Raw genomic sequence first — 105,562 nt, 5'->3', positions numbered from 1 at the left:
AACTAGCACATTTTACTCCTTCGTGGCTTTTGGGAATATTCCCCTGAGGAAAGCAGTTAAGAGTTGCTTATGTTTTTGGAAATCAAGAAATTTATTCTTAAGGGTTTTCCAAAGCCAAGTTAATTATTTATAAATTGGTTTAAGTCCAATCTTATTAAAAGTGTCTTGAGAAACCAGAAGTCAAGATAAGCAGCACAGGGAATAGATGTGGCTCAAGCAATTGGGCTTCCATCTACCATATAGGAGGTCCAGGGTTTGATTCCCCAGGCCTCCTGGTGAAGGCAAGCTGGTCTGTGCGGCGAGCTGACCCACGCAGAAGAGAGGGCTGGCCCAAGCAGAGAGCTGGTGCAGCAAGATGGTGCAACAAAAAGAGATGCAGAAGAGAGATGGTAAGAGACACAGCAGACCAGGGAGCTGACGTGGCACAGAGATTGAGCTCCTCTGGCTCCGGAAGGTCCAGGATCAGTTCCCAGTGCCGCCTAAAGAGAAGACAAGCAGAGCCTGCAGTGAATGGACACAGAGAGCAGACAATAAGGGGAGGTGGGGAAGAAGTAAATTAAAAAAAAAAAAAAGATGAGCACAACAGGGGAGGTAGGAAAGAAGTAAATAAATACATCTTGAAAAAAAAAAAAGATAAGCAGCACAGGTCTAAGCATCCCCGGAGTCAGCCTTGGAGAGCAAGCAGTAACAGGTTATCACAGTGCTTGTGTGTACAGTGAGAGAGAGGAAAACACCCACATGAAAACCAAAGTAAAGGGATGTGCAGCTGTGAAAGCAATGTTTGTATCATGCTGTGAGTTGATAATGTCACCTGGAGGATAACACACAAGATACGGAGCTCTGCCCTGTTGTTCTTTTCTCTTTCCTTTTTTCTTTTTTTCTTTTTTTTGTAAATGTTACATTAAAAAAATATGAGGTCCCCATATACCCTCCACCCTCCTCATCCCACTCCTTCCAAATCAACAACCTCTTTCATCATCGTGGCACAGTCATTGCATTTGGTGAATACATTTTGGCGCACTGCTGCACCACATGGACAGAGGTTTACATTGTAGTATACACTCTCCCCCAGTCCACCCAGTAGGCCCTGGCAGGACATACAATGTCCAGCATCTGTCCCTGTAGTACCACCCAGGACAACTCCAAGTCCTGAAAATGCCCCTATAGCATAGCTCTTCTTCCCTCTCCTTACCCTCAGCAGCTATCGTGGCCACTTTCTCCACATCAATGCTACAATTTCTTCCATTACTAATCACAATAGTTCTGTAGTAGAATATCAGTAAGTCCACTCTAATCCATACTCTATTCCTCCAGCCTGTGGACCCTGGGATGGTTATGTCCACTCTCCCTCTATATCAAGAAGGGGCTTCAGTTCTACATGGATGATGGATGCAATTCTCCTGCATTCAGTTGTAAGCACTCTTGGCTCCTTGGTGTGGTGGTTGACTTTCTTCATCTGCATGTTAGCTGGCTGGAATAAGTCTAATAAACCAGAGGGTAGGATTTGCTACTCTGTTGAGGCTCAGGGCCTGGCTGTCACATGGACAGTCCAGAGATTCAGGTCTCCTGAGTATACACCAACCCCAGTGCCAACCACAGGTCCAGTAAAAGTAACTGAAGAGGCGTGTGCAGAAAGGTCACATCTGAGTCCAACTCCATCACACTCAGGAACACAAACTCCAAAGTAGGGCCAACTGACATGGTACTGAACTCCAGAGCCATCTGCCATTACCGTAGAACCTGGGGGTCTCTATAGCCCTCAGGAGAGCCAGTAAGTGGGCTTCTATCTACTTTGGCTGTCTCTGGGACCCTGCTGAGATGTGCATAAGCATTACCCTCTGATGACCTCCCAACCTCTTTTTTGGAGACTCATAGCCATATAAACTCATTTGTCCTTTCCATTTCCTCCTTTTATCCAAAGTCCCTGTTGTTCTTATAAGGAACAGACCTGTCCAGCTAATGGTGGGCAAGGCTTAGTTAACAGCGAACAACACGGTTATGCCTCTGTTCTATTTTTGGATAGGTTGGATGACCTGTCCAGCTAATGGTGGGCAAGGCTTAGTTAACAGCGAACAACACGGTTATGCCTCTGTTCTATTTTTGGATAGGTTGGATGATCTCCTCTATTATTTCTTTTATTGAGGTCTTGATTTCTTGGTATGAAGTCCCGAAGAGTGGAATTCTGGTCTTCCTTCTCCCATCTTCTCTATCCCCACCCACCTCATACTCCAGCAATGGCTGATAGATATCTTAAGGCACTGTTGCTTAAAATTTTGTAATTACGTAAATAAATGCATCACACAGGTCAGTGTAAATTAGGACACGCAACATAGATTCTTAATGTAAAACAAAACAGCATAATACTAAAACACAAAACAAAAGGACATTAGTTCTTTGATACAGCTGATTAGTGAGGGATATGTAGCACTTTGATTTTATTTAGAAAAATCTTTAATAGAGGAATTTGTTTCATGGGTTTGGGGCATATTCTTTAATCTTAAAGTCATCACATATGTTCTAAATTCTAAAAATACAATGAAATCAAAGAGAAGGTTCTTGCTGATGTACCTCAGTATGAATAGTTGATGCAAGGGAAAAGATCAGGACTGTTCTGTGCCATCCTTTAACCCCTGTACCCTCACCCTCAAGCCCCTATAGAAAATCTGGGAATAGCTAAGAGATTAGAATTGTAGAGTTTCTGATAGTTGCCTTTTTTTCCCTTTTAGTTAATTGGTCAGGCTACAGGAGAGAGGATGGAGCAGAAAATTATGGTGGTTTTTCTTGTTTTTTGTTGTTGTTTTGTTTTGTTTTTGCAGTTGACAAATATTAGGTTGAACTTGCTAAAATATTTGCTTGTGCTATATTTTAGAGGGTGATTGACAGACCAGCTGCATCAGAATCCCCTATGGGGCCTGGTGAATCAGAATCTCTGGGAAACCCCAAAACCATAGTGTAGTGGGGGAATAAGATATGGAAGACTTCCCCTTTTTTGGTTTCCTAGGTGAATTTTGCATAATTTAATGTTTGAAAAGCGCTTTAGTAACCAGGTTTATATGATTAGGTGGGGGGTTAGGTAATTTAAGTATTTTAAGTTTGTTTCTTCACTTAAGATACAATAAGCTTAGCGCTAAAAATATATCTAAGTGTTGAGACCCATTTATTAGTAAAGTTCTACACTTTCACTAAATTAGCCACTTGAGATGGTACACTGTTCTCCAAGATGTCTACTCACCAGACAGAGGTGAGCATAATCTTAAGGTAGGGTACCAAGAGTGAGTGGTCATGGAAGAGCACTTATGTAAGGCTGTCAGAGGGAAATTAGCCGGAAGAAAAAGCTGGTGTGGATGAAGGCAAGGCAAAGTATAAAAAGAATAACTCGTATTTGAAAACTGTAGTAAGAGTAGCTAAGTTATAAGCCAGATGACTCGGGGCAGCATAAAGCATAGCATAAATACCAGTCAATAGCTAGGGATTCAAAACAAATTAAAGGCTCAGTTCTTTCTTTCTTGGTTTATGTGAAAAGAATAAGGGAAGCTCCCTTAAAAATTATGCAGAGATCAATTGCTACCAGGTCTTTGCATTCTATCAAACTTCAAATACCTGAAATACGGTTTTGCTCACCAAAATCCAGTACGGCTAATTAAATTACACGTTCTGTATGTATCCAGTGACTTACCCCAACTGACTCAGACTGTCACAGAGGGTAGCATCCCTGATATCTAGGCCAGTAATACACAAACTTGAGGGAATATCCAAATCACTTGGAGGGCTTGTTAAAACAAAGATTACCGACTTTACCCCAGAGTCCTGAGAATTTTCATTTCTAACAAGTTCCCAGATGAGGCAGATGCTACCATCTAGGAACCATGATTTGAGAACTACTGTTCTGCACAGATTCTCAGCAGACTTAACAAAGTACACTCTGAGGTTTTTGAGGGATGTTCAGTAATAGCCAATTTAAATAGTCATTTCACCAATTAGCAAACTGAATTTTAAAGTGCCCTAAAACAAAATGCCAGCATCTAATGAGCTATATTAACATTAGAGCCAAATGACAAAGGTGAGATTTTAAGATCTGGGTAATAATATTTTTGAAATATTTTTATAAAACAGAAACTGTAAGAGTTCTGCTTCTTACATTTCCATTATCTAAGATATGTAGTAGAGTACAGTCAAGCTTGCTACCAGCTTAGGATTTGAAACCTATTTCCATCATTTATTGGCAGTATGATCACTAGCAAATTACTTCTCCAAGGCTTTAAATGCCCATCTGTAAAATAGAGATAGTAATCTTTATCTTATGGCCTGGTTGTATGGATAAAATGAGATAATTTCTATATTCCCTTCCCAGAGTCAGACATACTGTAAACGATACACATTAATTTTGCCGCATAAATGCTGCTAGTCATTAAGGCACATGCAATTTATGTTGCATGTATTCCAAAAGCAAATCAGGATTTGCAAATCTTGAGAGACAGATAGGACTAGAAAGGTCAACAACAGGTGCAACAGGTGACTGTCCAGGAGATGGCAGCTGTTGGACAGCACCAGGTTGTCTTGGAGAAGCTGTGTCTGGTTGGGTGACAGATAAAGCTCATTGGGGTCCATGGTGAACAGCAGCTGCAGAAGAACCTTTAAAATAAGGATGGGAAATGGAGGAAGGGTCAAGATTTTTCAGTTTGAGGAAGGCCAATTGGAAAATTCCCAGGAACCAAGGATATGAAGTTTATCCATAGAGAATGAGAAGCCCAGAAAGCAGAAAGCCAGAGTTGAGAGGAGGAAAGGGCCAGTATACAGAGCTTTGATGCACAATTACCAGTCAAATCAGGTGAGAGGAATTGATACTAAAGTAGTAAGAGATTAGTTCAAAGAGTCCACACACATGCAAAGATGCTTATCTCAGTGGCATTAAATATGTGAATAATGGTAAATTAAATGTCCCATGACCAGGAAGTAATTAAAAGATTAATAAATACATTATAGTTATATAATGTATCACAAACAAGGACTTTGGATGTGATGGTAGATCCAAATTTTCACTCCATTCTCACTAAACAAGTAACCTTGAGAAGTCATAGAAGATTGAATTTCTTATGTATAAAATGGGGACAAAATAGGAATCAATATCCACGTAAAGGTATTTATATAAAGATCCTAGCTTAGTGCCTGACTAATAATATGTAAATAAATAAACGGTAGGCATCATCAATATTCTCATGATGACACAATATCATGCAATCATTATTGTTTTAAAGAATACTGTTTGAAGAATATTTAATTAAAGAAAAAGGCATAAAATAACGAAAAAATAGAATAATTTTTAAGATCAGTATAAACCCGAATTTTATATAAAGATATTGTGATATACTAAAATATTGATTGCTGATCACTGAGTGGTGGAAACATTTCTTAATTATATGTTTGTGTGTTTCCATTTTTAAGTAAACATTTATTGTTTATAAAATCAGGAGGAAAAAATAAATATAGATGAAATAAAGAGAAAGACAAAGCTCACAGGCTGTAGGCTTTTTGGAGATTTGTAGATCTGGGAAGAAAACCCTTTTTCTCTTAGACTTAATACATAAAACCTACTCTGAGCATTGTATAGCTACAGTAAATTATTGAATGGAAGCAAGAAATACAGAAAATATTTTAACATCTCATAATATTATAATTGGGTGCATTCATATGCTTTTGGTCTTAAAAGTTTAACACGATTAGGGTATCATCAATAGCTTTTCATGCACTGTCTAGATGAAGAATAAGTAACCAATTTACTAGAAATGACAAATATTTCAAACTATGTTTGCATAATGAATGCAACTGTCAACTACATAAATTGTTCATTTGGTAGCAAGAAAAGTTGCTTGATATTTCTCCTGCCATAGACACAATCAGAGCTAATCTTTGCACAATGAACCACGCTGAAATCTCCTTCAGTCTTTAAACATTTAGACTGGAGGTCCAGCTGAAGCTCAAACTTTTGAGCCCTGGGAGCCCGGGAGCACAACAGGTAAAGTTCTATGATAATCCATCTGTGTTTCCTTAACCTCTCTGGTCTTCAGTTTCCTCATCAATGGAATGAGGTAATTCCTACTTAGGATATTGTGAGGAGTATGAGAATTCATATGAATAAAGTCCTTAAAACAATAGCTGGAACAAAGCTCTCTATAAACGTTAGGGGTTATTTACAATTTATTCAGTATCTGTGACATGAGATATACATGTTTAAGAACCATATAAAAATATTCAAGATATTTCTGTATACCAAGAAGTATACAATCTCAGAAATGCTATGATATACTATCGCTAAGTCCCACAAGAAGAAATTTTGAATGGGGTATTCTGACAAACATTGTGTGCATGAGAGAGAGAGAGAGAGAATGAGATCTTCTGTAGCAAGTGAAGTACTAATCTCTTCATAGTTTAGGTCAGGCCAAAAGTCCTTTGGAATCACTGGGAATTTTCTTTTATCGGAGGAGAGGATTGCTGTGAATAGTTCCTATTATTCAGCAAAGAGGGCTGTGGAAGAACTTTGCTGTTTTAAGATTTTAAATAGGGTTGTGCTAGACATTAGTCATTTTACATTATTGAGTGCTCAATTTTGTTTACTGTTAGATGTTGTTCTAACAGGCAGTTTAAGTTACTTACTGGCTCAGTTGGATACTTTTGAGGCTTTTTCTTGATTCCTTAGATCAGGTTTGGAAAAGGCTTTACACAGGGCTTATTAGCTCCTTTACTGGGACTCCCACCAAATGCCCAGAATTTTCAGTGAGGAAATTCCATCTCCTCAGACTTCAATAAGTATGCCATCACAACAGTGCCTGAAGTGCACGGGACTTTCTTAGGAAACCAATAAATAGAGGCAATGTTTCACATCCAGAGAGATGCAGAATAGAAAGGGGCACAACGCACTAAGAAAGTGAAATATTCACTCACGAATTAAAATAATAATAAAGAGGAAGGAAGAGATCAGAGCTGTAAGGGACTTGGAAATCAAGTAACTTTAAAAAAAAAATCAATTTTATTGATGCATATTAACAAAGCATACAATTCATCCAAAGCATATATTCACACAGCTGTATGTTCATCACACCAATCACCGTCAGAGCATCTTCACCACTCAATAACAATAATAATAAACAAAAAACAAACAAATAAACAAGAAAATTCCCCACTTCTCAATCTCTTTACACCTCCCCTGCTATACATAGATGCCATTCCTGGCTATTCTTGCAGTCACTCACTTGTTTATTAAGCAGTTTTATTGAGACACATTCACACATCATATAATCAATCCAACGTATAGAATCAATGACTTTTAGCTCAATCAGAAGGCTGTATATTAACACCCCAAAAGTTCTAGAGCAATTCCATTACTCCAAAACGAAAGACTCCACATCCATCAGTATTCATCAGTGTACATAACCACCAACCCAATTTCATCTTTATAAATTGATTTATATTTACATTTTATGTAAATGGAATCATACAAAATGTAGCATTCTATGTCCAATCTTCTTCACTCAGCACAATGTGTTTTATTTGTCTGATATTAACATTTTGTAGTACCAACCCACATTTGTTCAACTTCAAAGAAAAGCAGTCTTATATATGCAATTTTACTCATATTCATATCTCATATAATATATTTATATTTCACCTAATATATTTAGTTCATAATAGTGCAGTCCTACAGTATTTGTCCTTTTGTGTCTGGCTAGCTTCACTGAACATCAAGTAACTTTTTAGATTACTTACAGAGTTAGGGAGAAACTCATCTCCTTCTGCAGATGGAATGGGACTCCACTGATTTCACCTGAATCTGAGTTATAGTAGGATTGACAGAGGTCGGCATTAGCAAACAAAATTAACATTTTACAATAATAATATAGTTTTCTTCACTGCAACTCTCCCATTCTGTGCAAAGGACCTGTTCTATCCATGGTATGGAATATAGAAACTAGGAGAGCTGATCCAGGCATAGCATAACTCAAAGGACTGTTTCTTCCATTTAAGGGCCCATCTCAGCTTGATGTAATACCTAAAAGAAACACAAATCTAAAACCTGTAATTCACTTACTCAGTGTCTTCTTGAGCTAGGAAGCACAGAGAAATTACTATGACTATCTCAAAGCAAAAGCTTCCTGAAAATCTCTGTATTTGAACAACAGAAGGAAATAGGGTTACCTTGGGGGAAAAATAATTTATTGAAAGGATATTAGAAGTTTACAGATTTGATAGATGCTCAATGAAAATAGGAAGCAGAAATAATAAGTGTTATCTTAAGAAGGGTAGTGTAGTGTAGCTGAGCGTGAGGGTTTTGTCCTCGCTCAGGCCCAAGAGTCGGGGGGGCTTGCTCCTGCCGAACCACCGGCGGGGGGTGCCGCAAGAGGGAGCACCGGTTCTCCAGGCGTGGGGGACGCGCGGTTGGGGAAAAACCACGGAGACTGCTTGAGCGCAAGAACAGGTCTGCTTTATTGCGGAAGTACACTTGGTTATATAGGCAGGGAAGGGGGTGGAGTATGAAGGGGAGAGCAGGGCGGAGGGGTGGCTTCGGATTGGCTAAAACTGGGGGGGCAGACCTCTGGTAATACGCCGTAAGCAGTTACTGGGGAAGAGGGCAGATTGTAGGTTGGTAATATGGGCGGGACTAGCGGGAAGGGTGGCGGGAGCTGGAAGGGGAGGAGGGGCGGAGAAAGGCGGCAACAATTGTTCCTTTTGTTTTAAAAAGAAATTGAAGCAACAAGTTTTGGTGCGCACGGTGGGTGTGAATGGCTTGGCGTGCGCAGCAACAAAAGACAAGGATTAGGAGGAAGAGTAGGAGGAAAAGGAGGTTGTAGGGACGGGCACGGGGATAAGACGAGGGGTGGGGGGAGACCACGAGGACCGGCCGGTCGTGAGCGGACAGCATAGCATCTGGCCAGGATGCATGTGCCCGCCATTAGGGTCGGCGCACGCCGGCGCCTGGCGCGCGCCGAGCCTTGCCAGCGAAACGGGCCTGTGATGCCCCTGTACCCCTCGCCCGAGGGGAAGGAAGACAAGAAGCTATAGGCGTGCGGTCTGGAGTAGGTGGAGAAACCTGTGGCAGCGGGGTTGTGTCCCCCCCACTCATAAGACGGTAGGTTCGTGCGTCCAGTGAGGTTGGCGACATCAGTAGTGAAAGAGGGGGCGGAGGCGGTTACGTTAGAGGCGAGGAGCCTTTTTTGTTGCCAGAGGGAGAGGGTCCAATTGAAGGGCTGGTGACTCGGGTTGGCAGCGGCTGGGAGAGCGAGGGAAGCCAGGACGAAGAGAACGGCTGCGAGGCGGTGTAGAGGCATCATCTGACGGTGCGGCATCTGTGGAGAAAACTCCTCGCTCTCCACACTTGGCGAGCGGGCAGCATGAGGGGGGTAAGGAGAGCGGGGTAAGGGTCTGAAACGTTTTAAGAAGGGGCGTTCCTTGATGATGGCTGGTGCTGGATCCGGGTGAACGGGGCGACCTCTGGGCCGTATCCACTGTCAATGTTATCTCTCACCGAAGGCATAGGGTGCTGATCGTTCGGTGGAACTAATGGGTCAGTGGCAGGCCGAATGCAATGCCCAGGAACCCAGAGTGGCTGTGGCTCAGAATCTGGAAAGACACAAGCAAAACCTCTACCCTGTGCTAGGAGGGGAGCGGGATCTTGCCAACGATTGGTGGCAGGGTCTTTCCAATGGACCAGGGGGACCTGCGAAGGCTGCCACATAGGCCCCCAGTGCTTGTGGGTGGGAGAGAGTCCCTGACTGTCAAAAGTCAGAAGATTGTGGTGAATGAGGCATGCAGTCACAACGTCCGTTGGGGCCTTGTGGGGGGAGGAGGCTCTCTCCTTCTGAATGAGCAGTTTGAGCTGTTGATGAGTACGTTCGACGATCCCTTGTCCCTGTGGATTATATGGAATGCCGAAGTGATGTGTGATGTGATACATTTGCACGAAGCTGGCGAAGGCGGCACTGTGATATGCTGGTCCGTTGTCTGTCTTGAGATCCCATGGAATTCCCATGAACAAAATAGCTTGGCGAAGCGCCTGGACGCAGTGTTTAGCACTTTCCCCCGCAAGAGGGACTGCATAGCACAGATGTGAAAAGGTGTCAATTGCCACATGAAGATATTTGAGGCGGCCAAATGCACTGACATGAGTGACATCTAATTGCCACCTTGAGTTTGGGCGGAGGCCGCGGGGGTTAACACCCTGAGGCTGCAAAGGCCCAAGTGGCAACAATGGCGCACAAGTCCAGCACGCGCGCACAAGGTGTTTGCAAGTTTCAATGGGTAGGTCAGGGAAGAGCTTCCGGATGGACCGTGTGGAGAAGTGGAATTGGGAATGTAGGAGCTTGGCTTGATTAACAAAGTCTCCAAGTCGCGGCCCGTCGGCAGGGCTTTCATGGAGGAGGACTGGGTTTACCTGGCGGCTGGACACAGAAGCATCAGCGAGGTCATTCCCTAGAGCCAGCGGTCCTGGTAGGCCAGAATGGCTTCTGATATGAGCAATGAACCAAGGCTGCTGCCTCGCCTCAAGCAGTCGCTGTACGAAGGCGAGCGCTCGGTCAATGTTTGAGTCACCCGGTAAGAAAGTGGCAAGCGGGAGGCTGCGGCACACTTGAAGGGTGTATAGGCTGTCAGTGAAGATGTTGAGAGACTGGTTTGGGTGGAGGTTAAGGACTGCAGCGACAGCTAGAAGCTCGCCCACTTGAACAGAAAAGTCATTTGCGAACAGCAGTTGCCGTGGCTCAGGATTCCCAGGAGTGTATATGATGGCAGCAAACGCCGTTTTTGAGGCATCTGTAAAGGCAGTGATGGCTGAAGGGATCGGGTTCCGTGCGGGCAATGGACGGAACGGGTTGGAAAACGCCAATTGAAACATTCCCTGCAGCAATCAGTGATGAGGATAGTGGTTGTCAAAGGAGCCGCGAAAGAGCTCTACCAGGCTCTGCATTTGGGCATTGTTCATGATGAGGGAGGTAACTTCCTTGGCATCTAAAGGCCAAACAATGGTGTGTGGCGAGATGCCATACGTTTGTATGGAGAGAAGTACTAAGTCAGTGGCCAACGCGATCCAGGCCCTTATAAAAGGGCAGATTTTTGGGAGCTTGCTTTTTGACGTATGAAGAAAGAGGAGGGGGCCATCTTGCCATAAGAGACCCGTGGGAGTGACCGGCGTTGGCAGAACTAAAGCCAAAATTGGAAGGTCAGGGGAGAACCGCTCTAGGCAGCATTGCTGCAGAGCGGCGCTGACCTGTTGGACCGCTTCTCGGGCAGCGGGGGTGATGGTGATGCTGCGAGTGACTGCAGTTGGTGGGCTATCCTTGGTCTGCAAGAGCTCGAAGAGGGGCTGCATTTGCGCTGTTGTGATGGAAAGCGCCGAGCGAAGCCAATTGATTTGCCCGCAAAGTTGCTGGAGCTCGGTTAGCGTCATCAGAAAGGTGGATTTTTGGGCTTGCGGGTTGGATGAACCGATGAAAATGAAAGCCTAGGAATTGAAAAGGAGGCTGGAGGTTTATTTTGTCAGACTGCACAGTAAGCCCGAGGCTGGAGAGGTTTGTTATTATTGCCGAGAGCAGATCATTGAGGAGCGCACTGGAGCTCGCTGCTAAAAGGAGGTCGTCCATGTAGTGGAGGATGTATGTGTGCTCCGGATTGAACTTGGAGCGCAGCGGCTCAACAGCATGGTTGACATACAGTTGGCACATAGTCGGGCTGTTGCGCATGCCTTGGGGCAATACGCGCCACTGAAATCGCTGAGCTGCGCCTTGGTTGTTGATGCGTGGAACCGTGAATGCGAATCTCGGACAGTCCCGGGGGTGAAGAGGAATAGAGAAAAAGCAGTCCTTGATGTCGATGGTTGCCGCATGAAAATGCTGGGGGACTGCGGTGGGGTGCGGGCATCCTGGTTGAGGTGACCCCATAGGCTTAATATGTTTGTTGATCTCACGGAGGTCATGGAGAAGGCGGTATTTGCCAGTGTTCTTTTTGCTAATGACAAAGACTGGTGAATTGCAGGAACTAGTGGACGGCTCTATATGCCCTGCTTGTAGCTGTTCTTCGACGAGGGCAGAGAGAGCCTGCAGTTTGTGAGCTGGCAAGGGCCACTGCTCGACCCAGATGGGCTCCTCTGTGTCCCATTCCAGAGGGATAGGGTCAGGTTTTGAGATGGGAGCAGTGGCCCCTAGAAGGGGGGGGGGGGGGCAGCGCAGCTGAGAAGGCTTCTGTGGTGATTCGGGCCTTTAGCTGGCTGAGGACATCTCTCCCCCATAAGATGGTCTGGACTGACGAGAGGACGAGTGGACGAATTTGGCCTTCGTGGCCTTCTCGGTCACTCCAATGCAGAGGCTGGGATGTTTTCCAGGAGGCAGTGGCTCCCGTGGCGCCGATGACTTGAGGGCCGGTTTCGAGGGGCCAGTGATTGAATGCGGCGATCTCGAAGGGAACACAGGAGACTTCAGCGCCAGAATCCAGAAGCCCATTGAGCCATTGCCCATCGATTTTAAGCTCCAATGAGGGTCTCTGGCGGTGTGTGATGGGCATCGTCCACATTATGGCTTGGGAACTCTTCTGGAGGCCTCTTGGGGGAGGGGCTGAGGCCTGCCCCGCTGGGAGTTTAAAGGCTGCTGAGGACTTTGGACAGAACGGCAGTCACGGGCCCAGTGATATCCTTTCCCACAACGCGGACATGGCGTAGAAGGGCCCCTTGGTCGCCGAGACGGCGGGTTGGAGCGAGGCGCTGGGCCTGGCTGAGAGCATTCACGGACAAAATGGCCGGGCTGGCCGCATCGAAAGCAGACGGAAGTGGAGGTGGACGAAACAGCCATGGCAGACGCAAAGGCAGTGGTGAGCGTTTTGACTTGCGGGTCGACGTCGCGGCAAGCAAGGACCCACTCGTGCAGAGCTTTATCACGTATGGGAAGGACTATGGCTCGGAATGGCGCAAGGCATCCATCTATGATAAGTTCTTTGGCCAGCGCAAACTGGGCATCCTCGCTGGAAATCTTCCACTGACAAGCTTCCAGGACGCGGGCGACAAATGCTGGGAAAGTCTCATTGGAGTCCTGAAGCAGCTGCGCGAGCTTGGTGGGCTGCTTGGTGGAAACTAGAGAGAATGACCGCTGGACGAGGACTTTTACCCGGTGCCAAAACCCTGGGTCAATTTCGAGATAAGAACGAGGGTTTGCATAATTGTTGGTGCCCGTGTATGCATCGGAGGGATCAAGGACGCCGGCTTGGGCATTCTCCACGATTTGCCGGTCAACAGCCGCTTGGTAATGGGCACGCCATTCAATAAATTGACCTGGCGTCAGGATGGCACGGGCTAGTGCAATCCAGTCATATGGGAGAACGAGTTGGGTCCCCAACTCCTCAAGTAGTTGCTGCGCATAAGGGCTGCCAATTCCGTCTTCCTTTACAGCTTTGCGGAGGGTCCTGACCTCTTCCGCTGTAAAGGGTAGCCAAGTTTGGGGTCGCTGCGGCGTGGGCTGCGGATTTAGCGGATATAGCTGGGGGGTTTGAGAAGACGTGGCACCGGGGACTGATGGAGCAGCCAAGGCAGGTGAAGGGCTATTGCCGTATGGCGGCGGCAAGGGATAAGCGGAACACGGGTGAGAAAATGGCGGCCTAGCGGCTTCCAGCTGACAACAAAATGGCGGCGGGACCCTTTCGGGCGCCGGCCAAGATGGCGGAGCAGCCACATCCAGCAGCGGACAAAATGGCGCGAGGGGCACTTCCGGTTTAGCGGAAGATGGCGACCATGCAGTTTCCGGGCCCGAACCGGATGCTGACTGGGCAGGAAGAGGCGGGTAGAGGCGGGAGGAGGAGGACACTGGCGGAGAAGAAGCCGGATGTGGGCCATCTTGGGCAGAAGTGGGGGAAGAAGGCGGAAGTCCGCCATCTTGGGGAGCGGCAGGAGTGGTTTCTGTGTGCTGCGGGGAGCTCGGGCGGGGAGGTTCACGCTCGAGAGCAGCAGCAAGTTGGTTAGACAGAGAGTCAGTGTCGGCCGGGTCATAGGGATCACAGTCTAGAGGCCATTTAGGAGAAGCTTCATAAACGGCTTCGGTTGGAGTGCCAAGGAGACAGGCGCGAATGGCAATGAGAACGGGTAAGAGGCCTGCTGGGAAGGTGCGTTTCTCATGCTCCATGGCAGAGGTGACTCGCTCTATGAGTCGCGAGTATGTGTTCGGGCTCCAGAGTTGGCAGGTGGCGAGCCACAGATTAAAAGGGAGCAAGAGATCCCAGTACTTTTGGAGCTGCCGCAAGGAGACGCGGACTCCATTGGCATCGAGCAGGGCAGCGAGGGCTCTGACTTGCGGCGCCTGACGCAATGACAAAGAGGCGCCCATGACGGGATAGGGACGGGACGACGGCGAGGGGTCCCTTGGGGCTCGTCTGGGCGAGGGGTCCCTACCTGGAGAGGAGGACGATCACAGCAGCAGCAGCAGCAGAGAGGGGCCGGGGCAGGAGCTGCCACGTTGGGCGCCAGTTGTAGCTGAGCATGAGGGTTTCGTCCTCGCTCAGGCACAAGAGTCGGGGGGGCTTGCTCCTGCCAAACCACCGGCGGGGGGTGCCCCAAGAGGGAGCACCGGTTCTCCAGGCGTGGGGGACGCGCGGTTGGGGAAAAACCACGGAGACTGCTTGAGCGCAAGAACAGGTCTGCTTTATTGCGGAAGTACACTTGGTTATATAGGCAGGGAAGGGGGTGGAGTATGAAGGGGAGAGCAGGGCGGAGGGGTGGCTGCGGATTGGCTAAAACTGGGGGGGCAGACCTCTGGTAATACGCCGTAAGCAGTTACTGGGGAAGAGGGCAGATTGTAGGTTGGTAATATGGGCGGGACTGGCGGGAAGGGTGGCGGGGGCTGGAAGGGGAGGAGGGGCGGAGAAAGGCGGCAACAGTGTAGACCATTTTTTACCATACTTGTCTTTCTCATTATGCTGCTTGAAATTTTCTTTTAAAAAATAAAAAAGCAGTCATTTCCTAATTATTTTAATGTCTTCCTTATCTCAAAGCTTTTATATACTCAGTCAATTTAAATTCCTATTTCTTGCATAACACATATAGAAATCTTATGAGACTAAATACCATTATAAAAAATACTTCTATATAATAAAAGTATCTGTAAAACTCTAGATGTGGCTCCTTGATTGCTCACAAGGTTATAGACATGTTCGAGAACAATTTAAGAATTTGCATAGTTTCCTAGAGGCCAGAACAGGATTTAACTTACAGACACAACTTTATATCCTACAATTATTTTGGGGTTTATTACTTCTTCCAAGAATAACATTAATAATATAAGTCCTGGAAATAGGTTTTAGATTTAAGCATAAAAGGAAGAAAACAACACCACAGCTTCAACATTTAGGTTTTGCCTAATAGATTAGTTTCCCTCCATATGTTTTTCTCAGAGAAAGGAACTGGAGTCTAAAATTGTGGATTTTTATCTCAGCCTTCTTAGAATTTGGCTCTGTGTCTTTAGATAAGCCACCAAAACCTCTCTTTGGGCATATGTTTCTTCAATAAAATGAGTTAAACCAGAGTAAATACACCAGAGAATAAATATATAATCATCTGTTTATAACTTCCTGTATCTATGTTAATTAAATATTAAAAAAATGGTAATTAACTATTAGTAAACACTGATTTCCACCCTTTCTCTAGGTCAAAGAGATTGTATTTCAAATGTGTTTTTTGGAGTTGTGTGTCAAGGATGGGACAGGAATAGTTGGGTGTGTTTTAGTGTTAGCTCCATGCCTGTATGAAGCTGGTAAGTGACCTTGATAAACATCTCTGACATAAATCCAATATTTTATCATTAACTCTGCCACTACCATTCTAGGCCACATTTCTGAGTGACCACATTTCCCATTCTTTTTATCCTCTACAATCTATTTTCATTGAAGAAACAATAAGGGATTTTCAAGAAGCAATAGTAAGTGATTAAAAATTATAGGTAAATCATTTTATAACTCCCCCCCTGCTTAAAACCCTTCAAGGTTTCTCATGAACAGATGAGATTAAAACAAAACCTATACTCTTTAACCAGGTTTAAAAGTTCTTGTTAATCTGTTGTTGCATATTCAGTTATGCATGTCATGAAGAGGCCTGACAGAATACACACAAACAGATCTAAGCCCTTCTAGCTAAAGCACAAGAGGAGGAAGTAGACATCTCGCTGCCTTATCAGTGGAATTGGAACAAAGGGTACAATATTAACTGGAGAAAAGAACCATGAATTTGAAGCAAAATTAAATATTTGGAGTAGGCACGTTTTTTTCTATTCCTCCTTCTATGTACAACTTAAAATCCTGAACATTATAGATAAAACATATGAAGACTCTGAAAGATGGAGAGAGAAGGAAGACTGGCTGGGGATCACAGAATAACACAGTGCTGAGTTCCATGGGTTTTATTTGGTCTCATATATCCTGCACTTGACGCTGAAGAAGCCTGCAACCCAGAAACACCAACAAACACAAACAAACAAAGAAAAGTCTGAAATCTAAAGACAACAAAAAATATTCAAAATTGTGATAGAAAAATGATATCTTACATAGAGGGGAAAACCAAAATTCAAATGACTATGGTTGTCATTAGAAACCATGGAGGCCAGAAAGAGGTGGTACAACGTTTTTCAAGTATTGAAAGAAAAGAATGGTCAGTTCAGAACATAAATTGCCTAAATATATGATTTAAAAGGTAGATATTGTAGTTCCTGCTGGTTGCTACCTTCTCTTCAGGATTTTGTTGCTTTAGCTTCCAGCTTTCTCTCTCCCAGTTCCTGGTGATTTCAGTCTCTTGCTCTCATGATTTTCTCTCTCCTTCTGTGGCTCTGTTCTCTCTTCATCTCTGGCTTTCTCTTCGTTCCTGTGGTTTTCTCTGTTTATCTCTATTCACCTTCTTCTCATTTAAAAAGGATTCTAGTAAATGGAGTAAGACCCACCTTGGGCCATATCCTATGGAAGTAATCTGATCAAAAGCTTCCACCTACTCTAGGTTCACTCCCAGAAGATGGATTAGCTCTAAGAACATGATTTTCTGGGGCCTATCCAGCATTTAAAATGTTACAGTTTATATCACGAGAACCTAATCAAAGGAAAGCATAATTGGATACTTAATTTAATTAATTGGATAAAGTAGACTTAAGAGCAAAGAAAGTTACCAGTGACAAAAGAGACATTCTATAATGTAAACAAGTCAATACACTAAGAAGACACAGCAATCCTAACTGCACCAAATAACATACATGCAAAATATGTGAAGCAAAACTGGATAGACATGAAAGAAAAAATAGGCAGATGTCTAAAATTATAGTTGGAAACATCAATAGTTCTTTCTCAACTATTGATCGAATAACTAGACAGAAAATCAGCAAGACTGCAGAAGAAACACAACACCCTTTACCAACAGAATCTCATTAACATTTACAGAAACACACTCTGTGTTATGGGTTGAATTGTGTTCCCCAAAAAGATAATGTGGGGAAGTGGATGTGGTGCAAGTGATAAGGCCTCTGCCTACCATATGGGAGGACATGGGTTTGATCCCTGGAGTCTTCTGGTGAAAAAGAAGAAGAGAAAGCATGCCTGCGAGGTGAGCCAGTGCCCACGTGGTGAGCCAAGTGTCCATGCTGTGAGCTGAGTGCTCATGCGGGTGCCTGCATGGTGAGCTGAGTGCCCACATGGTAAGCCAAGTGCCCATGTGAGTGCCTGCATGTTAACCGAGGGCCTGCATGAATACCCATGTGGTGAACCAGTGCCCATGTGGCGAGCCTGTGCCTGCATGGTGAGCTGAGTGCCCATGCGTCAAGCCAAGTGCCTGTGTGGTGAGCCAGTACCTGTGAGTCACACAGCAAGATGATGACACAACAAGAGAGATGAAGGAGAGAGTCAAGGTGAAGCACAACAGAGACCAGGAACTGAGGTGGTACAATTGACAGGGAACTCCCTCTTTCCACATCAGAGGTCCCCATGGTCAAATTCTGGTGAATCCTAGAGGAGAAAGATGAGAAGACAAAAAAGAGAAATAGATACAAAAGATCACACAACGAATGGACACAGACAGCAAAAACAGCAGGGTGGGGGAATGGGAGGTGGAGAGGAGGAGAAGAAAGAAAGAAAAAAAAGGTAGTGTGGAAATCCTAACTCACAATACTGCAGAGTGTGACCTTATTTGGAAATAAGGTTGTTGCAGATGTTAAGATAAGGTCATACTGGAGTAGGAAGGGTCCTTAGAAGGAGTAGTGTCCTTATAAGAAGAAAAGAGGAGACACAGAGACAAAGATGCAAAGGGGAGAAGACCATGTGAAGATTGAGCTGGAGACTTGAGTTGTGTAGGTACAAGCTGTGGAATGCCATGGATCTCTGGCCACCACCAAAAACTTGGAAGAGGCAAGGAAGGATCCTTACCTAGAACACTGGAGAGAGCATATTCCTGCCAATACCTTGATTTTTTTAATGGAGACATTCTCTATCTTGACTTAAATGATGGTAACACAAGTATACATATTTGTCAAAAGTCTTTGAACTGGTAAGCGGATATGGCTCAATGGATAGAGCATCCACCTACCATATGGGAGGTCCAGGGTTCAAACCCAGGGCCTCCTGACCCGTGTGATGAGCTGGCCTACACACAGTGCTGATGTGGTCAAGGAGTGCCATGCCACACAGGGGTGTCCCCCACATAGGGGAACCCCATGCACAAGGAGTGCACCCCATAAGGAGAGCCGCCCAGCACTAAAAAAGTGCAGCCTGCCCAAGAGTGGTAGCACACACATGGAAAGCTGATGCAGCAAGATGACACAACAAAAAGAGACAGAGATTCCTGGTGTCACTGACAAGAATACAAGCAGACACAAAACACAGCAAATGGATGCAGAGAACAGACAACTGTGGGGGGGGGGGAGACAAATAAATAAAAAATAAATCTTAAAAAAAAAAGTCTTTGAACTATGTATACTTAAGTTCTTTGAGTTTAACTGTACATACATTATACTCCAATAAAGAAATAAAGAGGTGTGCCAAGAGTGGAATTCTTTGACCAACTGGCTGAGATAAACTGTGGTCTACTCCTGCATGTAGATCACATAATTGGATCAAATGGAAAAGGAAAAACCTTTTCTGTCCTTATATCTTTTTACAAGATGGAGGAGCCAGAGAGTTGGAAAATACATGGACCTACCCCAAGATACATATATTACACAGATTAGAGGACAATAAAACCTCAGTTAGTGTCTCGAAGCAAATGAGATTAGAGTACTGAGGTCTGGAAGACTTAGGTCCTTTTTATTTTTGGAGCAGATCTCTGGTCTCTTTATTACACTAATGTTTATTGTTGCCAAAGTAGCCCCTATCATTTTGCCTCAGAAATAACCAGATCAAAAAATTTATCATGCCTTAAATAACATTGCCCCAATTCATTCAAAATTAAAAGGAATAATCAAGGGGAGGAACAGGCCAGAGACCCTTGGACAATCTTGGGGAAAGGCACCTGGTATATTCCTGGCCAATTACTGCAATACAGTGTGTGGCAATTTGATATTATTTATGAATTCCAAAAAGTGATATTATGTTTGTAAACTAGTCTGTGCCTCTGGGCATGATACCCTTTGATTGATTTATCTTCAAAGGCTTTACATTTACTTATTAAGTCAAGATTAGGGCATTGATTTGACCACATCAGTAGGTCGTGCAGGGTTGAGTTCCCACTCCCTGGTGGGCTACATAAATGAACACTCAATCAAGAAGACAGAGGAAGATACATGGGAACAGAGAGAGCTCCATAGACACTGCAGAGGAGAGAACTTGATCCTGGGGCCCCAGAGAGAGATGAGCCATTCACCTGATAGTTTGCAGCAGAAGAGACCAGGGCCCTGAGCACCTAAGTAGGACTGAAAAGAAATGCGTGCTCCAGCCTACAGTTGAGACTGGGAGAAGTTGGACCCACGGAGCCTTATGTGGAAAAAGGAAGGACGAATCCTTGCAGATATTGCCCACCATCTTGTTTCCACTAGTGGCAATTGCTGTTGGATGAGAAATCAACCTTGAGTTGGACTCTTTAGGGCCTTGTATACCTGTAAACTTTTATCCCAAATAAATACCCGTTATAAAAACCAACAGATTTCTGGTACTTGGCATCATCACCTCTTTGGCTGACTCATGCAAAGTACTTCCTCCATCTGTGAAGAGATGACTTTGGAAAACTGTCACTAGGAGACCCTGGCAGAGCAAGGTTCAGGCCAAATCTTGATCAGGGAGTAATTTGTTTGTTATAGCAAGGAAAGGTGGGAGAACATAAGCTGCCTATCTTACATTATACCATAAGAACTTGTGCAGGCTTATTATTTTCCAGCGTCTTTTTGGAGAATAGAGGAAACCTGACTTTCAGAGTTGCAATTGAGAAAGGAAAAGTTGAGACTGGGTGACATCAGTGTCAATTATGTTGGGAAAATTACAAAAATGCAGGTCACCATTAAAAAGAAAAGACGTGACCAGCCTATATCCATGGTGTTTGAAATTCATAGCTCTTTTTGTCCTTGCCTCCAGGGTGTGAGGAGTGGGAGGGAGTTATGGTCTCTAATGTCTGCTTAGACTTTTGGAACAGTCCACCAATTGAGGGAAATAATGCAAAATTATAGGGTTGAGAAACTTTTCTGGGCAACTTCTAATCATTACGTATTGATGTCTTAAGTAGGACATAAAGAAGTCCTCCTGGCTGGTGTCTTTTTCTTTGAGTTTTGATTCATTTATTTAGAGACTTAAAAAAAACCTTATTTATTACCTTGGGGGCCCGGCAGGGAGATTTTGATCAGAAATTCTCATTTAAAAAGTGAAGTAGGGGAAGCGCATTTGGCCCAACGGATAGGGCAACTGCTACCACATGGGAGGTCCAAGGTTCAAACCCAGGGCCTCCTGACCCACGTGATGAGCAGGCCCAAAAGCAGTGCTGATGTACACGAGGAGTGCTGTGCTACTCTGGGGTGTCCCCTACATAGGGGAGTCCCACGTGCAAGGAATGTGCCCTGTAAAGATAGCCGCACAGCATGAAAAAAGAGAAGGCTGCCCAGGAATGGCGCTGCACACATGGAGAGCTGATGCAGTAAGATGACGCAGCAAAAAGAGACACAGATTCCGGGTGACGCTGATGAGAATACAAGCGGACACAGAAGAACACACAGCGAATGGACACAGAGAACAGACGATTCGGGAGAAGATGGGGAAGGGGAGAGAAATTTTTTAAAAATATAATAAATCTTAAAAAATGTGAAGTAGTATAGTTATGTCTAGAACTTTACCATCAAAGGTTATTTTGGAATTTGGGAGAAAGAGCCAATTTTATTGAACATGCCAATGACATTATAATCATAGTAAAAGGAGACAACAAAATAGCCTTTCTGGTACATGCCTACATGCCTTCTAAGAATACTACTGGCCTAGTCTTAGTGTTGTTTTTTTTAATGTTTGGGCAAGATCTCTGTATTAGGGCTGTTTAGAGCATAGGGATCTGGTATAACTCTCCTTAAACATGTTCAAGCTAAAGCTGTAGGTAACTTACAAGTTAGCTGGTAGTATTGCTTCCTGTAACATTGAAATGAAAGCACAAGCATGATGCAACATAATGCAAAAAAAGAATTGATTATTTTTGATGCATTTGGCGGCCTAGTGAGCACTAAGTAGCTAAATGGTGGAAATCTACTCCTTATCTAGTGACAGAAGGGCTTGGGAAACTGGGCAGGCTGTGAAAAAAAGGTAACTGAGATGAATAAATCTTGAAGTAAATAAAAGTAATTAATGCATCGTCAATAATAATAAAACCTTAAATTAGTAACAAAATTAATAAATATTGAATAAAATAATTTACTGCTCATAGGGAACTGGTGAGAAAAGCTGCTTCTCCACTCCTGAGCTAGCTGACTTGCATCTGAGCTGGAGGATGTGCCACTACCCTAGGCTGATGCTGAGGGATGGTCTCCCGAAACTTCTGGGAAAAGAGCAGGCTGATGGGGCAGTGAATCAGCGAATGACGATAAGATAAATGACACAAGAGATCTGCACATCAGCCTACTCACACCTGTAACTCTTCATGCATGAGTAACACCATTTGAATGACAGAAGCACACAATAAGCTCTTGGGGATATGTGGATGTCAAAGAGAAGCTACAGTCTCATCCTGTGGGAAGAGATTTCCACCATACAAGGAAACCCAAGTGAAGAATTATGATGTGATTCCAAGATGGGGAGGACTCAAATTTCACCCTGTGTTAGGGCTTCGACAGCTTTTGTCTGGTTACTATAGGAAGGTATCATTTACACAGTGGGGGCTTGTTTTCTTTGTGGAAATGATCATTCCTTCCAGGCTGGAAAGAAGTCATTAGATGACTGCTCCACCCTCCTTAAAGGACTTATGGAGAAGAGAGGATACTTATAAGGACTTCTGATGACTTTACTGGAGGAAGAGTAAAACCACTGTAACTGTTCTTGAATCATAAATAAGAAAGACTGAAAGGGAACCTTTCTGGGCTTGACAAATCCTATCTGGATTGAACTATTGTCCTGGTATTAATTAGACTCAATAATTCCAAATTGGAGAAATGTATAAATATCACACATTTTATGGTTGTTGCCAAGGCTAAGGGAAAAGAGCACATCTCTCTGTGGTTGAGAGTGAGTTTTCTCCTGAAGGGAATGGATAGTGCCACTGTCATTCATTCTAGGGCAAAACTAATCCTAGAATAAGAACTGAGGATCTGAGAGACCCACCACAGACTAGCATGCAGGGGAAACTCCTCTTCCCTGGGAGGGCAGGGATCATTTTGGTCTAGACTTGAGGGCTTGTTGGTGCTCTGTGAAGGTGGAATGAGGCTGTGGAGTGAGTGCTTGCCATGCGAACACAGAAAAGGACAGCAATGCAATTTGTCTGGGTTAGTTTTGACTTAAACTTTCAATTTAGTCTCACCAAGCCTCTAGAGGTCTTTTTTTTTTAAAGATTTATTTATTTATTTCTCTACCCTTTTCCCCCAACCCCCCCACCTCCCCACCCTGGTTGTCTGTTCTCTGCGTCTATTTGCTGCGTCTTCTTCTTTGTCCGCTTCTGTTGTTGTCAGCAGCACAGGAATCTGTGTTTCTTTTTTTTGTGTGTCATCTTCTTGTGTCAGCTCTCCCTGTGTGTGGCGCCACTCCTGGGCAGGCTGCACTTTCTTTCGCTCTGGGCGGTTCTCCTTACTGGGCGCACTACTTGCGCGTGGGGATCCCCTATGCAGGGGACACCACTGCATGGCACGGCACTCCCTGTGCGCATCAGCACTGTGCATGGGCCAGCTCCACACGGGTCAAGGAGGCCCGGGGTCTGAACTGCAGACCTCCCCTGCGGTAGACGGACGCCCCATTCACTGGGCCAAGTCCACTTCCCTAGAGGTCTTCTTAAGTGCCCAGAAAGTCAAGACTTTTCTCAGTGGTACTCAGTGGTGAGTAATGGGCCTCACGTTGCACCTGGGGAGAGGTGGCACAAGGAAGAGCAGCATCCTCTCCTGGAGGCCAGAATGGAACAGCAGAGGGGTTAGCAGAGGAGAAAAATGGCTGTTGGGGTGAGAGAATATGACAGTCAAGTTCCCACACATGAGAGAAGAACCCTCTCTAAAAGAGCAAGTGGACAAACTGAGGGGAACGAATTTCTCATTGGCCTAAAACTAAAGTTTATGAGAGCTGGTGGCATTTGAGTATTTGTTTGCACAGTGTTCTTCACGGTTGCTTCCTCACAATAATTTGTTCAATTACTGTTTATTCCTATTACTATTTATCCTAAGTAATATTCCCAAAGTGCTTCTGAGTTGATGTCCTATGGCAGAATCCATTTTGTATCACAGGAAGGACCATTCAGACCAGACTTTTACATGGTTTTAATTTCCGCATCTTTTCATAGATTTCTCTTCCCTTCCTAGCAACTTTGTTTCAACATCACAAAGTTGCCCTGGCAGACACCTGCCTCATCACCCTCCATGGAAGACACAGGGATGAGGGGGTATCAGTGCAGCACCTGTGAGTGCTGGCTAGGCAAGGCAGCCTGGCCCAACGGGCCAAGAGTCAGCTCCCATCCCTGCCCCCTCAGGTCAGGGTGGAGAAATTATCTTCTCCACCTCCAGAGAGTCCTCCCAGGGTACAAACAGAAAACTCTTAATGGTCTTAAGTTTTCTTTCTGTCCTAAATTTTTATAATTTACCTGGATTCTTACAGGCCTCTATTTTAATCTAAAAATCACTTCTCATTTTTGAGCCTTCATTATTGCTGTGCTTACCATTCAAACTAAGAAAAAACAAGGGAAAATAATGTTTCTTTCTAATTTTTCATATATTATCCTCTTAGCAGAGACTTCTGACTTAGCAGCAAATTTTTTCTTTTTTGGAAGAGAGAAGGAGTTAAAATAAAGGCACTTAAGGAAAGCCCTTTATGACTTATTATGTCTTATGATAATTTGAAATGAATTTTATTATGGAAGGCATCTAGTTCTAATTATATTCAAACAAAGCTCATATTTTAAATAAATTTCAACAAACTATTTCACATTAGAATTCACATATGAAAAATACAAGGAATTTAAATGTATCTAAGTCATTTATATTATAATTATATCTGCCTATAAAGGTTCTTTCTTCAGTTATAAATCTGTGTTATTTTGTATTAGGACTTTGGCTGATATACATATGATGGGCAAGTACATACTATAACAAAACAGGAAATTCCAAAATAGTTACTAATATGGCATTCAGTTGTATTCAGTATTCATATTGTACCTTGCATTTTGCAATGCAAATAGAATATATTCTTATTATGGTTTCTTATAGTATCTCTGCAATAGATCAAAACTACTTTTATTTTGTAGAAGGTAAAAAATGGAAGCTCAGAGCAATTACCATATAAGTCACCATGCTTGAAAATCTCCAGTACTACACAGTATTAGCTCAGCCATCAGAGGATAGCTATCTTACAGTTTTAGCCATTTGGAGGACAGTCACAGTCAGGTCAGACTCTAGTTAATCTGAAGATAAGTTTGAAATCATAGAAAAAGTAGGAATACATAAAGAAATGTACTTCAAAGATGCCAATTCCCTAAGTAGTAGGGAAGGTCAAATCAAGGCATAAGCAGGTTCATTAACAACATACAAACTCAACGGACATGACAATTCTGCAACAGAAATTAGTAAACCTGTCTCCATCTCCAGTGGGTGGTCCTCTGTTGATCTGGAACAGGCTCCTTCCTTTACTGGTTCTTAAGCACCTCAGTTTCTGCAGAGCATTCTTCCACTGAGTTAGATCCGCTGCTCTGCATAATGCTTTAACACCCTCAAGCCCCTCAAATCTCTAAAAAGAAGCTGCAAGTAGAGGGAAGGGGGGTGAGGGACTGGTGTTTGCATCTCCTTTCTTCATCTGGTTCAGAAAAGCCGTGACCCACTTGTGTTTCCTTCAGAAGTCTGCTTTGAGAAGTCTCATCCCTGAGGCCACAGGTGAAAGTGAGGGTTTGGAGGGGGAAGTGGCTGAAGTACAGAGGGTGATGGAGGACTTTCTCTGAGACTGTGGTCTCTGCAGAGACCTTCAGCGGTGAGACAGGATCTCTGACCGAGTGCCTCAGAGACAGGCCTGGGAAGCCGAGCCCTTTGAGTTTCAGGGAAGCCCCAGAATTTAGGGAACACATAGATTTAGAGAGGAAGAATATTAGGGGTGATGGGGTGGGATGAATAACAGCTATAGTGCTCTTCTCTGATTAATATGGACTGTCCAAGGGTCCTGACACTGGACCTTGTTCATGGAGTTTGGTGTGTTAGCACATACTTGAGACCATTTGGTGGGTATAACACTCAATTTAGAGGGAAATAAAAGAATATGATACAAATTGCCTTAAATGTAGGAAACGACCTCCTGATTAAAAAGTTTAGCGCGCTGGGCTGTGACTGATTTTCTGGCCGTGCTCCCCTGCTAGACTAAAGTGTTTTGGGCAGGAGCTGGGTTTTGTGCATTCCCTCACCTCCCACACCTCACACACACTGGGTCCTCATAAATGTTTGGTGAGTGGTAGTAAAAGTGTAAGTCTCACTTTGGAGCAGAGAAACTGAAAAAGTACATCTTAGTATAATTACCATGCATGTATGAAATCAAGAATTCACATCTAAGGATACATTCATTCTTAGAAGGCTCATATACAGCCACAAAATTGGCAGCAAAGTTCTGAGTGCACTCACTCAAATTCTTGGTGCCTAAAAATGGTTAAATATCAGAATTTCTTCTTTTGGCTTTACATTTTTGGAGTACGGAATGCCCGGCTTACTAATGCCACTTGGGATGATTTTCCTTCAGCATTTATTTTTATCATGTTAGTCAAATTCGGAGGGAATAACTGTATTTTTTTTTTTTTTTAACCTGGAGAGATTGCCCCAGAATTTGGGCCGCCGCCGAAATGAAGATCCGTCGACACAATCACCAGAGTGTTCCTGGCAGCCAGGGAGCCCGTGTCGGGGCAGGGATCCCCGCAGGCGGCTCTGGGCGCTGCAGTGGGAACGCGCGCGGCGGCGCCCGCCCTGGGGAGCTCCTGGGACCGGGGCGGGGCGGGACAGCCAGCGCCGCGGGCGGGTGAGGGACGCGGGCGAGCCGCAGAGGGTGGGCCTGGGACCGCTGTCCCGCGAGCGAGAGCCCGGCGCGGCCGTCGGGAAGCGGAGGGCAGGCTCGGGCAGCTCCCCAGAGGCTCCCGCAGCGACAAAACTTGAGAAATAGGAGGGGCCTCCGGGTGCCTTCTGGGTCCAATCCCGTCTCAGCAGCGAACCCACTCACCGGGCCTGAGAGGTCCACGACGACTTAAAAAAGAGCAGCCGTGAGAAAAGCCTCTTCCGCGCCGCTGCGCCCCGCGGCTCTCGTCTGGCCCCGAGTTCGAGTCCCGCCGCCCGCGTTCTCCTGCCGCTGCCCGGAGCCGCGATGTCCGCGCCCCGACGCCGCGGCTCCCTGAGCGGAGCCCTCCGCGCGCCGCTGCTGCTGAGCCTCGTGGTGAGTGGGGAGCCCGGGCGCGGCTCGGCGCGGGCGGCCCCCCGGCCCCCTCCTGTTGGGGTGCGGTGGGAAAGGCGGGGAGGATCCGCCCTGGTCGCCGAGCGGGGAAGGGGGGAGAGAGGGGAGTGGGAGCGAGCTGAAGGGGGTCGGCCGCGGCTCCGCTCCAACTTGGGGTACAGCTCAGGGTCTCACACTGGGGCCTGGAAGACGGAGGAGAGTAGACGAGTCCTGAGGTCCGTCTCCGGGCGGGGCTTTTTGTTTGGGACAGTTCGTTCCAGAGTTTGAATTACCTGCGGCACTCAGGCTTCCCTGCGCCCTCGCGGGTGGGCCCGGGGCTTCGATTTGAACTCTGACCCCGCGCCCACCTCCCCGGCACCTCAGGATGGAGGGGGCGCGGATAGGGGCACGTTTGGGTGGGAAGAGAGGAAGGGTACCTGTAGGTTAGGAAAGAAAGGAAAAAAAAAAAAAAGTCGTGAAGATGGGGTTCAGGGGGCTTTTCCTCACCCCTCTCCGGGTTCTGGGTGCCCTCGGATGACACGGAGGGGTGCGCCTAGATCCCAGAGAAGGACTGTCTCTGACAAACGGGCTTCCGGGCCTCGCCACCCCTATCCAGCAGCTCGCCCAGGCCACCCATCCGCGCGAGCCAGCGGGCGAGTGTTCGGGGGTCCGGGGTGGGAGGGGGTGTGTGGGAATGGAGGCGGGTGTAGAGGCCGGAGGAGTGCTGGGGTGATGAAGCCGAGGCGGGCTGGGGTGTGGAGAATGCCGAGTGCGGGCCTCCTTAGTCGGGGCGTACTCGGTGGGGCACCGCGGGGACGCAGAGCTCAGCGTGGGGTCTCCTTGGTCTGGCAAACCTGAGGCCACGGACGGGATCCGTCTGGAGAGGACCTTTGGGACAGTTCTCCAAGAACCCGGGAGACGCGAAGCGGAAAATCGGGAAGCCCGGAGGTGCGGCCCCACGCGGCGCGTCAGACGTGGGGAACGCGTGGGGTGGAGCGGCGGATCCGCTATAAGTCCGCACCCAGGACGGGCTGGGGCGCGGAGAGCAGGGGGGCGACGCCGGTCTCGGCAGTGGGTCGGCTCCGGCTGTGCGGAGTCTTGCTGGCGCCTCCCAGCAGGGCGAGTTGAGTCCGAGCCTTGTGGTCTCTTTGAATCAGCGAGTGGGGAGTTGTGGTACTTCACATCTAAGATCAGGTTATGGCAAGAAGTTGTACAAATAAGTGCGTCGACCTACCAGCTAACCGCCCCAGCATAGCTGAGCGGAAGAAAGGACATTTTACAAATGGGCACTACACTTAGATACACTCTTTCATGACATACGTGAGAGCGCAGGTTTGCTGTATTGTCTTTTCTCTGCGAAGGGGATTGGGAAAGCGGGAGAAGAAACTGCTGAGGTGCAGTGTTCCCAAGATTTTCCGTATTCGCTCGAGGCGTGGAAGACCTGGCGCTGCCCAGGCTAAGGAGGGAGGAGGGAGGGGTGACTGGGTGTGGCAAGGCCAGAGGATGCCTATCAACCTAAATAGAGATACCATCTGTTCTCTTTTATGACATAGTCGTTTACGAGTGTTTTTAAAAAGCATTTCGTAAAGTTTAAATTAAACGATGTATCCGGGGGGCTTGAATGCCGAAAAGTGTATGTAAAATGATAGTTTCTTTTTTGGGCAACCCCCAGGTTACAAACACTCAATTTCTATGCAGATGAAAAAATGAATACCTATTGATCATCCCGCTTCCATATTTCCTTTTGGCTTATTCCACGCTCAAGTTTTTAGCGTAATATTAAAGACACAGCATTTTAGAAACAGTTTTCATTTGGTAGACTTTAATGTATCTCTTAGGAACAACAGTTTGATGTTAATAATAGGGTGGTGTATGGAAAAACACACGTAATATGAGCCATGGTCTATAATTAGTAGTACTATTTTAATAGTCTTTCATCAGTTTTAACAAAAATACCACACTAATGCAAACTGTAAGCAATAATTGCATATATGAAGCATTGTGGTTTTAGCATGACTTATCTGTAAACCTACACCTTTTCTAATTAAAAACAAACAAATGAAACTATGTAACAGAGAACACTTGTGGACGATAACTCTGGTTAATAGTACAAGTCTAAGAATGCTCTTTCATGAACTAGAACAATGGTACATCACTGTTACAAGGTATTACTAATAGGGTGGTAAAAATACGTCTAATACAAACTATGAACTGTAGTTAAAAGTAATATTTTAATCTTTCATCAGTTGTAAAAAAGTTACCACTCCAATGCTGTATCAATAACAGGAGGGCATGAGGGTTGTGGGGTTTTTCTCTTTGAGGTAGTGAATATGCCTGAAATTGATTGTGGTGATGCACAACTCCGAGATTATACTGAGATTCATTGATTGAACACTTTGGATGGTTGGTATGGTTTGTGAATATATTTCAATAGAACTACTCAATTAAAAAAAGCGAGATCAATAGTTTGTTCTGAGAGTTCTTCAAAGTGCGCATGCACACACACGCACACGCAGAACCTGAGAAGTTTAACACATTAAGACTCCCCACTAAGCTGTCCCGCTGGTTGTGGTTGAGGAATCTTCCAGATTTGCACCTTTCTCTTCCTGTATTCCTTTCCAACCCCTTCCCCAACCACAATCTAAACCACAATCAAATACAGTTTCTAACTAATTCTCCCTTGGCTCCCCAAAAAAGTTAAAGTGAAAGGAAGGGTGTAAGCCAGAAGACACAAATTAGATGATTCCACCATACTTGAAAGGTTTTGAGTGTTATTTAAAATGATTTTTTCTGCTTAACATAAGGGAAATTGTCAGGGATAGTGAGAACTAATTTTCACGAGCTCAGCAGTCTTCTGCCCATTGCAAATAATGAGATTTTTTTTTGTTGTTGTTACAGAAGTTGTGAATTTACAGAACAATCATGCATAAAATAGAAGAATTCCATATACCACCCTATTAACACCTTATATTGTTATGGTATATACGTATGTTACAATTGATGAAGGCACATTTTTATAATTGTACTTACTAACTACAGTCCCTGGTTTAACTTAGAGTTCCTGGTTTGTGTTATGTAGTTCCATGAAATAAAAAAAATATTCTAGTAACATATAAATGACTTAAATTTCCCCCCTTTGACCTCATTCATATATATAATTCATATATATAATTAATTATGTTGATGATATTGTGCTACCATCAGCACCACCCTTACCAAAACTTTTCTACTTCCTTATATAGAAATTTTACATTTTAAGCCTCAACTCCCTATTCCCTACCCCTACAGTATCCCTAATAATCTATATTCTAGATTCTGACTCTATGAGTTTGCTTATTGTAGTTATTTCATAGCAGTATTTGTCCTTTTGCTTTCCTCAACTTAATATCTTCAGGGCTCATCCATGTTGTTGAATGTATCAGTACTTCATTTTTATTAATGTTTGAATAATGTTCCACTGTGTGTATATGCCACATTTTGTTTATCCATTTATCATTGATGGATACATTGTGTTCCTTCTGTCTTTTGGCAATTGTGAATAATATCACTTTGAACAATGGTGTGCAAATATCTTTTCTAATCCCTGCTTTCAGTTCTTTAGGGTATGTACTGAGTAGTGGGATTGCTGGGTCATTTGGTAATTCTGTGCTTATTCTGAGAACTATCAAACTGTCTTCTATGGTGGCTGCACTATTTTACATTCCTACTAGCAATGAATGAGTGTTTCTGTTTCTCAACATCCTCTCCAACACTTATAATTTTCCATTTGTAAAATATAGCAGCCATTCTAGTGGGTGTGAAATGCTGTCTCATTGTGATTTTTATTTCCCTAATGGCTAATGATGTTAAGATTCTTTTCATGTGTTTTTTGGTCATTTGCCTATCTTCTTTGGAGAAATGTCTATTCATGTCTTTCCCCCATTTTTAAATTGGGCTGTTTGTCTTTTGTCTTTTTTTTGAGGTACCAGGAATTGAACCTGGGGCCTCATACTTGTGAAGTGTGAAGCACATGCACTACAGCTGAGCTACACCCACTCTACTTGTTTGTCTTTTTATTGTTGACTTAAAGGATTTAATTGTATATTAAGGAATACTAAATTCTTATTGGATATGTGGTTTCCAAATGTTTTCTCCCATTTTATAGGTTGTCATTTTACTTTCATGATAGAGTTTCTAATTTTGATGAATTCCCATTTGTCTATTTTTTCTTCTGTTGCTTGTGGTTTGGGTGTAAAGTCTAAGAAACCATTGCCTACCACAAGGTCCCTCTATTTTCTTCTAGGATTTTATAGTTCTGGCTTTTATATTTAGTTCTCTTACCATTTCAGTTGACTTTGTATAAGGTATGAGGTAGGGTTCACCTTAATTCTTTAGCGAATGGACATCCAGTTTTTCCAGCACTATTTGAGATTGTTCTTTTCCAGTTGATAAATGAATTTTTCCAAAGTCACTTGGAATAGTAATAACTACTACATTACATAATTTGCACAAAGAAAGAAAAGGTGGAACTCTTGTTAATTAATGTTATGAGGATTATATGAAGTTGCAAAATAGCCGCCTAATCTCATTATGGACATATATGCAGAAAACAAATAAATAGCAGCAAATTGAACCAATATTTAATTAAAAATCATGTCTCTGTAAGATTTATCCTAGGACTGAAAAGATGGTTTCCAGCTAGAAAATCCATTAATGTATTTTAACATAGTAACAGATTAAGAGAGAAAAATTGTATAGTCATTTTCAATTTAAGTAGAAAATTATATTTATTGTTTAAAAAATTCTTAACTAATAAGAATATAATGGAACAAACTTTCTTAACTTAGTGAAGGGTATGAAGCAAAAACAAAAAGAAAAAAAAAACTCCCCAAGTCCCCCTCTCCAAAAAAAGCAAATGAAAGATGAAAAGAAAAATACTAATAATTCGTGGTGAAATGGTAAAAGCATTCTCTTTCTTTAAAGTTAGAACTAATACCAAGATACTCACTATAGCTTTCTATTCAGCATTGTACTAGAGGTCTTTGGAAGCATACAAGATAAGATATATAATAGCAATAATGAAAGAGGTATTATAAAGATTAGAAGGGAAGAAATCTAATTTTAATTTTGCAAGTGATAGAATTATCTACATATAAAATCCAACACAATCTTTTGGAAATCCACTACAACTAATAAAGTTCAACAGGTTTCTTACATATACAATCAATATATAAAAATAATTTCTGGTGAAGTGGAAGTAGCTCAGTGGTTGAACTTTGTATGAGGTCCCAGGGTCAATCCCTAGTACCTCCTAAAATAATAATATTAACATTTATATTAGTAATTTCTATGTGCTATCAAAAGACCATCAGAAAAAATAAATTAAGAAAGATCTTAGCAAATTGCAGAAGGACATATATAAACACATACTGCACACAATACCATTATATGTTTTTATGGGCACATGCATATAAAATAAAGAGTACAAAAACCTCAACTTGGGAAGAATAGTTCCCTGGATAAAGGAAATGGAAATGGAATAGAGTATAGAACTCTAGCTGTATCTGTAATTTCTAATTTAAAAAATAAAGCAAAAATCAAAATGTTAATGTTTAAAAACTCTATATGGGTAATGGAGCATCTAGTTGATTGAAGTATTTCATAGTTAATTTTTTAAAAATGTGACTCAAAAAGTATTGAACATGGTTTTCTTTAAGGATTCAAATATATCAACTATGAAGTTCAAATACATTTGGACCAATGAGTACATTCTTGAAAAACCCTATTTTTCACCCCCAAGTGACAACTGTATGCTTAAGGACAATATTCAATTGTGCATATATAATATGGTTGAATTTTTTTTTTAAGGCCAAACAACTTATTACTTTATTGTAGCAGTTTGATATGGTTATGAATTCCAAAAATAGATATTGGATTATCTTTGTAATCTGTTCTGTACCTGGGCATGATTAAGTTATGATCAGGGCTTTGATTGGGCAATGTCATTAGGGCATTGAGTACTCACCCCATGGTGGTTGGGGACTCACAGGTAAAAGGCAGGGCAGAGGACAGAATTGAGGGTTTTTGATGTTGGAGTTTTGATGTTGGAGTTTGATGCTGAAGCTTTAAGCTGGGTTCCTGGGAAGTAAGCTCACAGAGGAAACAGAAGCAAGGCCCAGGAAGAGAGGAACCCTGAGCCAGGAAAAAGCAAGCCCTGGGAAGAGAGGAACCCTGAGCCCAGAGAGAAGCAACACCCTGGAAGAGAGGAACCCAGGAAGCCTGAACCCTCACAGCCATCAGCAGCCATCTTGTTCCAACACATGAAAATAGACTTTGTTAAGGGAAGTAACTTACGCTTATGGCCTGGTATCTGTAAGCTCCTATCCCAAATAAATAACCTTACAAAAAACCAACCAATTTCTGGTATTTTGCATCATCACCCCTTTGGCTGACTAATACACTGGTTATGACCTGAAAATAACTTTTTGGCTTATTTAAATTAATACTCCTGGTTCATGTTGACCCCTTTCTCCCCGTTTTTGAGTATTTTTTTTTAACTCTTACTAATTCAAGCAAGGACTATAATATATTAATGCATTATTATTTTATTCTAGGTCTTCAGTTTTACTTGTGAAGCCTGCAAAACTGTTATATTTAATACACCTTCCAAACTAGAGGCAGATAAAATGATTGGCAGAGGTAAGAAATTTCAAAACAGTATTTCTTTATCTTTCATAATAGAGATTTTACTGATTGCTTTGAAGATCAGCACATAGACATTATGAACAATTTGTACACAGTTCTTAATGGACATAACAAAACCTTAAAATCCCATGGAGTTGTTTTTCTAAAGTTATTCCAGTGACTTTTCAGCTTAAAATTTGGAGGCAAGTTTTCCTTAAGAGGATATCATGTACCAGTATTTTCAAGTGTTGATATGCTGTTACATATTTAAGTCCCACTAATTCACAATTTAATACCATACATACTACACACTCAATTTGCAATCTTTCACAGCATATAACCAAGCTATTAGAAAAACTGGACCAGTACGACCAAGGGTGTTACAGGTTTCTGACAGGGAGAGCTAAGATCAGGGATAGTTTTAAGAAACATGTCAACTAAAAACATGGGAATAGGAGTAATTTGAAAATGTTCAACACATATTAAATGCATAACTGTGACTCCAAATCACCGTTTAGTATTCATTGTATTATAGAGTATAAAAACTCTCAGCCCCCACCTTGTGGATGTTAAGGTGACGCTCGAGACAGTCAAAGCCTCCCCTAATTCATTATCCCACTATTTTCTGGTTGTGCCAAAAAAGTAAACAACCAGCAAATGATTTCCCCTTTTTAAAGAAAGCATTCACAGTTAAAAAAATGGGATTAAGTGGGATTCCAGCCTCTTTCTTACAAATGTTTCTTCTACAACTACTAACTTGCATTTACAAAATAGCTGACAAAAATATTCTTCTTGATTCTACATAAGGGAGAAACAGCAACCACTGGTAAAACATACAATATTAACCAGCCTTGGCTTCTTTCTCTCTTGCTTTATGAGAGGCTAGACTCCTCATTTTTAGATTCTCTATTTTCTGCAGGTAAATCTTCTTTAGTTTCTTGGTTAGCCACTTCAGCTTGTTTCCCCTTTGCTCCCCCTTTTCCTTTTGGGTGCACTTTTTTGTCTGAAGGTTTATACTTCCCTGCTGCCTTTTTGGGCTTTGTTTCCACTTTCAAAGGAACAGGTGTAGTGGATAGCCTCATGACCTCCTCTTGGGCCCCTCCTTGCCAGATGCTTTGGCGGAACAGACCTTCCTCTTGGGCATCTTGGTGGTACTGCAGCAGCAGTGAGCTGAGAGCCTGCACGAAGCCAGGCTGCTGGCTGCTCAAAACAGTATTTTGAAAACAAATTTTGTTCATCTTCCTTTAGGCTGGAAGGAGGGCATAATGTTCAGTCTTTGCCTTTTGGAGCCAGCCTCAAGCTACTCTTAAGCATACACAATTCGAGATAATTTTTAAAAGTAAATCAGTTTTATTGATACGTATTAACAGAGCATACATCCATCCAAAGTGTACACTTATTGATATTCAGTATAATCACATAGTTGTGCATTCATCACATCACTTATTTTTAGAGCTTTTTCATTATGTTAATTTCAAAAAGCAAATGAACAAAAATTCATCACCTCTCAATCTCTCTATGCTTCCCCTTCCATACATAGCTATTTTGTTTCCATCTCTCTAGTTTATTTGTATTTATATTTTGTAAAAACAATATACATATGCAATATATTTATATTCATATTTTACATGACATTTCACTGTTATACAGTTCCATGTTACATTTTTCAGCTTTCCTTCTACATGACCTTAGACTTAACCTCTGCTAGTTATAAACACTATGATATGCTTTCACCATTTGTATTCATTTCCAAAGATTTACAGTCAAGATAATTTTAATATACATTTTTGCTGTTTTTGACTCCATTGACTTCTGTAGATGATTCTAGGACAAATGTTCTAATCCATGTTTTTGTAGCCATTCATTTTTTTCTAATGTTAAAAATTTATGTAAGGAATTATATATAAGACATACCACTTTCATTACTTTAGGATTCTAAGCTTTAGAGAAATATGGATAAGCAGATGAGAGGGTCAGAGCAATAGTTTTATGAATGTCACAGCTGCACTGGAGAAAACGATAAAGTGAGCCATGCCATTCAAAACCAAACTTACGCACACTGAGAAGCTGGGAAACCTCATCCTTTTTTAATAGCTGGGACGCCCTTCCCAAGTTGCCTTTCCATGTGGGTACAGAAAAAATTGGAGGAAAAAGTGATTTTTTTTTTAGTGGAATAGCTTGTCCCAGATATTCCATAGCTACTTTTTAAATGAAGTGTGCCATTTGTGGTTAAAATGGTTCATTTAATTTTACCATTTGTGGTTAAAGTGGTTCATTTAATTTTATTAAACAAATGCAAATATTCTTCCTGTGGGGAGGAAGAAAAGAGAGGGTCTAGAGAGGGTCTAAAGGTGTTCCACCAAGGATATAGACCAGAAGCTATCAATCTGCTAAAAACATGAAGATGAAAGAAATGTGCCATCATCCACTTTGTGGCTAAAGGCTTTCACCTGCAACAGTTTGGATTAAAGCCCAAATGCTACACGTGGGTAGATATGATTTATTTGGGAGATTGTTACCTAAGTGGGTTTTATTTATCAATTTGGTTTCTGTTAAGGCAGACAGTTGAAGAATGGGATGGAAGACAGGTGCATTTTGATATCTATCTATTACTACCTTTTAATAGAGGGCACAGTTGTCAGGGAGGAATGTAGACGTAGAATTTTAGTAGAGGGACTTGGAAAACTGGGATCACAGAAAGACCTATGAGCCGTGGGGGAAAAGTGTACAGAAAAGTGCCACTGGGAAGAATTCAAGGGTAGATTTTTCTTACTTGACTGTTTTGCCTAGCTCTTATACTCCACCCCTCTTTCGGTTCATGTGTAGATTGAAAGATCCTGGCTAAATGACAGGTATACCTTAAAAGACTCAGACTATCTTGTTTAAGGAAAAGTTTTCTCTTGTTTATTCAGGCATGTGTGGCTTTGTAGTTCCATTTTGTCATGATTGCAAATGTACACACCACTGTAGTAGGAAAATAATGCTCTTAAGTTTATTAGGAGTATGTAAAGGTTTAAAACATCTTATTTATTAGAAGTATTAACCAAGAATTATTATTTTATCTGAAAAATTGTTTTTGAAAAGATGTAAAAAGATTGACTAAAATCTTTGGCAAATGCAAATTGATTGACTTATTTTATTTTGCTTCATGGTTTTGAAGAAGATTGTATAAATTATTTTACCAGGGTTTTTTTTGGCCCGTGTTTCTACTTTACAACTTTGACATTTTTACTTCCAGTTAATTTGAAAGAGTGCCTCTGGTCTGCAGACTCTATCCTGTCCAGTGACCCTGATTTCAGAGTTCTAGATGATGGGTCTGTATATGTAGCCAGGGCTGTTGAATTGTCTGATAAGAAAAAATCGTTCACAATATTGCTTTCTGATACAAAGAACCAGACCCAGGAAGACATCATCGTGGTCCTGGAACATCAGAAGAAGGTATTCAAACTACACTGATATTTTCAGTCATCTTTTTCTTTTCCTTTAAATATGCTTTTATTAAAAATTGCAAAGAATGTGCATTTTCTTCCCCCGGTTCTCTTGCTAGTGTGAGGTTTTAACAGAAAGACCAGATAAGTGCTTTCTATAGATTATTATAGAGAAGATGTATTTTCTGTCTCTACAAGGGAGGAGCTACAAGAGCTAAGTGTAAATGATGATTTCCCTAACCTGAAGGAATTTTCAAAAGGAAATTCTCTGATTTTTGAAACTTTAGAAATGCAATAAATGTACCATGATTGTGAAAGAGGTTGTTGATATAGAAAGAGTGGGGTGAGGGGGGTGGGGGGTATGTGGGGCCCTTATATTTTTTGAATGTAACATTAAAAAAAAAATAAAGAGAGAGAAAAAAAAGAAACCCAAATACATTCTTTCTAACTCTTCTAATGTAAAATGACCTTCTTACCTGGTATTTAATTTTAGCATAAAGATTCCTTTATCTTATGGGCTTTCCACTTTTTATAACAAAGTAGACTGTGATTCTTGTTTATGTGTTTTTTTCCCCCTTCTCTAAATTCAGGTACTGAGGAAAAAACATACTAAAGATAAAGTTCTCCAGCGTGCCAAGAGGAGGTGGGCACCTATTCCTTGCTCAATGCAGGAGAATTCCTTAGGGCCTTTTCCTTTGTTTCTTCAACAAGTACGTTTGCATCCATTCTGTTTGGAGTATTTTAATTCTGAGTGTTTTAAATTTTTTTCAGGTTTAACAACTCTTAAGACATGTACAAATAAGCAGATCTGATTGGAGATATTCATGAAGTGTTATAAAAGTGAATAATAAGAAAATAACTAAAAATCAAATAATATGAGAAAGGCTCTGCAGCCATTAAAATGATCTTTCTTGGTTTATTCATTTATTTGGCAGACAGTTATTGAGCATCTGCTCTCTTCAGTGGAAGGCACTGCACTAGATACTTAGGATAGAAATACATTTAGTCACTTTCCTTGGGTTCATGTAGTTTATCAGTCTAGAGGCAAAGGCAGAATTAGGCAAATAAGGACAATACTGAGTGATGAGTGCTATGATGGAGATGTGGCTGAGATGATTTGGAAAGATATTGGATGAGCACCGAGTCCTGAGATGAGGTTGGGTAAGCAACTAAAAAGGACTTACAGAATGAGACGTCTGAGCTGAGTCCTAAGGATGAGAAGGTTTTGTGCTGGTAAATAATTGGTGGAAGGAGAGGGAGGTGCAGAGACAGGAGTGAGCATGGCTTCTCAGCAGAGCTCTGCGTAGCTTAGTATCCCTGGGTTTGATGAGGTGGAGCAGGGAGAAGAGACAGACAAGGCAGGTAGGGACCAAACCATAAAGGACTATGTGTGTTCCACTAGAAAGCTTAACTAGCTTAGAAACAATGGGGCCTTTTTAAGCAGGGCAGTGGCATGATTGGGTTCACTTTTTAATTAAAAAAATTTTTTTGATTCACTTTTTATAAAGCTCTAAATGGAAGATGTGAAGTGAAAATAACTAAGAAGGAAGCTATGGTATTGCTTCTCCCTTTTCCCCTTACATTTCTATTACTGTGATTTGTGTTTAGTTCTGATGGCATGCCCTTTGTGCTACTCATGTAAGTTTTTAGCCATCCATTCAGAATCTTTCACGTTAAAAAAAAACTCTCTCAAGTGCTAAACTCTTGTTTCTATCTTCTTTATGAATGTTGTATTTTAGACACTGGCTAGGCATGCTGATATTTTGCTTTTCATTAAAAAATAGTTTCTGATTACCAGTTATACTGACCATAGCTTATTTTAACCTTCACATTGCTAAGTTGGTGTCCATTTGTCTCTTCTCATCTCCTTGATATATGCAAACTTGATATGGCTGATCTCTCCCTCCTCCTTGAAATCCTTTTTTTTCCTTTTGGTTCTTAGGACACTGCTCACCTAGTTTGCGCCCAAGTCCTGGTCACTCCTTCTCTGTATACTATGCTGATTCTTCCTCATCTTGCAACCTCTAAACTTTCTAGTGCTCCATGGCTCAGTCCTTGGACCTCACCTCTTGGGTTTTTTTTTTTTAATATCTTGTCTCTTGGTTATCTCATTCAAACTCATGGCTTTAAGTACTATTTATACACGGCAACTTCAAACTTCATATTTCCAGCCCAAGCTGCCTACTTGGTATTTCTACTTGGAAGACTCAACACTTGTAAATTGAACTCTTGATTTTTCTCCTAAAATCAGCCTTCTCATCTCATTTATTATAGCTCCATCCTTCCAGTTGTTCTGCCTTGGAGTCTGTTTGGTCAGGTTTTAATTGTAGAGAGTATAATTCTTCTAGGTAACTTAAACAGAAAACGATTTATTACAGTTTCTTAGACATTTGCTGGATTGTTGGGAGGGCTGAAGAAAGAAATGCTAGGTTGAGCTTTTAGGAGTGAGTCCCCAAGGCTACAGCACAGAAAAGCAACCAAGGGACATGCTGCTTTTTCCATAGTGGGGAAGCCACTAGTTCTAGAACCAAAGTGCCACTGCCCTGGTCAGGGAGCCGCTCCTACTAATGCAGTTCCAGAATAACATCTTACCTGCTCCATTTAATGTTGGCAAAGAGTTTGACTCATATCCTAACTATTGATATCTATGAAGTTAATGACTAACTACTGGAAACTTTGCAAATGATTGCTGGAGAAAAAGAGCAGACACCAACAAAAATACGTTTAAGATGTGATGCCAGCAAAAATAGCAGAAGCAGAAGAAATGAGATATTATCTCACTTCTGCCTTCCAAATATCATGCATACATCTCTGACAGGCCATATCTAATTCCGGAGCTCCAAGCTTCAAGAGATTCTGGTATATGAAAGTATTTGTTTGTTTTGGCTTTAATTTAATTTTTAAATTAAATTAAATTTAAATTAATTTAAATCTCAATGTTTCCTTAGTGAAAAATATTTCCAGCATCTACACTATGAAAGGGAATCAAAAAAGGAGGGTGAAGTAAGTGTGAACCTCAGTCTAGCATATCCATCCATTCCTCCCAAAGTTAAAATTTTTTGTTTTAAAACTTTATTTCAACCTCAAAAAAATAAAAGAGCATAGACTTCAGGAAGATGGTGGACTAGAAAGATAGAGGACTCCCTTCTCTCCCAATAAAATAGCGAAAGGACGGGCAGAAATGGCCTAAAAATTAATGTTTGAGGGTTTAGGACACTGGGGGAAGGCTGGGCACTGCCCAGAAGAGAGAGAGGCAAAGGAAGAGAATCACAAAGGCAGAACTCCAACTCATTCCCATCAGACTTTGAACTGAGAGAGCTGCCAAACAGCGCCATCTGGTGGACCAAAGAAATGCATGTGAGGAATTAAAAGTAAATGAGAGGGGGAAGCAGCCGTGGCTCAATCAGTTGGGTTCCAGTCTACCGTATGGGGGGCCCTGAGTTCTTGTCCCAGGGCTTCCTTGTGAAGGCATAGCTGGCCTGTGTGCCACGGAGAGCTGACGGCCCATGTGCCACAGAGAGTTGATGGCCTGTGCGATGTGGAGGGCTGGTGCAGCAATATGATGCAACAAAGGGAGATAAGCAGATACAGAGAAAAAAAAATGTGCAGTGAATGGACACAGAGAAGAGACAGCAAAGAAAGGACCAAGCCACAAGGCAGGGGGAGGGGGGAGGGGGAGGGGGAGGGGGGAGGGGGGAGGGGGGAGGGGGAGGGGGGAGGGGGAGGGGGAGGGGGGAGGGGGGAGGGGGGAGGGGGAGGGGGGAGGGGGGAGGGGGGGGGAAGGGGGAAATAAATAAAATAAATCTTAAAAAAAAAAAAAGGTAAATGAAAGGCATTTTCCTGCTTTACAACCTTCTTCCCAAGGCCTTTCGAAGCAAGTGTGCAACCCATTATTGGGTCCAGGAACCAGATTTGAGGAACCAACAGAGATAATCCTAAAGACCCAGTACAGGTTGAACCAAGAATCAAAGAACAGCAGTAACACACAACCTCCCGCCATTAAATCCCTATGAAAGAGAGAGAAAATGAGCATCTCAATAAACCCACCATCATAATCATATGCCTAGACATCATCAAAAAATTATAAGCCATACCAAGAAAATAGAAGCAGTGGTCCATGCAAAAGAGTATATCAATATTCCAGATGAGACACAGGATTTGAGACAAATAATCAACATGATTCATACAAATTTCCAAAATCACATTAGTGGCTTGAATGAGAGTATGGCTAAAGAGATAAAGAACATTAATAAGACACTGAGTGAGCACAAAGAAGAATTTGAAAACCTCAATAAAAAAGCATCAGAACTCACTGGAATGAAAGACACCATAGGTAAGATCAAAAACACATTAAAGGCATACAACAACAGATTCAAAATGATAGAAGAAAGAGTAAGTGGTACAGAAGATAGAACAGCTAAAATTGAAGAGAGAGAAGGGAGAGTACAAATAATGGGAAAAAATTGACAAATTGAAAGAAAAAACCACACAATCATTTCTATCAGTGCAGAAAAGGCATTTAACAAGATCCATTATCCTTTCTTGATATAAACACTTGAAAGGATAGGAATAGAAGGAAAATTCCTCAATACAATAAAGGGCATATATGAAAAAATGACAGCCAACATTGTAATCAATGGGGAAAAGTTATAGGAAAAGAGGAAGTAAAATTCTCACTATTCATGAATGACATGATCCTTTATTTGGAAAATTCTGAAATGTCTGTGACAAAGCTGCCTGAGCTAATAAATGAGTTCAGCAAAGTGGCAGAACATGAGATCACACAAAAGTCAGTGATGTTTCTGTACACTAGTATTGAACAATCCAAGAAGGAAATCAGGAAAAATCCATTTACAATTGCAACAAAAAGACTCAAATACCCAGGAATCAATTTAACCAAAGAAATAACAGGATTTATATTCAGAAAAATACAAAACAATGCTAAAAGAAATCATGAAGACCTAAACAAATGGAAAGACATTCCATGTTCATGGATTAGAAGACTAAATATCATGAAGATGTCAATCTTGCCCAAGCTGATTTATCGATTCAATGCAGTGCAATCAAAATTCCAACAGCCTACTTTACAGAAATAGAAACAGCAATTGTCAAATTTATATTTGGAAGAGAAAGTGCACCTGAATAGCCAAAAGCATTCTAAAAAAGAAGAGCGATGCGGAAGGAATTTCACTTCCTGACTTTGAAATATATTACAAAGCTACAGTGGTCTAAACAGCATGGTATTGGCATAAAGATAGGTTAGTGGAATAGAATTGAGAGTCCAGGAAAAAAAACCTCACCTCTATGGCCAAATGGTTTTTGATAACCCTACCACATTCATGTTGACAGGACAAAAGAGTCTCTTCAACAAATGGTGCTGGGAGAACTGGATATCCTTAACCAAAAGAATGAAACAAGATCCCTATCTCACTCCCTATACAAGAATCAACTCAAAATGGAACAAAGACCTAAATATAAAAGCCAGGACCATGAAGCTACTAGAAAAAAATGTAAGGTAGGTGGTAGTTTCTTGGACCATATGCCCAAAGCACGAGCAACAAAAGAATAAATAGATAAATGGACCCCTCAAAATTTAAACACTTTTACATCTCTAAAAGAATTTGTCAAAGGGGTGAAAAGACATCCAAGACAATGTGGGAAAATATTTGGAAATCACATATCTGATATATAAAGAAATGCTACAACTCAACAATAAAAAGACAGACCTGATTTTTAAAATGCGCAAAACCCCTCTCAGTTGAAAGCAGATTTAGGCATCACTATCTCAAAATCCTTCAGGATAGAGGAATGATCAAACATAAGGGTGGAATGCAACTATGGGCTAAAGTAGATATTATTATTCTAATAATGGAAGAACTTGTAATACTGATATAAAGGCAGTGGTCACTACAGGTTTCAAGGGGAAGGAGAGGAAAGAATAGGTGTAACATGGGGCATTTTTGAGACACTGGAATTGTTCTGCATGACATTACAATGATGGATACCAGCCATTATACATTTTGTCAAAATGTATAAAATCGGGCAAGTCAAAGTGTAAAACAATGTAAACTGTAGACTATGGTTAAGAGTGATGCATTAATATGCGCTCATCAATTGTAACAAATATACCACATTAATGAAAGAAGTTGTTAATGGGAGAAAGTGTAGGAAGGGAAGGGGGTGGGGTATATGGGAATCCCCTGTATTTTTTTTTTTAAGATTTATTTATTTATTTATTTTTCTCCCCGTCCCCGCCACACCCCGGTTGTGTGTTCTCTGTGTCTATTTGCTGCATCTTCTTTGTCTGCTTCTGTTGTTGTCAGTGGCACAGGAATCTGTGTTTCTTTTTGTTGCATCATTTTGTTGTGTCAGCCCTCCGTGTGGGCGGCACCATTCCCGGGCAGGCTGCATTTTCTTTTGCGCTTGGCAGCTCTCTTTATGGGGTGCACTCCTTGTGCGTGGGGCTCCCCTACGCGGGGGACACCCCTACATGGCACGGCACTCCTTGCACGCATCAGGACTGCGCATGGGCCAGCTGCACACGGGTCAGGGAGGCCCGGGGTTTGAACCTCAGACCTCCCATGTGGTAGACGGACTCTCTAACCACTGGGCCAAGTCCGCCACCAATCCCCTGTATTTTTGATATAACATTCATGTAATCTAAAGTTCCTTTAAAAATAAAAAAATAAAAATTATTTTAAAAATGGGCAAAATACTTGAATAAACATTTGTCCAAAGAAGAAATACAAATTGCAATAAAATATATGAAACAATGTTCAACATCACTAGCAATTAGGCAAATGCACATCAAAGCTACAATGAGATATCATTTCATACCTATTAGAATGGCCACTATTAAAAAGACAGAGAACTACAAATGTTGGAGAGGATGTGGAGAGATAGGAATGCTTATTCACTGTTGGTGGGAATGCAGAATGGTATAGCCACTGTGGAGTACTGTTGGCAGTTCCTAAAGGAGTTGAATAAAGAGTTGTAATGTGATCCTGTAATATCACTACTGAGTATATACCCAGAAGAACTGAGAGCAGTGACATGAACAGACATCTGCACAACAATGTTCATAGCAGCATTATTTACAATTGCCAAAAGATGGAAACAACCCAGGTGTCCATCAACTGATGAATGGATAAACAAACTGTAGTGCATACACATGATGGAATAGTATGTAGCTGAAAGAAGAAATGATGTTGTAAAGCCTATGACAAATGGATGAACATGGAGGACATTATGCTGAGTGAAGCAAGCCAGACATAAAAATAGAAATACTGTATGATTGTACTGTTAATGTACTAAATATATTGTGCAAATCATGGAATTAATAACATGAATATAGGTCACCAGAAAACAGAATTAGGTTAGAGAATGGAAAGCTGAGGGTTAACTTGTGCAGAATTAGTGAAAAGGAGGTGTGTTAGCCTTTGGAAATGAATAGAAAAGGTGAAAGCTAACATTTTAACTAGCAGTGCTAGTATATGGGTATGACAGTGGTTTAAAGGGAAAGTTTAAGGTAATGTATATTACTGAAAGGAAAGCTAAAAACTGTCACAGGGGACTGTATAGCATAGTAAAACTCCATGTGAAGTATTAGTATGGGTAATATTGTGTATATAAGACCGTTTTTCTTTGAAACTGAACAAATGTGTATTACTATAAAATGATAATACCAGACATAAAAACCATTATGCTAGGTGAAAGAGACCATATTGTGTGATAACATTTATATAAAATGTAAATATAAATAATTTTTAAAGATGAATTTAGATAAGTGGTTATAAAGCTGCAGTTTACTGAGATCCCAAATAATAGTTACATAAGTAAGGCATGGGTTATCCCTCACACTTGTAAGTCTGGTCCAGTATAGAGATTTCAATTTCAGAAAATACCAAATGCCCCAAGCTTCCCTGGGTTTTTAGGTCGTCCATCCCTACCTGGTTCGAGATTGCTCTTCACTGTGCCCAAAAGGGAGAACACACTCTTTCCCCTTCTAGAGCTAACTCTGGATCTTTCATATATTATTTTTGCTCACATCCCATTGACCTAAAGTTTTCATGTGACCATGCCAAATTACAAGAGCAACTGAAAAATGTCTTTCTTCTAGACAACCTTTGGTTCTGCTGAATATTATAATACTAAAAAAATGGGGAGATTAGGTATTAGGAGATACTAGCACCCTCTGATGTATTGTCATCCTTTATTCTCTCTTTACAGATACCACACATCCAAATCCATCAGTAAATCCTGTTGGCTGTACTTTCAGTTTTTATCCAGAATCTAAGCACTTCTCACCACCCTTTACTTACTATGCTAGTCTTTCCTACTGAGCTAGTCTAAAGAACCATCTCCCCCTGCTCCTGTCCCCCGATTATTGCAGTAACTTTCTATATGCTCTCCTTGCTTTATCCCTTCCCTACCCATCCAAGTCTAGTTTTAATAAAGCAGCAAGTATTATCTTTTAAAATATAAACCAAATGTGCTACTCCTATGTAAACTCTCCAGTGGTTCCCCATCTGACTAAAGAAAAGCCGATGTCCTTGGAATCAATCATCTGTCTGATGTGGTCCCATCATCTCATTACTTCTTCATCTCCTCTTCCTTCCTCCTTGCTCATTCTATTCCAACCACAGGGACTCCTTGTTGCTTTTTGAACACTTCAGACTCACCCCTGCCCCCTTGGTTCTTTTGCATTTCCTATTTCCACTGCCAGAAAGAGCCTTCCTTTGTTTATTATCATAGCTCATTCTTTTTATTTCTCTCAGTTCTCCTCTGTAAGGCCATTCCAATTGGCATTCTTCTCATCAGAGTCCCTTTTTGCCAACAATGGGTGTTCCTGTTCTTTTCCATCTTTTCCAAATCAGTAGTTGGGAAATTATGCCTTATTGTTTTTAATTGGACTTTCCTCAATTACTATATGCATTGAACTTTGTTTTCTTTAAATTTTGAATTTAAATTTCTTTAAATTTTAGCAGTTTTAAAAAATCTTTTGCCAAATTCCAGTTACCTTCTTTCCCCAGTTTTCATTTGTGTATTAGTGAGATGACAGATGTGGTTATTATTTATTGAAATCATCTCTTTAAAATAAAAAAGGAAATATGCCATCTATATTTCTTTTTTTAAAAAATGGCATTTTTCACTGAATTTAACTTAATTTTAATTTTGTTACATGTGTATTTTTTTCTCTTAGGTTCAATCTGATGCAGCACAGAATTATACTGTCTTCTACTCAATCAGTGGACGTGGAGTTGACCAAGAACCTTTAAATTTGTTTTACATAGAGAAAAACACTGGAAATCTGTATTGTACCCAGCGTGTAGATCGTGAGCAATATGATACTTTTGATGTAGGAGTTTTATTTATATAAAACTTTAAATTATTGAACCATGCTTCTTCTGATTTTCCATCAATTCTATCTCCTTGTAGATTATAGAGTATATCTTAAAGTCAAAGGAAAGTAGAGAATACACTATTGTGGGATACTAAGTCTGCTGTTTTTCCCTCAACCTCTGCCAAATAAGGCTTAAATGAAGCAAAGAGGTTTAATTATATTTGGATGGAAATTCCAAGAAATTTCCAGGAAGAATGGTTTTGCTAATGAGATACTCTCTTTGATAATTGATACTTTTCCTTTCTCCAGGCTGTGTCTACTGGCGATTTGAAGGGCCTTCTTTCCTCTTCTGCTCTAACAACCTTTTTTCTCTTCCCTCCACGTGCATGATTCTCTGACCATGCTTGAGAACTAGACAGGGAAATAATCGTGGGAAACCAGACCCAAACAAGGAATAATAAGCCATATCCCAGATATGGATAAGCAAGTTGGGGAATAACTCAGATAATTTTCAGTATGATATGGTAAATGCTATGGAGTCATGTGGCCATCCCTGTTGTAGTTGGGGAATGGTTCCCTATAGGAAAGAGCAATTCTTTTGCTAGAAGAATAGGAAAGAGATGCTAGGTAAGTAAACATTGACAGATGTCAGCCATATGACATTTCTTTGCTTATGGTTAGAAAAATTTCAACTCAGTATCATAATCAGACACTGAAAAAATACATTCTATTCGACATTATTTTGCCTTTGGTTAGTTAACCATGGGGAAATTGTTAAATGTATTAGGAAAAAAACTCTTACAAAAATGTGATCTATGAGCTAAAGTAATAAAAGGGCCTGGTAGTATCAAGATTGGGAATCATTGCTTGGTTTAGATGATTTACTGGACTTTTCCCATTGCAAGGAGTTCAATTGCTTTCCCAAATAGAATTTTCTGAATATTAGAAGAAAAATGACTATAATCTGAATCTCTATGCTCACACTTAATTTCTCAGTCTGGTGGACGGGGTCACTGCTGACTCCATTGTACTCTGACCTAAGTTTTATTTGAAGTGTAGCTATCTCTACAAATCACTGTATGCTCCTTTGCTCTCATTAATATAAACTGTTTCTCCATTTGATACTATGATAAAAAAGCACTGAATAAAAATCTTTGAAGTGGCTCATTATTGAAAATATATATGAAGTAGGTAGTAGACAAAGCATCATATTTTCTTTTGCCTGAATCTTACATGAATGGCTTATTTCACTTGCTTTTTCCTGTTTTGTAGTTGGTTGCCTACGCATCAACAGCAGATGGGTATTCAGCAGATATGCCTCTACGACTGCCAATCAAAGTGGAAGATGAAAATGACAACCACCCTGTTTTCACAGAAAAAAATTATTATTTTGAAGTTTCAGAAGGTAGTAAAATAGGTAAGTCTACTTTTAAGAATAAAATTTATTATGTTACAAGTTTGTTTACATTTTTTGAGACACTGAATCTTTTATTCTCATGATGAGATCATTCTGAGATAACATTGGAGGCGTATCTATTCTCCAGAAAATATATTTAATCCCATTTAGTCTATTCAATATATAATTTACCAGATATTACAGGAGATTTGGTATTGTCAATATGATACCAATTAAATATAAAGGTAGCTAACAGTTACTCAAGCTTTGTACCACATTTGCCTTATGTATTTTATTTCATTTTCTCAGTATGCGGTTTGTTATTATTCTCATCTTCAAGAGAGGACATGCAGGGTTGAATGAGGAATAAAAACTAAAATCAGTATTAGGTTTCATTTGACTGATTGATTTGTATAAGGACATTCACAGTAAATACTGGGAATAACTTTAGAAAAACTTAATTTATGCATCTTTCATCTCAAACACTTGCTCGCCCACATGGAATGCCAAAGTGTTTCAGTTTAATTGGTCCTTATATATGGCACTCATGATGCCTTCTGAGACTTGCAATATAAAAATTACCACTCACAATAAAGTTGAAAGAACTGTGACTCAATCATAAAAGTTGGCTTTGCTAACTTGCCTATTAAAGTTTCTAATAATTACTTAAGTCTTCACTATATTATTATATCTGCTATACCCTTTTATATTTAACTTTGAAAATTTGATTTGATAGATGGTAACTTCTTTATGGCTCACACTGTACAATTAAAAAAAATAAAAATCACTGGTTTTGGGTATAAGAATGCTAGTTTTGATTTAAGATCTATCAATCTACTGTGGGAACGCATGCAAGTCTCTTCTGGTAGTTCCCTTACTTGTAAAATGAGTTAATTACATTACAGGAGTTATGATATTTTCCCCAGACTCACAATTATGTATTCTGTTATATTTTCTCTTTACAGAAAGGGATGGTTAGTTTCAGACGCTTGGTTGAGGATTCTTTTCTCTCCGCTTGTAACAGGGAGGCATCAAGGCAAATGCTTTCATGCCTGTCGTGCCTGCGATGCTCTGAACTAAGAGGGGTTCTTTGAGTTTGCCTTAACTTGCGTGCGTAGGGTTTGGCAGAGAGTGCTCAATTAACACTGAGGTAGAGCACTCGTGGGAAGGAATTTTCAAGCCAAGATTTTAGGAAGATTGTATTCTGCGACAAGTAAAGCAGTTCTAAATCCAGAGAATTAAAATAATGCTTACAGCTTCTTGGTCAAAAGGAAACTCTTATGCCTTAAAACGATTATAAACTTGTTTCCTATGAAGAGATAAGTAAATATCATTTATTTTCTTACAGTGAAAAGTTTACTTTAAATTGATCTGCTGATGAAATCTTGTCATTAGTTATAAATATGCAACCGAACCTTCTCTATAGTGATTTTTTTTTTAACTCTAAGGATACATTATAATGACAAAAGTATTTGAAACTAGTATTTCCTTGCACTAAGAGTTTTACTCTTATTTCCTTCAAATACAGTATTTTAATGAATATGTATGTGTTAGCATGTGTGTGTATGTAGGTGTTTGTGTTAACCCTTGGTGGCCCAAGGGCTATAAGTGCAGTGGATCTATGCACTGTATTTCCAGGGGAATTGCAACACTATCCTTACACTATAAGAATGCCACCTTATATACATACTGTTTGATACCTGAAATCCTTTACCAGGGCATTATTCTTACATTCCACACAGATGCCAAATATGGATAGCTCTAACTGATGAAATAGTTGACTTAAATTCACCCTGAATGGTAAATAGTATGAAATCTTTTCCGGAGAATTCAGTAGGATTGAAGACAGTGTAGTGTGAATGCAAAGCTGGTGAAAGGAATGAGGCAAATTAGGGGGTAGCAAAAAAGATAGTAGAAAAGAGTGTGAGGCTACTGAATTTCATTGGACCATCTATACCTGAAATCAACCGTGATTTAGTTATTAAAAGAAAAGTCCAGTTTTAAAAAATCTGAATTTTGTTAAAGGAGATATGGTCTGTTCTTCTAGGTAGGCTGTTATTGCAAAATCTTGGAAAATGCATTGAAATTATTCTTAATTGCCATTTATTTATTGTTTTTAGAAGTTTGCTATCAAGTATTTTTCACTGTCAACAAAATAAGGTATAACTTGATCCCGGACATCAAACTGTTTTCTATTATGTATTTGAAGTCATCTTTATTAGTACTATCTAAATATGTAATGCTTTGGGGAGTAAATACATTTTAAATTTGATTTCCCCCATCGTTCTTAAAATTGTAAAACATAGATACAGTGACATTTCTAAATACATTTTACCATTCTGGAAATTAAATGCTATTTTTAAAAAATTTGTAGGTACTACAGTGGGGGTAGTTTGTGCCACGGACTTAGATGAACCTGGAACAATGCATACGCGCCTGAAGTACAGCATTTTGGAACAGAAACCAAGATCACCTGGGTTCTTTTCTGTGCATCCCACCACAGGTGCCATCACCACAGCCTCTCATTCTTTAAACAGAGAGGTAGCCTTCACCTTCTATAGAATATTACTTTACTGGGTGTCAAAAAATCTCCAGCAATTTACTGCCATTTGCTATCCTCTGAATTAATAGTTTCTATTTTAGGCATAAGACAATAAGAATTCCTGGTATTTTACCCATTTTTATATTATTTCTATTTATTTAAGAAGAACCATTAAAGAATAGAATAGATTACTTGGTCTCTAGGAGGGGTGCAAAAGAAAACAAAATGATCTTTCTTGTAAAAATTGTTATTATTGGACATTATTTTATATTTTGTGTGTGGTTAATTGGTTTCAGCTCAGTAAAGTCTTCAATTCTCATGTGAGATGATTAGTTTTGCTTGTTCTTTGAATATAGATCATACCCTGATTCCTCTCCAGTTATTATAGATAAGTACTTTATCAGGAAGGAATTAGTTGACATATAGCTGATGGATTATTAAAAATCTGTGACATTATTTGAATGGTAGTATTGGCATATTTTCATATGTATAGTATTCTATACGCAAACTCCTTATGCATAGTTTTATTTGATTTTTATTATTTCTTTATTTGACTAAATAGGTGTTACATCCATTTTCTAGAGGAAAAATTTATTGTCAGAAAGATTGATTGCCTTGTCCAAGGTTAAATTACTGCACTGAATCTTCCTATCTCTTGCTGTTGCTCCAAGCCATTTTGTCAGCATATATTTAACACCAAGTCATGCATTACTGACCAAGACAGATGAATCAACCTCATATGTACCAAGATAGTTTTATTTTGTTGCTAATACCTTAGTGGTTCCTAATGTGACCCGATAATGAAAATGGATTTCCTTGACTTGGAGAGGTATTATAAAGAGGAAAGCAATGGGATTTGATACCAGAGAGGAAGTGAGAGATGGTGGGAACCTGTGAAAAGGAATGAAAAAAGGAGTACAAAGGTTTTAGTTCTCATTGTTTGTTTTTTGGGGGGTGGGGGCTTTCCAGGTCACAAAACACAATGGTAATGATAAATAGGACAGTTTGAAGAGGAAAATAGAATGTATTTTCCTATCTATCTGTGAAGTAAGTAGAGATGATGTAGCACTCAAGTGAAAACAACATTTTCCCCTCATTTATTATGAATTGAAAAAACGAGGCTCAGAAAAGTGAAATAATTTAAGATTGCTCAGCTCATAAGACACAGATTTGGAATCAAACCCAGGTCTTTCTCCCTGGTGAAAAAAAATCTAGTGGGACTTTATGGGGGAAAAACTACAGGAGTTGTTGAGGGGAACATCACAGGAAGTGAAGAAATGAACAAGAGAGCTAAAGAAACAGGCAACTGAGGGAAAGAAAAGACAGGGTAGCAGAGAGTCTGGGAGACTATGGGAGTAGAATTTCTGGGTGGGAATGCAGGTTTCCAATGTGGAAGGCAGGTCAAGTAAAAGGAAGACTGAGAGATGAGATAGGGAAGCAGAAAATGAAGAAGAATCAAAGAAGCAAGTGGCTAAAGAATAAGGAGATAAAAGAGAAAGGCAATAACCTAATGACTTCATTTCATCCTCATCACACCATTGAGATTCAATTTAACGAAGACACTAAAGACCTAATGGTCATATCCTCTAGCTACTTTTTAAGTACCTCTTTCTGTGGCTGGCACTTATCCAAACTCTTTTTCTATTAGATTTCTTGTTCTCCTTTTTCTCTGAATTTTCCTTTTTAGTGTCCTTTGCTCAATCTTCTTTTTTCCTCATTCCTAAAATGCTGTTGCTCCTTGGAATTATATTCTCAGCTCTTCTCATTCTATAATCTCTCCTGGATATTCTGATTCATAATTTTAACCACCATCTGCGTACTGATGACTTCCAGATCAGTTTTTTAGGCACTATTTCTCCCTTGAGTAGGGAGCCATATAGCCAGGTGCCCTCTGGACATCTCTCAATGGTTTTGCATAGACAATCAAATTCAACATATGCAAAGCAAAACTCAATGCTTTCACCCTTCCTTCCGCACTTTGCTAGGGCTCACTTTCTCAGAGAATCTGTCTCTGTGCATTTCCTGTATTGGTCAAAGGAAGACTCCTGAGCATCTTTCTCAAATCCTTTCTCTCTCTTAACTACCGTATATAATCTCTTATCAAGTCCTACTCTGTTCTACTCCCATGTACCTTTCCTGTTACCCCTTTTCTTTGTGTTGTTACTACTTTTGATTTAGACCACCTGACTTAGACTGCCACAGGAACACCTTAACTGGTTGCTCAGTTCACTCCAAATTTGTTCAACCTTCCTTTAAGAATACTCTTTCTAAAACTCAAATGTTCTTATTTTGTGTTCCTCCATGACTTTCATTTAAAACATTCACTATTGTTGCTTCACTATTACCTGTTTTTTAGGATATTAAATAATAGTTTATTATACTGCATTTACAAGGAAAACAGACAATGCAGCCAGCAGAAAGAACAAAAAATGTCTTCAGGCTTGTATTTTTAATTGGCAAGAAATAGAATTCCTCTAATGAGGTCATGGAAATTTTACAATAAGTAAGCTCAGTAAGTGTATGTGGAGTTCTTATAAGATCAAGTTCTACAGGTACCTCTTTTTACATTTTCCACATCACCTGGCTCTTTAAATCATGGGAAAAAGTCCTTGGTATACTGGGAAAACATTTCCAAAATGAAGTTATAAGTTCTCTTTCTTTTAAAATTTCCTTAATTTATGTCAAAGTCTAAATTTTCCCAAAGCGTAATTCTAAATTTTTTATTTGGCTCTTTGTAATTTAACCTCTGCCTACCTGTTTGGCTTCATCCCTGCCTAGCAATTTCTTAGAGTTTATGAATAAAAACATGGATATACAAAATAGCAGAATGTACAATTAAGGTTTCATTTATATATCTAAACAAAAGGATTCAAGACTAATTGAATATTTGCTTTGTTTTCAGGTTGTAGACAAGTACATACTAACAATGAAAGTACAAGACATGGATGGTCAGTTTTTTGGATTGATGACTACATCAATTTGTACCATAACAGTAAAAGATTCCAATGACAATGCGCCCACTTTCAAACAAAATGCTGTAAGTATAGAATATAAAATTCTATCTCTTTGTCTACTGCCATTTGTTATGCTTGAATAATATTAAAATTTAAATAGCTGACATAACTGTCTTTTAGTTATACATATTCATATTTACATTATCTTGCTATCATTAAGGGCCAGTGACATTAGAGTTTTCATTTGTCATGAAGTCCTTTCATTTAAAAATAACCCTTAATAAAATAATACTATTTGTGGTACATGGTTTTAATCTGTGTAAAATCTATAAGAACAAGTCCCTTTGGAGTGGAAGAAATATTTTACTTTCCTTGAAAAAGTTCTTTTTATAGTAAGTTTGTAATGAGGTCTTTCTTTTTCAGTATAAAACATCAGTAGAGGAAAACAAATACAATGTGGAAATCTTACGATTATCTGTAGAAGATAAGGATTTAATTAACACTGCCAATTGGAGAGCCAATTACACCATTTTAAAGGGCAATGAAAACGGACATTTCAAAATCAGTACAGACAAAGAAACTAATGAAGGCGTTCTCTGTGTTGTAAAGGTATGGTAATGATATATAATTGACAACTTGGGAAGTCTACTCATTTTAATCAACTAAAGGTTGAATCAAGTAAATACTTTCAGAACAGGGACTCTACAAGTTGGAAAAGAACTTAAAATCTGTTTAGTCCAGCTCTTCCCATCTAGTGCCTACCTTTTTCTATAATTTGTTGCCAGTTACTAATCACTTAGCTCATGCTTGAACATTATCAATTATAAAACTCTCTACATTTCCATTTGAAGCTTATTCTATAGCTGGAGAACTCTGATTCTCAGATCTTACTTCTATTGTACCTAGTTTTCTTTCACCTTATAATCTGTGTTAATGGTCCTGGTTCTACCTTTAATGCCATACAGAACTGGTATAATTCTTTTGAAAAGTTTGCTATGTCCATTTGAGACTTACCTTTTCTAGGATAAATATTCCCAATTCCTCTATTCCTTCATCAATATAATTTGGAACCTGATTTACCTCTCGCTCCTTCTCTTGAATATATGCCTGCTTGTCTCTGATGATTTTAAAGGTGATATTGAAGATGAAATATAGTATTGCAGCAGACAGCAGTGAATGAGCCCATTCTTTGTTCTATATAATGTTTGGTTCCACTGTCTGTGGTGCAGGTTGTGAGGACAGGAAGACCCTATTCAGAAAGGACCTTTGACTTTATATTCCTAGTTCAGAACAAGAAAGTAGTTCGTCCTGTGAGCAGGTGTAGGGGTTACTCACTGAATAAAGGAGGCTTATCTGTCAATAATACTATGGTGCATCTTTGGTGCATAAACTTATCTATTTGTAGTTATTCTGTAAAAGTTTCCAGAAATTTTACACTGAGGCTTGGCAAGCTCTGGCCAGATATGAAGAGTCAAACTTGCTTGCTCTGGATGATTGTTAACATCACACCTTTTCACATTTCAGTTCTCTGTGATATGGTTTGCTCAAATTAAATAATGTGGTTTGCTAAACACTGGCTACTTAAAAAAATGAGGCTTTGTAATTGAGAGTAATAGTAAAGGAATTAAGGAAATGGTACCATTTGCTTTCCCCCCTTGTTTTAGTTTGCCAATAGCTGCCAAAAGCAATATGCCAGAAATGGGTTTATTTTCACAGTGGGGGTTTATTGGCTTGCAAGCTTAGAGTTCCAAGCTGATGAAAGTGTCCAAATCAAGGCATCCTCAGGTGACGCTCTCTCCCAGAAGACTGACTGCTGCCATCAGGCACATGGCAGCACCTGCCAGTCTCTGCCCATCTCTGCTTTTTCTTCTGGGCTCTGTTGCTTTCAGCTTCTGGCTGCACCATCTGTGGCTTTCACTCTCAGCTTCTGTGTGTTCCTCTCTGAGCTCCTGTGTCTCTGTGTGTCTCTTTCCCTATTCATCCCATTTATAAAGGAGTTCAGTAAGAGGATTATGACCCATGACTTACTCAAGTAATCCAGGCAAAAGGCCCCACTTACAATAGGTTCACACCCACAGGAATGGATTAGCTCTGAGGAAATGATCTTTTCTGGGGTCCATGAAAGTCTCAAACTGCCACATCACTTCTTAGTCCAAATTAATCCATTCTTCTTTTGTATTCCCCTGAAAACAGAGCCGCACGCAAGGATTTCAACGTGGGTAGCTATTTAGGAAGTGGATGCTAGGAAGCCAGAGTGAGAAGTGAGAGTGAAAGAGGGAAGGATGGAAGGCCAGTAGTGTCTGCATTATTGAGGTGGACACTTGCTGTTCAATAATGCAAGGAACTGTGTAGAACCTACCTTAGACTTACCTTTCAAAGACAGATACCTGGGGTATTTGCCAATGAAATCCCATCCCAACATCCATCTCTTACTGGCTGAGGATTTCCCCCAGGGAGACTCAACTAACCTGAACTTCTGTATTGGGCTGTGCTTGCCATGAGCTCATGAAACTCCTTGGCTTTGGAGAAAACCCTGAGATGTGAATCCATCCTTATAAATGGGAGCCATCCGCAGCTGCAGCTGTAAAGCGGAGTTGCTGAGGTTTCTGTGGTATATGATTCTTTTGAAAAGGGCCACTGTGCTTCTACTACAGTTTCCAGGGCTGGATATATACATTGTACAGTGAGGCTCCTAAAAATTGATGTGATTGGCAACAGATGTGTTGTGAAAGGTTTCTCCTGGACCTGGATATCTTTCCCTGCTCCTTGACTTCTTTCTGTAAATAAATCAAAGTAGTGTTTGGGTCTTGAATGAATAGACCATGCCAACTGCAATGGCTCAAGTCAGAGACCCAAACTCAGCTCTTCAGCATGCTCCCTCTCTGCTCCTTGGTCATAACCCACTCCTCCTGTCCCTCTCATTAAAGGCCTTTACTCAAGACTTATCTGGAGAAACCTCATCATCATTTTATCTGAGTGGTTTTGTCTTTTTTAGGGGGAGAATAAGTAATAGGAATTAAATTTATATTGTTTGTTTTTGACCAATGCAAAATTGTCTCTAGTAAACTTTCAAAAGAAGACAGTTTAAAACAAATAGTCAGTATTATATACATATAAATGTATTTTTTCTAAGGAGTGCTAATTACTGTGATATTAAGGAAAAAAAACTTCTTGGGAGGTTGTAACCTATATTCTGAAACAGTTCTCATTCCTAAGTGACTGACGAATATCTCTTATCTATTTGATTTCTTGTGAACAGCATTGAGTGCTATTCCAGGATTCCCCAAAACGGGGTGTAGTTAGTGATACTTTACAGCTTTGACTCTGGTTTAGCTTTATTTGCTTTCACATAGGAAAGAATATAGAATACTTCCCACTGAATAAAATGTGAATATATTTATTTCCATTATTTTTAAACATAAGATCATTGCACTTATATTAATAATTATGCCCTTCTTACATCTTGGAAATACTTATAGTATTTTTAGAAATTGAATGTGATTGCCATGTACTGAGTACCTTTTATGCCACATGGGATGATACTAGGCACTTTATGTAATATATCTAATTATTTTATCCCCTTCAGGTAAGGTATTATTATTGCCCACATTTTATAATAAAAGAAACTGAGGCAGATGGAGGTAAATAACTTCCTCCAAGTCAAACATCCAGTAATTATCCACCCTAGACTACAAACCTGATATATATAGCTCCGAAAGTCAATGATTTTTCCATACTAAACCCATCAAAGCCACATGGAAGTTTGTCTTCAATATACCATTGAGTCCATTTTCAGTCTCCTTATGAAATCCAGTTATATTTTTATGTTCATACTTTGATATTAAACCAAAAATAACAAAAAATAACAATAATGGCTGTCAATTATTATTTACTATCAGCCATTCTACCAATTGGTTAACCTGAAGTATCTCATTTAATTGTTTTAAATGTCAATAGATGATCTCTGTATTATAAAATTTATTTATTGGCAAATTTAATATTTATTTTAAGTTAAATTTTGAATAAGCAGTACATTCACAAAGTTCAAAATTCTAAAGAAGTAAAGAGCATATCTTTTAAGGTAAGGACACAACATATGTATTTTTAACCAGTACCATATCTATGGAAATTTGGAACATATAAATGGATTTTTCTATGCCTTTCATCATTCTAAAATTTAACCTCTGAACTCATTGCATATTAGTACATAAGTAATTTGCTGATTTTTTACAGCTTGTAATATCCATGGTATTGACAGAAAATATTTTAAATCAGTAATGTAAATGGAAATTTAGAAGTTATCAATGTACATTTTAATCTTATTTTGAAATAGGTTGTAATGAATGTATATAAATCATTTCACAGTGCAATATTTTAGTGTAGGAGAAATTCCTAGAAATGGAATTATTCCCTAGCTAGGATATAGTGGAGACAGGATTTGAACCAAGTATTTATGATTCCAAGTGTATGCTCTTAAACTCTATGTTTAATAGCTTTACTTAACTGTATGATTTCAGAAAGTTAGCCTCTCTGTTATCTATAAATGATAATAGTAATTCTCTCTACCTTCCAAGATTGTTAGGCTACTCAAATATAGTAATGAAAGTGAACGCAAGCAAACTACTGGATATAAATATATATTTTTAAAACTCACACCATATTCTTGGGATAGTGTTGTAATTTTCCATAATAGATAGTTTTTCTGTAATCATATAGCATGAGCTGTTATAGCCCTTAGATGAATCCTGTGTAGTCTTTCAAACTCATTGTTTCCTTTCCATTTCAGTAGCAGCAATAGGGTGTGTGGACTTGAATGAAGACGATGATGTTCTTTGGCATTCTCAACTTAGAGGATTTTTAGTTTATTGCTTACTATCTCCATTCTAAGGAGGTGTTAACATTTCATTTTTTCCAAGTGATGAAACAAAAAAGTACCATGAAGGAGGAGGGAGTCCATATTCTTGCTTTACTCTTTGGGACTTCATCCATCAGGTTTCTAATATTGCAGAGTTTTAAACCTTTAATATCTAGCTTAAACTTCTGAATATTTTGCAAAGAGACTGTCTGGCTTTAGCAAGTGGCTTTGGACCGAATAGCTTTACCTCCTCTATTGCAACAGCTGTTCTGTAATTTCCCATTTATTTTTCATTGCAAACAGATATTTTGACTTTCTGCATGATCACACCAATATGTAATTTGTGAGACAATGCTCAGCAACATCAAGTAAACAAATATTAATACTTTTACCCCCTTGACTTTTTAGTTTCTGGGATATTCTTGAAAAAGTTTTGTGGATTCTAAAATTCAGAAACTCTCCTGACTTCTCACTGGTCTTATATATCAGCGTCTCAGCCTGAAAGTACTAAATGTGAAGAAAGGTTTAAAACAAAAAGTTTTCCTCATCAGTTTTGAATTTGTTTAATGTTTGCATAGTGCTTAACTAATATGATAAGCATAAAGAATCAAAGAAACAAAGCAAAATAGTGTTTTGTGAGTTTTGCTTGATTTGTTTTCTTAAAATTCCGTAACAATCAATAGATTGATTTATAAATTTTTAGAGCTGGTGAACCAATAAAGCAGCCTGGTATAACAGAGGAAATATAATATAGTGATTGAGGAAATGAACTCATGCCACACTACCTAGTTTTGAATACCAGATCAAATGGTTTGGCCTTGGGAAAACTGGTTTACTTCCCTCTAATTTATAAAATGGATCTGATGATAATAATAGTACTAACCTCACAAAGATAGGAGTCTTCCATGAGCTTATCATCTCTGCGTGGAGCAGCATTACATATTTGATGATGATTATCATTAAGCACATCATATTTCTCAAATGCATCTGTGTTTTCCCTGGAGAATTTAATTGAATATGAGGCTATATTCATAGGATAGACTAATAGAGAAACAATATAGAATGTTAAAGTATAATTATCAAATTGTCACAATCTAATTTTCATAAAATTATGTAGTTGAGCATAGATTAAAGTTTTTGCACTATTTCCAGGTTGAGGATATTTTACCTTAATAAGGGTGAACTATAAAAATAGTCCAAGGATTGCTTCTCCACAACTCTATAAAACTACCAACAGCTGAAGGACCATGGTTGCTAAAGACTTAGTACAGGGTCACCTTACACTTCAGCAAGGGATAAAAGTCAGCATTGGCAAAATGTGAACAAAGAATTTGTGTTGCATTGTTCATATTGACAGGTGTTCACTTGGTATTTGAAATACCATATTTATTGTACACTGATGTCAATATACATACTTTATTTTAAAGCCGCTGAATTACGAAGAAAACCATCAAGTGATCCTGGAAATTGGAGTATGCAATGAAGCTCCATTTATAAGAGATGTTACAACTGGTTTGATAACCATGAACAGAGCCTTGGTTACGGTTAATGTACAGGATCAGGACGAAGGACCTGATTGCAGCCCTGCAGTCCAACGTGTGCGGATCAAAGAAAACTCATCAGTGGGGACACAGATCAATGGCTATAAGGCATATGACCCAGAGAGCAGAAGTAGTGGTAATTTAAGGTACACAGAAATCTATAAGCACAAATTAATGTGTTCAAAGTAATTGAGACACTGAGGTGTTTCAAAACATTTTCTAATGCTAAAGACTATTTTTTTCTCTTTGATTAACAGGTATAGAAAATTGCATGATCCTAAAGGGTGGATCACCATCAATGAAGACTCAGGGTCAATCATAACTTCCAAAACCCTGGACAGGGAGGCAGCAGTTCCTCAAAGTAATTTATATAATGTTACAGTTCTGGCAATAGACCGAGGTAAAAAAATTAAATTATATTTTATGAAGGAAATGGAGAATAAACTGCAACATATAATGGTTTAATTTCTTTAAAATTTAATGCCTCATAGGATAAAATAGAATTAATATTTACTTCTTAGGAATATTTAGATAAAGTTTAATCATTAGTACTGAAACTTAAACTCTACCTTATTCTTTCCTCACAAATTACACAATTATTTTTCTAAGCGTAAAGTCATGCTCTGATTTCCAGTCTTGTCAAATGTAGCTGTTGGCCAATGATAATATCCTATACTTGTGTTGTGTTTTTACTTATTTTTATAGATTTTATCTCTATTACATTTCATAACGACCTTGAAAGGTATTGTTCTCATTTTTAAAAAAATGAAAATTAAAATCGGAGAGGTTAAGTAATTTAATATCAAGTCCACAATTGTTTTTAATGAAAGGTGTTCTCTCTTCAAGAAAATGTCTATCACCTCAAGCAGAAAGACTTTATATTCTTTTTTACCTGTTTATCTCTTAGTTGAAAGGATCTGTGAGTGTGATTGACACATCATAAGTTCCTTTTCTTATTAAATATTTGACTCTGTTTGGTATAAAACTGTACTTCTAAAGATTGTCTCCATTTTCACATTTATTACATATTGTGGATTTGTTCATATGTTCATACTTTTTTGCCTAAAATTAGCAATATTTGGATTCCTCACCCTGTTTGAGTATTGAGGCTGGTTACATTATTTACCTTTTAGATTAACTGAGGCAAATTTTCAATCTAAAGAATTATCTAATATTTATTTTTTATTTCAAGTGCTTCCGAAACTCACATTTTAATACTAAAGGAAGAGAGGATAGAAAATAGGGGCCAGCAGGGTCTTTGGGGACCCTCTAACCTAATCCTAATTGAAAAAAAATGGGTGAACCAAGACTCAGCTAGTCAATGTCCTGGCCTAGAAGAACGGCCCACTCTGAATTAGAACTTAATGATTCATCCTCCCCCCCGCCCCTTACGGTAAGACAAGGAAAGTACAAGTCAATCTATCAACTGACAAAATAATTGTTTTAAAATCAAATGTAGATAGTATAACATGCAGTGCAGGTGATGAAGGAAGGGAAGTAGGGTCATTTGACTTTGCTTAGGAACTAACTTCTATAACCCTAATTAACCAATAATTTATACTTTTTTCTTTCCTTTGAAATCACTTAAACCTGTATTTCTCATTTGTTCATAATTATTCTTGTGCAGTGGATAAGTATAGGGAATTCTTTTAAATTTCTTTAAAGATTTTTATTTCTCTTATTCATCAAACAAGATGAAACTACTTGAGGGACAAGTGCCATGCCTTACAGCATGGTGGGACCTTATGTCTTTATAGAGCTCTAGATGTTAAAGGACTCAGGTGGAATTTAAGTCTAGGCCTGGTGAAATGGTCTCTGGAAGATCTCTTGGTGTCATTTTCACTGTCTAGCTCAGCTGATTACCCATGTAGATATTATCCTTCCCTTGAGTTTGATTCCTTAAAATAACCCAGAGTTTCACAACTCTGGTTTTATATTAAAAAGTCATGTGGGAGCATTTAAAAAATATCAATATCTAGACACTATATTAGACTAAGTGATGCAGGCTCCCTGGGAGTGGAGACTGGACACCATATATTAAAAAAAAAAAAATCTCCTTAGGTGTTTTGAATGTGTAGCCAGGGTGAGAAGATCTTTATGTAGCCACTTTAATGCTCATTAATGTCTGTATCAGAAGGAACCCAAGGAAATAAAAGAATTGGAAATTCAGACATTTATTTTTCTTATTCCATAATAATTCTGGCAAAAAAAAGTTTGTTGACAGTTGTATCTGATATTATCAGCAGCACTAATCCTTTTGGATTACCCATGGGTTTCATTTATTCATTTTTTATCTTATTTATCTTGTCTTCTAATAACTGAGCTTATTTTTGAAATGACCATATGTCATATATAGAATCTGAGTGATTTTTTCCTTAATAAACTATAAAATAATTTTAAAAGTACACTGCACTTTTTTTTCTAGATGGTAGATCATGTACTGGAACTCTTGCAATTAACATTGAAGATATCAATGATAATCCACCAAAAATACTTCAAAACGACCTCACAATTTGCAAACCAAAGATGCAGCATATTGAAATTTCTGCTGTTGATCCTGATGAACCTATCCATGGTCCTCCGTTTTATTTCAGCTTGGCAAACAGTTCTCCAGAAATCAATAGAATATGGACCCTCGCCAAAGTTAATGGTATTTGATAATAATAATAAAAAAAGATATATTCTGAAATAACTGAGCCTAACTAGAGAATGGATCTACTTGTTTATGTACACGAAGTATGAAGTAAAGTTGGCTCTCATAAACATATTTTAGAAGGCTAACTTAACCTATTACAAATACTGTATGTGACTGCATTAAAAACGAAGGAAATCATGATTTTTTTTAGGTACAGGGGTGCTGAACCAGGAACCTCATATATGGGAAGCAGGCGCTCAACCACCAAGCCACATTGGCTTCCCTGAATTGGTTTTGTCATTTTTTCTATTTGTAGTTTTTGTTTTTTTAAGTAGGCACTGGGAACTGAACCCTGGACCTCTCATATGGGAGGCGGGCATTCAACCTCTTGAACCATATCTGCTTCCAGAAATCAAGATTTTTCTGAAGGCAAAATTTATATTTACATGAGCCACAAAAAAAGCTTGGCTAAAAGTATTGGGCAGCTTATAACTAAAGCAAATTTTTTTTTGCTTGTATTTTAAAAGTAACTCCCGTGAGGTGAAGAGAGAGTGTGCAGTTTAATGTTATATTGTAAGCAGACTGTAAATGAAGTTTAGAGGTATGGGATAAGCATTTGTGGTGTCCTGGAGAGGTGGTGTTTTAGGTTCCTTGCCTGCTCAAGCAAATTGGTTTGTGATTTTGAGGCTACAAGAAGTCCACATCAAGGCATCATCAAGGTGATGCTTTCCTTCTGGAGACGGGGCTGGCTGCTGCTGATCTTGGTCCTGAGCTCTTCTGTCACATGGCAGTGCACATGGTGACCGCTCCTGGCCTCTTCCTTCTCTTCCAGGTTTCACTGATGTTCACCTTCTTGCTTCCTGTGGCTTTCTCTCTGTCTGAATTTCACCCCACTTATAAAGGACTCCAATAATAAGATTAAGACATACTGATTGAGTTGGATCACACCTTAACTGAAATAACCTCATCAAAATTTCCTGCTTACAATGGGTTCACACTGAAAGGAATGGTTTAAGTTTAAGAACACGTTTTTCTGGAATACATAGCTTCAAACTACCACAAATGGGATATAGACAGGGGCCTGGCATTGAGCCCTCAGAGGCAACTTCCTGTGATAGAGGTTTCTAGGAAGTGTAGTATTGGATACTTAGCCACGCCTCAGTCTGCCGATCTGTATTTATGCCATGCTTTTTCATGCAACTGGACTCTTGTGATGTATATCTTCTCATGTTCTGTTACCCCTTGTTTACTGCTCTCCTCCAATACATGGGCTTCCCAGAACATTTATCATTCTTCTTTATATTTCTAGTACCTCACCCAGTGCTTAGCAGATACTCAGTTCTTAATAAATGTTTGTTTAATCAGTAAATAATAACTACATATACATAAAAGAAGGAATATACTAGGGAAACAAGTAAATCAGTGTTAGAACTAAGAAGGTTTTAGCAAAAAGGTCAGGAGTTTGGGTGGGAGGAAGGTGGCATCCGGTGGTAAAGGGCTTTATGGGACTGACTGAGAAGATGGGCCTTTGTCAATCTGTAGGTGACAGCAGGTATACAACGAGAGGGTACAAGTAAGGCAGTTCCATATCCAGATTTCTGTCTTACAAAGGTGACACTGATGACAGGAGGACAATTCAAAGAGGAAAGTGTTGAACATCAGAGGCTGCTGCTCTACTATGAATGGATAAGACATGACTATGACCTGGTCCCCAGCTTATGGTCTTGAGGGAGGAGAGGAATTGAGGGAGCTCACCATAGACATAGTGTGATCCTGAAGAGTCCCAAATAAATCTAAATTGTAATTTGCATTCCTCCAGGAAGTTTTCTTTTTCTCAGGGATAAGGTGCAGCTAAAATCTTCGAAGTAGTTACTGCTGTTTTAAGCATTTGAGTAAGACATGTTTGAAAATTATAGATAACTTTCAGGATGTGCATTATATGACTTTTTCATTTCACTGCATCCATTTCAAAAACTGCAGCAGTATGTATTTGCCATTGAAAATCTGTGCGCTTTTGGTCAGTTGATAATAAGGTCATAAAAATATAAGGTATTAAAATTGTTTAGAGAAAAAATTGTTGATAAAAATGTATGGTTATGATATAGAGATATGTTTTTTTTTTTTTAAAGATTTATTTATTTATTTAATTCTGCCCCCCTCCCGGTTGTCTGTTCTCTGTGTCTATTTGCTGTGTCTTGTTTCTTTGTCCGCTTCTGTTGTCCTCAGCGGCACGGGATGTGTGGACGGCGCCATTCCTGGGCAGGCTGCACTTTCTTTCGCGCTGGGCGGCTCTCCTTCTGGGGTGCACTCCTTGTATGTGGGGCTCCCCTACGCTGGGAACACCCCTGAGTGGCAGGGCACTCCTTGCGCGCATCAGCACTGCGCATGGGCCAGCTCCACACGGGTAGAGATATATGTTGTTGTATAAGACTTATAACTAGACTGGTTGACATTAATTAGCTTTCTAGTTTTGTGATTGCTTCCAGAGGCAAGGCATTAGTCATAAAGGGTCTACTGTGATTTGAAAAATTACATTATACAGAAGGATAATGGACAAATACCAGAAAGTAAGTAAATAAGTGAATGTTTATTTAAGGCATCATATAGGTGTACCTTTAGGTATTAATTCTTTATGAATATCATAAACTGGTATGAGAGCAAAATGCTGAAAACGCATATTGAGTCAGTTTAGAACCATTAGTTTGTATAGATATTGGAATAATAGATATTGTTGAAATGCTATTGGGTCACTCTAATGGCAAATTATTTCTTTAAACCTCTCTGCTAGGAGGCAACCCATGTAAGATAATATTAGGGCTTGAAAATCTTGAACGTGCTTCTCCATTTTTATCCATTTCCATGTGGCAGGTGGTTCCTTGAGAATACTATCTTTAAAACACGTGTGGTGAAACAAATGCTATGGCAGGGGGGCAGGGATAAATATCATAAAAATAACATTGTTGTATTTTCTTTCAGATACAGCTGCCCGTCTTTCATATCGGAATAATGCTGAATTTAAAGTATATAGTGTTCCCATTACTGTGAAAGATAGAGCAGGCCAATCTGCAACAAAAACCTTGAGAGTTGATCTCTGTGATTGTACTCATCCAAGTAAATGTTTATCGGCTGCAAGGAGCAGTGCAGGAGTAAGACTTGGAAAATGGGCAATCCTTGCAATATTACTGGGTGCAGCATTACTCTTGTGTAAGTCCTTTTACTTACTTGAGGTTAAAATGTAGAATAAAAGTAATCTTGTCCAGCCATCCTTTACAAAATTCCTTTTGTGATATTATCTGAATTTTGATTGAACATTTTCTGAGAGGGAACTAGAGCCTACATGAGATAAAAGATTTTGGACTTGAAACTGTTGAAAATTCCCAAGATTGAACCGAATCAATCATTGTATAGTTTTTATTTCTTGGTCCTAGTGCTACTTCTTTTAGGGCTAAATGGACAATATAAAACTTCTGTCCTATGAAAGTCCTTTAAAAGACACTTCTATTTCACGCCTTCTACTCACCACCCAGGCTGTTCAGATTGCAGCAATATCTCTTTTTGAGTATGTCTCGCTAGTTTTGGGTTCTGTTAACCTCCTTCTTGCCAGTTGTGAGGTTCTCAATGATACCACATATTTTTTTCCTTCCCTGTATATTTTCATCCAATCCTCCAGGCTAGATGGGTTATTTTCCTTTGTTCTGTGATAAGAGTAATGGTTAAGAGTCTGGACACTGGAGCGAGGTTGCCTGGATTTGTACCCAAGCTCTGTCACTTGCAAACCATATGACCCAGGGCAACTCACTGAGCTGTATTTCAGTTTTTTACCTGTAAAAGTGGTTAATTATAGTAGTCTACTTTATAAGGTAGCATGAAGGATTAAATGAGTTTATACATGTGATACTTAGAACAGAGCAGGTGAATTTCTAATAAGTGGTCATTAGTATTCATCAACTCAACAAAAGAAATGTATACTGAGTACCTACTATATGCCGGAATTCATTGGTGAACAAAATAGACAAAAACTGCCTCTGTGGCAGTAAAGTAATAGATAAGTGCTATTTAGGCAAACACACACACACAATAAAGCAAAAAAATTAGGAGCAGTAGTGCTGTAAGGTACAGGGGGAGGGTGGGTGCTAGTTTGGTGCTACTTTAACAATTGGTTGGGTAAGAACTGAGAAGGTGATCTTTGAAAATGTTTAGAGGAGGTGAGAGCCGGCCATGTGGAGTCCTTGGGGGAAGCACCTTCAGTCAGAAGAGATGGTCATTGCAAAAGCCTTGTGGTGGGAGGGTACCTGGAAAAACTGAGGAATAAGAAGGAGACCACTGTGGTTAGAGGCAAGTGGATGATGGGGAGGGGATTGAGTAGATAGGTAGGGCTCAGCACATTTTTTTCAATAAAGGATCAGAAAATAAATATTTTAAGCTGTGCAAGCCGTGTGTTCTCAATTTTATCTGACCAGCTCTGTCCAGGTAGTGGAGAAAGCAGTCATAGAAAATATGTAAATGGTGGACATGGCTGTGTGTCAATACTACTTTATTTATGGACACTGAAATTTGAATTTTATATAATTTTCACATTATGAAATGTTATTCTTCTTGTGATTTTTTCAACCATTTAAAATGTAAAAGCCATTCTTAGCTCACAGGCCATCAAAATCATGTGGAAGGTAAAATTTGGGGCCATGGTTTGCCAAGTCCTCCTTGTACAGGATCTTGCAGGCCATTGTAAAGAATGGTTACTTCTGCTGTACTTATTATTATTATTAGTTTTATTATCATATTTTTTATCATATGTTTTTTAATTTTCCACAATCTTGATATAGAGTTTAAATTTTGAAAGATAGATTTAATTAAGATACAAGGTAGGTTTAATTAAGATAGATTTAGTTACGATACATGGAGATATATCTATCCTGGGAAAATATCTGTTTTATGTTTTCAGAAAGGCAAGGCACTATTTTGGAAACCAGTAAACTGCTTTAAAATCTATAACATAAATACATGTCAGTGATTTTTTTTTACTTAACTCATGATTGTGGATACTTTAACATGATGAGCATAATTCAAACTCTTAGAAAAGGATATAATAAAAATATACAAACATCATTTCTAAGTTTAAAACCTAAGAGAAATCATTCTTAGTTTAGAAAGACCAAGATAATTCATGGGAAAGCATGCTTAGTGACTTCATTTTCCTGTTGTGAACATTAATTCATAAGAAACAAAGTGCGATTTACTTTATTATGTGTATGTTAAACGAACTTTTTTAAAAAAACTCAGGTGTATTGCTGACTTTAGTATGTGGAGTTGTTGGTACCAAAAAAGGAAAACCTTTCCCTGAAGATTTAGCTCAGCAAAATTTAATTATATCAAATACCGAAGCACCTGGAGATGACAGAGTGGTAAGTATTTTTTAACGTATATTTGTGAGAATCTCAGAATTTCTTTAACTCATCCTCATGAAGCTTTTTGAACCTTAGGAATTAATGTATGTTTTTTTTTTTTAAAGATTTATTTATTTATTTCTCTCCCCTTCCCTCCCTCCCCCAGTTGTCTGTTCTCTGTGTCTCTTTGCTGTGTGTTCTTTTGTTCACTTCTGTTGTTGTCAGTGGCACGGGAAACTGTGTTTCTTTTTGTTACATCTTGCTGCATCAGCTCTCCGTGTGGGCGGCACCATTCTTAGGCAGGCTGCACTTTCTTTCGCGCTAGGCGGCTCTCCTTACTGGGCGCACTCCTTGCGCGTGGGGCTCCCCTACCCGGGGGACACCTCTGCGTGGCACGGCACTCCTTGCGCGCATTAGCGCTGCGCATGGGTCAGCTCCACACGGGTCAAGGAGGCCCAGGGTTTGAACTGCAGACCTCCCATGTGGTAGACGGACGCCCTAACCACTGGGCCAAGTCCGCTTCCCTAATGTATGTTTTTAATTGATTAGATTTTGTAGGCTCAAAATATTAGCATTTGTTATACTTCTTAAACTGATAAATTTTTTTAGTTATCTTTTCAGACTCTAGTATTATGCTTTAAAACCTGTATTTTGAGACTGTGAATTTATTATAATAATATTTTGACTGTTCTCTATAATTTGTATTTCCAGAAATTGTTTGTTTTTCTAAATCTTTGACCATTTATGATAGGAAAAAAATGAACTAAAAGTTCTCAAGATAAACTGAGAAAATATCAAAGATATAAATGTAAATAATAAGTGAGAGAGAATTGGAATAAATAAGATTGCTGCCATGGTTTTTCCTTATGTATTTCTAGGAAGCTCTTAGTTACTAGGCACTAGGGTGCTTATTTTGTAGGAAATGCATAAAAAAATACAAGACATGTTTTGCCCTCCAAGGAGTTTTGATTTATTTATGGGAAATATATTCTACTTTATAGAAAGGATAAATAGGAAAATGACAGTAAGCCATTGGTACTAGTGTGCTACAGCACTGTTGGAGTTCAAAGATACTTGTGTCGTCTGAATCAAACAAGAAGGCCTGGTAGAAGTGGTACCTTTATTACCTTAAAGGATATGAAGAATTTTAGTGTGAAGAGATGGAGTGAATAGGTAAAGAGGAGGAAAATAGCCTAAAGAGTAGGGAAGGAGAAGGCACAATTTACTATTTAACAAGCAGTAAATAAATTGGTTTGAAAGGAAGAAAATATGCATTGTGGTAGGGGCTTGAAACTTTTGTTAAGCTTTCATGGGGGAGAGGATACACAGTCTGAGGAGTGGGAAATGGGATTTTCATATGCCACACTAAGGACTTTCAATTTATTCTCTTGGTAAGGGAGAGCCAGACACTGCTGAAAAGTGATGTATGGAATGTGAGACTGAATGAGTAGGTTGATCAAGGAGAATAGCAATACATTAGGGATGGGGAACATGATGGATTAGGATCTGTCGACTGAGGATGAAGTAGATTTACTTGGATAATGGTTATTGGACTATTAATATAAGGATGAATAAGAAAAATTTTATAGATAGAAATGATAAGGTTGTTGGCTGACTGACTTTGAGAGACAAAGTAAAAGTGGAGTCAAAGCGACAGAGGGTATAACCAGGGACAGCGACTACCTGCCACACCTTTTTGGTATCTGCAAATGAAATTGCATTTCTTACCTGTTTCTCTCTTCTACTCCCTTCCACCTCCTCCCCACTACCATGCAAAAATCATCACCCACACATGCCTGACATTTCTACATGGGGAACTCTGTGATTACCTCTTTGATTTGAAAATAGTTTTAGAAACTTGATAGTCCTTGACTCATAGTAAATTTTTACTTTATATCTGAGAATGGAATGATTGAACTTTTCTTAATATTACTGATGATATTGATTGGCTCCTTTACCAAACTTGTTCTCCTGTTCTCTGTTATGAAGACTTTCTAAAAAGGGTTTGGGTTATTCATTTATACCAAAACACAATTTTAAATATATTTTGAAATTATAATAAAATTTCATAGCATAGATAAAAACTTATTTTACTAGATGAATAAAGGTGATGACTGAAGTTTTTGACCTGAGTTTAAGCTATAAGGCATCCAGTGCATTTAGCGATTGGGTGAAAAACCAGGACTGGAAGTAAATCTAAATAGCACTGACATGGATGAAGAGTGGTTGATCCCCTACAAAGATTAAGTTTGGGAAGTGCAAGTGGAATTGCACAAGAAGGAGCAGAGAATAGAGAGAGTGTGAAAAAGAAAACTGTAGGATGAGCCTGGATTTTAGTTTATTTTCAGCTATCCATTCATTAGCTTAGAAATATGATCTCTGAACATATTTATTTGACCAGTTATACCATCAAGGGGATTTGATAGTCAGGGAATTATTAGTTGTAGTAGTAATAGAATTTTACTGCAGCATCAACCTCAATAGAATTGTAGAGTAGCACTGCCACCAAATGGCTACTTTTTAGTTCCTTTTTCTGGTATCTTCTGCTAAGGCAATGAGCGTGTTCACTACTTTTCTGGATATATTTCAGCAAGTCATCTGACCTTGAAAATCTTCTAGTATTTAGAGCCTCTGCATATTAAATATAAAAATAATCAAACTGACGGCAAAATGACACCTGGAGCCTGCTTATAATGGAGTTCTTGTCATTACTGACTAATTAGAACTGGCATAATGAGGTTACTGTTAAACCTTTACCTATGACCCAGAGGGTTGGCATGAGTTAATTTAATCAACTGTTTTCATTTGAAAACATTCCCTTTACTTTTTCTTCTCCAGGTCTCTTCACATTTCTCTTTTTCTTTGTTTATTTTATTTCTCTCCCCTTGCCCCCCTCCCCCCCAGTTATCTGCTCTCTGTGTCCGTTTGCTGTGTGTTCTTCTGTGTCTGCTTGTGTTCTTGTCAGTGGCATCTGGAATCTGTGTCTTGCTTTGTTGCGTCATCTTGCTGCATCAGCTCTCTGTGTGTGCGGCACCATTCCTGGGCAGGCTGCACTTTTTTTTTGCGCTGGGTGGCTCTCCTTATGGGGTGCACTCCTTGCGCGTGGGGCTCCACCATGTGGGGGACACCCCTGCGTGGCATGGCACTCCTTGCACACATCAGCACTGCATGTGGGCCAGCTCATCACACGGGTCAGGAGGACCTGGTTTGAACCTTGGACCTCCTGTGTGGTAGGCAGACGCCCTATCCGTTGCGCTAAATCCGCTTCTCTCTTTCTTTGAAACTCAATTTCTTGATAGAAGAATTTATACTTGACTTTACTATGTCTTTACTTCACACTCAGCTCTCCTTGGACATTCTTCTGGCAAAGATCACCAATGGCCACTTTGTTACTTGAATCAAATGAGTGCATACTTTATTTGAACCCAATTCTTATCCTGCTTTGATTATGTTGTACATATTTTGCTGACTCCCTTTTTACCATAGCCCTCTCCTTTGCAAAGCTTCAGAGCCATGGCTTTTGTTTCCCCCTATTTTCCCAATGGCCGTTCCAGATCAATCCTGTCACAGCCCTGTTTGTTTAACCCACCCTTTAAAACTTAATATTTCTTGTGATTCTATTCTTTGCCTTTTCTTTTAGTCTATGGATTTCTCTGGGTGATCTTACCCATTCCCATGGCTTCACCTAATATCTATAGGGTAGTGACTGCCAGAATTATATCTCCAGCTCAGGCTTCTCAGCTGAGCTCTAGATCCACATATTCATATATTCATACTCTTGGGTGGTTCTCAAATTCACTATGTCCAAAACTGAATCTCTTACCCTCCTCTCCCCTACAAGCATGAACTTCCTCCCTGCTTCTGTGAATTGTACCATCTACCTAGTTATCCAAGCAGAACACATAGGAATACTTCCTTACCCTTCCTTTATTTGCTTTATCCATCTAGCCACAAGTAAACTCTGTGCTGTCCGTCTACTTCAGTTAGCACTGCTTCTACCTTCGCTTAGGTCCTTTTCATTTCTCACCTGGTATAATTCAGTGATCCTCTCTCATCACCATGACGTGTCTTCTTATTGGTCTTCCACGTTATTGTCCAGAATATTTAAAAAATAGGAACATTATAAAATATGTTTAAAAATATGCTTCTACCCTGTTATTAAAATCCTTCATACCATATTTAGCATGGCATCTGTATATCCTCTGACTTCCTTTAACCTCTTCAGCTTAATCTCTCTCTTTTAGAACTCTATGCTCTGCCATTCTCACCTGAATGAAGTTCTCCTGAGTGCCCCATTTGCCTTGGGCTCCATACCTTCATGCAGGCAACATTTTTCCTCCCACTCCTACTGGTCTTTAGTTCTTCAGCTCAAAGTTTTCCTTATCTACTCTACCTACCTTCTCTGTGTTTGAAATGTAATGTTTTCCCTCTGTATTCCTATAGCATCCTGTGCTTACCTATATACCAGAGTAATCACACTTTTAAAAATATTTACCTTTTTTCTGCCTCATTGGAATATGAGCTTCTTAAAGCATTCAGGAACTATGTTTTAAAGTGTCTTTGCATCTCTAGACTAGGTACATAATTGGAAACTGATAAATGCCTGTTGAATATATGAATGAATAAAAGGTCAAATAAATGCCCCTGCCTTGCATTTTTGTGATTTTACCTGGAATCCATTTCTTCCTTATACAAGTAGTCTTATTTTTATTTCAGTGTTCTGCCAATGGATGTATGACCTCTGTCAACTCTAGCCAAGGCTTTTGTGGCACCATGGGATCAGGAGTCAAAAATGGAGGGCAGGAAATCATTGAAATGGTAAAAGGAGGACACCAGACTTTGGAATCCTGCCAGGGAGCTGGGCATCACCATACCCTGGATCCTTGCAGTGGAGGACACGTGGAGCAGGACAACTGCAGATACAACTACTCAGAATGGCATACTTTCACCCGGCCTCGTCTTGGTGAAGTAAGTTTCCCTAAAGTGTTTTGATACTAAAACTTGAAGGTCCAAGGGAAGAACAATTGGAAATTAAAATTGCCATATATTTTCAGAAACTGTTTTTGTATATTCTTCTTTGTCTCCTCTATGTCATTGTTTTTTTCCTACTCTTTGGTTTTGTTAGATAATTTAATTCAAAAGAGATTTAATTTTATTTGTCATATTTCCTTAATTTCTAAAATTCCATCAGATTGGAGGTTTTTAATATCCCTCACTAAAAGCTACATTTTATTTTTTGGTTTGTGTTTACTCATGAATCCTTCTAATATAAGAAGAATATGAAAAATATTCTAATTCCTTGAAGTCACAATACTCTCCAAATCAAATCTGCATTTCTCAGTGAAAACGTAAGCATTGATTGTTACAGGAGGAAGATTAAATAATATGGTTTGTATGAAATATTTTACTGTATGAAACATCAAGCAAGTATAAAGTGTTGGTCTTCAGATGAAGGCAAGAATAGGAATGAAATGAGGAATTCTCAAACCTGGCAGCACATCAGACCTCCTGGAAAGTTTTGAAAAAATATGAATATCTGCACTCCACCCTGAAAATTTCTGATTCAATTGGTCTGATACTTGAAAAAAAAAAAGTCCCTTAGGTGATTCAAATATGCAACTAGGGTAGAGAACAACTGCATTAAATGTCCTTTCTGGTATTAAGTGTTTCGCTTCTTTTAGCAAAGGATACTGGTAAACATTATGCCAGAAACCCTTAACACAAACAGGCAATATTATGTGATTGACTAGAGCTTATCATATCATATGTCTGAATATAGTATTTTTTTTGTGTGTGTCAAATTCAAATGTTAATCCTTTTCCTTGACAATATTCATGTAAACTCAGGTTGAGAAGACACTTGAGAAACACTCTTAGTTGTATTCTTTAGGATACATATCATGAAGTGGAATGTGAGGCTAGAAGAGATCTTGAAGAAAGACCTCTGTTAAAGTAAGCCTTGGACAAATGCCCCAGTTAGGAAAGGAGTGAGCACACGGGGGAGGAAAGGGATGAGGCACGTGAGTTGACAAGGAGGCTGACAGGCTAGTGACAGATAGCAGTGGAGAGAGAGCAGAGAAAATGCATGGCCTGTCCATGCTAAAAACTCAGTTCCTGCAATGTCATTCACGTTGATTTTTTAAATGAATCTCACTGATCTATTTTTGTGTGCTTCTCTATATTTTGTCACCTTTGCGCTCTCTTAGAAACTTGACTCTTGGGCCAGTGTAGTAATTCTTATTTTATAACGATATCAGTATTGTATATTAACAGTAAAAAATGTGATAGTGATATTATTCAACATTTATTGTACATTTCCTTTGTAATGGGCATAATAAAGGTGTTTTTCATGAATCATTATTTTACCATTTAATTTCTATAGTAAAACTGTAAGATGGTCATTCTCTATATTCCCATTTTAGAGATGAGAAACTTGAGACTTAGAGATACTTAGTAACTTGCCCAAAGTCATATAATTAGCTAGCAAAGCCAGAGCTATGACTCAAAACGAGTACTGTTTGACATCCATACTCAAAATCCTATCCACTATGCATATTGTCTTCATCTTATGGACTAGCCTTACCTCTAAATATAAAATTTAGGGATAAAAATTTAATAATAACTTAAATATACTGAGATGTAGTGTATACCTAAGTTTTATTTGTATGGATTACTAGGAATGTAAAGTGTACTTACTTTATGGTATGATTGCGATAGAGACCAATCATGTGCATTTTTTGTATGTAGGAATCCATTAGAGGACACACTGGTTAAAAATTAAACATAAAAGGTAAATAAAATATACATTTTTATGTTCATACATTTCATTGTGTTTAAACCAAAAATACAATCTATTTTTCTAATTTTCAGAAATTGCATGTGTGTAATCGGAATGAAGACCATATGCAAACTCAAGATTATGTCCTTAAGTATACCTATGAAGGAAGAGGATCTCCATCTGGTTCTGTAGGTTGCTGCAGTGAAAAACAGGAAGAAGATGGACTTGACTTTTTAAATAATTTGGAACCCAAATTTACTGCATTAGCAGAAGCATGCATAAAATGATAATGTCACTGTGCTACAATTATGTCCTTGCCAGACATTTTGGAATTGTTGGAATATTTTAAAATTCAAATTCAATATACTAGCAAATGGGTTTTTCTAAATTTTGAAATATGCTATTTACCAATTTGTATTTTTAAAGCAATTTCTTGCTCATTTTTTTCCAGGAAGTATAAAATATTAAAAGAGATTTTGCCTTCTTTATTGTTGAGTTTATAGACAACTAATAAATTTCATGCTGTAACCCTAGAATTAAGGTCTATAAAGGATCTGCTCTGCTTTACAGATATTTTCTTAATAAATATGTTAGGTAAATGATAGTTCAACAATAGTGCAACTCTGCTTGTTAGACTATAATAGAACTGCTATCTGGGCTGAAAATGCTGTTCTTGTTCCAGATTTAGATTGAAGTGGACTAGGACTATATCAAACATTGTGCTAAATTATGCTGGATATTTTTAGCTCTAGAAAATTAGTAGCTCTTAGTCAGAAGCTCCTGAGAAAGATGACTGGAATTTTGTTTTCCTTCTGGGTGGTAAGAAGATCACAAAGGACAATCTTACGTCTTTGGTTAACTTAGTAAGTTCTCCAGAGTTTTAGTTTTTCTTAATAAAAAATACTAAATATCTTTTATTGAGGTTGTAACCACAGTCTTAACGTATTTTTCTGAGATTCAGGACTACAGTTGATGACTTTTCTGGAAGAAAAATTATGCTGAGGAAAACGTGCTTTTCTTCTCTTTATGGGAGTACTGTGATTCATATTTTTATTTGCAAGTTTAGTATTCATGGCTCTTTATTTTCTCTCAATAGTGCTCATCTGCAATTAAACTATTTTACCATTAAATGAATCGTGGTTATGACCATATTGCCTGAAGAAACAGGCTCCAGGCGTAGTTATGAGGAGCAAGAGGAATAAGCATGCATTTCTATTACTACTACCTTCAAATAAAATACATCACCTCTTATGAAAGCAGATAAATATTACAAAATGTTATAAATAACCCAGAGAACACAGAGAAATTTAACACCAGGTGCAATTAAATATCTTCAAAAATGTTGCTTAAACGTAATACTTTTCAAATTTTTTCACGTGATAGAGCCTCTGGAAGACCTTGGAGAATACCAGAAAGCACTGATATTTAAACTGAAAATAATGTACACCTTACAGTATTATAAATTGGATGTCATGTTATTGTACACTAAATTCTAATAGATTAAAAAATAAACAAGAAATGTTAAGCATCACTATTTGAAGAAAATTTTGCAAGAGAAAATTTTAGACTAAATTAAATTATTATTTAATTTTTTATTCAGCTATGAAGAATGTGGCCCTTTTCCCCAAAGTGTTCATTTGAATTTGGAGGCAGGGTTTGCTGAGCTGACCCAGGGAATGACAATTTTCTATGTAACTATAATTCAAATGCCACTATCAAAACTGGTAACCTAACAATTTAAATGATGTGAAAACAGGAAGGGGAAAAAAGTTTTAATGAGGCTGGGGTCTAGTTTTTCCTACATTAAAACCCAAGGTTTGAAAAAGAGAAATCCTATTGTGCCTAGTTGTTGCATATGGCATGATAAATGAGCATACCAGGAAAGAGTTCCTGTACAGAGTATGCCATAAGTTTTAAACAATGTACAGCTAAAAAACTTTTCTGGTGTCAGTGGGAGAAAGAGTGATGCAGGCAAAACTGTAAATTTGCTATGAAGTCTCTATCTAAAGATTTCTGCATCTACAATTTAGGGGTGAAATGGGAAACGACTGGCACAGCTAGGGCTCCCTGCCTTCTGGTGGCAGGATTTCCAGAGATGAAGTCTTATTCTTGGGAGGCAATACTGAAAAACCTAAAAAATAAAAAAACTCTGATGAAATTAAATCCTCTATTACCATTTTCTTTCTTTTCTCTCTACCAATATCGTTTATATTTAGAACAAATAACCATATTCTTTCAGTCAGATTTTAAAAGATAAAAGGAGCTGGGGGACAAGTTTTACAGAAAGGGTAGAGTGGGGAATGGCTAAGACCTGAACCCATCACTGTTTGCCCTTTGTTCTAATCTAAGTGATGGCCCTGCGGAGTACAAATATTTCACTTTCTTACTCACTGCCTTGTTTTTAAGTGATGTTGATATGGTTCTAGGAAATCCAGCACTCCTATGGGTCCCTCTTCTTTGACTTCTCCCCCAACATTGTCTGTGGCAACTTGGGCAGAGATTCACTTAGGTTGCAAATTGCATGCTGTCAGCCATTCCTCAGCGTGGATTCATTTTTATCAGATTGCTTTCTTATGAGAGCTTTTTAAATAAGAAAAAAAATAGGCACTTCAATTGCATGAAAGAAAAAGGGAGTTAATTTTGCAATACAGAGCACTGTGGGAGAGGATAGACAAAGTTGGGGGCCACATTTGGACAGTCAGAGAAAAACATGAAACCAACACTGAAGGGCTGAGCAAGAGGTCAACAAAGGAACCTCAGTGATAGGAGAGGCCACAATGTCTGCCTCCTATTTTTTCTTTGGTCTGGCTCTGCTTTTCCCCTTTTTTCTCAGGTCAGTGGCAGCTGCCATTTAATTTTGGTGAAGTACCAACCAGGCCTTTCTCCATTCATCACCTTATTTGGAGCTTGAAATGAAGAGAACGAGCTGATGTCATGCTGAGTTTAAAGGCGTTTACAGGGCAGGCCTAAACTGGTTATGCAGAACAAAAAAGGCACTGAATGGGGAATGTTCCTTTTTATTCCTTATTATTATTCCTTAGTCCACTAGGCACTAAGTTAGAAAGTCTGTCATTAAATGTGTATCTAAAATTCTTATTTGATTCTAGGCTTTACTTTCTCTAATTTGCCCCTGAAATATTTGTACTAACTCTGAACTTTTGAAAAGGTATTTTTTCTTTTAAAGTTCCTTAATTTTAATAAAATCATTTTTATGACCTAATCTTTACATAGAAGTGTAAGATGACAATTAGGCTCTTTTAATATGCAAGCAAATTTCTTTTTTAAAAGCTTTTCTTTTTTTCTAGTGAATGGTCTTACATTTTTAATGTAAATGTACAGATGATGTTTTCTTATTTTTTATAAGGAAGGAAGCAGTTAACTGTCTAAAATTCAGTGGGATTTATTTTGCATTTTTTTAACAAGCTTTAATTTTGCTATTAAGAGAAATTATTTTCCTTTTAAAGAAATTTAGAAAAAATGGAATGTAATGTTTACATATATGTGATGTAATAAAACAACTTAAACTTGTTGTTTTGTATTTATTGGCTCATGGTTTCAGAGGCTAGAATGCTTGCTTCCTCCTGGGGTGGTTATCTCCTGGCTGGCGGGTCATCTTTAGAGCTCCTTGGCCTTTTCATCCCATGGCAATGCGCATGGCAGCATCTGTGTTCGTGGCTCTGCTCGCTTCCACCTTCTGGCTGCTCCCTGTGGCTTCCCCTTCTATGTCCAATTTCCCTTGCTTCTAAGGGCTAAAGCCATATTGGATTAAGGCCCCTCCTTCACTCAGTGTGGGCACATCCTAACTAATAATTTTTTTCGCCCCAAAGTTTCTATTTACAAATTGTTCATACCAACAGGTCGAGGGCTTTTGCCTTTCATGGGAGACATGATTCAATCCCCAGCACTCGGCTGCTTGTTCTTGATGTATTTAGAGATTAAATTTTTCCAAGGTGATCATGTTGCAAAATTGTGCTTAAGGCTTCCATGGAAATAGAGATCCTCAACAAAGTATTAGCTGTATTCCTGGGTAATAGTTTAGATAATGGACCATATCAAATTGTCATCATCATCAATAGGTATTAAATCATTTTGGTAGGGGGAGATGACTATTTTTGGGTACAGCTTTTCAAAGTGTATACACACTGGATTTTGATTAGGTAAAAGAAATGTTAGAGATTAGATGTGATTGCAGAGTGTTCAAAATATACTATACTGATGCAGGCTACTTGGAGGAACAGTGTGGTTAATGGAAGTCATTACAGGTTTAAAAAATAAAAGCAAGCACTATGCCAGTCTTGGTTATAAGACCTCCATGTTTGAATCACTGGTGGTCCAAACCAACGGGGTCTTATATGCTGCACAGTGAATCTTTTCCCTGTGTGTATGGATGCTTCCTCGTAAATGTACAAGTGGGCATTTCGAAAGTTTATTAACTGTATCAGAAGTCTTAAATTTTTTTTTTAAGATTTATTTTTATTATTTCTTTCGCTTCCCTTCCCATCCCTCCTCCCCTGCCCCAGTTGTCTGTTCTTTGTGTCTATTTGCTGTGTGTTCTTCTGTGTCCACTTCTAATCTTGTCAGCAGCATCGGGAATTGTCGCATCATCTTGCTGCATCAGCTCTCCGTGTGTGCAGCTGCCACTCCTGGGCAGGTGAACTTTCTTTCGCTCTGGGCAGCTCTTCTTATGGGGCACACTCCTTGCACGTGGGGCTTCCCTATGTGGGGGACGTCCCTGCGTGACACGGTACTCCTTGTGTGCATCAGCACTGCACATGGGCCAGCTCCACCTGGGCCAAGGAGGCCCTGGGTTTGAACCCTGGACCTCCCATGTGGTAGGTGGACACTCTATCCTTTGAGCCAAGTTTGCTTCCCCTTAAATTTTAATATTATGGGAACCATGATTCCAACTCCAGGAACATTTATTATGACTATCATTTTGTCTGTAAATATTTGGATACAAAGGTATTCACTGAATTTTTGTTCATAAATAGCAAAACATTGGTAAAATATCAAGTGTCCTGCAATATTGATTTGGTTGAATAGTGGGTCATAAGGATTGGTCTTCTTGGGTTTGAATACTAGGTTTGCCAATATTAGTTGTGTGATCTTGGAAAGGTTACTTGTCCCCTCTCTAAGCCTTAGTATCCCCGTCTTCAAAATGAGAATAATAATTCTTACCTCCTAGGGTTGTTGGGATAATTAAATATGTTAATGTATGTAAAGCTCATAGGACATTGCCTGCACATAGTAAAAACTTTATATATCAGGTATATAAATATTGATATTACACTTTAATACACTTACAAAACAATATCTAATCTTTTTCTGGAGAACAAAAGCTTATGCTTGTATTGAAAAAAAGACCTGCATAGATTTTTTTCAGACAATGGAATTATGATTAATTTACATTTTCTTTGTTAATTTTCTACAGTGAACATCTAAGTCCTAGACATCTTTTTTGGCTTTTGTATTAGTTAGGATTATGGCTGGCTGCATGGCTAGAAAACTTAAGATAGCAGTGACATTAACAAAAGGGGTCCAAAGTGAGTTTTCAGGCCTCTCTGCTCTGAAAGTTTAATTTGATTCCACAGGTTTGAACCTTAGAACTTCTTTTGTCCTTTACTTAAAAAAATTGTATAAGAGAAATTGTGGGTTGACAGACCAATCATGCATAAAATACAGAATTCCTATATACTGCCCTATCACCAATTGTAACTTTTTTGGTAATTGTACTATTTTTTTAAAGAGTAGTTTCTTTTGTTACAGTTGATGAAACATTATTGAAATCGTACTATTAACTATTGTCCATAGTTTACATTAGGTGTATTTTCCCCATATGCCACCTTATTAGTAAGGTATTAGTAAGGTATTAACTTTGTGTTAATATCATACATTTGTTATAATTCATTAAAGAACATTCTTATACTTGAACTGTTAACTATAGACCATCAACTACAATAAGGCTCACTGTTTTATACAGTCCTATGTTTCAATATTTAATTTTTATTCTAGTAATACATATGACCTAAAGCTCCCCTTTTTAATGACATTCATCTGTATAATTCAGGGCTTCTAACCACACTCACAATAATGTGTTATCATCACCACTGTGCATTTCCAAATTTTTACAATCAACCTAAATAGAAATTCTGTACAAATTAAGCATCAACTCACCATATTCCATCCCCATTCTATCCTCTGGTAACCTATATTTTAGATTCTAACTCTATGAACTTGCTTATTATAATTAGATCCTATCGGCGAGATCATACAATATTTCTCTTTTTTTGGTGTCTGGTTCATTTCACTCTACATAATGTCCTCAAAGTTCATCCATTTTATTACATGCATCAGGACTTCATACATTTTTACAGTTGAGTGATAATCCATTGTATGTATATACCACATTTTGTTCATTCATTGGTTGTTAAACACTTGGGTTGCTTCTATCTTTTGGCAATTGTGAATAATGCAACTGTGAACATTGGTGTGCAAATACCTGTTCGACATCCTGCTTTCAATTCTTTGGGGTATATTCCTTGTAGCAGGATTGCTGGTTCATATGTAATTCTATATTTAGCTTCCTGGAGAACTGCCTAACTGTCTTCCACAGTGGCTACATTTTGCATCCCACCAGCAATGAATGAGTGTTCCTATATTTCCACATCCTCTAAAACTCTTTTGTTTTTTCTTTTAATAGTATCCTTTCTAGTGCCTATGAAGTGCTATCTCTTTATGAATTTGATTTGATATATGTAAAAGCTATTAGTGATGAGCATCTTTTCTTGAACTTTTTAGCTATTTGTATAACCTCTTTGGAGAAATGTCTATTCAAGTTTTTTGTCCATTTTTAATTGGATTGTTTTTCTTTTTATTGTTAAGTTATGGGATTTCTTTATATATTTTGGAAGATATAAATAATTTCTCCCATTGAGTAGGTTTTCTTTTTACTTTTGTAACAAAGCCTTTTGATGTCCAAAGTTTTTTAAAGTAGAGGAGGTCCCATTTATCTCTCTTTTCTTTCATTGTTTGTGCTTTGGATATAAAGTGTAAGAAACCAGTGCCTAAGACAATGTCCTGAAGATGTTTCCAGACATTTTCTTCTGGGAGTTTTATAGTCTTGGTTCTTATATATATTTAGGTCTTTTATCCATTTTGAGTTAATTTCTGTATATGATGTGAGATAGGAATTTTCTTTCATTCTTTTGTATTCAGATATCCAATTCTGTCAGCACCATTTGTTGAAAAGGCTATTCTTTCCCAATTGGGTGGACTTGGTAGCCTTGTCAAAAATCAATTGGCCATAGATGTGAGGGCCTATTTCTGAACTCTCAGTTTGTTTCTTTTGGTCAATATGTCTATCCTTGTACCAATACTATGTTGCTTTTACCACTGTAGCTTTGTAATATGCTTTAGAGTAAAGTAGTGTGAGTCCTCCAACTTCTTTCTTTTTTTAAGATGCTTTTTTTAAGATGCTTTTGGCTATTCAGGGCCCCTTAACCTTCCTAATAAAATTAATGGTTGGCTTTTCCATTTCTGCCAAGTAAGGCTGTTGAAATTTTTATTGGGATTATATTGTATCTGTAAATCATTTTGGGTAGAATTCCCATTTTAACAATAGTTAGACTTTCAATCCATGAACATGGAATGTATTTCCATTTATTTAGGTCTTCCTTGATTTCTTTATCCATTTTTTTGTAGTTTTCTGTGTACAAGTCCTTTACATCCTTGGTTAAATTTATTCCTAGATATTTGGTTCTTTTAGTTGCTGTTGTAAGTGGAATTTTTTTTCCTGAGTTCCTCCTTAGGCTGCTTATTACTAATGTATAGAAACACTACTACTGAATTTTGTGTGTTTATCTTCTATGCCTCCCTTTGCCGAATTTGTTTATAGCTCTAGTAGTTTTGTGTAGAACAAGGCCTAGAGCAGCACTGTGCCTGGGAATTTCCTCCTGACAGCCTTCATGTTACTCAAATGTGGCCAGTCTCAAAGCCAAACTCAGCATGTAGATGCAGTGCATTCCCCCCAGCGTGGGACATGACACCCGGGGATGAGCCTCCCTGGCACCGAGGGATCACTACCAAATACCAGTTGAAGATGGAACTAGAAAATGACCTTGAATTAAAGATTCAGTGCGGATCAGCAGAATATCCCTGTCTACATATAATAACATGACCTTAAAATGCTGTTTGACCTAATGTAAGGGGGAAATGGAAAGCAGAAATGAGTTTATATGGCTACGAGTCTCTAAAAAAGAGTCTGGAGGCTGTCAGAAGGATTGCCCCTGTGCACAGCTGAGCAGAGTCTGGGAGACAGATGGAGTGGATGCAATCCCCAGGTGTTGGTTCCTTTGAGGGCTAAAGAGACCCACGGGTTCTATGGTCATGGCAGACGGGGTTCACTGCCATGTCAGATGGCCCTTCTTTGGAGCTGGTGTTTCTGCATGATGGAACTGGACTCAGATGGGATCTCTTTTCATAAGACTTCCATCCTACTTTACTGGAATTGTAGTTGGTGTTGGGGTTTAAGATATATTTAGGGGATTTGAATCTCTGGACTGACAATAGGATAGCCAGGCCCTAAGCATCAACAGACTCCAGCTCCTACAATCTGATTTCTTGGACTCACCTCACTCAGCTAAGATGGAGTTGAAGAAGGACAACCACCACACCATGGAGCCTAGAGTGCCTACAACTGAAAGCAGGAGGATTGCATCCAGTCTCCATGTGGAATCTGAGCCTCCTCCTGACATAGAGGTGCAACAGACACAACTAATCCAAGGCCCACAGAGAAAAGGTGGCATTGGAACGGGAAAAGTGGACATGGTGGCTGATGGATATGGGGAATGGCAGGAAGAGATGAGATGTGGAGGTGCCTTTGGGACTTGGAGTTGCCCTAGATGGTGCTTCAGGGGCAATCACCGGACATTGTAAATCCTCCCAGGGACCACTGGATGGAATGTGGGAGGGTATGGGCCATGATGTGGTCCATTGACCATGAGGTGCAGAGATGCCCAGAGATGTACTTACCAAATGCAATGGATGTGTCATGATGAAGGGAGTGAGTGTTGCTGGGGGGGGGGGGGGAAGTGGTGGGGTGGGGGTGGTGGGGTTGAATGGGACCTCATATAATTTTTTTTAATGTAATATTTTTACAAAATCAATAAAAAATTAAAAAAAAAATATATAGTGTCCTTCCTTGTCTCTTATAACAGCTTTTGACTTAAGTCTATTTTGTCCAATATTAGTATACTACCTACCCCAGCTCTTTTTTGGTTACTATTAGCATAAAATATTTTTTTAGAGCCTTTCACTTTCAACCTATATGTGTCTTTGGATCTAAGGTGAGTCTCTTGTAAACAGCATATATTAGATCATGTTTTTTGTATTCAGTCTGCCATTCTCTGTCTTTTGATTGGAGAGTTTAATCTATATAATATTCAATGTTATTACTCTATAGACAGTACTTACCGCAGTCATTTTGTCCCTTAATTTTATATGTTATATCTTTGTCTCTCTTTTCCTTTATTGCAACCTCCTTTTCTATATAGTTGATTTTTTGGGATGTGTCTGACTGCTCACTTTCTCATTTCTGTTGCTGTATATTTAAATGGTTTTTTATTTGTGGTTACCCTGGAGTTTATATTACACCCCAGAATCTATGTCTATAACCTACTAATTTGAAAAGATAACAATTTAGCTTCAATAGCTTACACAGTCTCCGATAATATATCTCTCTATTTCCCCTTTATGTTGTTTTTGTCCCATATTACCACTTTTTATATTGGATATCCATTATCAGGAAATATGCCTCTTTATTGTTCAATTGTACTCTCTTACATGAATTAAAAAGTAGAGCTGTATATTGAGGATACGGTACTATTGGCTTTTGCATTTACTTCTTTTTTTAAATTTTTAAATTTTTAAAATTTCTCTCCCCTTCCCTGCCCACTCCCTACCCCCAGGTGTCTGCTCTCTGTGTTCATTCACAGTGTGTTCTTCTGCTTCCACTTGTATTCTTGTCAGCAACATCCGGAATCTGTGTCTCTTTTTGTTGCGTCAGCTCTCTGTGTGTGCAGCGCCACTTCTGGGCACGCTGCACTTTTCTTGTGCTGAGTGGCTCTCCTTACAGTGTGCACTCCTTGCCTGTGGGTCTCCCCTATGCGGGGGACACTCCTCTGTGACATGGCACTCCTTGTGTGCATCAGAAAACTGTGTGTTGGCTAGCTCATCACACAGGTCAGGAGGCCCTGGATTTGAACCCTGGACATCCCATGTGGTAGGCAGATGCTCTATCCATTGAGCCAAATCTGCTTCCCTGCATTTACTTCTTTATTTAACCTTACTGATAATCTTCATCCCTTCACACTACTCCCAGCCACTTTCACCTGTATTTTCCTTTCAACCTGTACAACTCCCTCTAGCAATTCTTGTAGGGCAGTTATCTTGCTGAAAAACTCTTGATGACCTGTCTCAGTTTCTGTTTATCTGTGGCTATTTAAAGCTCTCCCTCATTTTTGAAGGACTGTTTTGTCATGTAAGGAATTTTTGACTGGCAGTTTTTCTTTCAGTACCTTAAATATATCATACCACTGTCTTCTTGCTTCCATGGTTTCTGATGAGAAATCAGCACTCAGTCCTATTGAGGATTCCTTGCATGTGACAAATTGCTTTTCTCTTGCTGCTTTCAAAATTCTTTCTTTATCTTTGGCATTTGACATTCTGATTAGTATGTGTCTCAGAGTAAGTCTTACAGAATTTTTTTCTGTTTGGAGTATGTTGTGCTTCTTGGACATGCATATTTATGTCTTTCATAAGAGTTGGGCTGTTTTCAGCTGTTATTTCCTCAAATTTTCTTTCTGTCCCTTTCCTTTTCCTTCCGGGATACCAATGACCTGTATGTTTGTGTCCTTCATGCTGTCACTTAAATCCCTGAGACATTGCTCAACTTTTTTCTGTTCTTTTCTCTGTCTGTTCTTCAGACTGTATGATTTTGATTGTCCTCTCTCTAGTTCAGTGTTTCTTTTTCTCTGTTTTAATTTGCTGTTGTACAACTCTAGTGTATTTTTAATATCTTCTATTGTGCCTTTCTTCCTCATAATTTCTGTTACGTTTTTTTTATACTTTCAAATTCATCTTTATACTCACAATTTTCTTCTTAATATCTTTCATCTCTTTATGTATATTTTCCTTTATCTCTTTGAATTGATTTAAAAGATTTGTTTCCTTGACTGAGCCATATTTTCCGCTCTCTTAGTATGGTTTGTAATTTTTGCTGCTCTCTAGGCATCTGATTATCTTGATGAATTAACTCTGAGGGTCTATTTCTTCCTGTTGTCTAGGGTTTTAATATTGATTGGCTTTGTGTTAAGGCTCTTCTTTGATGTTTGGCCCAACTTATTCTAGACCTTTAGAATAGCCTGTATGTAACTAATCAGATTTCCTCAGCTCTTCATCTGATTCTTACTCTGAATATTTGGTTCAATTTTTTAAATTTCCATTTTTGTGTAATCATTTCACCTCCACTATTTCACTTCCTCTGTTTCTTCTCCAAGAATCTTTAACTGTTCTGTTCGATTTTGTGCAGAAATTTTCTCCCCAGCTCCTATGATTTATTTAAATCCCCTCCTTCACTCCGTACCCATTTTCCTTACCCTTTTCAGTTCTGGGACCCTCCTGTCTTACAGCAGTTTGTTTTTGCCAATCCCCTTGTTTATTTTCTTCTCTGTAAGACTTTTCTGCCTCCAGTTCTTCCCTGATAGGGCATCCTTTCCCAAGGAGCCAGATGGGGTCAATTCAGAAAGGTAAGTCACTCCAGAAAAGCCCACTCAACAGAAACTGGATTGAGTGAGCACAGTACCTGCCAGCCACAGTTCCACTACAGTCTCTCTCTCTCTTCTCCCCACCCTCAGGGGCCCTTTTGTATGCAGCAATCCTCAATGGCTTGTTTTCTGCAGACTTGTATCCCTGTGCCAGGATACCACATGGGGCTCCAACTTGCTGCCATGGGTAGCTCTGTAGTCTCTGTCTCCAGTGGGAAGTAGGAGGAATCTGGGCCACTGCCTCTGAGCAACTTCCAAGGTGTGTAGGACTGAGTGAGGTGCAGGGAAGAGGACTTGTGGTCCAGGACAGACATTTCCTGTTTGATTTTTTTCTTTTTATTTGATTTGTCATTTATGGAGTCCTCTAGTTTCTACTGTCCTCCAGAGGTCTAAGCAAGTGAAATTTGTCCTTTGATTCACTGACTCTCTGGGGAGGCTTTTTCAGGGGATGCCATGTATCACCATGTTGATGACCTTGCTTTCTCTTTGTTTTTTATATCTGAGAAGAAATTCTAGAGTACCTGAAAAGACTTGCTCAGATTTTACTGAGAAACAGTATAGCTTTCAGCCTTTCATCAAACTCTAAATGAATATTATTTTGCAAAAATCAAATGAGATAACCAAAGTAAAAATAAATCTGATAATAGCTATAATAGGACATGTTAATATTTGTTATTATCTTCTTCACAAAATTTAAAGTCACAAAATTTGGCCAGCACAAGTGGTCACAAATGACCTTACAATGCAGATGCTGTTGGTTAAATTTGAGATAAAAAGCCAATTGATCAAATTAATCAATTTTGTATCACAACATGAAGACAAAGATTTATTCTACCAAAATAATTTTAAAGAAATAAAGACAGAAAACTGGAAGTAGTTTAACTCTGCTATATAAGAATTTGGGATGGGAGTCTGATGTGGCTCAAGTGGTTAGATGCCTGCCTGCCACATGGGAAATTCATGTTCGGTTCCCAGTGCCTCCTGAAAAAAAAAACCCCCAAAACAACATGCAAATAGATGAAAAAACCAAGTCAAGGAAACTGAGGTAGTGCCAGCTTTCCACATACAAGATCCCAGATTCAGTCCCCAGTCTCTGGTACCTCAAAAAAAGAAAAAAATTGGGGTGGGGTGGGGTGGGGTGGGATTTGGGAGATTAAAATTGCCTAATTTTTAACTAGAAAGTATATTCTGGACAGAAATTTATCAATCTGGGCATAATTTTATTTCTAATATTTATACTCAAAAATACTGAAGTAACTCTAAAGAAATGAAACTATGGGCTGAAAACTTGCTTCATCCTCTCTGTTCAGATCTGAACTATTTAAATGAATGATAGTATCTTATCTTTCTACTTACAGGCCAACCAGCATGTTATCTAGAATAGAGTCCATTCTTGAGTATGGACTCTTACTGAAAATACACACTACATCACTGTGCCAGAATACTTTCTGGAAAACACCATTGAACATCTCTAGGGGGTTCCTGCCTAGAATTTCCACATTCATGACCTGAGAGGGACCTATGCCAAGATAATAGCACCTGCTCACAAATAAATTAACCAAAAAGTGGCAGATCATATCTACTGAGAAATTATGATATTCATCAATGTACAAACATCCCCTGGTCTGTGCCTTTACTGAGTGTTGAGGGACCTGGAAGTCCCAAGAATCCCTAAGAAGCCCCTGACTCTGTCTGCTGGCTGCCTAACCTCATGCCTGGTGGAAGAGAGAAGGACACATGATTCAGCTATAGTGATGGTAGGAGGGAAATACTCATTTTTCCACAATAACATGTACTTGAAGTACGCAATTCTGTCATGTATTTTTCTTTTTTCTGGTAATTTAACTTCTCTTGCTTCCCAATCCCTATTCCATTTAAGAAACAAAATCCTTCTCTGTTCACTATACCCTCCACAAACATGCCCTGGAATCAATATATAGAGACACCGGCTCAAAAGCACCCAGGTGATAGTAATCAGAGTAAGTGATCCTCAGAGAACACCTGTGTGAGTCAGTAACCAAGACTCCACACACTGTGGTACCCCATGGAAGCATGTGAAACTTACACTCAACCCCAGAAAAAGGGGTGATGATAAAATCCCAAAATGACTGAGATTTTTTTCCTACCACTTTGACTCAGTGAGAAATTGAAATTGAATACTAGAATAATGAAAGAAGCTATATTTCTGGCACTCTGTTTTTCGGAAGCGTAGTGAGATTCTTACCAAGTTCAGACAAATTAGCATTTGGATATTAAAGAAAAAGGCAAGAAACATTTCCCTTCGAGCTAAACTGGTTTTCAGTTGTTTTGGCTGGGTAAATCCCCATGAGTCTTCCCCATAGGAGTGGTTTGGTGTTGTACCTTTGCCTCTGGCTCCCAGCGTCTTTTCTTGTTCTTTTCAAGTAGCTACAAGAGCATGGGGGACACACCCTTCTGTGACTCAGATCTCTTATGTGCTGAAAAGCAAACAGGAGCAGACAGCTGGGGTGGAACAAACATGTAAGGAGCATCTGAAAAGCGCATTACTACAGATGACTCAAAAATAGAAAGAGCTTCAGAAGCCAATGTGAAAGGAGCTAGAAGCTGGCAGAAACACCTGCAACCTACCTCTTTCATACTCTCTTCTATCTTCTGTGAACAATGCAACCATAGTGGAAGGGAAGTATGAATTTTGGATATAATGAGCAATTGTTTTACACATGGGCCAAGCTAATGGATACAATGTGATTCCAGAGGAAACCTGAACATTTGCTACTGAGTTCTCACGTATTTTATATTGATTTTATTGTTTTCTTTTCAAAATAAGGTAAATGTATGATGTCTGATATAGGTATACACACATTTATTTTCTTAAAAGATAGATTTCAATTTTAACCTCAATAGATTCACTTCCTGTGTTTCTGTAATCAGAGTCCATGTAGTTTAATTGCATTACTGATTACAGAGTTGTGCTGAGACATTGAAATTATGGCTTATAAACTGCAAGTATCTCTGACATGATGTAACATGTTCCAAGTTAAAGGGAAATCTCACAGGAATTCCTTATATGTTGAAATTTCTGAGTTTTTTCCCTTAATATGAATCATCACAATTTATAGTAGACATAAAATAATATGTTTACTTGGGAAAATATAAGAAAATAGCCTAAGAATATTAGGCATAGAAGAAGAAAATACAAAGCAAGGAGAAAAGAAAAAAATGATGTGAATTTTGTTGGAATCAGTTTTGTCACATTTTTGTTCTATCTTGGCAAAGATGTATATATCTGATCCACAATCATAATAGTGTCTCAGAATTGAGCATGTATGTCTTTCTCACTCCATTTTTCCAAACACTGCATTCTTTAAAAGGAAGTCCCTCTCACCTATCCTCTTGGAATTCTGTTTTAAGTTTGTGTTACCTTAGGCTATAAGTAATATCCCAGATCACAAAGTCAGATGTACAAAATGAATCTTTATTTTTTTCTAAATTGTCTTCATCTTGATATGCTCCCCTCTCCCATTTAGCTTGATGGCAAAAATGAAAAATATAATTTTATTAGACAAAAATTTGGATTTTTCCTTATTGTTCTATTAATGAATTGCATCTGAGTTTCATTGAGTTTATGCAAATTCACATAATTGGGGATCAAATAAAAGATTTCTGCTCCTGAAACTTTAAGATCCAGGACCCTCCCCCCTCCATTTTTTGTTTTACTGCTTTTCCTAATTCTTCAAAAAGTTGTAAGCTCCTCTAAAACTTAATAATTGGATCTAATTTAACAAATTATCACCACAGCCAACCAATTAGATTAATTTCCTATCTCTGCTCTAAGCATCAACATGTATACCAAACATGTAATGACAGAGTAAGATTATCTTGATAAAAATGTAGATAAGACAATATTAGAACAATGATTCATAGGGAAACACAAGAAAACAAAAAAACCCACACATGCACACATACACACACACTCGTACACATGCACAAAATATAACCATCAAATCTGGGTGCACTTTAAGTTCTGAAAATGTGCAATAATGTCTTTGGCCCAGCATGGGGAAAGTATTTAACTAACTTGCTAAGTATTGTGGGTAAACTAGGTGATCTTTTGTGCTTCACTTCTTTGGCTAAAACAAGGCTTCTTACTCTTTCATTCATTCATTCATTCATTCATTCATTTGACAAATCATTGGAAAATATTTCTTGATCAACTATCACAAGCCAGATGCTAAAGAAATAGCAGTGAATAAAATAGTAAAAGTCGGTCTTTGTGAAGCAATTACATCCCAAGAAAAGAAGAAATAAATAATAATAAATAATACAAATAATAAATGTACAAATGTCATAGAGCAATAAATGATGTGAAAAAAAAATAAAGCAAATTAAGAGGCAAAGAGAATGATGGGAGATTTTTATTTTATCAAGAGTGGTCAAAGAAGGTTCTTATGAAAAGGTGTTATTTGAGCAAAAACTCGAAAGAAGTGGGAAAGCAAGCCATGTGGATATGGGGAATGGGGAAGAACATTCTGGGTAAAGGAAACAGCTAGTGCAAAGATCCTGTTGTAGGATTTTGCTCAACATTTGATGAACATTAATAAAACTAGTACAGCTAAAGTTGAGTTAATGGGAGGAAAAATGGTAGGAGAGGGAATGACTGGGATGCCAGATCTTGTAGAGTTCTGTGGCTATGATAATAATTTTGGGTTTTACTTTGAATAAGTTCATCTTTGCAGCCATAAACTGGTTCTGATTTCGGATCCTAAGTTTGCCTTCCTTCCAGTTTTCATTACCTTTGACTATTTTAATGTCTCAACCCCATGTAAATCCTCTCTTGCTACAATGCTTGGAAAACACACCTCTTAAGCAGAGCCACATGTACTTACTAATAATCTTCTGTCATGTTTTGGTCCCCTCTATGTTCACCATATAGTATAATAACTAAGTAAATTTTGTCTTCCACATACCGCAATCTAGGTTTTCTATTCAATTTTATGCAGGTAGGAAAGGTAAAATATCTAATTATTTGCTATCCAAGGAGCTTAAAAAACAGTCTATTTGATAATTTATCAAATTATCAAGCAAAGATCAAAAGGAGATAAAATTTAGCAACATATCTAATTTTTATTATGAGTTAGAGATCATCTCAGTTGTGTTTACTGATATTATAAACAGAGATTAGGGGAGTGGATATGGCTCAAAAGGTTGAGTGTGTGCCTCCCACATGGGAGGTCTCGGGATCAGTTCCCAGTGCCTCCTGAAAAAACAAAACCAAACAACAAGGGATGCAGATATGGCTCAGGCAGTTGGGTGCACGCCTTCCACATGGGAGGTCCTGGGTTCGGCTCCTGGATCCTCCTAAAGAAGATGAGCAAGAGAGTAAGCTGACATGACGGGCTAGCATGGCCAGCTGAAGCAACAAGATGACTCAATGAGGTGATTCAATGAGGAGACACAATGTGGGACACAAAAACCAGGGAGCAGAGGTGGCTCAGGTGATTAGGTGCCTCCCTCTCACATGGGAGGTCTCAAGCAGACAAAGAGAACAGACAGCAAGGGCAAAAATGAGGGGGAGGAGAGAAAAATAAATAAAATAAATCCTTTTATTTTTAAAAAGAAAGTTTGTTCCTTTATATTCCTATTTGTTAAGAATTTTAAAACAATAAATATAATTTTCTACTTACATGGAAAATGACTATATGTTTTTCCTCCCTTAATCTGTTACTATGTTAAAATACATTAATAGATTTTCTAGCTGGAAGCCACCTTTTCATTCCTGAGATAAACCTTACATACAGATGAATTTTAAATACACTATTGGTTCAGTTTGCTGCTATTTATTTGCTTTCTGCTTTAATGACCATAATGAGATTGGGCTGCTATTTTTCAACTTCATATAATCCTCATAACATTAATTAACAAGAGTTCCACCTTTTCTTTTTTTGTGCAAATTTTATATGTAGGGATTATCTGTTCCAAAGGACTTTGGAAAATTTCACCCATCAATTGGAAAAGAACAGTCTCTTAAACAAATAGGGTTGGGAATACTGGATCTCCATTTGCTAAAGAGTTAAGGTGGACCCCTATCCATACCTTATACAAAAATCAACTCAAAACCAATTAGAGAACTAAATATAAAAGTCAGAACTATAAAATTCTAGAAGAAAACATAGGGACCTTGTGGCAAGCAATGTTTCCTTAGACTTTACACTCAAAGCAGAAGCAACAAAAGAAAAAATAGATAAATGGGACCTCATCAAAATTAGAAACTTTTATCACGAAGGTAAAATGACAATATATAAAATGGGAGAAAACATTTGGAAACCACATATCCAATAAGTATTTAATACCCAAAATATATAAAGAAATCCTTCAAGTCAACAACAAAAAAGACAAACAAATGGAGTGGGTGTAACTCAGTTGTTGAGTGTGCTTTTCACATGTACAAGGCCCCGGTTCAATCTCCAGTAACTAAAAAAAAAATTAAAAAATTAAAACCCAATTTAAAAATGAGCAAAAGACTTGAATAGACATTTCTCCAAAGAAGATAGGCAAATGTACAAAAAGTTCATGAGAAGAATCTTAACAGCATTAGCCATCAGGGAGATCAAAATAAAAATCACAATGAGATAGCATTTCACACCCACTAGAATGGCTACTATTTTTTACAAGTGGAAAATTACAAGTGTTGGAGAGTGTGTGGAGAAATAAGAATACTCATTCATCGCTAGTGGGAATGTAAAATTGTAAAGCCACTCTAGAAGACAGTTTAATATTGCTCAGAATAAGTATAGAATTACCATATGGCCCAGCAATCCCACTAATTGGTATATATCCCAAAGAATTGAAAGCAGGGACTAAAACAGATATTTGCACATTATTGTTCACAATTGTCAAAAGATAGAAGGAACCAATGTATCCATCCAAAGAGGATGAGTGGGATGAGCTGCTGTGACAGGCTGGTGTGGCAAGCTGACTCAACAAGATGACGCCATGAGATGATGCCATGAGGAGACACAATGATGAAACATAATGAGAAGCACAACAAGCAGGGAGTAGAGGTGGCTCAAGTGATTAGGGACCTCCCTCCCACATGGGAGGTCCCCGGTTCAGTCCCCAGTGCCTCCTAAAAGAAGATGAACACACACAACCAACAGAAAAGCATACAGCAAGCGCAAAAATGGGGGAGGGGGAATAAATAAAATAAAAAACAACAAACAACATGCAAAACAGATGGAAAAACCAACTCAGGGAAGCTGATGTGGCTCAGTGGTTGAGTACTGGCTTCCCAAATACAAGGTCCCAGGTTCAGCCCCCAGTATCTCAAAAAAATAAAAATAAAAAAGAGAGATTAGGGCACATAGCAAGAATTGGTTTAGTACAGAACTTATTTTACCTATCTTAATTGTAAACCTCTAAGTTTATTTATATGTCAAAATAGCATGTTTTTGAAAAAAGATTTATATACTTTTTTTTTTTTAGTTTTTATTTATCCCTCCCTGCCCCCAGATGGTTCTCTCATCCATCTGCTCATTGTTTGCTCGCCTTCTCCAGGGTGATGCGGATTTCATAAAACGTTTGGGTAATTTTTCCTTCTCTTAACTGTTTAGGAAGAGTTTAGACAGGATTGTTGTTAATTCTTTTTGAAATGGTTGATAGAATTTACCTGTGAAGCCATCTGGTCTTAGACTTTTATTTATTGGGAGATTTTTGATTATGGACTCAATCTCTTTAAATGTGATTGCTTTGTTAAGTTCTTGTATTTCTTGTAGTGTCAGTGTAGATTGTATATTACTAGGAATTTGTCAATTTCAGTTAGGTTGTCTAGTTTGTTGGCATACAGTTTCTCATAATATGTTTTTTATTTTTTTTAAAATATTTATTTATTTATTTCTCTCCACCTCCCTCTCCACCCCAGTTGTCTGTTCTCTATGTCTATTTGCTGTGTCTTCTTCTTTGTCTGCTTCTGTTGTTGTCAGCAGCACGGGAATCTGTGTTTCTTTTTGTTGTGTCATCTTGATGTGTCAGCTCTCCGTGTGAACGGCACCATTCATGGGCAGGCTGCACTTTCTTTCGCGCTGGGTGACTCTCCTTACGGGGTGCACTCCTTGTGCGTGAGGCTCCCCTATGCGGGGGACTCCCCTGCGTGACAGGGCACTCCTTGCACGCATCAGCACTGCACACGGGTCAGCTCCACATGGGTCAAGGGGGCCCAGGGTTTGAACCGCAGACCTCCCATGTGGTAGATGGACGCCCTAACCACTAGGCCAAGTCTGCCGCCATAATATGCTCTTATAATTCTTTTTATTTCTGTGGGGTCAGTTGTAATTCCCCACCTTTCATTTCTATTTGTATTTACTTGCACCTTCACTCTTTTTTTCTTTGCTAGTTTAGCAAGGGGTTGGTCGATGTTTTTCATCTTCTCAGAGAACCAGCTTTTGGTTTTGTTGATTGTCTATTTTTTTTTTTTTTTTGTTCTCAGTTTCATTTATTTCTGCTCTAATCTATTATTTCTTTCCTTCTGCTTGCTTTGGATGGTTTGCTGTTCTTTTTTAATTTCTCCAGTTGTTCAATTAGATCTTTGATTATAGCTCTTTCTTCTTTTTTAATATAGGTGTTTAGGGCTATAAATTTCCCTCTCAAGACTGCCTTCACTGTATCCCATAAATTTTGATAAGATATGTTCTTATTTTCATTTGTCTCAATATATTTACTGAATTTACTGCCCATTTCTCCTTTGACCCACTGTTTATTTAGGAGTGTGTGGTTTAGCCTCCACATATTTGCAAATTGCCCTCTTTTCTGTCTATTATTGTTTTCTAGTTTCATTTCATTATGATATGAGAAAATGCTTTGTATAATTTCAGTGTTTTAATTTTTTTTTGAGAGATGCATTGTGACATAACATGTGGTCTATTCTGGAGAGAGATCCATGGGTACTTGAGAAGTTGAGTTTGGGCAGTGTTCTGTACATGTCTGTTTGGCTTAACTTGTTTATCACATTGTTCAAGTTCCCTGTTTCCCTGTTGTTCTATCTAATGATGTGAGTGTTGTGTTGAAGTCTCCAACAATTGTTGTAGAGATGTCTGTATTCTCCCTTTAGTTTTGCTGGAGTTTGCCTCACGTGTTTTGGGCTATGCTGATTATGTACATAGCTATTTATGACTTATATCTTCCAGATGGATTATCTCTTTTATTAATATATAATGGCCTTCTGCATCTTTTAACTTTTTTGCATTTAATGTCTGTTTTCTCTGATACTAATATAGCTACTGCTGCATTTTTTTTGGTTACAATATGCATGGAATATCTTTTTCCAACATTTCACTTTTAGCTGGTTTTTATCCTTGGGTCTAAGATGAATCTCTTGGTAAGCAGCATGTGGATGGCTCATGTTTTTTTTTAATCCATTCTGTCAGCCTATATCTTTGATTTGGGAGTTTAATCCATTCACATTCAATGATATTACTATAAATGCATTATTTGCTTCCACCATTTTATTCTTTGGTTTTCATATGCCATATCTTATTTTCATCTGTCTTTTTTTCTGTTTGGTTATCCTTTCTGCTGTTCTTTCTTCTGTACTCTCCTACAAATCTCTCTCTCCTGTCTTTTTCTTTCTGGTTCTAAGGTTTCCTTTAATATTTCCTGCAAAGGTAGATTCTTTTTTATGAAGTTTCTTAGTTTCTGTTTGTTTGTAAATGTTTTATACCCACCTTCATATTTGAAGGACCATTGTGCTAGATAAAGAATTCTCAGCTAGCAGATTTTCTCTTCCAGTATCATGATTGTTTCATACCACTGTCTTCTCATCTGTATGGTTTCTGAGGAGAAATCCACACTATGTCTTACTGGACATCCCTTTTATGTGTTGGTTTGCTATCCCTTGCTGCTTTCAGAAATCTTTGATGCTTGACATTCTGAGTAGTATATGTCTTAGGGTAGGTCTATTTGAATTTATTCTGATTGGGGTATTCTGCACTTCTTCGACACATAAGTTCATTTCTTCGTGAGAGTTGGGAAATTTTCAGCTATTATTTCCTCAAATACTTTTTCTACCCCTTTCCCCTTCTCTTTTCCTTCTGGAACTCCCATGACACATATGTTGTTGCTTTTCATGTTGTCACTCAACTCCCTGAGTGCCCTTTCAATCTTTTCATTTTTTTCTCTCTGTGTTCTTTTTTCTCTTCAATTTCAGCTGTTCTGTTAGTATCACTTATTTTTTCTTCTATCATTTTGAGTCTGCTGTTGTATGCCTCTAAAGTGCATGTTTTAAAAATTTTATTTTTTTATTTATTTCCCTCCCCCCCCCCCCTTTGCAGCTTGCTTGCTGTCTGCTCTCTGTGTCCATTCGCTGCGAATTCTTCTGTGTTTGATTGTCACCCTTTGTTGCATCACCTTGCTGTGTCAGCTCCCCATGTGTGCAGCACCACTTCTGGGCAGGCTCTCCTTGTGGGGGTGCACTCTTTGTGCATGGGGCTCCCCTACATGGAGGATACCCCTGTGTGGCATGGCACTCCTTGTGCACATCAGCACTGTGTGTGGGCCAGCTTACCACACAGGTCACGAGGCCCTGGGTTTGAACCCTGGACCTCCCATATGGTAGGAGGACGCTCTATCAGTTGAACCAAATCTGCTTCTCTCTAATGTGTTTTTGATCTCATCTATTGTGTCTTCCTTTTTTTATTTTTTTAAAGATTTATTTCTCTCCCCTTCCCTGCCCCCCCTCAGTTGTCTGTTCTCTGTGTCCATTCACTGTGTGTTCTTCTGTGTCCACTTGTATTCTTGTCAGTGGCACTGGGAATCTGTGTCTCTTTTTGTTGCGTCATCTTGCTGTGTCAGCTCTCCATGTGTGCAGCACAACTCCTGGACAGGTTGCACTTTTAAAAAATTTTTGTGCTGGACAGCTCTCCTTACAGGGTGCTCTCCTTGTGCGTGGGACACCCCTGTGTGGCATGGCACTCCTTGTGTGCATCAGCACTGTGCGTGGGCCAGCTCATTACATGGGTCAGGATGCCCTGGGTTTGAACCCTGGACCTCCCATGTGGTAGGTGGATGCTCTATCCGTTGAGCCAAATCTGCTTCCCTTTTGTGTCTTTCATTCCCATGAACTCTGTTACTTTCTTTTCAGGTTTTCAAATTCTTCTTTGTACTCACTCAGTGTCTTCTTGATGTCTTTCATCTCTTTAGTCATATATTCTTTCAACTCATTAATTTAATCTTGGAAATTTGCTTACATCTCTTTAATTAGTTGTCTTAAATCCTACGTCTCTTCTGGGACTTTGATATATTCCTTTTCTTGGGCCGTGTCTTCCTTTTTTCTCAGTATGGCTCATAATTTTTTGCTGCTGTCTAGGCATCTGATTAGGATGGTGAGTTTACTCCGATGCCCAATCTCTCTCTTTTCTAGGGATTTAGTGCTGGGAAGCTGGTGTTACTGCTCTTCTTTGATTCTTTTTCAGACTGTGTCTTTAGCATTGTCCCTGTTAGTTGCTCAAAATGGGCCTTAGACCCAGTAATGAGTTTCAGACCCACTCTCTAGGGCTTTTGGGAGGGAGCCTATAAAGGCTAGAAAAGGGCTCTCTTATTTACTTTTAATTTCCTCATGTCTTCAACCTTTGTCTGTCAGCAGAAAGCATGCTCTGGCAGCTCCCTCAGTTTTATGCCTGGTCTGAGTGTTTAAGCTTCTTGTGGTAGAGGATACTGCCTGGAGGCTAAGAGCCTTTTGTTTCAAACTTTCTCAGAGAGAGTTCGCCAACCTTCACTGGCTGTCACCTCCCATTTCCTGAATAAGAAATAACTCCACTCCCCTCTGTGTCCTCAACAACCAGTCTTGGTCAGTAGACAGGGAGATTGAGAGGGTCAGATCTCTTTAGTCCTGTTCCAGCTCCCAAGGCAAACAATGGTGACCCCATTTGGCCTGGAAGGGCTCATGGGATACAGCAGATCAAATTTATGGGTTCAAAGCTGAGTCAACCTTAGACTGTGTCCCTCTCTTTCCCCTTTCCTGGGGAGGTGTGTTCTCAACAATCAGTCTTGATTAGTAGAGAGGGAGATTGAGAGGGTTGGATCTCTTTAGTCTCTTGTGGGCTCCAAGGTAAACAATGGCAAGGCCCTACCCAGCCTGGAAGGGCTCGTGGGACAGAGCAGATTACATTTGTAGGTCAAAATCTGAGTCAACCTTAGACTGTGTGTGTGTCTCTCTCCTTTCCTGAGGAGGTGGATCCCTGGGGCCCCCTTTGACTGTAGCTGCTGCTGGCCCAGAGGCCTAAGAATTCAAAAATATCTTTAATGTGGGGTTGGGCTCTGGCAGTAGCAGGCCCTGGTAGTGCCAGCCACAGCTTTTAACTCACAATTTTGCTATCAGAATTCTTTTCTTTTGTCCCTCTCTCTTCTGGCCCTGTCCAGTCTTCCCCTGCTGTCCTAAACTCTAGATTTTTTACAGTCCATTTCTGCCTGTCCTCTAGCTACTTTTCTGGGACAGAAGAGAGTCCCATGTCTTTCTAGTCCGCCATCTTCCCAGAAGTCTCAGGGTATATCTTATGTCACCATGTTGAAGACATCACTCTGCTAACTCAGTATTAATACCTTTATTCCTGCTCTCTCTTTCTTTGCATATACTTGGTATACCTTTACCATGCTTTTATTTTTTTCATTTGTATATTTTGTTTCAGGTTTGTCTCTTGTATTCAGTGGAGAATTTGGTTTTGTCTTTTGATCCACTCTTTTTTAATACTTACTTTTCAGTAAATGTATTAAGGCTTTTTGCATTTATGGATCTTAAAGGTTTGGTGATGATAAAACTAGCATAAAATTACTTCTCCTTTCCCTGAAATTTCCTCCACCACACAATTTTAGTCAATAATATTATCTTTCACAGTGCTTATCTTTGTATTTTTAAGTATGCTGAGGCTTTTGTTACTAGAATTATCCTCATTTCGAGCTACATTTAGAGTCTCAGATACTTACAGATGAAAAAATCAGTGTACGTATTCTATGTCCCCCCTTCTTTTCTACTTCAAAATTTTAACATATTGATAATTCAAAAATTTTAAATTTGTGTAAAATTTGTTAGAGCATATTATATAATATTTCTTACATACTTCTCCATTAACCAAGGCAGAGAAGATCTGACAGCCCATAGGGAAGGTAAGTATAAGATGATGATCCCAATTTGATCACATTTTCCCAGAAAGTTTATTCCAATTTGCAAATAATGCATCTAAGGTCAAGCCCCAAAGTCTTAATTAGGTCCTCTCCCAGGAATTGAAGAAGGGCACATCTTCAGCAAGCTAATAATAAACTACAAAATTATTAGGCTAATTTAAAAAAATTGATAATACTTAAAAGATATTTGATACAATCCAGCATGCTTAAGAAATAAAGGATAATTTAAAATAGAAGTAAAAGTATATATTATAAATATGAACAATAATACATATTACAAACCAACAACCATGGTTGTCATTCATTTAAAAACAAAATCAAAACCAAGTTATCTTTCATCAGTAATTCTGCTAAATGTGCTTTTGGAAGATATAATTCATGCAATAAGATATAAAATAAAACATGATATACAGATTTATGAAGGGGAGACAATTGTTTGCTGAAAGAAGACAAAAGAGTTCACAACTACTCAAATAATTTCAACTTTTTGTCATGTTTCTCCCCATCTTCTGTCATTTTATGTGTTGAAAGACAAGGTAGGGAATAAAACAATCAAAGGGCACATTGTTTAATGCACAGTAGTTTATCTCTATTCCCTATTGAGCCATAAGTGAGATAATAAAATCTAATGACTCAGCCTCGATGAAAGCATTTGCCCACAGAAATTATTTATAACATACTTTATGATTTAGGCAAAATTTATATAAAAAACCACATCATGAATCTAAGCTTGATTTCCCTGTAGAGTTGGTAAATATTTTATATTTCAAATGCTTTAATAGGTACTAAAAATATCACTCACATTTTCTTTCAATTCCTAAACTATTTATTATCAATTTATATGAAGGAATACCTGTTTCTCTTTTTAAAACACAATTTAAAATACCTAGTTGCATTACTTTCAAGTTTGAAATCTTTTTTTTTTTTTGGTGTTGAGATTTCATATATTTTTCTTTCTAGAGGGATGACACCGTTTCTCCTGAGAATTTTTTTTTTTTAGGAGGTACCAGAGATGGAATCCAGGACCTCATACTTGGGAAGCAGGTGCTCAACCACTTGAGCTACATCCATTCCCCTCTCCTGAGAAATTATAATTTGAGGACTAGGAATTCTCTTTGTGAAGGTGATTTTCAAAATCATCTCGATTCATTCAACCTGATTAATGTTGTAATTGTGAGATACCCCCACAAGCAGGCTTTTTAAAGTTGGCTTTTGCTTCCAGTTTTTGTTTCAATGAACTAAGAAGTGCTTCTTGGGTAAAAATTTGTCCAAATAAGACCTTTGAGAATAAGGCGTATGTTTGAGAAAAATGTCACCAAGCACTTTTAAATAATTATTTTAATAACAAAACGAGTGTAGGCATTGGCAAGAGATGAGCCACAAAAGGGTTATGACCGCCTGTAAGAGTGCACCAAATTGCCAGTATCCTAGTGAGTCAATGATTGCGTTAAGCTCAGGTAGCAGAGGCTTTTAACAGATGTAGCTTCCAAGGCAAAGGGCATGGTGTGTAGCATATAACTATTTTAAACTACCCATTAGAATTTCCATATTCCCTGGATCATTTCATCAGTGATCCTTTATTTCGGTGCTGTAGATTGGTGGATTTTTTAATCCAGTCTCTTTCAGAGTTTATGGTAAAAAAGAAATCATATTCTCACAGCAGCTATGTTGAAGCTAAATTCTGGAGCTGGGGTCTGGTAGTCATTAAGAAGTTATTACACATTACTAACTTATAGACTTTTATTATATAGTAATTCTGTATATGCAGAAAATCTGGAAAATACAAAAACATGTACACAAAGAAAATAAACATTAGTCACAAACGTTCATTGAGAGGTAACTCCTATTAATATTTTATTTCCAGCCATTTAAACTCCCAGCTTTTCAAAAACAAAATAGAGGACTTGCTCTATAAATGGATTAACACGATGGTAAACCTTTATGCACATACATTTTGTAAAATTCTCTGATTACCCCATTATACATTTTCATGTTTCTGGTTCTTTAAAATAAGTATTGCTATAACAAAAATTACAGCTACACATCATTTAAAAATGAAAATCTTGAGAGAAAAGTATAAATAATAAAATGCATATTATCCTCCAATTTTATCTCTCTGAAGTACTCCAGCTATTGATATTTTCCTTTTTCTATGACAGCAAAATTCCATCCCCTGCTCAGATCAGCACCCTCTAAGATAAAATGAAAAGGTGAAGGGTCTTCCAGCCTGAGTAGAGGTCGCAAGGTGAACTAAAGGACTTCAACTCTGTGGTTTTCTACTCTCAGTGGTTTTTCTCAATATTCTTTATTGGGTGGTATGGGGGTCAAAATCTGTTTTGCATGTAAAATCCAAAAACCTTTATTTCTTTACTTTGCTGTTACTTTTCAAGGTTTTTAGTATAAGAATAAGCTTCATACCTTGTTGAATTGCAAATGCAATTGGTGCATTTATTTTGAATGGTTTTATACATTATGTTGTCCTTAGTCTGAACAGAAAACCATTATAGATTTATCTAGATGTGTATACTTAGGATATCATGGTCTAACTTTGTTTACCAATATAAAATATCTATGAAATAGGAGGAAACTTTTACTCACATGCATTTTATTTACATCATGCAAATTATCCCAGTATTTTCATTATAGATTTTAGATATTGTATGGATGGGGCCCATGGAAACTATGGCAGTTTTTGGACAAATTCTTATCCTAGTTATTTTTCAGTATATGAAAAATAGGTTTACACCAGAAAGCTTATTTGATTAAGTCAACCCCTATGTAGTCTTTCTATTTTATATTTTAATTATTTAATTTAATTATTTTTCCCTAATGTAGGAAAAAAATTTTGGACATCTATGTGTGAGAGGAATAAAAGTGTCACCGGGAAACAAAGTCTGTTTGGGGGAGGGGAGAACAATGGTTCTAAGGTTTTTTTTTTCTGGAGTCCCCAAGCGATCAATAATGACATTGTCAGACTGTGGTATTCATGGGGGGAGACTCCCCGCTACTAGGTAGGTGTTCATAGTGCATGTGGGGAGACTCACCTGATGATATCCCGAGACTTTAACTGTCAACTATTCAGGTCCCCCATAAGTGGGAAACTCACACTGCTTGTGCCCAGAGTTCAGCACATGAGTGTGATCATCACCCTACCTATGTCTTAAGGGTTCACCAAAGTCTTTGGGGTTGGATGGTTATTTTAGTGTGCTCAATCTGGGGAAAATAGGGAATATATACACTAGAGTACAACTAAGCCTAATGTCACTATCAAAAAGAAGCAAAAATGGATAAATAGAAAATTTTCACTGTAAGAGATACATATGCAAAAAAAGTTCAGATTGAAGTTGTCATAAATGGTGTTATATGTTTATGACTAACTGATTCTTAAGAGATTTCTTTGTTTGCCAGAGCTGCTATGACAAACATCATACAATGTGTTGGCTTAAACAACAACATTTATTGTCTCCAGATCTCAGAGGCTAGAAGCCCCAAATCAGGAGTTAGCTAGGCTCTGCTTTACCCTGGGAGTGTCTGGCATTCTGGTGCTGCTTTGCTGCAAACCTTGGAATTCCTTACTTGTACTCCAGCTTCCTATCACATGATGATCTCCCTCCCTGTTTTTCTGCCCTTATGGTTTCTGCTGACTTCCAGCTTCTGGCTCCTCTGTGGCTGTCTCCAGCTGTTGGCTTTTTATAAGGTTTTCAGTAATGCAGATTAAGACTCACACTCAGTTGGGCCACAACTTATCTAAAAAGAACATCTTCAAGAGGTCTTATTTACAATGGACCATAGGAATGTGGATTAAAATTAAGAACACGTCTTTTGGTGGGGTACATAATTCAATCTACCACGAAGATCAAGATCCTTTCTATGCTGAGGCCCTTGTTAATGCTTGTTTATTATACAAAAATTGTCATAAATATCATAGTCTCCTGGACTTTCAATGTGAGATTAGATTTCCCTAATATGAAGAGCATTGTTTTCAAGTAATTTGAGGAAAATCATCCACCTTCTCTTCCACGCCGCCATCACCACCATTGCTATCAGCACTCACCTCCAGTTGTTGCTTGGGTGAGAGAATGGATAAAAGAAGAAAAGATTTTCATTCTAATTTGCTTTTACATAAAGAAATTATCCAACAATGCTTGTTCATAAAACTTATCTGGCATACAAAGGGGAAAACCCCCAGTAATTTTAGTTTCAAAATGCCTGCTTTGTCTTCATGTTGATTAGACATAATCATCATAGGGTATATGACTCTGTAATGGACTTGATTTACTTTTTTGTTTCATATTGTTATGGATTGAATTGTGAACCCCCCCCCCCAAAAAAAAGAAAGTTATGTTCAAGTTCTAGCCCCAGTTCCCATGACTAACCCTATTTGGAAACAGGATCTTTGAAGATGTTATTCTTTGAGATGAGGCAAGACTGGGTGAGCCTTAGTCCATTATGACTGGTATCCTTATAAGAAGAGGAAATTGGACATGTACAGACAGAGGGGGAACACCATATGACAACTGAGGTAGAGAAAGCCAGGAACCAGAAGACCACGGAGAGGCATGGAGAGATCTTCCCCTATGGGTTTCAGAAGAACATGGCTTTGTCAACACCATGACTTTTGACTTCTAGTCTCCAGAATGTGAGACAATAAATTTCTGTTGTTTTAAACCACCCAGTTTGTGGCATTTTGTTATGTCAATACTAGTAAACCAAGACACATATTCAACAGGAGGCTTTGGTGCATAGAGTTTAACAAGAAAAAAGAACAAAAAGGAATTGCCACGGTGAGTTGATGTAGCTCAAGTGGATGAGTTCCTGCTTCCCATGTATGAGGTCCTGGGTTCAATCCTTTAAAAAAAAAAAGGAGGGGTGGGGGGAATTGCCACTATTTTTGGTACACACAAAATTCTTCTACTGTGGGGAACTAAAGGAGCTGTTTTAGGAAAATGTGTCACTTTCTTATTGTGAATTAAGCTCTACTATCCCTTAGAATGCATGTGGGTATGTGTGCGTGCTCAAGGTTCAATAGGATAACCAGGAAGAATGAAATGTCACATGACTCATTAACAGTCTCCAAAAGGACCTGGCTTATGGGCCAGAGCCCACTCTGAACAGTTTTGAGACTGTATCGCTGGAGGGTTATGGTTGCTGGTTGGGCTGCTAATGGGTGTTAAAGACAACCGAACTGTGAGGGGAGTGTTTGGGATTTCCCTAAACAGGAATGGAGGTTTATGTGAAGGACTGAAAAGTCAGGGGTCATCTAGAGGGACATGGACTGGAGGGCAGCACTGCTAGGTATATGGGTGCATCCAGAAAGGTCTGCTCTGAAGGCTTTTAATTTTTGGCTTTGTGTGTATGTGTGGATGGTTGCAATGAGAATGGTTAATGCACAGTTTCGCCCTTAGGTTGTAATTTTTATTATGCATTCCCAAAAGCATAGTATTGTCTCATACACCCATTTAGTTTTTGGAATTTTGATAGACAAAGGAGGTGCAGGCTAGGAAGACAACATGACTATCACTTACTTGACATGATTGGGATATTTGTAAATTAAATGCAGATGAAGAGTCAAGTGGAAATATATCTGAGTAGGCAGATAAAAATCAATATAATATTCAAACCCCTAGAAATAGTAGTGAACTATTATTTGGATTTAGATGTACTCGGTAAATTTAGAAAAATAGATAAATGAAACGAAAATAAAATAGATTTCTTAAAATGATAATCTCAGATTGCACTGGCATCATTTTGGGATTTTAATAAATTAATCGGAGTTCAGTGATGATCTACTCTAGAATTCTATTGCAGGATATATTTAATTCATGACACATTTAAGTCAAATGACCATTGGATTTTGAGATTCCAAACTGCGATTTAAGAAATGTCCAGTAGATGGCAATCTTTATTGATATGCCTGATAGTTTCACTTAGATCCAAATTACAGTTACAGTGTGCAGTCTTCACATACATACAGAATTATTTTAGATAACTTGAGTGATTTACATAATTTAAAATATATAACTAATTTTCAAATTAAGATTGACCATTGTTC

At 38.9% G+C, this 105,562-nt stretch overlaps 1 protein-coding gene across 2 annotated transcripts; it reads left to right on the top strand.

Annotated features, from left to right (window-relative positions):
- Positions 1 to 26,922: 26,922 nt before the first annotated feature.
- Positions 26,923 to 78,070, top strand: DSC3 (desmocollin 3). 2 transcript variants are annotated; one of them, XM_023588015.3, is made up of 17 exons: positions 26,923 to 27,027; positions 33,618 to 33,702; positions 36,926 to 37,125; positions 37,706 to 37,825; positions 46,318 to 46,473; positions 47,731 to 47,875; positions 50,229 to 50,395; positions 53,299 to 53,433; positions 53,774 to 53,959; positions 59,633 to 59,892; positions 60,004 to 60,146; positions 62,172 to 62,396; positions 65,358 to 65,585; positions 67,662 to 67,783; positions 72,482 to 72,733; positions 74,512 to 74,554; positions 74,635 to 74,715. In XM_023588015.3, the coding sequence occupies exons 1-16, from the start codon at positions 26,959 to 26,961 to the stop codon at positions 74,536 to 74,538; spliced, it is 2,520 nt and encodes an 839-aa protein (XP_023443783.2). In that variant the 5' UTR covers positions 26,923 to 26,958; the 3' UTR covers positions 74,539 to 74,554; positions 74,635 to 74,715. The 2 variants fall into 2 exon arrangements, with proteins under 2 accessions (XP_023443783.2, XP_004455816.2); XM_004455759.4 differs by lacking the exon at positions 74,512 to 74,554 and having other exon boundaries at positions 74,635 to 78,070.
- Positions 78,071 to 105,562: the final 27,492 nt, after the last annotated feature.

The sequence above is a fragment of the Dasypus novemcinctus genome, chromosome 16, assembly GCF_030445035.2.
Source record: "Dasypus novemcinctus isolate mDasNov1 chromosome 16, mDasNov1.1.hap2, whole genome shotgun sequence".
Taxonomy (NCBI): Eukaryota; Metazoa; Chordata; class Mammalia; order Cingulata; family Dasypodidae; genus Dasypus; species Dasypus novemcinctus.
The sequence above is the reverse complement of the archived record's forward strand: the minus strand, read 5'-3'. Positions and strand labels throughout refer to the sequence as shown.

Coding starts and splice junctions, on each gene's coding strand:
- DSC3 (XM_004455759.4), top strand. CDS start 26,959: ATGTCCGCGCCCCGACGCCGCGGCTCCCTGAGCGGAGCCCTCCGCGCG. Junction 37,826..46,317: donor TTCCTTTGTTTCTTCAACAA/GTACGTTTGCAT, acceptor TTTTTCTCTTAG/GTTCAATCTGATGCAGCACA. Junction 53,960..59,632: donor GCGTTCTCTGTGTTGTAAAG/GTATGGTAATGA, acceptor TTTATTTTAAAG/CCGCTGAATTACGAAGAAAA.